The sequence below is a fragment of the Anomaloglossus baeobatrachus genome, chromosome 4, assembly GCF_048569485.1.
Source record: "Anomaloglossus baeobatrachus isolate aAnoBae1 chromosome 4, aAnoBae1.hap1, whole genome shotgun sequence".
Taxonomy (NCBI): Eukaryota; Metazoa; Chordata; class Amphibia; order Anura; family Aromobatidae; genus Anomaloglossus; species Anomaloglossus baeobatrachus.
Genome location: NC_134356.1, coordinates 669545229 through 669681424, shown reverse-complemented (window position 1 = coordinate 669681424; position 136196 = coordinate 669545229). Strand labels below are relative to the sequence as shown.

Below are 136196 nucleotides of genomic sequence, written 5' to 3'. Positions count from 1 at the left end.
AAAAGCTTGTCAATTCTCATTTAAGATTGGTTCCTATGCTTTTGATGGGCTCTCTAAGAATTAGTTAACTTTCAACGTATTTTACCTTTCACTGTGGACAGATCAAGCTTTGAGAGGTCAGTAGCTGGCTCAAAATTAGAGCAAGTTCATTAAAAGAGAGTAGATATGGGGCAAAAATGGCCGGTTAGCTCAATCGGTTAGAGCGTGGTGCTAATAACGCCTAGCTTGCGGGTTCGACCCCCATGCTGGCCATTCTTTTGGCTTTCTGTTCACATCCAGTGACTTTTGGAAAAAGATCCGTAGGTTTTATCCATCCAATGTGTAAAATTAATTTACAAACTTGAAATAACTTGGTTAGAGTAAGAGGGTGGCCATGTTACATCGTCGTTAACCTTGAAGTATGACAGAGTAACGAATTGAAGCAAAATAGAAATATAATCTTTTTTATGGCCAGAGATTTCAGTTTCTAAGCGTTTTTTAAGAAGTTTTGGGCAACTGGAATTCGATATAACTGTAAATATTGACAGCTAAGTCTATCACTAATTGTAATGCAGGCAAAACTAATCCAAGCGACTTGAAGCAAAATAGAAATATAATCTATTGTATGGCCAGAGATTTCAGTGTCTAAGCGTTTTTTAAGAAGTTTTGGGCAACTGGAATTCGATATAACTGTAAATATTGACAGCTAAGTCTATCACTAATTGTAATGCAGGCAAAAACTAATCCAAGCAATGGCGTAATTTACTGGCTCATCACGTGACAAGTTAGAGTGGTTGGTGGCAACATATTGCTCATAATATGAAAAAAGCTTGTCAATTCTCATTTAAGATTGGTTCCTATGCTTTTGATGGGCTCTCTAAGAATTAGTCAACTTTCAACGTATTTTACCTTTCACTGTGGACAGATCAAGCTTTGAGAGGTCAGTAGCTGGCTCAAAATTAGAGCAAGTTCATTAAAAGAGAGTAGATATGGGGCAAAAGTAGCCGGTTAGCTCAATCGGTTAGAGCGTGGTGCTAATAACGCCAAGGTTGTAGATTCGACCCCCGTGCTGGCCATTCCTTTGGCTTTCTGTTCACATCCAGTGACTTTTGGAAAAAGATCCGTAGGTTTTATCCATCCAATGTGTAAAATTAATTTACAAACTTGAAATAACTTGGTTAGAGTAAGAGAGTGGCCATGTTACATCGTCGTTAACCTTAAAGTATGACAGAGTAACGAATTGAAGCAAAATAGAAATATAATCTATTGTATGGCCAGAGATTTCAGTTTCTAAGCGTTTTTTAAGAAGTTTTGGGCAACTGGAATTCGATATAACTGTAAATATTGACAGCTAAGTCTATCACTAATTGTAATGCAGGCAAAAACTAATCCAAGCAATGGCGTAATTTACTGGCTCATCACGTGACAAGTTAGAGTGGTTGGTGGCAACATATTGCTCATAATATAAAAAAAGCTTGTCAATTCTCATTTAAGATTGGTTCCTATGCTTTTGATGGGCTCTCTTAGAATTAGTCAACTTCCAACATATTTTACCTTTCACTGTGGACAGATCAAGCTTTGAGAGGTCAGTAGCTGGCTCAAAATTAGAGCAAGTTCATTAAAAGAGAGTAGATATGGGGCAAAAGTGGCCGCTTTCACTGTGGCTTTCTGTTCACATCCAGTGACTTTTGGAAAAAGATCCGTAGGTTTTATCTATCCAATGTGTAAAATTAATTTACAATCTTGAAATAACTTGGTTAGAGTAAGAGAGTGGCCATGTTACATCGTCGTTAACCTTAAAGTATGACAGAGTAACGAATTGAAGCAAAATAGAAATATAATCTATTGTATGGCCAGAGATTTCAGTTTCTAAGCGTTTTTTAAGAAGTTTTGGGCAACTGGAATACGATATAACTGTAAATATTAACAGCTAAGTCTATCACTAATTGTAATGCAGGCAAAACTAATCCAAGCAACTTGAAGCAAAATAGAAATATAATCTATTGTATGGCAAGAGATTTCAGTTTCTAAGCGTTTTTTAAGAAGTTTTGGGCAACTGGAATTCGATATAACTGTAAATATTGACAGCTAAGTCTATTACTAATTGTAATGCAGGCAAAAACTAATCCAAGCAATGGCGTAATTTACTGGCTCATCACGTGACAAGTTAGAGTGGTTGGTGGCAACATATTGCTCATAATATAAAAAAAGCTTGTCAATTCTCATTTAAGATTGGTTCCTATGCTTTTGATGGGCTCTCTAAGAATTAGTCAACTTTCAATGTATTTTACCTTTCACTGTGGACAGATCAAGCTTTGAGAGGTCAGTAGCTGGCTCAAAATTAGAGCAAGTTCATTAAAAGAGAGTAGGTATGGGGCAAAAGTGGTCGGTTAGCTCAATCGGTTAGAGCGTGGTGCTAATAACGCCAAGGTTGCTGGTTCAACCCCCGTGCTGGCCATTCCTTTGGCTTTCTGTTCACATCCAGTGACTTTTGGAAAAAGATCCGTAGGTTTTATCCATCCAATGTGTAAAATTAATTTACAAACTTGAAATAACTTGGTTAGAGTAAGAGAGTGGCCATGTTACATCGTCGTTAACCTTAAAGTATGACAGAGTAACGAATTGAAGCAAAATAGAAATATAATCTATTGTATGGCCAGAGATTTCAGTGTCTATGCGTTTTTTAAGAAGTTTTGGGCAACTGGAATTCGATATAACTGTAAATATTGACAGCTAAGTCTATCACTAACTGTAATGCAGGCAAAAACTAATCCAAGCAATGGCGTAATTTACTGGCTCATCACGTGACAATTTAGAGTGGTTGGTGGCAACATATTTGTCATGCTCCCCGGGTCCTCTGCTCCGCTCCCCGGGTCCTCAGCTCCGCTCCCCGGCTCACCTGCCATGCTCCCCGCTCTCCAACCTCCGGTGCCCGTCCTTCCCAGGCCCCCTGGTCTCCGCTCCCGGTGCCCGACGGCTTCCCAGGTCCTGGCCGGCTCCCCTGCGTCCTCCTCTCAGCTTCCTTCCCTGGCTTCTGGCACCCGCGCCGCGCGCACGCGCATTAGGGCGCGCGCGCGGTCACTGACCCTTTCTTAAAGGGCCAGTGTCAAATTACAGGAAATGATGCACATAGGTACTGGGTATATAGGGGGTTAATGTCCAAGGGAGCGGGGCCTGTTCTTCGTATTTTCCCAAGCTAGGAGTCAGGTCTCCTTGTGTTTTGTGAGATACTTACCTCTCTATCTTCTAGAGCCGATCCTGCATCGCCATCCGGTTCTGCGGTACCTCGAACCCCGAACGCTGTCCATCTGCCATCCTGACAGTCCGTACCATCTCGGATCCCTGCGGTGACCCGTCATCTCGCTCCAACGGTTCCGGACCCCGCCTGACACCATCACGGCTTCCGAACCTGAGCTCCGTCACCCGGACCACCATCAGTGACCTCGTGGTCCCAGGGACTTCTCCATTTTCTCCCAGTGCACGGACTGTCCTGCTACCTACAGTGCTCCGGCTACCGGACTCCTTTCCCTCATCCGGGAGTTCGGCCCAGTGGATCCACCTCCAGGGTCTACCCGTCCATCTGGCCCTAACAATATTGCTCATAATATAAAAAAAAGCTTGTCAATTCTCATTTAAGATTGGTTCCTATGCTTTTGATGGGCTCTCTAAGAATTAGTCAACTTTCAACGTATTTTACCTTTCACTGTGGACAGATCAAGCTTTGAGAGGTCAGTAGCTGGCTCAAAATTAGAGCAAGTTCATTAAAAGAGAGTAGATATGGGGCAAAAGTGGCCGGTTTGCTCAATCGGTTAGAGCGTGGTGCTAATAACGCCAAGGTTGCGGGTTCAACCCTCATGGTGGCCATTCCTTTGGCTTTCTGTTCACATCCAGTGACTTTTGGAAAAAGATCCGTAGGTTTTATCCATCCAATGTGTAAAATTAATTTACAAACTTGAAATAACTTAGTTAGAGTAAGAGAGTGGCCATGTTACATCGTCGTTAACCTTAAAGTATGACAGAGTAACGAATTGAAGCAAAATAGAAATATAATCTATTGTATGGCCAGAGATTTCCGTTTCTAAGCGTTTTTTAAGAAGTTTTGGGCAACTGGAATTCGATATAACTGTAAATATTGACAGCTAAGTCTATCACTAATTGTAATGCAGGCAAAAACTAATCCAAGCAATGGCGTAATTTACTGCCTCATCACGTGACAAGTTAGAGTGGTTGGTGGCAACATATTGCTCATAATATAAAAAAAGCTTGTCAATTCTCATTTAAGATTGGTTCTTATGCTTTTGATGGGCTCTCTAAGAATTAGTCAACTTTCAACGTATTTTACCTTTCACTGTGGACAGATCAAGCTTTGAGAGGTCAGTAGCTGGCTCAAAATTAGAGCAAGTTCATTAAAAGAGAGTAGATATGGGGCAAAAGTGGCCGCTTTCACTGTGGCTTTCTGCTCACATCCAGTGACTTTTGGAAAAAGATCCGTAGGTTTTATCCATACAATGTGTAAAATTAATTTACAAACTTGAAATAACTTGGTTAGAGTAAGAGAGTGGCCATGTTACATCGTCGCTAACCTTAAAGTATGACAGAGTAACGAATTGAAGCAAAATAGAAATATAATCTATTGTATGGCCAGAGATTTCAGTTTCTAAGCGTTTTTTAAGAAGTTTTGGGCAACTGGAATACGATATAACTGTAAATATTAACAGCTAAGTCTATCACTAATTGTAATGCAGGCAAAACTAATCCAAGCAACTTGAAGCAAAATAGAAATATAATCTATTGTATGGCCAGAGATTTCAGTTTCTAAGCATTTTTTAAGAAGTTTTGGGCAACTGGAATTCGATATAACTGTAAATATTGACAGCTAAGTCTATCACTAATTGTAATGCAGGCAAAAACTAATCCAAGCAATGGCGTAATTTACTGGCTCATCACGTGACAAGTTAGAGTGGTTGGTGGCAACATATTGCTCATAATATAAAAAAAGCTTTCAATTCTCATTTAAGATTGGTTCCTATGCTTTTGATGGGCTCTCTAAGAATTAGTCAACTTTCAACGTATTTTACCTTTCACTGTGGACAGATCATGCTTTGAGAGGTCAGTAGCTGGCTCAAAATTAGAGCAAGTTCATTAAAAGAGAGTAGATATGGGGCAAAAGTGGCTGGTTAGCTCAATCGGTTAAAGCGTGGTGCTAATAACCCCAAGGTTGCGGGTTCGACCCCCGTGCTGGCCATTCCTATGGCTTTCTGTTCACATCCAGGGACTTTTGGAAAAAGATCCATAGGTTTTATCCATCCAATGTGTAAAATTAATTTACAAACTTGAAATAACTTGGTTAGAGTAAGAGAGTGGCCATGTTACATCGTCGTTAACCTTAAAGTATGACAGAGTAACGAATTGAAGCAAAATAGAAATATAATCTATTGTATGGCCAGAGATTTCAGTTTCTAAGCGTTTTTTAAGAAGTTTTGGGCAACTGGAATTCGATATAACTGTAAATATTGACAGCTAAGTCTATCACTAATTGTAATGCAGGCAAAACTAATCCAAGCAACTTGAAGCAAAATAGAAATATAATCTATTGTATGGCCAGAGATTTCAGTTTCTAAGCGTTTTTTAAGAAGTTTTGGGCAACTGGAATTCGATAAAAATGTAAATATTGACAGCTAAGTCTATCACTAATTGCAATGCAGGCAAAAACTAATCCAAGCAATGGCGTAATTTACTGGCTCATCACGTGACAAGTTAGAGTGGTTGGTGGCAACATATTGCTCATAATATAAAAAAAGCTTGTCAATTCTCATTTAAGATTGGTTCCTATGCTTTTGATGGGCTCTCTAAGAATTAGTCAACTTTCAATGTATTTTACCTTTCACTGTGGACAGATCAAGCTTTGAGAGGTCAGTAGCTGGCTCAAAATTAGAGCAAGTTCATTAAAAGAGAGCAGCAATGGGGCAAAAGTGGCCGGTTAGCTCAATCAGTTAGAGCGTGGTGCTAATAACGCCAAGGTTGCGGGTTCGACCCTCATGCTGGCCATTCCTTTGGCTTTCTGTTCACATTCAGTGACTTTTGGAAAAAGATCCGTAAGTTTTATCCATCCAATGTGTAAAATTAATTTACAAACTTGAAATAACTTGGTTAGAGTAAGAGAGTGGCCATGTTACATCGTCGTGAACCTTAAAGTATGACAGAGTAACGAATAGAAGCAAAATAGAAATATAATCTATTGTATGGCCAGAGATTTCAGTTTCTAAGCATTTTTTAAAAAGTTTTGGGCAACTGGAATTCGATATAACTGTAAATATTGACATCTAAGTCTATCACTAATTGTAATGCAGGCAAAAACTAATCCAAGCAATGGCGTAATTTACTGGCTCATCACGTGACAAGTTAGAGTGGTTGGTGGCAACATATTGCTCATAATATAAAAAAAGCTTTCAATTCTCATTTAAGATTGGTTCCTATGCTTTTGATGGGCTCTCTAAGAATTAGTCAACTTTCAACGTATTTTACCTTTCACTGTGGACAGATCAAGCTTTGAGAGGTCAGTAGCTGGCTCAAAATTAGAGCAAGTTCATTAAAAGAGAGTAGATATGGGGCAAAAGTGGCTGGTTAGCTCAATCGGTTAGAGCGTGGTGCTAATAACGCCAAGGTTGCGGGTTCGACCCCCTTGCTGGCCATTCCTATGGCTTTCTGTTCACATCCAGTGACTTTTGGAAAAAGATCCGTAGGTTTTATCCATCCAATGTGTAAAATTAATTTACAAACTTGAAATAACTTGGTTAGAGTAAGAGAGTGGCCATGTTACATCATCGTTAACCTTAAAGTATGACAGAGTAACGAATTGAAGCAAAATAGAAATATAATCTATTGTATGGCCAGAGATTTCAGTTTCTAAGTGCTTTTTAAGAAGTTTTGGGCAACTGGAATTCGATATAACTGTAAATATTGACAGCTAAGTCTATCACTAATTGTAATGCAGGCAAAACTAATCCAAGCAACTTGAAGCAAAATAGAAATATAATCTATTGTATGGCCAGAGATTTCAGTGTCTAAGCGTTTTTTAAGAAGTTTTGGGCAACTGGAATTCGATATAACTGTAAATATTGACAGCTAAGTCTATCACTAATTGTAATGCAGGCAAAAACTAATCCAAGCAATGTCGTAATTTACTGGCTCATCACGTGACAAGTTAGAGTGGTTGGTGGCAACATATTGCTCATAATATAAAAAAAGCTTGTCAATTCTCATTTAAGATTGGTTCTTATGCTTTTGATGGGCTCTCTAAGAATTAGTCAACTTTCAACGTATTTTACCCTTAACTGTGAACAGATCAAGCTTTGAGAGGTCAGTAGCTGGCTCAAAATTAGAGCAAGTTCATTAAAAGAGAGTAGATATGGGGCAAAAGTGGCCGCTTTCACTGTGGCTTTCTGTTCACATCCAGTGACTTTTGGAAAAAGATCCGTAGGTTTTATCCATCCAATGTGTAAAATTAATTTACAAACTTGAAATAACTTGGTTAGAGTAAGAGAGTGGCCATGTTACTTTGTCGTTAACCTTAAAGTATGACAGAGTAACGAATAGACGCAAAATAGAAATATAATCTATTGTATGGCCAGAGATTTCCGTTTCAAAGCATTTTTTAAGAAGTTTTGGGCAACTGGAATTCGATATAACTGTAAATATTGACATCTAAGTCTATCACTAATTGTAATGCAGGCAAAAACTAATCCAAGCAATGGCGTAATTTACTGGCTCATCACGTGACAAGTTAGAGTGGTTGGTGGCAACATATTGCTCATAATATAAAAAAAGCTTTCAATTCTCATTTAAGATTGGTTCCTATGCTTTTGATGGGCTCTCTAAGAATTAGTCAACTTTCAACGTATTTTACCTTTCACTGTGGACAGATCAAGCTTTGAGAGGTCAGTAGCTGGCTCAAAATTAGAGCAAGTTCATTAAAAGAGAGAGGATAATTGGCAAAAGTGGCCGGTTAGCTCAAGCGGTTAGAGCGTGGTGCTAATAACGCCAAGGTTGTGGGTTCGACCCCTTTGCTGGCCATTCCTTTGGCTTTCTGTTCACATCCAGTGACTTTTGGAAAAAGATCCGTGGGTGTTATCCATCCAATATGTAAAATTAATTTACAAACTTGAAATAACTTTCTTAGAGTAAGAGAGTGGCCATGTTACATCGTCGTTACCTGAAAGTATGACAGAGTAACGAATTGAAGCAAAATAGAAATATAATCTTTTTTATGGCCAGAGATTTCAGTTTCTAAGCGTTTTTAAGAAGTTTAGGGCAACTGTAATTCGATATAACTGTAAATATTGACAGCTAAGTCTATCACTAATTGCAATGCAGGCAAAAACTATTCCAAGCAATGCCGTAATTTACTGGCTCATCACGTGGCAAGTTAGAGTGGTTGGTGGCTCATAATATAAAAAAAGCTTGTCAATTCTCATTTATGAATGGTTCCTTTGCTTTTGATGGGCTCTCTAAGATTTATTCAACTTTCATCGTATTTTACCTTTCACTGTGGACAGATCAAGCTTTGAGAGGTCAGTAGCTGGCTCAAAATTAGAGCAAGTTCATTAAAAGAGAGAGGATATGAGGCAAAAGTGGCTGGTTAGCTCAATCGGTTAGAGCGTGGTGCTAATAATTCCAAGGTTGTGGGTTCGACACCTGTGCTGGCCAACCTTTTGGCTTTCTGTTCACATCCAGTGACTTTTGGAAAAAGATCCATAAGTTTTATCCTTGCAATGTGTAAAATTAATTTACAAACTTGAAATAACTTGCTTAGAGTAAGAGAGTGGCCATGTTACATCGTCGTTACCTTAAAGTATGAAAGAGTAACGAATTGAAGCAAAATAGAAATATAATCTTTTTTATGGCCAGAGATTTCAGTTTCTAAGCGTTTTTTAAGAAGTTTTGGGCAACTGGAACTCGATGTAACTGTAAATATTGACAGCTAAGTCTATCACTAATTGTAATGCAGGCAAAAACTAATCCAATCGAATTGAAGCAAAATAGAAATATAATCTATTTTATGGCCAGAGATTTCAGTTTCTTAGCGTTTTTTAAGAAGTTTTGGGCAACTGGAATTCGAATTAACTGTAAATATTGACAGCTAAGTCTATCACTAATTGTAATGCAGGCAAAAACTATTCCAAGCAATGCCGTAATTTACTGGCTCATCACGTGGCAAGTTAGAGTGGTTGGTGGCAACATATTGCTCATAATATAAAAAAGCTTGTCAATTCTCATTTAAGATTGGTTCCTTTGTTTTTGATGGGCTCTCTAAGAATTAGTCAACTTTCAACGTATTTTACCTTTCACTGTGGACAGACCAAGCTTTGAGAGGTCAGTAGCTGGCTCAAAATTAGAGCAAGTTCATTAAAAGAGAGAGGATATGGGGCTAAAGTGGCCGGTTAGCTCAATCGGTTAGAGCGTGGTGCTAATAACACCAAGGTTGCGGGTTCGACCCCCGTGCTGGCAATTCCTTTGGCTTTCTGTTCACATCCAGTGACTTTTGGAAAAAGATCCGTAGGTTTTATCCATTCAATGTGTAAAATTATTTTACAAACTTGAAATAACTTGCTTAGAGTAAGAGAGTGGCCATGTTACATCGTCGTTAACCTTAAAGTATGACAGAGTAACGAATTAAAGCAAAATAGAAATATAATCTATTGTATGGCCAGAGATTTCAGTTTCTAAGCGTTTTTTAAGAAGTTTTGGGCAACCGGAATTCGATATAACTGTAAATATTGATAGCTAAGTCTATCACTAATAGTAATGCAGGCAAAAACTAATCCAAGCAATGCCGTAATTTACTGGCTCATCACGTGAAAAATTAGAGTGGTTGGTGGCAACATATTGCTCATAATATAAAAAAGCTTGTCAATTCTCATTTAAGATTGGTTCCTATTAGTGATGAGCGAGTACTAAAAAGCTCGGGTGCTCGAAGCTCGGGCCGAGCCTCCCAAGATACTCGTGTACTCGGCCCGAGCAACGAGCCCAATGTTATCCTATGGGAGACCCGAGTATTTTTGTGAAATGACCCCCCGGCAGCATGGAGAAACCCTAAAAATGTCACAAAAGTCTCAGAAGAGTGCTCAAATGACATGGCAACAGCATGGGGAAGACCCCTTGAAGCATTTATCACTGAAAAGTCACAGCTGTGAATAATTTTGTCCGCGTTTTACGCCATTTTTACGGACTCACCAGAAAACCTTCCAAAATGACCCCAAAATGATTTTTCATGGCGGAAATGTTAAGGGCACATACCCAATAGTGAGATAGAGCTGGTGTATGTTACTTTTTGAGATTAATACATGAAAGATTTTACGTGAAAACATTGTGTGGCACTCCGATGTCCCTGAGAAGAGACGTACATGAAGGCCTCTTGAGTCTAATGTGCCCATTTTGAGGAAGTGAGTCTTTTTAGTATTTTCCTTTGCCAGGGCAGTCCAAAATTGTGAGGTTCATTAATGCCCCTGCATACAGACGTGCATGAGGGCCTGTAAACCTGAAGTGCCAATTGTAAGGAAGTGGGTCTATTGTAGCATAGCCCTTAGGCAGGGCAGCCAAAAATTGGGAGGCTCCACATTGTCCCTGGATAGAGACGTGCATGAGGGCCTGTAAACCTGAAGTGTCCATTGTAAGGAAGAGGGTCTATTGTAGTAAAACCCTTAGGCAGGGCAGCCAAAAATTGTGAGGCTCCACATTGTCCCTGGATAGAGACGTGCATGATGGCCTGTAAACCTGAAGTGTCCATTGTAAGGAAGTGGGTCTATTGTAGTAAAGCCCTTAGGCAGGGCAGCCAAAAATTGTGAGGCTCCACATTGTCCCTGGATAGAGACGTGCATGATGGCCTGTAAACCTGAAGTGCCCATTGTAAGGAAGTGGGTCTATTTTAGTATAGCCCTTTGCCAGGGCAGCCAAAAATTGGGAGGCTCCACGTTGTCCCTGGATAGAGACGTGCATGAGGGCCTCAAAACATTAAGTGTCCATTGTCAGGAAGTGGGTGTATTATAGTATAGCCCTTAGGCAGGGCAGCCAAAAATTGGGAGGCTCCACGTTGTCCCTGGGTAGAGACGTGCATGAGGGCCTCAAAACATTAAGTGTCCATTGTAAGGAAGTGGGTGTATTATAGTATAGCCCTTAGGCAGGGCAGCCAAAAATTGGGAGGCTCCACGTTGTCCCTGGATAGAGACGTGCATGAGGGCCTCAAAACATTAAGTGTCCATTGTCAGGAAGTGGGTGTATTATAGTATAGCCCTTAGGCAGGGCAGCCAAAAATTGGGAGGCTCCACGTTGTCCCTGAGTAGAGACGTGCATGAGGGCCTCAAAACATTAAGTGTCCATTGTCAGGAAGTGGGTGTATTATAGTATAGCCCTTAGGCAGGGCAGCCAAAAATTGGGAGGCTCCACGTTGTCCCTGGGTAGAGACGTACATGAGGGCCTCAAAACATTAAGTGTCCATTGTAAGGAAGTGGGTGTATTATAGCATAGCCCTTAGGCAGGGCAGCCAAAAATTGGGAGGCTCCACGTTGTCCCTGGATAGAGACGTGCATGAGGGCCTGTAAACCTGAAGTGCCCATTGGAAGGAAGTGGGTCTATTGTAGTATAGCCCTTAGGCAGGGCAGCCAAAAATTGGGAGGCTCCACGTTGTCCCTGGATAGAGACGTGCATGAGGGCCTGTAAACCTGAAGTGCCCATTGGAAGGAAGTGGGTCTATTGTAGTATAGCCCTTAGGCAGGGCAGCCAAAAATTGGGAGGCTCCACGTTGTCCCTGGATAGAGACGTGCATGAGGGCCTGTAAACCTGAAGTGCCCATTGGAAGGAAGTGGGTCTATTGTAGTATAGCCCTTAGGCAGGGCAGCCAAAAATTGGGAGGCTCCACGTTGTCCCTGGATAGAGACGTGCATGAGGGCCTGTAAACCTGAAGTGCCCATTGGAAGGAAGTGGGTCTATTGTAGTATAGCCCTTAGGCAGGGCAGCCAAAAATTGGGAGGCTCCACGTTGTCCCTGGATAGAGACGTGCATGAGGGCCTGTAAACCTGAAGTGCCCATTGTAAGGAAGTGGGTCTATTGTAGTATAGCCCTTAGGCAGGGCAGCCAAAAATTGGGAGGCTCCACGTTGTCCCTGGATAGAGACGTGCATGAGGGCCTGTAAACCTGAAGTGCCCATTGGAAGGAAGTGGGTCTATTGTAGTATAGCCCTTAGGCAGGGCAGCCAAAAATTGGGAGGCTCCACGTTGTCCCTGGATAGAGACGTGCATGAGGGCCTGTAAACCTGAAGTGCCCATTGGAAGGAAGTGGGTCTATTGTAGTATAGCCCTTAGGCAGGGCAGCCAAAAATTGGGAGGCTCCACGTTGTCCCTGGGTAGAGACGTGCATGAGGGCCTCAAAACATTAAGTGTCCATTGTAAGGAAGTGGGTGTATTATAGTATAGCCCTTAGGCAGGGCAGCCAAAAATTGGGAGGCTCCACGTTGTCCCTGGATAGAGACGTGCATGAGGGCCTCAAAACATTAAGTGTCCATTGTCAGGAAGTGGGTGTATTATAGTATAGCCCTTAGGCAGGGCAGCCAAAAATTGGGAGGCTCCACGTTGTCCCTGGATAGAGACGTGCATGAGGGCCTCAAAACATTAAGTGTCCATTGTCAGGAAGTGGGTGTATTATAGTATAGCCCTTAGGCAGGGCAGCCAAAAATTGGGAGGCTCCACGTTGTCCCTGGGTAGAGACGTGCATGAGGGCCTCAAAACATTAAGTGTCCATTGTCAGGAAGTGGGTGTATTATAGTATAGCCCTTAGGCAGGGCAGCCAAAAATTGGGAGGCTCCACGTTGTCCCTGGGTAGAGACGTGCATGAGGGCCTCAAAACATTAAGTGTCCATTGTAAGGAAGTGGGTGTATTATAGTATAGCCCTTAGGCAGGGCAGCCAAAAATTGGGAGGCTCCACGTTGTCCCTGGATAGAGACGTGCATGAGGGCCTGTAAACCTGAAGTGCCCATTGGAAGGAAGTGGGTCTATTGTAGTATAGCCCTTAGGCAGGGCAGCCAAAAATTGGGAGGCTCCACGTTGTCCCTGGATAGAGACGTGCATGAGGGCCTGTAAACCTGAAGTGCCCATTGGAAGGAAGTGGGTCTATTGTAGTATAGCCCTTAGGCAGGGCAGCCAAAAATTGGGAGGCTCCACGTTGTCCCTGGATAGAGACGTGCATGAGGGCCTGTAAACCTGAAGTGCCCATTGGAAGGAAGTGGGTCTATTGTAGTATAGCCCTTAGGCAGGGCAGCCAAAAATTGGGAGGCTCCACGTTGTCCCTGGATAGAGACGTGCATGAGGGCCTGTAAACCTGAAGTGCCCATTGGAAGGAAGTGGGTCTATTGTAGTATAGCCCTTAGGCAGGGCAGCCAAAAATTGGGAGGCTCCACGTTGTCCCTGGATAGAGACGTGCATGAGGGCCTGTAAACCTGAAGTGCCCATTGGAAGGAAGTGGGTCTATTGTAGTATAGCCCTTAGGCAGAGCAGCCAAAAATTGGGAGGCTCCACGTTGTCCCTGGATAGAGACGTGCATGAGGGCCTGTAAACCTGAAGTGCCCATTGGAAGGAAGTGGGTCTATTGTAGTATAGCCAGTATAGCCCTTAGGCAGGGCAGCCAAAAATTGGGAGGCTCCACGTTGTCCCTGGATAGAGACGTGCATGAGGGCCTGTAAACCTGAAGTGCCCATTGGAAGGAAGTGGGTCTATTGTAGTATAGCCCTTAGGCAGGGCAGCCAAAAATTGGGAGGCTCCACGTTGTCCCTGGGTAGAGACGTGCATGAGGGCCTCAAAACATTAAGTGTCCATTGTAAGGAAGTGGGTGTATTATAGTATAGCCCTTAGGCAGGGCAGCCAAAAATTGGGAGGCTCCACGTTGTCCCTGGGTAGAGACGTGCATGAGGGCCTCAAAACATTGTTCCCATTGCAAAGGAGCGGGTCTCCTGTCGTTGTAATGTCCATTCTGCAAAGAATGGGCGAAAAAATTTACCACTGGGGGTATACCTGAAACAAAGGCCTAAGTATTGCAATTTGTAACGGTCATCATCATGGTGGCGCATGAGGAGAAGGAGGAGCAGTCCAGCGATTATCCAAAGTCCAGAAGTGTGTACCCATGGGTGAGTGGAGGTACATGGCAAACTTTAAATTCCGCTCTCATTTGCTGGTGGTGTGGTGAAGTCTGGCCCAATCCAACCCTTGTTCATCTTGATCAGAGTCAGCCTGTCAGCATTTTCAGTTGACATGCGGGTACGTTTATCTGTAATGATTCCACCTGCGGCACTAAAAACACGCTCTGACAAAACGCTAGCAGCAGGGCAGGCCAGGACTTCCAAGGCGTAGAGAGCCAATTCATGCCACGTGTCCAGCTTGGATACCCAATAATTGTAAGGCACAGAGGAATGTCGGAGTACAGTTGTTCGATCTGCAAGGTACTCCTTCAGCATCTGGGCAAACTTAGGATTTCTTGTGGCACTACCCCGCACCTCAGGGGCTGTGGTACGTGAGGGGCTGAGAAAACTGTCCCACATCTTAAAGACTGTTCCCCTACCTCTGGCGGATTGGACTTGTGCCTCTCTCGGCTGTACGCCTCGGTTGTCCACTGATTCATGACCTATGCCGCTAGCGTTTTGTGAGGGGAATGCTTTGCCTACTTCCGTGACTATGGCCTTCCGGAACTGCTGCATTTTGGTTGACCTCTCCTCCACGGGAATAAGAGACAAAAAGTTCTCCTTGTAGCGTGGGTCTAACAGTGTTACCAACCAGTAATGATTGTCGGCCAAGATGTTCTTAACGCGAGGGTCACGAGACAGGCAGCTTACCATAAAGTCAGCCATGTGCGCCAGACTCTTAACAGCCAGGACTTCAGTAGCCTGACCAACAAGATGACTGAACATGCTGTCCTCCTCCTCCTCCTCCTCCTCCTCCTCCTCATCTACCCTGTCCTCTGGCCAGCCACGCTGAACCGAGGATATGACTGGTGTGCATGTCATATCCTCAATTTGGCCAGAGAGTTGCTCCATGTCTTCATCCTCCTCCTCGTCATAGTCCTCCACTGCATTTTGTGATGAGACGAGGCTGGGCTGTGTGTTATCATCACCCACACCCACTACTGTTTCTTGCTGCAACTCATCGCGCTCCGCCTGCAATGCATCATGTTTGTTTTTCAGCAGAGACCGTTTTAGAAGGCAGAGTAGCGGTATGGTGACGCTAATAATGGCGTCATCACTAGTGATGAGCGAGTACTAAAAAGCTCGGGTGCTCGAAGCTCGGGCCGAGCATCCCAAGATACTCGTGTACTCGGGCCGAGCAACGAGCCCAATGTTATCCTATGGGAGACCCGAGTATTTTTGTGAAATGACCCCCCGGCAGCATGGAGAAACCCTAAAAATGTCACAAAAGTCTCAGAAGAGTGCTCAAATGACATGGCAACAGCATGGGGAAGACCCCTTGAAGCATTTATCACTGAAAAGTCACAGCTGTGAACAATTTTGTCCGCGTTTTACGCCATTTTTACGGACTCACCAGAAAACCTTCCAAAATGACCCCAAAATGATTTTTCATGGCAGAAATGTTAAGGGCACATACGCAATAGTGAGATAGAGCTGGTGTATGTTACTTTTTGAGATTAATACATGAAAGATTTTACGTGAAAACATTGTGTGGCACTCCGATGTCCCTGAGAAGAGACGTACATGAAGGCCTCTTGAGTCTAATGTGCCCATTTTGAGGAAGTGAGTCTTTGTAGTATTTTCCTTTGCCAGGCCAGTCCAAAATTGTGAGGTTCACCAATGCCCCTGCATACAGACGTGCATGAGGGCCTGTAAACCTGAAGTGCCCATTGGAAGGAAGTGGGTCTATTGTAGTATAGCCCTTAGGCAGGGCAGCCAAAAATTGGGAGGCTCCACGTTTTCCCTGGATAGAGACGTGCATGAGGGCCTGTAAACCTGAAGTGCCCATTGGAAGGAAGTGGGTGTATTATAGTATAGCCCTTAGGCAGGGCAGCCAAAAATTGGGAGGCTCCACGTTGTCCCTGGATAGAGACGTGCATGAGGGCCTGTAAACCTGAAGTGCCCATTGGAAGGAAGTGGGTCTATTGTAGTATAGCCCTTAGGCAGGGCAGCCAAAAATTGGGAGGCTCCACGTTGTCCCTGGATAGAGACGTGCATGAGGGCCTGTAAACCTGAAGTGCCCATTGGAAGGAAGTGGGTGTATTATAGTATAGCCCTTAGGCAGGGCAGCCAAAAATTGGGAGGCTCCACGTTGTCCCTGGATAGAGACGTGCATGAGGGCCTGTAAACCTGAAGTGCCCATTGGAAGGAAGTGGGTCTATTGTAGTATAGCCCTTAGGCAGGGCAGCCAAAAATTGGGAGGCTCCACGTTGTCCCTGGATAGAGACGTGCATGAGGGCCTGTAAACCTGAAGTGCCCATTGGAAGGAAGTGGGTGTATTGTAGTATAGCCCTTAGGCAGGGCAGCCAAAAATTGGGAGGCTCCACGTTGTCCCTGGATAGAGACGTGCATGAGGGCCTGTAAACCTGAAGTGCCCATTGGAAGGAAGTGGGTGTATTATAGTATAGCCCTTAGGCAGGGCAGCCAAAAATTGGGAGGCTCCACGTTGTCCCTGGATAGAGACGTGCATGAGGGCCTGTAAACCTGAAGTGCCCATTGGAAGGAAGTGGGTCTATTGTAGTATAGCCCTTAGGCAGGGCAGCCAAAAATTGGGAGGCTCCACGTTGTCCCTGGATAGAGACGTGCATGAGGGCCTGTAAACCTGAAGTGCCCATTGGAAGGAAGTGGGTCTATTGTAGTATAGCCCTTAGGCAGGGCAGCCAAAAATTGGGAGGCTCCACGTTGTCCCTGGATAGAGACGTGCATGAGGGCCTGTAAACCTGAAGTGCCCATTGGAAGGAAGTGGGTGTATTGTAGTATAGCCCTTAGGCAGGGCAGCCAAAAATTGGGAGGCTCCACGTTGTCCCTGGATAGAGACGTGCATGAGGGCCTGTAAACCTGAAGTGCCCATTGGAAGGAAGTGGGTGTATTATAGTATAGCCCTTAGGCAGGGCAGCCAAAAATTGGGAGGCTCCACGTTGTCCCTGGATAGAGACCTGTTAGGTTCTTAGAGCCTCCGTGCTTGCATTTAAAAAACGCACGTGTGTGCCTGTTGGTGGCAGCTTTCCGCTGCATTTGTGTGAGTTTTGCAAAAACTTGGATATAACGCACAAGTCTAGTGAATAATACACATCAGCACAGCATTGCAAAATGCGCAAGGGCGTTGTCAACGAACAAGGAAGTGGACGTGATGGTGGTGCAGGCAGAGACCGAGGTTGTGTGCAAGCTCTAATTTCGCCACAACAAAGGGCCACATCTAGTCGCTCGCACGTCCTGTCCCAAATTCTTGGGGACCGCAGCAGTACACCGCTCTTGAACCAAGACCAGTGTCAACAAGTTGTTAGTTGGATAGCGGATAATGCTTCTAGTCAGATTGGCACCACCACAAACACTCTGTCTTCCACACGGTCAAGTGTCAGTAGCCGTGATACTGCACCGCACATTTCAGAACCTGATCCTCCTTCCTACCACCAGGCCGAGTACACGTCCACGGACATTACTGATCCCACACTTGTACACTCGGAAGAGCTGTTCGTTCACGTTTCCATTCACAAATTCTGGCCTTTCGCCAGCTCCTGTTGAAGTGGGCCATGACGAGATTGTATGTACAGATGCCCAAATATTTGAGCAGCCACATTCTCACGAAGTTGGCAACGTGTCTCAACAAGGGGTGGACGATGATGAGACACAATTGTCAGGAAGTCAGGAGGAGGAGCAGGGTGCGGAAGAGGAAGACGACGTGGTGGATGATCCAGTAACTGACCCAACCAGGCAGGAGGATATGCAGAGCGAGGACAGCAGTGCACAGGGGGAGGGAGGCGTAGCATCACAACAGGCAGTAAGAAGCAGAGTGGTGGCCCCAGGCAGACGTCAGGCAACTGTTCCCCGGAACAACACGACACAAGGTGCCTGTACAAATGTTAGGTCTTCCTGAGTCTGGCTGTAATACTATTGTATGTATTGAGGATTTCGATTGCGTTAGGGCAATGACAACCAGAGACGAGTTCTTGGTGCAAGACGTTTATAATATGCAACCAGCAAATATGTACATAAACGGAACAAAAACACAGTAGAATATAAATACAGGAAATACCTTCCAGGGACGGAGCGAAAGGGAATTCCCGGGACCGCGCACCGGACTCCCCCAGGGAGACCACCAAGAGCGAACCCCTATACAGGGACTGTCTGGCAATCACCCCAGAAGCCCTAAATGCGCAGCAGCCGGGACACAAAAGGGCAATAGGTAAGTCCAAAAATCTCCGTACGTGATGTGAGTCCAGAGTGGTATTAAACGGAAGGAACCGGGCAGAAGTGCCGACCAAAGACGGCAAACGGAGTCCGGGCACAGCTAGATGATACCAGATGAAGTCCAGAGTCGGTGTCGGTTGTTTTCCAAGAGGATCCGAATAACAATCAGGAACCAAAAGCAGCAGGGCAGGAGCACACAGGAAGCAGTATACTCAGGCACTGGACTAAGCTTTAGGGGCGGCTTTTAAACAGATGGACAGGAAGTAGGGCAACAGAACAGAAAACTCCATGTTAACAAAGGGCAAGCTCTTTCAAAAGAAAACTGGAAAACCCGGAACTCTGACACTGGCAGTTTTTTAAGTTGGCTCCAGATGATTCTAAAAAGGCCATTTGCAACACCTGCCATGCCAGCATCAGCAGGGGTACCAAAACTAGCAGCCTGACCACCACCAGCATGATCAGGCACATGTCAGCCAAGCACCCGACTTTGTGGGAAGTACAACAGAGTCGAGGAGCAGTGCTTGCTGATGTCACTGCTACGTCTTCGCTGGTTGTGCATGCGAGCCAATCCCCTGTCCATGCTGCTTGCGAACAAGCCTCCTCCACTCCTGCACCTGCAGTTGCCTACGCAGAAAGAACACCATCATCAAGCACGTCCTTGTCCCAGCGCAACGTTCAGTTATCCATTCAGCAAACCTTTGAACGCAGGCGCAAATACACTGCCAACACCCCACATGCCACAGTTCTAAATGCTAACATTTCGCGACTGCTTGCGCTGGAAATGTTGCCTTTTAGGCTGGTTGAGACAGAAGCATTCCGCAACCTGATGGTGGCAGCTGTCCCACATTACTCGGTCCACAGCCGCCACTATTTCTCCCGGTGTGCCGTCCCCGCATTGCATAACCACGTGTCACAAAACATCACACGTGCCCTGAACAACGCTGTTTCAGCCAAAGTCCACCTAACCACAGACACGTGGACAAGTGCATGTGGGCAAGGCCGCTACATCTCGTTGACGTCACACTGGGTTAATATTGTGCAAGCTGGGACCCAGTCTGAGCGAGGGACGGAACACGTCCTTCACACACCAAGTTTTGCAGGCCCTACCTCAGTCAGGGTTTCACACACACTCTACAGCTCCGGAATGTCATGCTCCTCAGCCTCCTCCTCCTCCTGCGCATCCTGATCCACTTTACCCTCCACACCAGTCCCAAGCTGGAAGTGTCGTGGGCGGAGGAGGGGACGGTGCGCTCTCCCACTGCTCGGGTCCGGCTGACGCTGCTCTATGGCTGCTCCTGCTCGTTGGCTCGAGCGATGGCCGGATCCCGGGGACTCGAGCGGCGCTACTCGCCCGTGAGTGAAAAGGGGTGGTTTGGGTTTTGGGGATATTGTCCGTGACGCCACCCACGGTTGTGGTGATTGTGTGGACACCACCGCTGCTCTGGACGGGGATCCCGGGAGCCTGTGACAGGGAGCAGCTTTGTTGTTATTTCTCCCCTCCGTGGGTAGGGGGGTTGGTTGTCCCGGGGCCAGGTGATGGGGTAGACATGGATGACAGGCGGGTTGCGGGGCCTGATGAGGTGCAGGGTCGCAGGGGCAGCGCTGTGCCGCACGGCACGGAGGTACTCACTCAGCCCAATGATGATGACACAGTTCACGGTTAAACAAGTGGCTGGATGGACGGGTCACTCGGACGGCTGCGGTTGTTCCTCCCTGCAGGTTAGTGATGACTGTCTCTCCCTGCACCTAAGTTAAGTGTTGGTAGTGATGGTTTCCCAATGGTAACCCGCTCCCCGACCTGGATATGGGCCGGAGGAGCCCCTTTTGCCCACAGGCGCTGGCCCTGGGAGACGGTTGCCCTTGGCGGTGGCTGTGTCTCCCCTTCACGGTTGTACGGTTGCCTTCTATCTGGACTTGGCTGTTTGGAAACCCTGAGGTTCCCTTCACTAACGGATTTGTCAAATTCACGGCGACACCAAGCCTTGCCGGGATCCGAAAGTCCTCTGCCAATGGTGCTGGCTTCTCTTTGTATACCGGTCCGGTACGGCTGGGTCACCACCCGTCCACGGTCCTTACGGCAGACTCCAATCGGCCTCCACTGCAGACGGTCACCACATCCTGCCAACCTTGCTGTCCTGTCCGGGCCACACACCCGGACCAACTTCAGGCTCTTTGCTGTCACTTTTCTCCTCTCTACTACTTTCCTCCTTCCACTTCCTCAGCTTAACTCTCACTGCCTGTGTTTTCCCTCCTCCTCGGTGGGTGGAGACCAAACGCCTGGCTCCACACCCTGGTGTGGACAACAGCCCCTGGGGAAGGCAACAAGGATTTTGTGTTTTGACTATGATATGCCTGCAGGGAGTGTGGGGTGTTTAAGTGTTGTGCTCTGTGGCCCCTGGCTTGTCCAGGGCGACACAGAAGCACTGCAGCACTGCCTCGGCGAAGCGGCAACAGGCAGTGCTGAAGCTAATCTGCATAGGTGACAAACCCCACAATGCAGAAGAGGTGTGGACAGCTCTGAAACAGCAGGCAGATCACTGGCTCACAACTCTGAACCTAAAGCCAGGAAAGGTCGTGTGTGACAATGGCCGGAACCTGGTGGCAGCTTTGAGGCGAGGCCAGCTGACACATGTTCCATGCGTGGCCCATGTGCTCAACCTCGTGGTTCAGCGGTTTCTAAAGTCATACTCAGAGCTGTCTGATCTGCTGGTAAAAGTTCGCCGCCTGTCTGCACATTTTCGAAAGTCACCTACTGCTTCAGCCGGCCTTGCCGGCTTAAGACGCCGTTTGCATCTTCCGGCACACAAACTGGTGTGTGATGTCCCCACGCGTTGGAATTCAACTCTGCACAAGTTGGTCAGGATATGTGAGCAGAAGAGGGCAGTTGTTGAGTACCTGCATCACCTAAGCCGTCGGGAAATGGGTCAAACTCCACACATAACACCTGAGGAGTGGAGATGGATGTCCGACCTATGCACCATCCGCCAAAACTTTGAGGACTCCACCAAGATGGTGAGCGGCGATGACGACATTATTAGCGTCACCATACCGCTTCTCTGCCTTCTAAAATGGTCTCTGCTCAAAAAACAACCATGATGCATTGCAGGCGGAGCGCGATGAGTTTGAGCAAGAAACAGTAGTGGGTGTGGGTGATGATAACACACAGCCCAGCCTCGTCTCATCACAACGTGCAGTGGAGGACTATGACGAGGAGGAGGATGAAGACATGGAGCAACTCTCTGGCCAAATTGAGGATATGACATGCAGTCATATCCTCGGTTCAGCGTGGCTGGCCAGAGGACAGGGTAGATGATGAGGAGGAGGAGGAGGAGGACAGCATGTTCAGTCATCGTGTTGGTCAGGATACTGAAGTGATGGCTGTTAAGAGTCTGGCACACATGGCTGACTTTATGGTAAGCTGCCTGTCTCGTGACCCTCGCGTTAAGAACATCTTGGCCGACAATCATTACTGGTTGGTAACACTGTTAGACCCACGCTAAAAGGAGAACTTTATGTCTCTTATTCCCGAGGCGGAGAGGTCAGGCAAAATGCAGCAGTTCCAGAAGGCCATAGTCACGGAAGTAGGCAAAGCATTCCCCTCACAAAACGCTAGCGGCATAGGTCATGAATCAGTGGACAACCGAGGCGTACAGCCGAGAGAGGCACAAGTCCAATCCGCCAGAGGTAGGGGAACAGTCATTAAGATGTGGGACAGTTTTCTCAGCCCCTCACGTACCACAGCCCCTGAGGTGCGGGGTAGTGCCACAAGAAATCCTAAGTTTGCCCAGATGCTGAAGGAGTACCTTGCAGATCGAACAACTGTACTCCGACATTCCTCTGTGCCTTACAATTATTGGGTATCCAAGCTGGACACGTGGCATGAATTGGCTCTCTACGCCTTGGAAGTCCTGGCCTGCCCTGCTGCTAGCATTTTGTCAGAGCGTGTTTTTAGTGCCGCAGGTGGAATCATTACAGATAAACGCACCCGCCTGTCAACTGTAAATGCTGACAGGCTGACTCTGATCAAGATGAACAAGGGTTGGATTTGGCCAGACTTCACCACACACACCAACAGCAAATTACAGCGGAATTTAAAGTTTGTAACGGGAATTTGCCATGTACCTCCACTCACCCATGGTAACACACTTCTGGACTTTGGCTAATCGCTGGACTGCTCCTCCTTCTCCTCATGCGCCATCATGGTGACCGTTACAATAGTTAAGCCGTTGTTTCAGGTATACCCCCAGTGGTAAATTTTTTCGCCCATTCTTTCTGAATGGGCATTACAACGACAGGAGACCCGCTCCTTTGCAATGGGAACAATGTTTTGAGGCCCTCATGCACATCTCTATCCAGGGACAATATGGAGCCTCCCAATTTTTGGCTGCCCTGCCTAAGGGCTATACTACAATAGACCCACTTCCTTACAATGGGCACTTCATGTTTACAGGACATCATGCACGTCTCTATCCAGGGACAATATGGAGCCTGACGCTGCCACCGACTGCCACACACGTGCTGTTTTTAAATGCAAGCACGGACGCAATAAGAACCTAACTGGTTTTTAGGAGCGACAATTACATACTGAGAAGTCTGACACTATCAGACACTGCTGACTGACGTGTATTATACACTAGACTTGTGCGTTATATAATAGTTTGTGCAAAACGCGCACCTGTACGCTGCCACCGACTGCCAAACACGTGCTGTTTTTAAATGCAAGCACGGACGCAATAAGAACCTAACTGGTTTTTAGGAGCGACAATTACTGAGAAGTCTGACACTATCAGACACTGCTGACTGACGTGTATTATACACTAGACTTGTGCGTTATATAATAGTTTGTGCAAAACGCGCACCTGTACCCTGCCACCGACTGCCACACACGTGCTGTTTTTAAATGCAAGCACGGACGCAATAAGAACCTAACTGGTTTTTAGGAGCGACAATTACTGAGAAGTCTGACACTATCAGACACTGCTGACTGACGTGTATTATACACTAGACTTGTGCGTTATATAATAGTTTGTGCAAAACGCGCACCTGTACCCTGCCACCGACTGCCACACACGTGCTGTTTTTAAATGCAAGCACGGACGCAATAAGAACCTAACTGGTTTTTAGGAGCGACAATTACTGAGAAGTCTGACACTATCAGACACTGCTGACTGACGTGTATTATACACTAGACTTGTGCGTTATATAATAGTTTGTGCAAAACGCGCACCTGTACGCTGCCACCGACTGCCACACACGTGCTGTTTTTAAATGCAAGCACGGACGCAATAAGAACCTAACTGGTTTTTAGGAGCGACAATTACTGAGAAGTCTGACACTATCAGACACTGCTGACTGACGTGTATTATACACTAGACTTGTGCGTTATATAATAGTTTGTGCAAAACGCGCACCTGTACCCTGCCACCGACTGCCACACACGTGCTGTTTTTAAATGCAAGCACGGACGCAATAAGAACCTAACTGGTTTTTAGGAGCGACAATTACTGAGAAGTCTGACACTATCAGACACTGCTGACTGACGTGTATTATACACTAGACTTGTGCGTTATATAATAGTTTGTGCAAAACGCGCACCTGTACCCTGCCACCGACTGCCACACACGTGCTGTTTTTAAATGCAAGCACGGACGCAATAAGAACCTAACTGGTTTTTAGGAGCGACAATTACATACTGAGAAGTCTGACACTATCAGACACTGCTGACTGACGTGTATTATACACTAGACTTGTGCGTTATATAATAGTTTGTGCAAAACGCGCACCTGTACGCTGCCACCGACTGCCACACACGTGCTGTTTTTAAATGCAAGCACGGACGCAATAAGAACCTAACTGGTTTTTAGGAGCGACAATTACTGAGAAGTCTGACACTATCAGACACTGCTGACTGACGTGTATTATACACTAGACTTGTGCGTTATATAATAGTTTGTGCAAAACGCGCACCTGTACGCTGCCACCGACTGCCACACACGTGCTGTTTTTAAATGCAAGCACGGACGCAATAAGAACCTAACTGGTTTTTAGGAGCGACAATTACTGAGAAGTCTGACACTATCAGACACTGCTGACTGACGTGTATTATACACTAGACTTGTGCGTTATATAATAGTTTGTGCAAAACGCGCACCTGTACCCTGCCACCGACTGCCACACACGTGCTGTTTTTAAATGCAAGCACGGACGCAATAAGAACCTAACTGGTTTTTAGGAGCGACAATTACTGAGAAGTCTGACACTATCAGACACTGCTGACTGACGTGTATTATACACTAGACTTGTGCGTTATATAATAGTTTGTGCAAAACGCGCACCTGTACCCTGCCACCGACTGCCACACACGTGCTGTTTTTAAATGCAAGCACGGACGCAATAAGAACCTAACTGATTTTTAGGAGCGACAATTACATACTGAGAAGTCTGACACTATCAGACACTGCTGACTGACGTGTATTATACACTAGACTTGTGCGTTATATAATAGTTTGTGCAAAACGCGCACCTGTACGCTGCCACCGACTGCCACACACGTGCTGTTTTTAAATGCAAGCACGGACGCAATAAGAACCTAACTGGTTTTTAGAAGCGACAATTGCATACTGAGAAGTCTGACACTATCAGACACTGCTGACTGACGTGTATTATACACTAGACTTGTGCGTTATATAATAGTTTGTGCAAAACGCGCACCTGTACGCTGCCACCGACTGCCACACACGTGCTGTTTTTAAATGCAAGCACGGACGCAATAAGAACCTAACTGGTTTTTAGGAGCGACAATTACTGAGAAGTCTGACACTATCAGACACTGCTGACTGACGTGTATTATACACTAGACTTGTGCGTTATATAATAGTTTGTGCAAAACGCGTACCTGTACCCTGCCACCGACTGCCACACACGTGCTGTTTTTAAATGCAAGCACGGACGCAATAAGAACCTAACTGGTTTTTAGGAGCGACAATTACTGAGAAGTCTGACACTATCTGGACTGTTTTACACTGTGTACACCAGCCCCAGATATGATGAAGGCTGGTATACGGTCACCACTAGGAATGGCTATATACCCTGCCTGCCTGCCTGTATACTGCTACAATAGTCCTGACAAGGACTCTTCTGGTCACTAGCCTGTATTCCGACCTGGCTATACCCTGCCTGTATATAGCAACAATAGTCCTGAGAAGGACTCTGCTACTGTACTCCGACCTGGCTATACCCTGCCTGCCTGTATACAACTAGAATAGTCCTGAGAAGGACTTCTGGTCACACTGTTTGCAGCCCTGCTCCGGAACTAACTATAAAGGGCCGCAAAGCTTTCCCTGAATCAGCGACACTCTCCCTACACTGAATGTCTGAATAGCTGTGAGCAGAGCACAGCGCGCCGGCCGATATAAAGGCTCGGTCACGCTGTGCAGGCCGGCCAATCACTTCAATTCCACAACTAACAGGGCTGTGGCATTGCAGTGGTCTGCCAGCCAATCCCTGCATGAGGGCTGGCTCTCAAAAGAGCGCCAACATGCAGAAATGAAGACCACGAGTACAGCACGAATATCGCGAGATTACTCGGTCCCCGCCGAGCAGCCCGAGTACAGCGATACTCGTGCGAGTACCGAGTAGTGACAAGCATGCTCGCTCATCACTAGTCATCACCACTCATCATCTTGGTGGAGTCCTCAAAGTTTTGGAGGATGGTACATAGGTCTGACATCCATCTCCACTCCTCAGGTGTTATGTGTGGAGTTTGACCCATTTCCCGACGGCTTAGGTGATGCAGGTACTCAACAACTGCCCTCTTCTGCTCACATATCCTGACCAACATGTGCAGAGTTGAATTCCAATGCGTGGGGACATCACACACCAGTCTGTGAGCCGGAAGATGCAAACTGTGCTGAAAGCCGGCAAGGCCGGCTGAAGCAGTAGGTGACTTTCGAAAATGTGCAGACAGGCGGCGAACTTTTACCAGCAGATCAGACAGCTCTGGGTATGACTTTAGAAACCGCTGAACCACGAGGTTGAGCACATGGGCCACGCATGGAACATGTGTCAGATGGCCTCGCCTCAAAGCCGCCACCAGGTTCCGGCCATTGTCACACATGACCTTTCCTGGCTTTAGGTTCAGAGGTGTGAGCCAGTGATCTGCCTGCTGTTTCAGAGCTGTCCACAGCTCTTCTGCATTGTGGGGTTTGTCACCTATGCAGATTAGCTTCAGCACAGCCTGTTGCCGCTTCGCCGAGGCAGTGCTGCAGTGCTTCCAGCTTGTGACTGGTGTGGAGGGTACAGTGGATGAGGATGCACAGGAGGAGGAGGAGGCTGAAGAGCATGACATTCCGGAGCTGTAGAGTGTGGGTGAAACACTGACTGAGGTAGGGCCTGCAAACCTTGGTGTGGGAAGGACGTGTTCCGTCCCTCGCTCAGACTGGGTCCCAGCTTCCATAATATTAACCCAGTGTGCCGTCAACGAGATGTAGCGGCCTTGCCCACAAGCACTTGTCCACGTGTCTGTGGTTAGGTGGACCTTGGGTGAAACAGCGTTGTTCAGGGCACGTGTGATGTTTTGTGACACGTGGTTATGCAACGCGGGGACGGCACACCGGGAGAAATAGTGGCGGCTGGGGACCGAGTAACGTGGGACAGCTGCCGCCATCAGGTCACGGAATGCTTCTGTCTCCACCAGCCTAAAAGGCAACATTTCCAGCGCAAGCAGTCGCGAAATGTTAGCATTTAGAACTGTGGCATGTGGGGTGTTGGCAGTGTATTTGCGCCTGCGTTCAAAGGTTTGCTGAATGGATAACTGAACGCTGCGCTGGGACAAGGACGTGCTTGATGATGGTGTTCTTTCTGCGTAGGCAACTGCAGGTGCAGGAGTGGAGGAGGCTTGTTTGCAGGCAGCATGGACAGGGGATTGGCTCGCATGCACAACCAGCGAAGACGTAGCAGTAACATCAGCAAGCACTGCTCCTCGACTCTGTTGTACTTCCCACAAAGTCGGGTGCTTGGCTGACATGTGCCTGATCATGCTGGTGGTGGTCAGGCTGCTAGTTTTGGTACCCCTGCTGATGCTGGCACGGCAGGTGTTGCAAATGGCCTTTTTTGAATCATCTGGATCCAACTTAAAAAACTGCCAGACTCGGGAAGACCTAACATTTGTACAGGCACCTTGTGTCGTCGTGTTGTTCCGGGGAACGGTTGCCTGACTTCTGCCTGGGGCCACCACCCTGCTTCTTACTGCCTGTTGTGACGCTACGCCTCCCTCCCCCTGTGCACTGCTGTCCTCGCTCTGCATATCCTCCTGCCAGGTTGGGTCAGTTACTGGATCATCCACCACGTCATCTTCCTCTTCCGCACCCTGCTCCTCCTCCTGACTTCCTGACAATTGTGTCTCATCATCGTCCACCACTTGTTGAGACACGTTGCCAACTTCGTGAGAACGTGGCTGCTCAAATATTTGGCCATCTGTACAGACGATCTCCTCATGACCCACTTCAATATGAGCTGGCGAGAGGCCAGAATGTGTGAATGGAAACGTGAACAGCTCTTCCAAGTGTCCAAGTGTGGGATCATTAATGTCCGAGGAGGACGTGTACTCAGCCTGGTGGTAGGAAGGAGGATCAGGTTCAGAAATGTGCGGTGCAGTATCACGGCTACTGACACTTGACCGTGTGGAAGACAGAGTGTTTGTGGTGGTGCCAATCTGACTGGAAGCATTATCTGCTATCCAACTAACAACCTGTTGACACTGGTCTTGGTTCAAGAGCGGTGTACTGCTGCGATCCCCAAGAATTTGGGACAGCACGTGCGAGCGACTAGATGTGGTCCTTTGTTGTGGCGAAATTAGAGCTTGCCCACGACCTCGGCCTCTGCCTGCACTACCATCAAACCACTTCCTTGTTCCTTGCCAATGCCCTTGCGCATTTTGCAATGCTGTGCACTGCTGACGTGTATATTCACTACTTGTGCGTTATATCAAAGTTTGTGGAAATTGCACACAAGTGCACCTGTACGCTGCCACCAACAGGCACACACGTGCGGTTTTAAAAACCAAGCACGGACGCAATAAGAACCTAACAGGTATTTTTGGGGAGCGACAATTACAGACAAGTCAGACACTATCTGGACTGTTTTACACTGTGTACACCAGCCCCAGATATGATGAAGGCTGGTATACGGTCACCACTACCCTGCCTGCCTGCCTGCCTGTATACAGTATACTGGTACAATAGTCCTGACAAGGACTCTTCTGGTCACTAGCCTGTATTCAGACCTGGCTATACCCTGCCTGTATATAGCAACAATAGTCCTGAGAAGGACTCTGCTACTGTACTCCGACCTGGCTATACCCTGCCTGCCTGTATACAACTAGAATAGTCCTGAGAAGGACTTTTGGTCACACTGTTTGCAGCCCTGCAACTGAAAAAGCTATAAAGGGCCGCAAAGCTTTCCCTGAATCAGCGACACTCTCCCTGCACTCACTGTCTGGATAGCTGTGAGCAGAGCACAGCGCGCCGGCCGGTATAAAGGCTCGGTCACGCTGTGCAGGCCGACCAATCACTGCAATTCCACAACTAACAGGGCTGTGGCATTGCAGTGGTCTGCCAGCCAATCCCTGCATGAGGGCTGGCTCTCAAAAGAGCGCCAACATGCAGAAATGAAGACCACGAGTACAGCACGAGTATCGCGAGATTACTCGGTCCCTGCCGAGTAGACCGAGTACAGTGATACTCGTGCGAGTACCGAGTAGTAACAAGCATGCTCGCTCATCACTAGTTCCTATGCTTTTGATGGGCTCTCTAAGAATTTGTCAACTTTCAACGTATTTTACCTTTCACTGTGGACAGATCAAGCTTTGAGAGGTCAGTAGCTGGCTCAAAATTAGAGCAAGTTCATTAAAAGAGAGTAAATATGGGGCAAAAGTGGCCGGTTAGCTCAATCGGTTAGAGCGTGGTGCTAATAACGCCAAGGTTGCGGGTTCAACCCCCGTGCTGGCCATTCCTTTGGCTTTCTGTTCACATCCAGTGACTTTTGGAAAAAGATCCGTGGATGTTATCCATCCAATGTGTAAAATTAATTTACAAACTTGAAATAACTTGCTTAGAGTAAGAGAGTGGCAATGTTACATCGTCGTTACCTGAAAGTATGACAGAGTAACGAATTGAAGCAAAATAGAAATATAATCTTTTTCTATGGCCAGAGATTTCAGTTTCTAAGCGTTTTTTAAGAAGTTTTGGGCAACTGGAATTCGATATAACTGTAAATATTGACAGCTAAGTCTATCACTAATTGTAATGCAGGCAAAAACTATTCCAAGCAATGCCGTAATTTACTGGCTCATCAAGTGGCAAGTTAGAGTGGTTGGTGGCTCATAATATAAAAAAAGCTTGGCAATTCTCATTTAAGATTGGTTCCTTTGCTTTTGATGGGCTCTCTAAGATTTATTCAACTTTCATCATATTTTACCTTTCACTGTGGACAGATCAAGCTTTGAGAGGTCAGTAGCTGGCTCAAAATTAGAGCAAGTTCATTAAAAGAGAGAGGATATGGGGCTAAAGTGGCCGGTTAGCTCAATCAGTTAGAGCGTGGTGCTAATAACGCCAAGGTTGCGGGTTCAACACCTGTGCTGGCCATTCCTTTGGCTTTCTGTTCACATCCAGTGACTTTTGGAAAAAGATCCATAAGTTTTATCCTTCCAATGTGTAAAATTAATTCACAAACTTGAAATAACTTGCTTAGAGTAAGAGAGTGGCCATGTTACATCGTCGTTACCTTAAAGTATGAAAGAGTAACGAATTGAAGCAAAATAGAAATATAATCTTTTTTATGGCCAGAGATTTCAGTTTCTAAGCGTTTTTTAAGAAGTTTTGGGCAACTGGAATTCGATATAACTGTAAATATTGACAGCTAAGTCTATCACTAATTGTAATGCAGGCAAAAACTAATCCAAGCGAATTGAAGCAAAATAGAAATATAATCTATTTTATGGCCAGAGATTTCAGTTTCTTAGCGTTTTTTAAGAAGTTTTGGGCAACTGGAATTCGAATTAACTGTAAATATTGACAGCTAAGTCTATCACTAATTGTAATGCAGGCAAAAACTATTCCAAGCAATGCCGTAATTTACTGGCTCATCACGTGGCAAGTTAGAGTGGTTGGTGGCAACATATTGCTCATAATATAAAAAAGCTTGTCAATTCTCATTTAAGATTGGTTCCTTTGCTTTTGATGGACTCTCTAAGAATTAGTCAACTTTCAACGTATTTTACCTTTCACTGTGGAGAGATCAAGCTTTGAGAGGTCAGTAGCTGGCTCAAAATTAGAGCAAGTTCATTAACCCCTTTACGACCGCCGATACGCCTTTTAACGGCGGTAAATAAGGGTACTTTTTCCGATCCGCCGCTTTTTAACGGCAGTCGGAAAAAAGGGTCTAGCGCCCCCCAGAGTCAGAAAATTTCCGGGGTCTCAGCTGCCGGGGGTAGCTGAGACCCTGGAGATCATGATTCGGGCCGGTTTTTCTGGTCCCCAGTCACGTGATGACCGGTATACACCGTATACCGATCATCAACTTATAGTAAATGACCGCGCCGGTAAAAAATGATTTATCTCCCATCTGGCATGATCAAACATGCCAGATGGGAGATAAATCTTTTTCCCGGTTCCCTCCGGTCCCCCGGTGTCCCCAAAGTGCCCCCCCCGACCCCCAACCCCCTCCCGAAAATCCAAGATGGCCGTGCGCACCGGCGATCACAGCAGCGCGCCGGCCGCATTTCCACTGTTCCTATGGTTTCTGTCGTATGTGCCATAACACATACGACAGAAACCTGCTCCCTAGGCCCTGCCGGGTCCCCCCCTACCCCCCCTGGTGTTCCCCGGTGTCCCCCGGTGTCATACATACCTGTCGCAGCTCTGATCCCCCGCGGCCCCCTCCTCCGGCTCCTTCTCAGCAGACTCCGGTCACATGAGCAGAGCGCAACTGTCAGCTTCCTGTGTTCAGGACGCTGGCTGCTCGCACTCTGCAGCTGTGACCCAGGGAGGGTGGGTGCAGATTCTTTGCACCCACTCCCCTCAAATGGAGGGTCTGCCCTCCTAGAAAATGGGGGATACGTTCCCTGAACGTGTCCCCCATATTCTAGAAGGTCCAGAGTCGACGTGGGACGTCCAAATGGATTATTGTGGATTTTTTTTTTTTTCTTTTCAATAAATTGGTCAATCAGGGAATGTTTTGGGGAGTGTTTTTTCAAATAAATTTTTTTTTGTTGTCAATTTTTTTTTTATTACTGTCAATTAGTTATGTCGGGTATCTGATAGACGCCGTGACATAACTAATTGCTGGGCTTGATGCCAGGTGACATTACACACCTGGTATCAACCCCATTCATTACCCCGTTAGCCAACGCACCAGGGCGCGGGATGAGCTGGGGCGAAGCGCCAGAATTGGCGCATCTAATGGATGCGCCACTTCTGGGGCGGCTGCGGCCTGCTATTTTTAGGCTGGGAAGAGTCCAATAACCGTGGCTCTTCCCATCCTGAGAATACCAGACCCCAGCTGTCAGCTTCACCTTGGCTGGTGATCTAATTTGGGGGGACCCCATGTTTGTTTTTTTTTTTTAATTATTTATTTATAAATAATTAAAAAAAAAAACAGCTTGGGGAGCCCTCCAAATTGCTCACCAGACAAGATGAAGCTGTCAGCTGTGGTTTGCAGGCTACAGCTGTCTGCTTTACCCTAGCTGGCTATCAAAAATAGGGGGGACCCCACGTCATTTATTTTAATTCTTTTTTTTTTTTTTGGGCTAAATACAAGGCTAGGCATCCTTTAGTGTCACATGAAAGGCACTAAAGGGCGCCAGCTTAGAATATGCAGGGGGGTGGGACGTTATATATGTTTGACATCTATCCATTCATCCATTGTAGCATTTTACGCTGTGTGCCCACAATCAGGGTTTGCAACGTTTTGGGCGCAGAGTGTTTTCCCTGCGTCCATAATGCTGCGTTGTGCAGTAGAAGCACAGTGGCAGGATTTTTAGAAATCCCGTGCCCACTGTGTTTCTTTTCTCCGCAGCATAAATCGACCTGTGGCGCAGCTTCCCGAGCCTCAGGATGTCAATTTATGCTGCGGAGATGAGTGTTCTTTGCAGGTAGAATAGAACTAAAGTCCACAGCAGCCTGAACCCAAATCGTGGGCATGGGCAGCTGCGTTCTCCCGTGGACAACACTCACATTTCTGCAGGAGGCTGACACTGGGTACTAGATGCCGTGTCGCTGGATCATGGCCACATAGCCTAAAGGCTACTTTACACGCTGCGATATCGGTCCCGATATCGCTAGCGTGGGTACCCGCCCCCATCTGTTGTGCGACACGGGCAATCGCTGCCCGTGCCGCACAACATCGCGCAGATGCGTCACACATACTTACCTGCCCGGCGACGTCGCTGTGACCGGCAAACCGCATCCTTTCTAAGGGGGCGGTCCGTGTGGCGTCACAGTGACGTCACTGAGCGGCCGCCCAATAGAAGCGGAGGGGCGGAGATGAGTGGCCGGAACATCCCGCCCACCTCCTTCCTTCCTGATAGCGGCCGGGAGGCAGGTAAGGAGAGGTTCCTCGTTCCTGCGGCGTCACACATAGCGATGTGTGCTGCCGCAGGAGCGACGAACTACATCGTTACTGCTGCAGTAACGATAATCGAGAATGGACCCCCATGTCACCGATGAGCGATTTTGCACGTTTTTGCAACGATGCAAAATCGCTCATCGGTGTCACACGCAGCAACATTGCTAATGCGGCCGGATGTGCGTCACCAATTCCGTGACCCTAACGACTCCGCATTAGCGATGTCGCAGCGTGTAAAGCCCCCTTAACAGTGAGAAATTTTTTGCTACAGCAACAGTTTTGTGAAGTACCTGTGGATTCAAAATGTTTACTATACTCCTGAATAAAATCCTTGAGGGGTCCAGTTTCCAAAATGAGGTCACTTGTGGGGGGTTTCTGATGTATAGGTGCCCAAGGGGCCCTGCTAATGTGACATGGTGCGCGCAATTTACTTCAACTTTTCCAAAATTCAAATGGTGCTCCTTCCATTCCAAGCCCTCCCATTTATCCAAACAAAGGTTTTTGGCCACATGTGTGGTATCCCTGCGCTCACAAGAAATTAGATAACAACCTGTGGGGTACACGTTTTGTTGTTGCCTCTTGAAAAAGTGAAAAATGTGTCGCTAAATCAACATTTTTGTGAAAAAAATGAAAATTTCAATATGGCAACCTAAGCTTATCAAATTCTGTGAAGTATTCGTGGATTCAAAATGCTCAATATACACCTAGATTAAAGCCTTGAGGGGTCTTATTTCCAGAATGGGGTCACTTGTGGGGGACCTCCACTGCTTAGGCACCTCAGGGGTTCTCCTAATGCAACATGGCGTCCGCTATTGATTCCAGCCAATTTTGCAGTCAAATTGCACTCCTTCTCTTCTGAGCCCTGTAGTGTGCCCAAACAGTTGATTTCCACCACATACAAGATATCAACAAACTCAGGAGAAATTGCGCAATAAATTTCATGGTGATTTTTTTCCTGTTACCCTTGTGAAAAAAAAAGCTACCTGGTTGAAGTAACAATTTTGTGGTAAAATTTTATTTTTTTATTTTCATGGCTCAACGTTATAAACTTCTGTAAAGCACCTGGGGGTTCAGGGTACTCACCAAACATCAAGATAAATTCCTTGAGGGGCCTAGTTTCCAATATGGGGTCACTTGTGGTGTTTTTTTGCTGTTTACGTACCTTAGGGGTCCTCCAAATGCGACATGGTGCCCGCAATCTTTTTCAGCCAAATTTCCTTTCCAAAATTCAAATATTGCTCCTTCCGTTCCAAGCCCTCCCATTTCTCCAAACAAAGGTTTCAGACCACAAGTGAGGTATCACCGCGCTCATAAAAAAGTGGGTAACAAACATTGGGGTCACATTTTTGGAATTAACTCTTGAAAAAGTGAAAACATTGATGCTAAAGCAACATTTTTGAGAAAAAAATGAAAATTTTCAATGTGACAACGTAACGTTATCAAAATCTGTGAAGTACCTGTGGATCCAAAATGCTCACTATACCCCTAGATAGAAGCCTTAAGGGGTCTAGTTTCCAAAATGGTGTCACTTGTAAGGGGTTTCTGCTGTTTAGGTACCTTGGCGGACATGTAAATGCAACATGGTGCCCGCAATCTATTTCAGCCAAATTTGCTTTCCAAAATTCAAATATTGCTCCTTCTGTTCCGAGCCCTCCCATTTGTCCAAACAAAGGTTTCTGACCACATGTGGGGTATTGGCGCTTTCATAAGAAAGTGGGTAACAAGTTTTGGGGTTCATTTTGTTGTGTTATTTCTTCTAAAAGTGAATAAATTTGGGGTAGAGCAACATTTTAGGTAAAATTTTATTTTTTGCTTTTTTTCATTCCACTTTGCTTTAGTTCCTGTGAAGCACCTGAAAGGTTAATAAACTTCTTGGATGTGGTTTTGAGTACTTTGAGGCGTGCTGTTTTGAGAATGGTGTCACTTTTAGGTATTTTCTGTCACTTAGGCCTCTCAAAGTCACTTCAAATGTGATGTGGTCCCTAAAAAAATGGTTTTGTGAATTTTGTTGAAAAAATGGGAAATTGCTGATGAACTTTGACCCCTTCTAACTTCCTAACCCCAAAACATTTTGTTTCAGAAATTGCGCTAATGTAAAGTAGACATGTGGGAAATGTTATTTATTAACTGTTTTGTGTGACATAACTCTCTGGGTTAAGGGCATAAAAATTAAAAGTTTGAAAATTGCAAAATTTTCAAAATTTTCATCAAATTTCCGATTTTTTCACAAATAAAAGCAAAAAATATCGTTCTAAATTTATAACTATCATGAAGTACAATATGTCACAAAAAAACAATGTCAGAATCACCGGGATCCGTTGAAGCGTTCCAGAGTTATGACCTCATAAAGTGACACTGGTCAGAATTGCAAAAAATGGCCTGGTCATTAAGTACAAAACTGGCTTCGTCCTTGAGGGGTTAAAAGAGAGAGGATATGGGGCAAAAGTGGCCGGTTAGCTCAATCGGTTAGAGCGTGGTGCTAATAATGCCAAGGTTGCGGGTTCGACCCTCGTGCTGGCAATTCCTTTGGCTTTCTGTTCACATCCAGTGCCTTTTGGAAAAAGATCCGTAGGTTTTATCCATCCAATGTGTAAAATTATTTTACAAACTTGAAATAACTTGCTTAGAGTAAGAGAGTGGCCATGTTACATCGTCGTTAACCTTAAAGTATGACAGAGTAACGAATTGAAGCAAAATAGAAATATAATCTATTGTATGGCCAGAGATTTCAGTTTCTAAGCGTTTTTTAAGAAGTTTTGGGCAACCGGAATTCGATATAACTGTAAATATTGACAGCTAAGTCTATCACTAATAGTAATGCAGGCAAAAACTAATCTAAGCAATGCCGTAATTTACTGGCTCATCACGTGAAAAGTTAGAGTGGTTGGTGGCTCATAATATAAAAAAAGCTTGTTAATTCTCATTTAAGATTGGTTCCTATGCTTTTGATGGGCTCTCTAAGAATTTGTCAACTTTCAACGTATTTTACCTTTCACTGTGGACAGATCAAGCTTTGAGAGGTCAGTAGCTGGCTCAAAATTAGAGCAAGTTCATTAAAAGAGAGTAAATATGGGGTAAAAGTGGGCGGTTAGCTCAATCGGTTAGAGCGTGGTGCTAATAACATCAAGGTTGTGGGTTCAACCCCCGTGCTGGCCATTCCTTTGGCTTTCTGTTCACATCCAGTGACTTTTGGAAAAAGATCCGTGGGTGTTATCCATCCAATGTGTAAAATTAATTTACAAACTTGAAATAACTTGCTTAGAGTAAGAGAGTGGCCATGTTACATCGTCGTTACCTGAAAGTGTGACAGAGCAACGAATTGAAGCAAAATAGAAATATAATCTTTTTTATGGCCAGAGATTTCAGTTTCTAAGCGTTTTTTAAGAAGTGTTGGGCAACTGGAATTCGATATAACTGTAAATATTGACAGCTAAGTCTATCACTAATTGTAATGCAGGCAACAACTATTCCAAGCAATGCCGTAATTTACTGGCTCATCACGTGGCAAGTTAGAGTGGTTGGTGGCTCATAATATAAAAAAAGCTTGTCAATTCTCACTTAAGATTGGTTCCTTTCCTTTTGATGGGCTCTCTAAGATTTAAAAATGAATAGCAAGCTGGACGTGGTATTGGAGATATTAGACAAATTAGCGATATACCACTAACTGAACAAAATACGCCTAAAATATACCTTTTAATAAGAAATGTTTAAAAACGTGATAGTGCATAGTAAAATCCAAACAACTAGCACATGCCACCGTATGGTGAGACGGGAGGATAGTACAAGGAAAAAATCCAAGGTTCTCCCTCACTCAATGTACCATACACACAGCTGTTTTTTAGATATACCATCCGTGTGCAATGCACAACATCTCACTACAGGGAAACTGATGAATCAGGATACATCAACACACCCCTAAATCACAGTTTTGCCCCTTCTATGTATATCCACAGCCTACACAAAAAACAATGACTCATATAGTATACAGCAATGATCAATCACTGTCAACCACCCACCGTCAGGGATGCCCAGATATGAAAAAAGGAACAATCTCACCACGGTGTTGGTGTTGTTATCATGGAGTCAAAACATCCTCCTACTATGGTCACTGTTTGAACATCAGGTAAGTGGGTCATTCCTGGGTCCCCCGGTTTTGTCCAGGTACTTCATAGGATCCAGTTTTCAACCACCTCTGACTCATAAAGCGCTCCACTCTCAACGCGTTTCCCTTCTCATCAGGAGAGCGGCGTATATGGATACAGAAAGTGTCCTCACAACAATGGACACATGCTATCAAGAAAGAACGTCAATCAGTTTTTCAAACACTCTGTAAAAACAATGGGCTAGCGGTGTTCCCCTATAGCCTACTTACCGCGGTTATGGCCTCCCCCGTGTACCGACCTACACAGCCATATCCAGTACGCTTAATAGCGGGTATTTAAAGCCGCCGCCGCCATGGCGTGTGACGTCACTTCCGTCCATCGGTCATGTGACCGGAAGTTGCGTACATCACCCGATGACGCGTGCGCGTCACCACACAGCATGGTGGAACGCATACCATTGCGCCTGCGCGGTCGCAATGAGAGCGTCCGCTCCTCGCACAAACCAAATTTATTTAACCCCATCTTTCCTAAATGGGTAAAAGGTGCCAGGACTCAGAGAAAGACTCCCTCGACTACCATGCAGTTATGGGAAACCCGCTGCAGTGTGATAAACATCACACAGCAAGCAGGTAGTCCAGAACAAATACAGCATATGCCTTTAGGGCAAGGAAAAGCTCAAATTCTATGGTAAAAAAAGAGACAAAGTAAAACCCCCCCCCGCCGGAAATTGATTGTACAAATAGGTGCAATACCTAACAACTACTTCAGAGTACAAAAGTCGTCGGCCGAGTGGGGGCGCCAATCACCGCCTTTTAGGGTGCCAACCCCCACATGATAGGTAGGAGAAAGCCTGCACCAGTGGTCTGAGACTAGTAGGTAGTATGGTGAAGGGTTCTTTTTCTTTTTCTTTCATAATCTGCCTCGGTAGGGCCCTTCGCCAAAATTGTCTTGAGGGAAGGATTGCCCGGTTTTGGTCCCTATTTTTACTATAAAGAATGTCGCTTTTGTACTCTGAAGTAGTTGTTAGGTATTGCACCTATTTGTACAATCAATTTCCGGCGGGGAAGGGTTTTACTTTGTCTCTTTTTTTACCATAGAATTTGAGCTTTTCCTTGCCCTAAAGGCATATGCTGTATTTGTTCTGGACTACCTGCTTGCTGTGTGATGTTTATCACACTGCAGCGGGTTTCCCATAACTGCATGGTAGTCGAGGGAGTCTTTCTCTGAGTCCTGGCACCTTTTACCCATTTAGGAAAGATGGGGTTAAATAAATTTGGTTTGTGCGAGGAGCGGACGCTCTCATTGCGACCGCGCAGGCGCAATGGTATGCATTCCACCATGCTGTGTGGTGACGCGCACGCGTCATCGGGTGATGTACGCAACTTCCGGTCACATGACCGATGGACGGAAGTGACGTCACACGCCATGGCGGCGGCGGCTTTAAATACCCGCTATTAAGCGTACTGGATATGGCTGTGTAGGTCGGTACACGGGGGAGGCCATAACCGCGGTAAGTAGGCTATAGGGGAACACCGCTAGCCCATTGTTTTTACAGAGTGTTTGAAAAACTGATTGACGTTCTTTCTTGATAGCATGTGTCCATTGTTGTGAGGACACTTTCTGTATCCATATACGCCGCTCTCCTGATGAGAAGGGAAACGCGTTGAGAGTGGAGCGCTTTATGAGTCAGAGGTGGTTGAAAACTGGATCCTATGAAGTACCTGGACAAAACCGGGGGACCCAGGAATGACCCACTTACCTGATGTTCAAACAGTGACCATAGTAGGAGGATGTTTTGACTCCATGATAACAACACCAACACCGTGGTGAGATTGTTCCTTTTTTCATATCTGGGCATCCCTGACGGTGGGTGGTTGACAGTGATTGATCATTGCTGTATACTATATGAGTCATTGTTTTTTGTGTAGGCTGTGGATATACATAGAAGGGGCAAAACTGTGATTTAGGGGTGTGTTGATGTATCCTGATTCATCAGTTTCCCTGTAGTGAGATGTTGTGCATTGCACACGGATGGTATATCTAAAAAACAGCTGTGTGTATGGTACATTGAGTGAGGGAGAACCTTGGATTTTTTCCTTGTACTATCCTCCCGTCTCACCATACGGTGGCATGTGCTAGTTGTTTGGATTTTACTATGCACTATCACGTTTTTAAACATTTCTTATTAAAAGGTATATTTTAGGCGTATTTTGTTCAGTTAGTGGCTCTCTAAGATTTATTCAACTTTCATCTTATTTTACCTTTCACTGTGGACAGATCAAGCTTTGAGAGGTCAGTAGCTGGCTCAAAATTAGAGCAAGTTCATTAAAAGATAGAGGATGTTTGGCAAAAGTGGCCTTTTAGCTCAATTGGTTAGAGCATGGTGCTAATAACGCCAAGGTTGCGGGTTTGACCCCTGTGCTGGCCATTCCTTTGGCTTTCTGTTCACATCCAGTGACTTTTGGAAAAAGATCCGTAGGTTTTATCCATCCAATGTGTAAAATTATTTTACAAACTTGAAATAACTTGGTTAGAGTAAGAGAGTGGCCATGTTACATCGTCGTTACCTTAAAGTAAGAAAGAGTAACGAATTGAAGCAAAAGAGAAATATAATCTTTTTTATGGCCAGAGATTTCAGTTTCTAAGCGTTTTTTAAGAAGTTTTCGGCAACTGGAATTTGATATAACTGTAAATATTGACAACTAAGTCTATCACTAATTGTAATGCAGGCAAAAACTAATCCAAGCGAATTGAAGTGAAGCAAAATAGAAATATAATCTATTGTATGGCCAGAGATTTCAGTTTCTAAGCGTTTTTTAAGAAGTTTTGGGCAACTGGAATTCGAATTAACTGTAAATATTGACAGCTAAGTCTATCAGTAATTGTAATGCAGGCAAAAACTATTCCAAGCAATGCCGTAATTTACTGGCTCATCACGTGGAAAGTTAGAGTGGTTGATGGCAACATATTGCTCATAATATAAAAAAGCTTGTCAATTCTCATTTAAGATTGGTTCCTTTGCTTTTGATGGGCTCTCTAAGAATTAGTCAACTTTCAACGTATTTTACCTTTCACTGTGGACAGATCAAGCTTTGAGAGGTCAGTAGCTGGCTCAAAATTGGAGCAAGTTCATTAAAAGAGAGAGGATCTGGGGCAAAAGTGGCCGGTTAGCTCAATCGGTTAGAGCGTGGTGCTAATAACGCCAAGGTTGCGAGTTTGACCCCCGTGCTGGCAATTCTCTTGGCTTTCTGTTCACATCCAATGACTCTTGGAAAAAGATCTGTAGGTTTTATCCATCCAATGTGTAAAATTAATTTACAAACTTGAAATAACTTGGTTAGAGTAAGAGAGTGGCCATGTTACATCGTCGTTAACCTTAAAGTATGACAGAGTAACGAATTGAAGCAAAATAGAAATATAATCTATTGTATGGCCAGAGATTTCAGTTTCTAAGCGTTTTTTAAGAAGTTTTGGGCAACTGGAATTCGAATTAACTGTAAATATTGACAGCTAAGTCTATCAGTAATTGTAATGCAGGCAAAAACTATTCCAAGCAATGCCGTGATTTACTGGCTCATCACGTGGAAAGTTAGAGTGGTTGATGGCAACATATTGCTCATAATATAAAAAAGCTTGTCAATTCTCATTTAAGATTGGTTCCTTTGCTTTTGATGGGCTCTCTAAGAATTAGTCAACTTTCAACGTATTTTACCTTTCACTGTGGACAGATCAAGCTTTGAGAGGTCAGTAGCTGGCTCAAAATTGGAGCAAGTTCATTAAAAGAGAGAGAATCTGGGGCAAAAGTGGCCGGTTAGCTCAATCGGTTAGAGCGTGGTGCTAATAACGCCAAGGTTGCGAGTTTGACCCCCGTGCTGGCAATTCTCTTGGCTTTCTGTTCACATCCAATGACTCTTGGAAAAAGATCTGTAGGTTTTATCCATCCAATGTGTAAAATTAATTTACAAACTTGAAATAACTTGCTTAGAGTAAGAGAGTGGCCATGTTACATCGTCGTTAACCTTAAAGTATGACAGAGTAACGAATTGAAGCAAAATAGAAATATAATCTATTGTATGGCCAGAGATTTCAGTTTCTAAGCGTTTTTTAAGAAGTTTTGGGCAACCGGAATTCGATATAACTGTAAATATTGACAGCTAAGTCTATCACTAATAGTAATGCAGGCAAAAACTAATCCAAGCAATGCCGTAATTTACTGGCTCATCACGTGAAAAGTTAGAGTGGTTGGTGGCAACATATTGCTCATAATATAAAAAAGCTTGTCAATTCTCATTTAAGATTGGTTCCTATGCTTTTGATGGGCTCTCTAAGAATTTGTCAACTTTCAACGTATTTTACCTTTCACTGTGGACAGATCAAGCTTTGAGAGGTCAGTAGCTGGCTCAAAATTAGAGCAAGTTCATTAAAAAAGAGAAAATATGGGGTAAAAGTGGCCGGTTAGCTCAATCGGTTGGAGCGTGGTGCTAATAATGCCAAGGTTGCGTGTTCGACCCCCGTGCTGGCCATTCCTTTGGCTTTCTGTTCACATCCTGTGACTTTTGGAAAAAGATCCGTGGGTGTTATCCATCCAATGTGTAAAATTAATTTACAAACTTGAAATAACTTGCTTAGAGTAAGAGAGTGGCCATGTTACATCGTCGTTACCTGAAAGTATGACAGAGTAACGAATTGAAGCAAAATAGAAATATAATCTTTTTTATGGCCAGAGATTTCAGTTTCTAAGCGTTTTTTAAGAAGTTTTGGGCAACTGGAATTCGATATAACTGTAAATATTGACAGCTAAGTCTATCACTAATTGTAATGCAGGCAAAAACTATTCCAAGCAATGCCGTAATTTACTGGCTCATCACTTTGCAAGTTAGAGTGGTTGGTGGCTCATAATATAAAAAAAGCTTGTCAATTCTCATTTAAGATTGGTTCCTTTGCTTTTGATGGGCTCTCTAAGATTTATTCAACTTTCATCGTATTTTACCTTTCACTGTGGACAGATAAAGCTTTGAGAGGTCAGTAGCTGGCTCAAAATTAGAGCAAGTTCATTAAAAAAGAGAGGATATTTGGCAAAAGTGGCCGGTTAGCTCAATCGGTTAGAGGGTGGTGCTAATAAAGCCAAGGTTGCGGGTTCGACCCCTGTGCTGGCCATTCCTTTGGCTTTCTGTTCAGAACCAGTGATTTTTGGAAAAAGATCCGTAGGTTTTATCCATCCAATGTGTAAAATTAATTTACAAACTTGAAATAACTTGGTTAGAGTAAGAGAGTGGCCATGTTACATCGTTGTTAACCTTAAAGTATGACAGAGTAACGAATTGAAGCAAAATAGAAATATAATCTATTGTATGGCCAGAGATTTCAGTTTCTAAGCGTTTTTTAAGAAGTTTTGGGCAACTGGAATTCGATATAACTGTAAATATTGACAGCTAAGTCTATCACTAATTGTAATGCAGGCAAAAATTAATCCAAGCGACTTGAAGCAAAATAGAAATATAATCTATTTTATGGCCAGAGATTTCAGTTTCTAAGCGTTTTTTAAGAAGTTTTGGGCAACTGGAATTCGATATAACTGTAAATATTGACAGCTAAGTCTATCACTAATTGTAATGCAGGCAAAAACTATTCCAAGCAATGCCGTAATTTACTGGCTCATCACGTGGCAAGTTAGAGTGGTTGGTGGCAACATATTGCTCATAATATAAAAAAAGCTTGTCAATTCTCATTTAAGATTGGTTCCTATGCTTTTGATGGGCTCTCTAAGAATTAGTCAACTTTCAACGTATTTTGCCTTTCACTGTGGACAGATCAAGCTTTGAGAGGTCAGTAGCTGGCTCAAAATTAGAGCAAGCTCATTAAAAGAGAGTAGATATGCGGAAAAGTGGCCGGTTAGCTCAATCGGTTAGAGCGTGGTGCTAATAATGCCAAGGTTGCGTGTTCGACCCCCGTGCTGGCCTTTCCTTTGGATTTCTGTTCACATCCTGTGACTTTTGGAAAAGGATCCGTGGGTGTTATCCATCCAATGTGTAAAATTAATTTACAAACTTGAAATAACTTGCTTAGAGTAAGAGAGTGGCCATGTTACATCGTCGTTACCTGAAAGTATGACAGAGTAACGAATTGAAGCAAAATAGAAATATAATCTTTTTTATGGCCAGAGATTTCAGTTTCTAAGCGTTTTTTAAGAAGTTTTGGGCAACTGGAATTCGATATAACTGTAAATATTGACAGCTAAGTCTATCACTAATTGTAATGCAGGTAAAAACTATTCCAAGCAATGCCGTAATTTACTGGCTCATCACTTTGCAAGTTAGAGTGGTTGGTGGCTCATAATATAAAAAAAGCTTGTCAATTCTCATTTAAGATTGGTTCCTTTGCTTTTGATGGGCTCTCTAAGATTTATTCAACTTTCATCGTATTTTACCTTTCACTGTGGACAGATCAAGCTTTGAGAGGTAAGTAGCTGGCTCAAAATTAGAGCAAGTTCATTAAAAGAGAGAGGATATTTGGCAAAAGTGGCCGGTTAGCTCAATCAGTTAGAGCGTAGTGCTAATAAAGCCAAGGTTGCGGGTTCGACCCCTGTGCTGGCCATTCCTTTGGCTTTCTGTTCACATCCAGTGATTTTTGGAAAGAGATCCGTAGGTTTTATCCATCCAATGTGTAAAATTAATTTACAAACTTGAAATAACTTGGTTAGAGTAAGAGAGTGGCCATGTTACATCGTTGTTAACCTTAAAGTATGACAGAGTAACGAATTGAAGCAAAATAGAAATATAATCTATTGTATGGCCAGAGATTTCAGTTTCTAAGCGTTTTTTAAGAAGTTTTGGGCAACTGGAATTCGATATAACTGTAAATATTGACAGCTAAGTCTATCACTAATTGTAATGCAGGCAAAAACTATTCCAAGCAATGCCGTAATTTACTGGCTCATCACGTGGCAAGTTAGAGTGGTTGGTGGCAACATATTGCTCATAATATAAAAAAAAGCTTGTCAATTCTCATTTAAGATTGGTTCCTTTGCTTTTGATGGGCTCTCTAAGATTTATTCAACTTTCATCGTATTTTACCTTTCACTGTGGACAGATCAAGCTTTGAGAGGTCAGTAGCTGGCTCAAAATTAGAGCAAGTTCATTAAAAGAGGGAGAATATGGGGCAAAAGTGGCTGGTTAGCTTAAGCGGTTAGAGCATGGTGCTAATAACGCCAAGGTTGCGGGTTCGACCCCTGTGCTGGCCAATCCTTTGGCTTTCTGTTCCCATCCAGTGACTTTTGGAAAAAGATCCGTGGGTGTTATCCATCCAATGTGTAAAATTAATTTACAAACTTGAAATAACTTGCTTAGAGTAAGAGAGTGGCCATGTTACATCGTTGTTAACCTTAAAGTATGACAGAGTAACGAATTGAAGCAAAATAGAAATATAATCTATTGTATGGCCAGAGATTTCAGTTTCTAAGCGTTTTTTAAGAAGTTTTGGGCAACCGGAATTCGATATAACTGTAAATATTGACAGCTAAGTCTATCACTAATAGTAATGCAGGCAAAAACTAATCCAAGCAATGCCGTAATTTACTGGCTCATCACGTGAAAAGTTAGAGTGGTTGGTGGCAACATATTGCTCATAATATAAAAAAGCTTGTCAATTCTCATTTAAGATTGGTTCCTATGCTTTTGATGGGCTCTCTAAGAATTTGTCAACTTTCAACGTATTTTACCTTTCACTGTGGACAGATCAAGCTTTGAGAGGTCAGTAGCTGGCTCAAAATTAGAGCAAGTTCATTAAAAAAGAGTAAATTTGGGGTCAAAGTGGCCGGTTAGCTCAATCGGTTGGAGCGTGGTGCTAATAATGCCAAGGTTGCGTGTTCGACCCCCGTGCTGGCCATTCCTTTGGCTTTCTGTTCACATCCTGTGACTTTTGGAAAAAGATCCGTGGGTGTTATCCATCCAATGTGTAAAATTAATTTACAAACTTGAAATAACTTGCTTAGAGTAAGAGAGTGGCCATGTTACATCGTCGTTACCTGAAAGTATGACAGAGTAACGAATTGAAGCAAAATAGAAATATAATCTTTTTTATGGCCAGAGATTTCAGTTTCTAAGCGTTTTTTAAGAAGTTTTGGGCAACTGGAATTCGATATAACTGTAAATATTGACAGCTAAGTCTATCACTAATTGTAATGCAGGCAAAAACTATTCCAAGCAATGCCGTAATTTACTGGCTCATCACTTTGCAAGTTAGAGTGGTTGGTGGCTCATAATATAAAAAAAGCTTGTCAATTCTCATTTAAGATTGGTTCCTTTGCTTTTGATTGGCTCTCTAAGATTTATTCAACTTTCATCGTATTTTACCTTTCACTGTGGACAGATCAAGCTTTGAGAGGTCAGTAGCTGGCTCAAAATTAGAGCAAGTTCATTAAAAGAGAGAGGATATTTGGCAAAAGTGGCCGGTTAGCTCAATCGGTTAGAGCGTGGTGCTAATAAAGCCAAGGTTGCGGGTTCGACCCTTGTGCTTGCCATTCCTTTGGCTTTCTGTTCACATCCAGTGATTTTTGGAAAAAGATCCGTAGGTTTTATCCATCCAATGTGTAAAATTAATTTACAAACTTGAAATAACTTGGTTAGAGTAAGAGAGTGGCCATGTTACATCGTTGTTAACCTTAAAGTATGACAGAGTAACGAATTGAAGCAAAATAGAAATATAATCTATTGTATGGCCAGAGATTTCAGTTTCTAAGCGTTTTTTAAGAAGTTTTGGGCAACTGGAATTCGATATAACTGTAAATATTGACAGCTAAGTCTATCACTAATTGTAATGCAGGCAAAAATTAATCCAAGCGACTTGAAGCAAAATAGAAATATAATCTATTTTATGGCCAGAGATTTCAGTTTCTAAGCGTTTTTTAAGAAGTTTTGGGCAACTGGAATTCGATATAACTGTAAATATTGACAGCTAAGTCTATCACTAATTGTAATGCAGGCAAAAACTATTCCAAGCAATGCCGTAATTTACTGGCTCATCACGTGGCAAGTTAGAGTGGTTGGTGGCAACATATTGCTCATAATATAAAAAAAGCTTGTCAATTCTCATTTAAGTTTGGTTCCTATGCTTTTGATGGGCTCTCTAAGAATTAGTCAACTTTCAACGTATTTTGCCTTTCACTGTGGACAGATCAAGCTTTGAGAGGTCAGTAGCTGGCTCAAAATTAGAGCAAGCTCATTAAAAGAGAGTAGATATGCGGAAAAGTGGCCGGTTAGCTCAATCGGTTAGAGCGTGGTGCTAATAATGCCAAGGTTGCGTGTTCGACCCCCGTGCTGGCCTTTCCTTTGGATTTCTGTTCACATCCTGTGACTTTTGCAAAAAGATCCGTGGGTGTTATCCATCCAATGTGTAAAATTAATTTACAAACTTGAAATAACTTGCTTAGAGTAAGAGAGTGGCCATGTTACATCGTCGTTACCTGAAGTATGACAGAGTAACGAATTGAAGCAAAATAGAAATATAATCTTTTTTATGGCCAGAGATATCAGTTTCTAAGCGTTTTTTAAGAAGTTTTGGGCAACTGGAATTCGATATAACTGTAAATATTGACAGCTAAGTCTATCACTAATTGTAATGCAGGTAAAAACTATTCCAAGCAATGCCGTAATTTACTGGCTCATCATTTTGCAAGTTAGAGTGGTTGGTGGCTCATAATATAAAAAAAGCTTGTCAATTCTCATTTAAGATTGGTTCCTTTGCTTTTGATGGGCTCTCTAAGATTTATTCAACTTTCATCGTATTTTACCTTTCACTGTGGACAGATCAAGCTTTGAGAGGTCAGTAGCTGGCTCAAAATTAGAGCAAGTTCATTAAAAGAGAGAGGATATTTGGCAAAAGTGGCCGGTTAGCTCAATCGGTTAGAGCGTCGTGCTAATAAAGCCAAGGTTGCGGCTTCGACCCCTGTGCTGGCCATTCCTTTGGCTTTCTGTTCACATCCAGTGATTTTTTGGAAAGAGATCCGTAGGTTTTATCCATCCAATGTGTAAAATTAATTTACAAACTTGAAATAACTTGGTTAGAGTAAGAGAGTGGCCATGTTACATCGTTGTTAACCTTAAAGTATGACAGAGTAACGAATTGAAGCAAAATAGAAATATAATCTATTGTATGGCCAGAGATTTCAGTTTCTAAGCGTTTTTTAAGAAGTTTTGGGCAACTGGAATTCGATATAACTGTAAATATTGACAGCTAAGTCTATCACTAATTGTAATGCAGGCAAAAACTATTCCAAGCAATGCCGTAATTTACTGGCTCATCACGTGGCAAGTTAGAGTGGTTGGTGGCAACATATTGCTCATAATATAAAAAAAAAGCTTGTCAATTCTCATTTAAGATTGGTTCCTTTGCTTTTGATGGGCTCTCTAAGATTTATTCAACTTTCATCGTATTTTACCTTTCACTGTGGACAGATCAAGCTTTGAGAGGTCAGTAGCTGGCTCAAAATTAGAGCAAGTTCATTAAAAGAGAGAGGATATGGGGCAAAAGTGGCTGGTTAACTTAATCGGTTAGAGCATGGTGCTAATAACGCCAAGGTTGCGGGTTCGACCCCTGTGCTGGCCAATCCTTTGGCTTTCTGTTCCCATCCAGTGACTTTTGGAAAAAGATCCGTGGGTGTTATCCATCCAATGTGTAAAATTAATTTACAAACTTGAAATAACTTGCTTAGAGTAAGAGAGTGGCCATGTTACATCGTCGTTACCTGAAAGTATGACAGAGTAACAAATTGAAGCAAAATAGAAATATATACTTTTTTATGGCCAGAGATTTCAGTTTCTAAGCGTTTTTTAAGAAGTTTTGGGCAACTGGAATTCGATATAACTGTAAATATTGACAGCTAAGTCTATCACTAATTGTAATGCAGGCAAAAACTAATCCAAGCGAATTGAAGCAAAATAGAAATATAATCTTTTTTATGGCCAGAGATTTCAGTTTCTAAGCGTTTTTTAAGAAGTTTTGGGCAACTGGAATTCGATATAACTGTAAATATTGACAGCTAAGTCTATCACTAATTGTAATGCAGGCAAAAACTAATCCAAGCGAATTGAAGCAAAATAGAAATATAATCTATTTTATGGCCAGAGATTTCAGTTTCTTAGCGTTTTTTAAGAAGTTTTGGGCAACTGGAATTCGATATAACTGTAAATATTGACAGCTAAGTCTATCACTAATTGTAATGCAGGCAAAAACTAATCCAAGCGAATTGAAGCAAAATAGAAATATAATCTATTTTATGGCCAGAGATTTCAGTTTCTTAGCGTTTTTTAAGAAGTTTTGGGCAACTGGAATTCGAATTAACTGTAAATATTGACAGCTAAGTCTATCAGTAATTGTAATGCAGGCAAAAACTATTCCAAGCAATGCCATAATTTACTGGCTCATCACGTGGCAAGTTAGAGTGGTTGGTGGCAACATATTGCTCATAATATAAAAAAGCTTGTCAATTTTCATTTAAGATTGGTTCCTTTGCTTTTGATGGGCTCTCTAAGAATTAGTCAACTTTCAACGTATTTTACCTTTCACTGTGGACAGATCAAGCTTTTAGAGGTCAGTAGCTGGCTCAAAATTAGAGCAAGTTCATTAAAAGAGAGAGGATATGGGACAAACGCGGCCGGTTAGCTCAATCGGTTAGAGCATGGTGCTAATAACGCCAAGGTTGCAGGTTCGGCCCCCGTGCTGGCAATTCCTTTGGCTTTCTGTTCACATCCAGTGACTTTTGGAAAAAGATCCGTAGGTTTTAACCATCCAATGTGTAAAATTAATTTACAAACTTGAAATAACTTGGTTAGAGTAAGAGAGTTGCCATGTTACATCGTCGTTAACCTTAAAGTATGACAGAGTAACGAATTGAACCAAAATAGAAATATAATCTATTGTATGGCCAGAGATTTCAGTTTCTAAGCGTTTTTTAAGAAGTTTTGGGCAACTGGAATTCGATATAACTGTAAATATTGACAGCTAAGTCTATCACTAATTGTAATGCAGGCAAAAACTAATCCAAGCGAATTGAAGCAAAATAGAAATATAATCTATTTTATGGCCAGAGATTTCAGTTTCTTAGCGTTTTTTAAGAAGTTTTGGGCAACTGGAATTCGAATTAACTGTAAATATTGACAGCTAAGTCTATCAGTAATTGTAATGCAGGCAAAACCTATTCCAAGCAATGCCGTAATTTACTGGCTCATCACGTGGCAAGTTAGAGTGGTTGGTGGCAACATATTGCTCATAATATAAAAAAGCTTGTCAATTCTCATTTAAGATTGGTTCCTTTGCTTTTGATGGGCTCTCTAACAATTAGTCAACTTTCAACGTATTTTACCTTTCACTGTGGACAGATCAAGCTTTGAGAGGTCAGTAGCTGGCTCAAAATTAGAGCAAGTTCAATAAAAGAGAGAGGATACGGGGCAAAAGTGGCCGGTTAGCTCAATCGGTTAGAGCGTGGTGCTAATAACGCCAAGGTTGCGAGTTCGACCCCCGTGCTGGCAATTCCAATGGCTTTCTGTTCACATCCAATGACTCTTGGAAAAAGATCCGTAGGTTTTATCCATCCAATGTGTAAAATTAATTTACAAACTTGAAATAACTTGCTTAGAGTAAGAGAGTGGCCATGTTACATCGTCGTTAACCTTAAAGTATGACAGAGTAACGAATTGAAGCAAAATAGAAATATAATCTATTGTATGGCCAGAGATTTCAGTTTCTAAGCGTTTTTTAAGAAGTTTTGGGCAACCGGAATTCGATATAACTGTAAATATTGACAGCTAAGTCTATCACTAATAGTAATGCAGGCAAAAACTAATCCAAGCAATGCCGTAATTTACTGGCTCATCACGTGAAAAGTTAGAGTGGTTGGTGGTAACATATTGCTCATAATATAAAAAAGCTTGTCAATTCTCATTTAAGATTGGTTCCTATGCTTTTGATGGGCTCTCTAAGAATTTGTCAACTTTCAACGTATTTTACCTTTCACTGTGGACAGATCAAGCTTTGAGAGGTCAGTAGCTGGCTCAAATATAGAGCAAGTTCATTAAAAAAGAGTAAATATGGAGTAAAAGTGGCCGGTTAGCTCAATCAGTTGGAGCGTGGTGCTAATAATGCCAAGGTTGCGTGTTCGACCCCCGTGCTGGCTATTCCTTTGGCTTTCTGTTCACATCCTGTGACTTTTGGAAAAAGATCCGTGGGTGTTATCCATCCAATGTTAAAATTAATTTACAAACTTGAAATAACTTGCTTAGAGTAAGAGAGTGGCCATGTTACATCGTCGTTACCTGAAAGTATAACAGAGTAACGAATTGAAGCAAAATAGAAATATAATCTTTTTTATGGCTAGAGATTTCAGTTTCTAAGCATTTTTTAAGAAGTTTTGGGCAACTGGAATTCGATATAACTGTAAATATTGACAGCTAAGTCTATCACTAATTGTAATGCAGGCAAAAACTATTCCAAGCAATGCCGTAATTTACTGGCTCATCACTTTGCAAGTTAGAGTGGTTGGTGGCTCATAATATAAAAAAAAGCTTGTCAATTCTCATTTAAGATTGGTTCCTTTGCTTTTGATGGGCTCTCTAAGATTTATTTAACTTTCATCATATTTTACCTTTCATTGTGGACAGATCAAGCTTTGAGAGGTCAGTAGCTGGCTCAAAATTAGAGCAAGTTCATTAAAAGAGAGAGGATATTTGGCAAAAGTGGCCGGTTAGCTCAATCGGTTAGAGCGTGGTGCTAATAACGCCAAGGTTGCGGGTTCGACCCCTGTGCTGGCCATTCCTTTGGCTTTCTGTTCACATCCAGTGATTTTTGGAAAAAGATCCGTAGGTTTTATCCATCCAATGTGTAAAATTAATTTACAAACTTGAAATAACTTGGTTAGAGTAAGAGAGTGGCCATGTTACATCGTTGTTAACCTTAAAGTATGACAGAGTAACGAAATGAAGCAAAATAGAAATATAATCTATTGTATGGCCAGAGATTTCAGTTTCTAAGCGTTTTTTAAGAAGTTTTGGGCAACTGGAATTCGATATAACTGTAAATATTGACAGCTAAGTCTATCACTAATTGTAATGCAGGCAAAAACTAATCCAAGCGACTTGAAGCAAAATAGAAATATAATCTATTTTATGGCCAGAGATTTCAGTTTCTAAGCGTTTTTTAAGACGTTTTGGGCAACTGGAATTCGATATAACTGTAAATATTGACAGCTAAGTCTATCACTAATTGTAATGCAGGCAAAAACTATTCCAAGCAATGCCGTAATTTACTGGCTCATCACGTGGCAAGTTAGAGTGGTTGGTGGCAACATATTGCTCATAATATAAAAAAAGCTTGTCAATTCTCATTTAAGATTGGTTCCTATGCTTTTGAAGGGCCCTCTAAGAATTAGTCAACTTTCAACGTATTTTGCCTTTCACTGTGGACAGATCAAGCTTTGAGAGGTCAGTAGCTGGCTCAAAATTAGAGCAAGCTCATTAAAAGAGAGTAGATATGGGGAAACGTGGCCGGTTAGCTCAATCGGTTAGAGTGTGGTGCTAATAACGCAAAGGTTGCGGGTTCGATCCCTGTGCTGGCCATTCCTTTGGCTTTCTGTTCACATCCAGTGACTTTTGGAAAAAGATCCGTGGGTGTTATCCATCCAATGTGTAAAATTAATTTACAAACTTGAAATAACTTGCTTAGAGTAAGAGAGTGGCCAAGTTACATCGTCGTTACATCGTCGTTACCTGAAAGTATGACAGAGTAACAAATTGAAGCAAAATAGAAATATATACTTTTTTATGGCCAGAGATTTCAGTTTCTAAGCGTTTTTTAAGAAGTTTTGGGCAACTGGAATTCGATATAACTGTAAATATTGACAGCTAAGTCTATCACTAATTGTAATGCAGGCAAAAACTAATCCAAGCGAATTGAAGCAAAATAGAAATATAATCTTTTTTATGGCCAGAGATTTCAGTTTCTAAGCGTTTTTTAAGAAGTTTTGGGCAACTGGAATTCGATATAACTGTAAATATTGACAGCTAAGTCTATCACTAATTGTAATGCAGGCAAAAACTATTCCAAGCAATGCCGTAATTTACTGGCTCATCACGTGGCAAGTTAGAGTGGTTGGTGGCAACATATTGCTCATAATATAAAAAAGCTTGTCAATTTTCATTTAAGATTGGTTCCTTTGCTTTTGATGGGCTCTCTAAGAATTAGTCAACTTTCAACGTATTTTACCTTTCACTGTGGACAGATCAAGCTTTTAGAGGTCAGTAGCTGGCTCAAAATTAGAGCAAGTTCATTAAAAGAGAGAGGATATGGGGCAAACGTGGCCAGTTAGCGCAATCGGTTAGAGCATGGTGCTAATAACGCCAAGGTTGCAGGTTTGGCCCCCGTGCTGGCAATTCCTTTGGCTTTCTGTTCACATCCAGTGACTTTTGGAAAAAGATCCTTAGGTTTTAACCATCCAATGTGTAAAATAATTTACAAACTTGAAAAAACTTGGTTACAGTAAGAGAGTGGCCATGTTACATCGTCGTTAACCTTAAAGTATGACAGAGTAACGAATTGAAGCAAAATAGAAATATAATCTATTGTATGGCCAGAGATTTCAGTTTCTAAGCGTTTTTTAAGAAGTTTTGGGCAACTGGAATTCGATATAACTGTAAATATTGACAGCTAAGTCTATCACTAATTGTAATGCAGGCAAAAACTATTCCAAGCAATGCCGTAATTTACTGGCTCATCACGTGGCAAGTTAGAGTGGTTGGTGGCAACATATTGCTCATAATATAAAAAAAGCTTGTCAATTCTCATTTAAGATTGGTTTCTTTGCTTTTGATGGGCTCTCTAAGATTTATTCAACTTTCATCGTATTTTACCTTTCACTGTGGACAGATCAAACTTTGAGAGGTCAGTAGCTGGCTCAAAATTAGAGCAAGTTCATTAAAAGAGAGAGGATATGGGCCAAAATTGGCCAGATAGCTCAATCGGTTAGAGCGTGGTGCTAATAACGCCAAGGTTGCGAGTTCGACCCCCGTGCTGGCCATTCCCTTGGCTTTCTGTTCAAATCCAGTGAATATTGGAAAAAGATTCGTAGGTTTTATCCATACAATGTGTAAAATTAATTTACAAACTTGAAATAACTTGCTTAGACTAAGAGAGTGGCCATGTTACATCGTCGTTAACCTTAAAGTATGACAGAGTAACGAATTGAAGCAAAATAGAAATATAATCTATTTTATGGCCAGAGATTTCAGTTTCTAAGCATTTTGTAAGAACTTTTGGGCAACTGGAATTCGATATAACTGTAAATATTGACAGCTAAGTCTATCACTAATTGTAATGCAGGCAAAAACTAATCCAAGCATTGGCGTAGTTTACTGGCTCATCACGTGACACGTTAGAGTGGTTGGTGGCAACATATTGCTCATAATATAAAAAAAGCTTGTCAATTCTCCTTTAAGATTGGTTCCTTTGCTTTTGATGGGCTCTCTAAGAATTATTCAACTTTTAACGTATTTTACCTTTCACTGTGGACAGATCAAGCTTTGAGAGGTCAGTAGCTGGCTCAAAATTAGAGCAAGTTCATTAAAAGAGAGAGGATATGGGGCAACAGTGGCCGTTTTGCCCAATCGGTTAGAGCATGGTGCTAATAACGCCAAGGTTGCGGGTTTGACCTCTGTTCTGGCCATTCCTTTTGCTTTCTGTTCACATCTAGTGACTTTTGGAAAAAGATCTGTAGGTTTTATCCATCCAATGTGTAAAATTATTTTACAAACTTTAAATAACTTGCTTAGAGTAAGAGAGTGGCCATGTTACATCGTCGTTAACCTTAAAGTATGACAGAGTAACGAATTGAAGCAAAATAGAAATATAATCTATTGTATGGCCAGAGATTTCAGTTTCTAAGCGTTTTTTAAGAAGTTTTGGGCAACCGGAATTCGATATAACTGTAAATATTGACAGCTAAGTCTATCACTAATAGTAATGCAGGCAAAAACTAATCCAAGCAATGCCGTAATTTACTGGCTCATCACGTGAAAAGTTAGAGTGGTTGGTGGCTACATATTGCTCATAATATAAAAAAGCTTGTCAATTCTCATTTAAGATTGGTTCCTATGCTTTTGATGGGCGCTCTAAGAATTTGTCAACTTTCAACGTATTTTACCTTTCACTGTGGACAGATCAAGCTTTGAGAGGTCAGTAGCTGGCACAAAATTAGAGCAAGTTCATTAAAGAAGAGTAAATATGGGGTAAAAGTGGACGGTTAGCTCAATCGGTTGGAGCGTGGTGCTAATAATGCCAAGGTTGCGTGTTCGACCCCCGTGCTGGCTATTCCTTTGGCTTTCTGTTCACATCCAGTGATTTTTGGAAAAAGATCCGTAGGTTTTATCCATCCAATGTGTAAAATTAATTTACAAACTTGAAATAACTTGGTTAGAGTAAGAGAGTGGCCATGTTACATCGTTGTTAACCTTAAAGTATGACAGAGTAACGAATTGAAGCAAAATAGAAATATAATCTATTGTATGGCCAGAGATTTCAGTTTCTAAGCGTTTTTTAAGAAGTTTTGGGCAACTGGAATTCGATATAACTGTAAATATTGACAGCTAAGTCTATCACTAATTGTAATGCAGGCAAAAACTAATCCATGCGACTTGAAGCAAAATAGAAATATAATCTATTTTATGGCCAGAGATTTCAGTTTCTAAGCGTTTTTTAAGAAGTTTTGGGCAACTGGAATTCGATATAACTGTAAATATTGACAGCTAAGTCTATCACTAATTGTAATGCAGGCAAAAACTATTCCAAGCAATGCCGTAATTTACTGGCTCATCACGTGGCAAGTTAGAGTGGTTGGTGGCAACATATTGCTCATAATATAAAAAAAGCTTGTCAATTCTCATTTAAGATTGGTTCCTATGCTTTTGATGGGCTCTCTAAGAATTAGTCAACTTTCAACGTATTTTACCTTTCACTGTGGACAGATCAAGCTTTGAGAGGTCAGTAGCTGGCTCAAAATTAGAGCAAGCTCATTAAAAGAGAGTAGATATGGGGAAAAGTGGCCAGTTAGCTCAATCGGTTAGAGCGTGGTGTTAATAATGCCAAGGTTGCGGGTTCGACCCCTGTGCTGGCCAATCCTTTGGCTTTCTGCTCCCATCCAGTGACTTTTGGAAAAAGATCCGTGGGTGTTATCCATCCAATGTGTAAAATTAATTTACAAACTTGAAATAACTTGCTTAGAGTAAGAGAGTGGCCATGTTACATCGTCGTTACCTGAAAGTATGACAGAGTAACAAATTGAGGCAAAATAGAAATATATACTTATTTATGGCCAGAGATTTCAGTTTCTAAGCGTTTTTTAAGAAGTTTTGGGCAACTGGAATTCGATATAATTGTAAATATTGACAGCTAAGTCTATCACTAATTGTAATGCAGGCAAAAACTAATCCAAGCGAATTGAAGCAAAATAGAAATATAATCTTTTTTATGGCCAGAGATTTCAGTTTCTACGTGTTTTTTAAGAAGTTTTGGGCAACTGGAATTCGATATAACTGTAAATATTGACAGCTACGTCTATCACTAATTGTAATGCAAGCAAAAACTATTCCAAGCAATGCCGTAATTTACTGGCTCATCACGTGGCAAGTTAGAGCGGTTGGTGGCAACATATTGCTCATAATATAAAAAAGCTTGTCAATTTTCATTTAAGATTAGTTTCTTTGCTTTTGATGGGCTCTCTAAGAATTAGTCAACTTTCAACGTATTTTACCTTTCACTGTGGACAGATCAAGCTTTTAGAGGTCAGTAGCTGGCCCAAAATTAGAGCAAGTTCATTAAAAGAGAGAGGATATAGGGCAAAAGTGGCTGGTTAGCTCAATCGGTTAGAGCATGGTGATAATAACGCCAAGGTTGTGGGTTTGACCCCTGTGCTGGCCAATCCTTTGGCTTTCTGTTCCCATCCAGTGAATTTTGGAAAAAGATCCGTGGGTGTTATCCATCCAATGTGTAAAATTAATTTACAAACTTGAGATAACTTGCTTAGAGTAAGAGAGTGGCCATGTTACATCGTCGTTACCTGAAAGTATGACAGAGTAACGAATTGAAGCAAAATAGAAATATATACTTTTTTATGGCCAGAGATTTCAGTTTCTAAGCGTTTTTTAAGAAGTTTTGGGCAACTGGAATTCGATATAACTGTAAATATTGACAGCTAAGTCTATCACTAATTGTAATGCAGGCAAAAACTAATCCAAGCGAATTGAAGCAAAATAGAAATATAATCTTTTTTATGGCCAGAGATTTCAGTTTCTAAGCGTTTTTTAAGAAGTTTTGGGCAACTGGAATTCGATATAACTGTAAATATTGACAGCTAAGTCTATCACTAATTGTAATGCAGGCAAAAACTATTCCAAGCAATGCCGTAATTTACTGGCTCATCACGTGGCAAGTTAGAGTGGTTGGTGGCAACATATTGCTCATAATATAAAAAAGCTTGTCAATTTTCATTTAAGATTGGTTCCTTTGCTTTTGATGGGCTCTCTAAGAATTAGTCAACTTTCAACGTATTTTACCTTTCACTGTGGACAGATCAAGCTTTTAGAGGTCAGTAGCTGGCGCAAAATTAGAGCAAGTTCATTAAAAGAGAGAGGATATGGGGCAAAAGTGGCCGGTTAGCTCAATCGGTTAGAGCATGGTGCTAATAACGCCAAGGTTGCAGGTTCGACCCCCGTGCTGGCAATTCCTTTGGCTTTCTGTTCACATCCAGTGACTTTTGGAAAAAGATCCATAGGTTTTAACCATCCAATGTGTAAAATTAATTTACAAACTTGAAATAACTTGGTTAGAGTAAGAGAGTGGCCATGTTACATCGTCGTTAACCTTAAAGTATGACAGAGTAACGAATTGAAGCAAAATAGAAATATAATCTATTGTATGGCCAGAGATTTCAGTTTCTAAGCGTTTTTTAAGAAGTTTTGGGCAACTGGAATTCGATATAACTGTAAATATTGACAGCTAAGTCTATCACTAATTGTAATGCAGGCAAAAACTAATCCAAGCGACTTGAAGCAAAATAGAAATATAATCTATTGTATGGCCAGAGATTTCAGTTTCTAAGCGTTTTTTAAGAAGTTTTGGGCAACTGGAATTCGATTTAACTGTAAATATTGACAGCTAAGTCTATCACTAATTGTAATGCAGGCAAAAACTATTCCAAGCAATGCCGTAATTTACTGGCTCATCACGTGGCAAGTTAGAGTGGTTGGTGGCAACATATTGCTCATAATATAAAAAAGCTTGTCAATTCTCATTTAAGATTGGTTCCTTTGCTTTTGATGGGCTCTCTAACAATTAGTCAACTTTCAACGTATTTTACCTTTCACTGTGGACAGATCAAGCTTTGAGAGGTCAGTAGCTGGCTCAAAATTAGAGCAAGTTCATTAAAAGAGAGAGGATATGGGGCAAAAGTGGCCGGTTAGCTAAATCGGTTAGAGCGTGGTGCTAATAACGCCAAGGTTGCGAGTTCGACCCCCGTGCTGGCTATTCACTTGGCTTTCTGTTCACATCCAATGACTCTTGGAAAAAGATCCGTAGGTTTTATCCATCCAATGTGTAAAATTAATTTACAAACTTGAAATAACTTGCTTAGAGTAAGAGAGTGGCCATGTTACATCGTCGTTAACCTTGAAGTATGACAGAGTAACGAATTGAAGCAAAATAGAAATATAATCTATTGTATGGCCAGAGATTTCAGTTTCTAAGCGTTTTTTAAGAAGTTTTGGGCAACCGGAATTCGATATAACTGTAAATATTGACAGCTAAGTCTATCACTAATAGTAATGCAGGCAAAAACTAATCCAAGAAATGCCGTAATTTACTGGCTCATCACGTGAAAAGTTAGAGTGGTTGGTGGCAACATATTGCTCATAATATAAAAAAGCTTGTCAATTCTCATTTAAGATTGGTTCCTATGCTTTTGATGGGCTCTCTAAGAATTTGTCAACTTTCAACGTATTTTACCTTTCACTGTGGACAGATCAAGCTTTGAGAGGTCAGTAGCTGGCTCAAAATTAGAGCAAGTTCATTAAAAAAGAGTAAATATGGGGTAAAAGTGGCCGGTTAGCTCAATCGGTTGGAGCGTGGTGCTAATAATACCAAGGTTGCGTGTTCGACCCCCGTGCTGGCTATTCCTTTGGCTTTCTGTTTACATCCTGTGACTTTTGGAAAAAGATCCGTGGGTGTTATCCATCCAATGTGTAAAATTAATTTACAAACTTGAAATAACTTGCTTAGAGTAAGAGAGTGGCCATGTTACATCGTCGTTACCTGAAAGTATGACAGAGTAACGAATTGAAGCAAAATAGAAATATAATCTTTTTTATGGCCAGAGATTTCAGTTTCTAAGCGTTTTTTAAGAAGTTTTGGGCAACTGGAATTCGATATAACTGTAAATATTGACAGCTAAGTCTATCACTAATTGTAATGCAGGCAAAAACTATTCCAAGCAATGCCGTAATTTACTGGCTCATCACTTTGCAAGTTAGAGTGGTTGGTGGCTCATAATATAAAAAAAGCTTGTCAATTCTTATTTAAGATTGGTTCCTTTGCTTTTGATGGGCTCTCTAAGATTTATTCAACTTTCATCATATTTTAACTTTCACTGTGGACAGATCAAGCTTTGAGAGGTCAGTAGCTGGCTCAAAATTAGAGCAAGTTCATTAAAAGAGAGAGGATATTTGGCAAAAGTGGCCGGTTAGCTCAATCGGTTAGAGCGTGGTGCTAATAACGCCAAGGTTGCGGGTTCGACCCCTGTGCTGGTCATTCCTTTGGCTTTCTGTTCACATCCAGTGATTTTTGGAAAAAGATCCGTAGGTTTTATCCATCCAATGTGTAAAATTAATTTACAAACTTGAAATAACTTGCTTAGAGTAAGAGAGTGGCCATGTTACATTGTCGTTACCTGAAAGTATGACAGAGTAACAAATTGAAGCAAAATAGAAATATATACTTTTTTATGGCCAGAGATTTCAGTTTCTAAGCGTTTTTTAAGAAGTTTTGGGCAACTGGAATTCGATATAACTGTAAATATTGACAGCTAAGTCTATCACTAATTGTAATGCAGGCAAAAACTAATCCAAGCGAATTGAAGCAAAATAGAAATATAATCTTTTTTATGGCCAGAGATTTCAGTTTCTAAGCGTTTTTTAAGAAGTTTTGGGCAACTGGAATTCGATATAACTGTAAATATTGACAGCTAAGTCTATCACTAATTGTAATGCAGGCAAAAACTATTCCAAGCAATGCCGTAATTTACTGGCTCATCACGTGGCAAGTTAGAGTGGTTGGTGGCAACATATTGCTCATAATATAAAAAAGCTTGTCAATTTTCATTTAAGATTGGTTCCTTTGCTTTTGATGGGCTCTCTAAGAATTAGTCAACTTTCAACGTATTTTACCTTTCACTGTGGACAGATCAAGCTTTTAGAGGTCAGTAGCTGGCTCAAAATTAGAGCAAGTTCATTAAAAGAGAGAGGATATGGGGCAAAAGTGGCCGGTTAGCTCAATCGGTTAGAGCATGGTGCTAATAACGCCAAGGTTGCAGGTTCGACCCCCGTGCTGGCAATTCCTTTGGCTTTCTGTTCACATCCAGTGACTTTTGGAAAAAGATCCGTAGGTTTTAACCATCCAATGTGTAAAATTAATTTACAAACTTGAAATAACTTGGTTAGAGTAAGAGAGTGGCCATGTTACATCGTCGTTAACCTTAAAGTATGACAGAGTAACGAATTGAAGCAAAATAGAAATATAATCTATTGTATGGCCAGAGATTTCAGTTTCTAAGCGTTTTTTAAGAAGTTTTGGGCAACTGGAATTCGATATAACTGTAAATATTGACAGCTAAGTCTATCACTAATTGTAATGCAGGCAAAAACTAATCCAAGCGACTTGAAGCAAAATAGAAATATAATCTATTGTATGGCCAGAGATTTCAGTTTCTAAGCGTTTTTTAAGAAGTTTTGGGCAACTGGAATTCGATTTAACTGTAAATATTGACAGCTAAGTCTATCACTAATTGTAATGCAGGCAAAAACTATTCCAAGCAATGCCGTAATTTACTGGCTCATCACGTGGCAAGTTAGAGTGGTTGGTGGCAACATATTGCTCATAATATAAAAAAAGCTTGTCAATTCTCATTTAAGATTGGTTCCTTTGCTTTTGATGGGCTCTCTAAGAATTAGTCAACTTTCAACGTATTTTACCTTTCACTGTGGACAGATCAAGCTTTTAGAGGTCAGTAGCTGGCTCAAAATTAGAGCAAGTTCATTAAAAGAGAGAGGATATGGGGCAAAAGTGGCCGGTTAGCTCAATCGGTTAGAGCATGGTGCTAATAACGCCAAGGTTGCAGGTTCGACCCCCGTGCTGGCAATTCCTTTGGCTTTCTGTTCACATCCAGTGACTTTTGGAAAAAGATCCGTAGGTTTTAACCATCCAATGTGTAAAATTAATTTACAAACTTGAAATAACTTGGTTAGAGTAAGAGAGTGGCCATGTTACATCGTCGTTAACCTTAAAGTATGACAGAGTAACGAATTGAAGCAAAATAGAAATATAATCTATTCTATGGCCAGAGATTTCAGTTTCTAAGCGTTTTTTAAGAAGTTTTGGGCAACTGGAATTCGATATAACTGTAAATATTGACAGCTAAGTCTATCACTAATTGTAATGTAGGCAAAAACTAATCCAAGCGACTTGAAGCAAAATAGAAATATAATCTATTGTATGGCCAGAGATTTCAGTTTCTAAGCGTTTTTTAAGAAGTTTTGGGCAACTGGAATTCGATTTAACTGTAAATATTGACAGCTAAGTCTATCACTAATTGTAATGCAGGCAAAAACTATTCCAAGCAATGCCGTAATTTACTGGCTCATCACGTGGCAAGTTAGAGTGGTTGGTGGCAACATATTGCTCATAATATAAAAAAAGCTTGTCAATTCTCATTTAAGATTGGTTCCTTTGCTTTTGATGGGCTCTCTAAGATTTATTCAATTTTCATCGTATTTTAACTTTCACTGTGGACAGATCAAACTTTGAGAGGTCAGTAGCTGGCTCAAAATTAGAGCAAGTTCATTAAAAGAGAGAGGGTATGGGCCAAAATTGGCCACATAGCTCAATCGGTTAGAGCGTGGTGCTAATAACGCCAAGGTTGCGAGTTCGACCCCCGTGCTGGCCATTCCCTTGGCTTTCAGTTCAAAACCAGTGCATTTTGGAAAAAGATTCGTAGGTTTTATCCATACAATGTGTAAAATTAATTTACAAACTTGAAATAACTTGCTTTGACTAAGAGAGTGGCCATGTTACATCGTCGTTAACCTTAAAGTATGACAGAGTAACGAATTGAAGCAAAATAGAAATATAATCTATTTTATGGCCAGAGATTTCAGTTTCTAAGCATTTTTTAAGAAGTTTTGGGCAACTGGAATTCGATATAACTGTAAATATTGACAGCTAAGTCTATCACTAATTGTAATGCAGGCAAAAGCTATTCCAAGCAATGCCGTAATTTACTGGCTCATCACGTGGCAAGTTAGAGTGGTTGGTGGCAACATATTGCTCATAATATAAAAAAAGCTTGTCAATTCTCATTTAAGATTTGTTCCTATGCTTTTGATGGGCTCTCTAAGAATTAGTCAACTTTCAACGTATTTTACCTTTCACTGTGGACAGATCAAGCTTTGAGAGGTCAGTAGCTGGCTCAAAATTAGAGCAAGTTCATTAAAAGAGAGAGGATATGTGGCAAAAGCGGCCGGTTAGCTCAATCGGTTAGAGCGTGGTGCTAATAACGCCAAGGTTGCGGGTTCGACCCCCGTGTTGGCCATTTTTTTTTTGGCTTTCTGTTCACATCCAGTGACTTTTGGAAAAAAATCCGTAGGTTTTATCCATCCAATGTATAAAATTAATTTACAAACTTGAAATAACTTAGTTAGAGTAAGAGAGTGGCCATGTTACATCGTCGTTAACCTTAAAGTATGACAGAGTAACGAATTGAAGTAAAATAGAAATATAATGTATTGTATGGCCAGAGATTTCAGTTTCTAAGCATTTTTTAAGAAGTTTTGGGCAACTGGAATTCGATTTAACTGTAAATATTGACAGCTAAGTCTATCACTAATTGTAATGCAGGCAAAAACTAATCCAAGCAATTACGTAATTTACTGGCTCATCACATGACAAGTTAGAGTGGTTGGTGGCAACATATTGCTCATAATATAAAAAAAGCTTGTCAATTCTCTATTAAGATTGGTTCCTTTGCTTTTGATGGGCTCTCTAAGAATTAGTCAACTTTCATCGTATTTTACCTTTCACTGTGGACAGATCAAGCTTTGAGAGGTCAGTAGCTGGCTCAAAATTAGAGCAAGTTCATTAAACGAGAGAGGATATGGTGAAAAATTGGCTGGTTAGCTCAATCGGTTAGAGCGTGGTGCTAATAATGCCAAGGTTTTGGGTTCGACCCCTGTGCTGGCCATTCCTTTGCTTTCTGTTCACATCCAGTGACTTTTGGAAAAAGATCTGTAGGTTTTATCCATCCAATGTGTAAAATTAATTTACAAACTTGAAATAACTTGCTTAGAGTAAGAGAGTGGCCATGTTACATCGTCGTTAACCTTAAAGTATGACAGAGTAACGAATTGAAGCAAAATAGAAATATAATCTATTGTATGGCCAGAGATTTCAGTTTCTAAGCGTTTTTTAAGAAGTTTTGGGCAACCGGAATTCGATATAACTGTAAATATTGACAGCTAAGTCTATCACTAATAGTAATGCAGGCAAAAACTAATCCAAGCAATGCCGTAATTTACTGGCTCATCACGTGAAAAGTTAGAGTGGTTGGTGGCAACATATTGCTCATAATATAAAAAAGCTTGTCAATTCTCATTTAAGATTGGTTCCTATGCTTTTGATGGGCTCTCTAAGAATTTGTCAACTTTCAACGTATTTTACCTTTTAGGGTATGTGCGCACGTTGCTTTTTACCTGCTTTTTACCTGCTTTTTTGCTGCTTTTTCTTCTGCGCTGTTTAATGCCAAAATGGATGTGTTCTTCTATTCAAGCAAAGTCTATGGGAATTTGGGTTTCTTGTTCACACTATGTTGGTCAAAATGCTGCCTTTTTGTGGCAGAACTTTGGTCAAAAACTCAGCTTTTCAAAGAAGCAACATGTCAATTGTTTTTGCCATTTGGGTTTTGCACTGCAAAGCTGAGTTTTTGACCAAAGTTCTGCCACAAAAAGGCAGCATTTTGACCAACATAGTGTGAACAAGAAACCCAAATTCCCATAGACTTTGCTTGAATAGAAGAACACATCCATTTTGGCATTAAACAGCGCAGAAGAAAAAGCAGCAAAAAAGCAGGTAAAAAGCAGGTAAAAAGCGCACATACCCTCACTGTGGACAGATCAAGCTTTGAGAGGTCAGTAGCTGGCACAAAATTAGAGCAAGTTCATTAAAAAAGAGTAAATATGGGGAAAAAGTGGCCAGTTAGCTCAATCGGTTGGAGCGTGGTGCTAATAATGCCAAGGTTGCGTGTTCGACCCCCGTGCTGGCTATTCCTTTGGCTTTCTGTTCACATCCTGTGACTTTTGGAAAAAGATCCGTGGGTGTTATCCATCCAATGTGTAAAATTAATTTACAAACTTGAAATAACTTGCTTAGAGTAAGAGAGTGGCCATGTTACATCGTCGTTACCTGAAAGTATGACAGAGTAACGAATTGAAGCAAAATAGAAATATAATCTTTTTTATGGCCAGAGATTTCAGTTTCTAAGCGTTTTTTAAGAAGTTTTGGGCAACTGGAATTCGATATAACTGTAAATATTGACAGCTAAGTCTATCACTAATTGTAATGCAGGTGATATAGAAGGGTTAATAGTTTCTCTATTTCTTCATTAAAGATTTATTGTTATTAGTAAGTATATCTGATGGTAGTTCATAGTCATGGAGCCTACGGAATAAGAGACCGGCTCAAGGATTATTATGGTCTCTAAATGTTCTTCTAATCTTCTTCTTATCTCATATGCATGACTCTACATTTTTGTTTTGCTAAAACTTAAAGGTCATATGAGCAACTGGTAAAGTTCAGCTAGAAGTTTTTTTTCTCTTTCTTTTGCAATATCACATTGATCTGTAAATGGTATAAATAAACTGTACTTTCCTTAAATAAACAGAAGAAATTGATCATGCTCACATGGATGCTGGTCTTTTCTCTCCGAGCGCTCGATCTTGATTAGGTCTGAAGAGGCCTAATTCAGAGGACCTCACTGGTGATCCCATAAGCTGACTTGTGACAAAACAGAACAGCTACAACAGTTTTGGTGCCCAACGTGGAGCCGTGGCCAACCAGCCTATTCGGAAGAAGTTTTGGGGACTCTTGAGACAGTGAAATTTCAGCTGCAGCAAGGTGAGAAGCTTTATTCTTACACTTCATTTCACTCTCTCTGATTTCCCGAATATTCTGGGTAAGGCTGTACACACGGTTCAAGAACTCTGGCATCACCAGTGAGTATTGTTTTTTTCATGCATGTCTGAATGAGAGTTGAAATATAGAGTAATAAGATAATCTGTTGTCCGTCCATTAACTGATTGCATAGATTGCATAGTACGGAATTTGGGACAGTCTCTGTATAATTGCATTTGCTGTGTTGCTGTGTTTTGTGTTTTGCTTTGGCCATCTTTGCATCTTTGATGGGCAATACACTGGTCTAGGGATATGTGTTCATAAGTGGTTTCATATTAATGCCTAGATAAAGTAGGCAGGCAATAGGTTGTTGTATATTGATGAGAAGCCTCTGAATAACAAAGTGACAAGTAATTGAGATAAGAGACTTGGTGAAATAATATGTATGTATAAGTCTAATGGTTATAGGCTATACTGTGGACTGTGAAAAGATGTTCCGGTTGTGACATGTCACAGGGCATAGCCATATAGAGTATTTGAGTGGATACCTGACATATGTATTTTTTCCCATCAGTGTCAAGAGCGGTTTAGATAATTTTATTTGCATGTGAGGTTAACTGATCCTTGGAAGGTGTATTGTTACATATGTTTCTAGAATCAAGTGCTGTGAAGGTATATAAGTAGTCTCAATTTTCTGCAGGGATTGTGTATTATACCAGTGGGTATTAGGATTGTGTTTTGGAAGCTGAATCTGAACGAGATAACACTCTTGCTAAACAAACTGTGCGCTACTGACATTCTTTTGGGAGGGGTCAAGTGAACAGCTGCGCGATTTTCTGCCCTTTGTGAGAAGTCAGCTCTGTTAATTGTATTGGTTTAACTCTAGTTTACGTTCGTTGCTGGAATACTCTGTAAAGGACCAGCATGAAGTACCCAACTGCACATCAGATTTGAAGAAGTGGGTTAGAGAGCCGTGTGGCCTTCCCACTTACATGGAGGTGGTCTAGCAGGTGAGAGGACTATCACACCTGGTCCTTCCTGCTTTAGTCATCTGGTCTATTGGGTGAGAGGTGTTTTTAACCCTTCCCAATACGCCCTACAAGTGTAGCAGGTCAAAGTGAATGCTGATTGAGCCTTCTTGCTACCACTTGAGAGCCCATTCTGACTTGCCAGGAGACGTGTGGCCTGTTAACAAGGTTCAGGGACACTGAGAGGGCATTTGCTGAAAGGTGGGCTGTGTGGGAATAAGTTGAAGCCATGGGCAACTTGTTCAGTGTGCAGCGTGGGGCTCCAGCAGGATCCAAAACAGCCAAACAGATAGTGCAAGAAAGAGAAGGCAAAGAAGCAGTGAAAAAATGTCAGACCGATACTCAAAAAGGCAGACATGCCAGAGTACGGATGTTTGGATGTTGAGAAATGGCACAGATTCAGGGAAGAAAAGAGAGGTTGGATAAAAGATAAGAGAGTAGAGCAACAAGTAAATAATAGGTGTCGTGTGGCTGAAGAGGTGCAGCATTGTGGATATAAAGAGACCACAGCGGGAGATAAGGTGTATTATGAATGTTTTAATGCACCAAAAGCAGGAATTGTGACTGCTACCGCCCCCCCTTCACATAAGCAGAAACCCAGACCAGATGAATGGACTTGTAAACATTGTAGTCAGAAAAACCCAGACTGGAGAGGTACTTGTGCTACGTGTAATGTTACTCGCCCTAGGCAGATTGCACTAAATCCTGTTCGAACCAGGTCACATGTGATGACAGAGGACGCTGACACTGAGACAGAGGTAGTGAAGGAATTGAGTTTTACGGAGGAAGCTGACGGTGAGGAAAGAAAAGAACTCCCTGGGACCAGTACAAAAAAATCAGATGCATCCCGACCGAGGAAGGTCACAAGAATCAGACAGACACAGGAATATTACCCCTGGAGCCCCTCTGACCAGCTAGCTATGTTGAAACAGTTACCTGACCCTGAAAACCAACCTTTCCCATTTTACAGGCAAATACAGACAATACAGGTGACTTATAAATGCACTTGGTCAGACCTCGAGAGTTTGGTGACTGCAAAGGCAGGTGACGTGCTGGGACACATAATTAAGACGCATACTGATATGATAAAGGAGCAATCATGGATCATGGATATTCAGTCTGAGAGGTCTGGAATGACGTACTGTGAGGCATTGAAAGGATGGGCTACAAAGAAACAGACAGAGCAGTCTGTACTGATGACTGACGTGACACAGCAAAAAGGGGAGAGTATAGAGACGTACTTTGGGAGGTTACAGCTGAAGTGGACAGACATGGGGTACAGTGCAAGAAACGACCTTGATATCAAAATATTGGTGAATGCATTCATTGACGGTATGAATAAGTTTTTACGAGAAGCAGTACAGACGGCCAGACCTGAGTGGAGAAACATGGACCCAACAGACCTTCTGCAAGTAGCTAAGGGGGTTGAACTGACAAAATGCAAGCGACCAGTTATGTATGCTAGAGCACAAGGAAGACAGTGGAAGCAGAGGGGGGGGCACCAAGTGACCGAGCGACCGTACAGTGCTGGAATTGTGGACAGAATGGACATTATGCCAGACAGTGCAAAAACTCCAAAAAGGAGAGTGAGCAGACTGATTTCCCTCCTCCCTTGCCTCTGACCTAGGAAACTGGCAACCCAGTGACAAATGTGTACCCTGTTTTCGTTCCCTCAGGACCTGGTCCCACCTTACTTACGACCATAACCATGCCAGGGGGGAAAGAGGCAGAATTTTTAATTGACACTGGGGCAGCCGCCACTGTGGTACATAAAGACCTGATAAAGCCAGATATGATCACTGACGAGACTGTGGAGTGTGTCGGGGTGGAGGGATTGGTGTCTGAAACTCCCTTGACAAAACAGATGAAGCTGAGATTACAAGATAGCCAGGAAATTCTCACAAAGCTTATTGCTAGTGAAAACACTCCTATGAATTTGCTGGGGGCTGATGTGTTAAGTGCTATCCAGGCTACCATACAATACACCCCAGAAGGTATTACAGTCACAAGTCCCCTCTCTGACAAACACTTGTGCAAGATTGCAGCAATGGTGTACATGTCCAAATCTGCGAGAGTGTCCGATACCAGAACTAGTGAAGACATAGCAATGCAACAAGTTCCAGACATTGTATGGGCAAAGGGAAAAACTGATGTTGGTCGGCTTCCTATTCCCCCAGTCATGATAAAATTAAAAGAAGGCTCCACTCCTCCTTGTTTAAAACAGTATCCCTTAAGCCCAGCCAAATCAATGGCCCTGACCAGAGATATAAGAGAATACGTGGAAGCAGGGGCTCTAGTACAAAGGTCCTCCCCCTGTAACACTCCCTTGTATCCAATCAAGAAAAAAGGGCCCAAAGGTTCCCCTGACACGTACAGAATGGTGCATGATTTGAGAGTGTAACACCAATTGTTCCAAACCCACATACCTTACTGTCACAAATCCCAGGGACCTCCAAATGTTTTACAGTAATTGATTTGGCAAATGCATTTTTCTCTGTGCCTCTACACCCTGACTGTCAGTATCTTTTTGCCTTCACACATGAGGGGAAACAGTACATGTGGACAGTCCTCCCGCAAGGAGGAATGAATTCACCTACCATTTATTCCACAGCTATGGCAGGAATTCTGGAACAGTGGCAACCGCCTCATCCACAGGTTACGCTATTGCAGTACGTGGATGAACTTTTGCTCTGCTGTCCAGACCAGACGTCCTGCAAGGAAGCCACAATTTCTTTGCTGTGTTTTCTGGCAGAGAATGGTTGCAAAGTTTCACGTGAGAAATTACAGTACTGTAAGCAAAAGGTAACCTTTTTGGGTCACTGTATCTCTGAAGGTACGAGACACCTGACTGAGGAGAGAAAACAAGCAGTCCAAAATCTCTCCTTACCCAGGTCCCACCGGCAACTGCGCACCTTTTTGGGCTTAGTGTCATACTGCAGGCCTTGGATAAGGTCTGCCTCGCAAATGATGCAACCCCTCTATGATTGTCTGTCATCTGACCCCTTTGACCTCACTCAGGAAGCTATTGATTCCTTTCATTCCCTTAAACTACTCATTGTATCTGCCCCGGCCCTGGGTATTCCAAATTACGATCAACCATTTTTCTTGTTTTGCACAGAACAGGGAGGGCATGCGACAGCCGTCCTCACACAGCAACATGGTGACAAACAAAGACCAATAGCTTACTACTCAGCGTGATTGGACCCAGTTGTCAGAGGGTCACCCACATGTGTCCGTGCTGTAGCAGCTGCTGCAGTACTGCTAGGGAAAGCTTGCGAGATCACATTGACATTTCCCTTAACAATTTACTCCCCGCATGACATCCATGCTATACTTGTGCAAGTCCAACCGAAACACCTGTCTATGGCCAGACAGCTCAGACTTGAATGTGCCCTTCTGATTCCTGAGTAGGTCTCCCTCAAGAGGTGTAATGTTCTGAATCCAGCCACTCTTTTGCCAGTAGATTCAGAAAAGGGGGAATTGGTGACAATGGTAGCAAGTGAGGATGAATACTTTGACATGACGCATGAACATGACTGCATAGAGCTGATGAGTCAGGAGACAGCAGGTTTTCCACATGTCTATGATACACCTATTACTAATGCAGATTTTGAGTTTTTTGTAGATGGCTCCAGATATCACCTGGATGGGAGATTCTACACTGGATATGCAGTAGTATCCTCACATGAGGTAATCCGAGCTGAACCACTCCCGCCGCACATGTCCGCGCAGGAGGCGGAGCTAACAGCGCTCATTGAGGCGTGTAGAGCGGGGTCAGGTAGGAAAATTAATGTTTATTCAGACTCAAAGTATGGATTTGGGATCTGTCATGATTTTGGCCCTATCTGGAGAAGTAGAGCTTTTCTTACGTCAGCTGGTAAGCCTATTAAAAATGCAGAATTGGTAAAACGGTTAATGGAGGCACTAATGTTACCAGTCCAGGTTGGCATCATTAAGGTGAAAGCACACACAAAAGGTGACTCACTGGAGGTAGCGGGCAATAGAAGGGCGGATGCAGCTGCGAAAGCAGCTGCAAAGAGGCCTAGGGATCAGAGGATAGTGGCAGGGAGCCAGCAAGTCCCAGCCACAGTGAGTCTGGATGTCCTGAAATCCCTCCAGCATCAGGCTGCCCAAACAGAGAAGGAACACTGGGAGAAAATGGGAGCTGGGCTGAACTCGAATGGAGTATGGGAAAGTAAGGATAGGTTGTGTTTACCAAGGTCCCTGTTCCCTATGATGGCACAAGCAACACCCAGACCGCTCTATCCATTTCAACGACTGCAAATAGACTACATACAACTACCCAAGGTAGGAGTGTATGAATACGTCCTGGTATGTGTAGATCTCTTCTCAGGATGGGTTGAGGCCTATCCAGTAAAATGTGCAAATGCTAAAACAACTGCAGAAAAACTGCGTTTTTTAAGAAGTTTTGGGCAACTGGAATTCGATTTAACTGTAAATATTGACAGCTAAGTCTATCACTAATTGTAATGCAGGCAAAAACTATTCCAAGCAATGCCGTAATTTACTGGCTCATCACGTGGCAAGTTAGAGTGGTTGGTGGCAACATATTGCTCATAATATAAAAAAAGCTTGTCAATTCTCATTTAAGATTGGTTCCTTTGCTTTTGATGGGCTCTCTAAGAATTAGTCAACTTTCAACGTATTTTACCTTTCACTGTGGACAGATCAAGCTTTTAGAGGTCAGTAGCTGGCTCAAAATTAGAGCAAGTTCATTAAAAGAGAGAGGATATGGGGCAAAAGTGGCCGGTTAGCTCAATCGGTTAGAGCATGGTGCTAATAACGCCAAGGTTGCAGGTTTGACCCCCGTGCTGGCAATTCCTTTGGCTTTCTGTTCACATCCAGTGACTTTTGGAAAAAGATTCGTAGGTTTTATCCATACAATGTGTAAAATTAATTTACAAACTTGAAATAACTTGCTTTGACTAAGAGAGTGGCCATGTTACATCGTCGTTAACCTTAAAGTATGACAGAGTAACGAATTGAAGCAAAATAGAAATATAATCTATTTTATGGCCAGAGATTTCAGTTTCTAAGCATTTTTTAAGAAGTTTTGGGCAACTGGAATTCGATATAACTGTAAATATTGACAGCTAAGTCTATCACTAATTGTAATGCAGGCAAAAGCTATTCCAAGCAATGCCGTAATTTACTGGCTCATCACGTGGCAAGTTAGAGTGGTTGGTGGCAACATATTGCTCATAATATAAAAAAAGCTTGTCAATTCTCATTTAAGATTTGTTCCTATGCTTTTGATGGGCTCTCTAAGAATTAGTCAACTTTCAACGTATTTTACCTTTCACTGTGGACAGATCAAGCTTTGAGAGGTCAGTAGCTGGCTCAAAATTAGAGCAAGTTCATTAAAAGAGAGAGGATATGTGGCAAAAGCGGCTGGTTAGCTCAATCGGTTAGAGCGTGGTGCTAATAACGCCAAGGTTGCGGGTTCGACCCCCGTGTTGGCCATTTTTTTTTTGGCTTTCTGTTCACATCCAGTGACTTTTGGAAAAAAATCCGTAGGTTTTATCCATCCAATGTGTAAAATTAATTTACAAACTTGAAATAACTTAGTTAGAGTAAGAGAGTGGCCATGTTACATCGTCGTTAACCTTAAAGTATGACAGAGTAACGAATTGAAGTAAAATAGAAATATAATGTATTGTATGGCCAGAGATTTCAGTTTCTAAGCATTTTTTAAGAAGTTTTGGGCAACTGGAATTCAATTTAACTGTAAATATTGACAGCTAAGTCTATCACTAATTGTAATGCAGGCAAAAACTAATCCAAGCAATTACGTAATTTACTGGCTCATCACATGACAAGTTAGAGTGGTTGGTGGCAACATATTGCTCATAATATAAAAAAAGCTTGTCAATTCTCTATTAAGATTGGTTCCTTTGCTTTTGATGGGCTCTCTAAGAATTAGTCAACTTTCATCGTATTTTACCTTTCACTGTGGACAGATCAAGCTTTGAGAGGTCAGTAGCTGGCTCAAAATTAGAGCAAGTTCATTAAACGAGAGAGGATATGGTGAAAAATTGGCTGGTTAGCTCAATCGGTTAGAGCGTGGTGCTAATAATGCCAAGGTTTTGGGTTCGACCCCTGTGCTGGCCATTCCTTTGCTTTCTGTTCACATCCAGTGACTTTTGGAAAAAGATCTGTAGGTTTTATCCATCCAATGTGTAAAATTAATTTACAAACTTGAAATAACTTGCTTAGAGTAAGAGAGTGGCCATGTTACATCGTCGTTAACCTTAAAGTATGACAGAGTAACGAATTGAAGCAAAATAGAAATATAATCTATTGTATGGCCAGAGATTTCAGTTTCTAAGCGTTTTTTAAGAAGTTTTGGGCAACCGGAATTCGATATAACTGTAAATATTGACAGCTAAGTCTATCACTAATAGTAATGCAGGCAAAAACTAATCCAAGCAATGCCGTAATTTACTGGCTCATCACGTGAAAAGTTAGAGTGGTTGGTGGCAACATATTGCTCATAATATAAAAAAGCTTGTCAATTCTCATTTAAGATTGGTTCCTATGCTTTTGATGGGCTCTCTAAGAATTTGTCAACTTTCAACGTATTTTACCTTTTAGGGTATGTGCGCACGTTGCTTTTTACCTGCTTTTTACCTGCTTTTTTGCTGCTTTTTCTTCTGCGCTGTTTAATGCCAAAATGGATGTGTTCTTCTATTCAAGCAAAGTCTATGGGAATTTGGGTTTCTTGTTCACACTATGTTGGTCAAAATGCTGCCTTTTTGTGGCAGAACTTTGGTCAAAAACTCAGCTTTTCAAAGAAGCAACATGTCAATTGTTTTTGCCATTTGGGTTTTGCACTGCAAAGCTGAGTTTTTGACCAAAGTTCTGCCACAAAAAGGCAGCATTTTGACCAACATAGTGTGAACAAGAAACCCAAATTCCCATAGACTTTGCTTGAATAGAAGAACACATCCATTTTGGCATTAAACAGCGCAGAAGAAAAAGCAGCAAAAAAGCAGGTAAAAAGCAGGTAAAAAGCGCACATACCCTCACTGTGGACAGATCAAGCTTTGAGAGGTCAGTAGCTGGCACAAAATTAGAGCAAGTTCATTAAAAAAGAGTAAATGTGGGGAAAAAGTGGCCAGTTATCTCAATCGGTTGGAGCGTGGTGCTAATAATGCCAAGGTTGCGTGTTCGACCCCCGTGCTGGCTATTCCTTTGGCTTTCTGTTCACATCCTGTGACTTTTGGAAAAAGATCCGTGGGTGTTATCCATCCAATGTGTAAAATTAATTTACAAACTTGAAATAACTTGCTTAGAGTAAGAGAGTGGCCATGTTACATCGTCGTTACCTGAAAGTATGACAGAGTAACGAATTGAAGCAAAATAGAAATATAATCTTTTTTATGGCCAGAGATTTCAGTTTCTAAGCGTTTTTTAAGAAGTTTTGGGCAACTGGAATTCGATATAACTGTAAATATTGACAGCTAAGTCTATCACTAATTGTAATGCAGGTGATATAGAAGGGTTAATAGTTTCTCTATTTCTTCATTAAAGATTTATTGTTATTAGTAAGTATATCTGATGGTAGTTCATAGTCATGGAGCCTACGGAATAAGAGACCGGCTCAAGGATTATTATGGTCTCTAAATGTTCTTCTAATCTTCTTCTTATCTCATATGCATGACTCTACATTTTTGTTTTGCTAAAACTTAAAGGTCATATGAGCAACTGGTAAAGTTCAGCTAGAAGTTTTTTTTCTCTTTCTTTTGCAATATCACATTGATCTGTAAATGGTATAAATAAACTGTACTTTCCTTAAATAAACAGAAGAAATTGATCATGCTCACATGGATGCTGGTCTTTTCTCTCCGAGCGCTCGATCTTGATTAGGTCTGAAGAGGCCTAATTCAGAGGACCTCACTGGTGATCCCATAAGCTGACTTGTGACAAAACAGAACAGCTACAACAGTTTTGGTGCCCAACGTGGAGCCGTGGCCAACCAGCCTATTCGGAAGAAGTTTTGGGGACTCTTGAGACAGTGAAATTTCAGCTGCAGCAAGGTGAGAAGCTTTATTCTTACACTTCATTTCACTCTCTCTGATTTCCCGAATATTCTGGGTAAGGCTGTACACACGGTTCAAGAACTCTGGCATCACCAGTGAGTATTGTTTTTTTCATGCATGTCTGAATGAGAGTTGAAATATAGAGTAATAAGATAATCTGTTGTCCGTCCATTAACTGATTGCATAGATTGCATAGTACGGAATTTGGGACAGTCTCTGTATAATTGCATTTGCTGTGTTGCTGTGTTTTGTGTTTTGCTTTGGCCATCTTTGCATCTTTGATGGGCAATACACTGGTCTAGGGATATGTGTTCATAAGTGGTTTCATATTAATGCCTAGATAAAGTAGGCAGGCAATAGGTTGTTGTATATTGATGAGAAGCCTCTGAATAACAAAGTGACAAGTAATTGAGATAAGAGACTTGGTGAAATAATATGTATGTATAAGTCTAATGGTTATAGGCTATACTGTGGACTGTGAAAAGATGTTCCGGTTGTGACATGTCACAGGGCATAGCCATATAGAGTATTTGAGTGGATACCTGACATATGTATTTTTTCCCATCAGTGTCAAGAGCGGTTTAGATAATTTTATTTGCATGTGAGGTTAACTGATCCTTGGAAGGTGTATTGTTACATATGTTTCTAGAATCAAGTGCTGTGAAGGTATATAAGTAGTCTCAATTTTCTGCAGGGATTGTGTATTATACCAGTGGGTATTAGGATTGTGTTTTGGAAGCTGAATCTGAACGAGATAACACTCTTGCTAAACAAACTGTGCGCTACTGACATTCTTTTGGGAGGGGTCAAGTGAACAGCTGCGCGATTTTCTGCCCTTTGTGAGAAGTCAGCTCTGTTAATTGTATTGGTTTAACTCTAGTTTACGTTCGTTGCTGGAATACTCTGTAAAGGACCAGCATGAAGTACCCAACTGCACATCAGATTTGAAGAAGTGGGTTAGAGAGCCGTGTGGCCTTCCCACTTACATGGAGGTGGTCTAGCAGGTGAGAGGACTATCACACCTGGTCCTTCCTGCTTTAGTCATCTGGTCTATTGGGTGAGAGGTGTTTTTAACCCTTCCCAATACGCCCTACAAGTGTAGCAGGTCAAAGTGAATGCTGATTGAGCCTTCTTGCTACCACTTGAGAGCCCATTCTGACTTGCCAGGAGACGTGTGGCCTGTTAACAAGGTTCAGGGACACTGAGAGGGCATTTGCAGAAAGGTGGGCTGTGTGGGAATAAGTTGAAGCCATGGGCAACTTGTTCAGTGTGCAGCGTGGGGCTCCAGCAGGATCCAAAACAGCCAAACAGATAGTGCAAGAAAGAGAAGGCAAAGAAGCAGTGAAAAAATGTCAGACCGATACTCAAAAAGGCAGACATGCCAGAGTACGGATGTTTGGATGTTGAGAAATGGCACAGATTCAGGGAAGAAAAGAGAGGTTGGATAAAAGATAAGAGAGTAGAGCAACAAGTAAATAATAGGTGTCGTGTGGCTGAAGAGGTGCAGCATTGTGGATATAAAGAGACCACAGCGGGAGATAAGGTGTATTATGAATGTTTTAATGCACCAAAAGCAGGAATTGTGACTGCTACCGCCCCCCCTTCACATAAGCAGAAACCCAGACCAGATGAATGGACTTGTAAACATTGTAGTCAGAAAAACCCAGACTGGAGAGGTACTTGTGCTACGTGTAATGTTACTCGCCCTAGGCAGATTGCACTAAATCCTGTTCGAACCAGGTCACATGTGATGACAGAGGACGCTGACACTGAGACAGAGGTAGTGAAGGAATTGAGTTTTACGGAGGAAGCTGACGGTGAGGAAAGAAAAGAACTCCCTGGGACCAGTACAAAAAAATCAGATGCATCCCGACCGAGGAAGGTCACAAGAATCAGACAGACACAGGAATATTACCCCTGGAGCCCCTCTGACCAGCTAGCTATGTTGAAACAGTTACCTGACCCTGAAAACCAACCTTTCCCATTTTACAGGCAAATACAGACAATACAGGTGACTTATAAATGCACTTGGTCAGACCTCGAGAGTTTGGTGACTGCAAAGGCAGGTGACGTGCTGGGACACATAATTAAGACGCATACTGATATGATAAAGGAGCAATCATGGATCATGGATATTCAGTCTGAGAGGTCTGGAATGACGTACTGTGAGGCATTGAAAGGATGGGCTACAAAGAAACAGACAGAGCAGTCTGTACTGATGACTGACGTGACACAGCAAAAAGGGGAGAGTATAGAGACGTACTTTGGGAGGTTACAGCTGAAGTGGACAGACATGGGGTACAGTGCAAGAAACGACCTTGATATCAAAATATTGGTGAATGCATTCATTGACGGTATGAATAAGTTTTTACGAGAAGCAGTACAGACGGCCAGACCTGAGTGGAGAAACATGGACCCAACAGACCTTCTGCAAGTAGCTAAGGGGGTTGAACTGACAAAATGCAAGCGACCAGTTATGTATGCTAGAGCACAAGGAAGACAGTGGAAGCAGAGGGGGGGGGCACCAAGTGACCGAGCGACCGTACAGTGCTGGAATTGTGGACAGAATGGACATTATGCCAGACAGTGCAAAAACTCCAAAAAGGAGAGTGAGCAGACTGATTTCCCTCCTCCCTTGCCTCTGACCTAGGAAACTGGCAACCCAGTGACAAATGTGTACCCTGTTTTCGTTCCCTCAGGACCTGGTCCCACCTTACTTACGACCATAACCATGCCAGGGGGGAAAGAGGCAGAATTTTTAATTGACACTGGGGCAGCCGCCACTGTGGTACATAAAGACCTGATAAAGCCAGATATGATCACTGACGAGACTGTGGAGTGTGTCGGGGTGGAGGGATTGGTGTCTGAAACTCCCTTGACAAAACAGATGAAGCTGAGATTACAAGATAGCCAGGAAATTCTCACAAAGCTTATTGCTAGTGAAAACACTCCTATGAATTTGCTGGGGGCTGATGTGTTAAGTGCTATCCAGGCTACCATACAATACACCCCAGAAGGTATTACAGTCACAAGTCCCCTCTCTGACAAACACTTGTGCAAGATTGCAGCAATGGTGTACATGTCCAAATCTGCGAGAGTGTCCGATACCAGAACTAGTGAAGACATAGCAATGCAACAAGTTCCAGACATTGTATGGGCAAAGGGAAAAACTGATGTTGGTCGGCTTCCTATTCCCCCAGTCATGATAAAATTAAAAGAAGGCTCCACTCCTCCTTGTTTAAAACAGTATCCCTTAAGCCCAGCCAAATCAATGGCCCTGACCAGAGATATAAGAGAATACGTGGAAGCAGGGGCTCTAGTACAAAGGTCCTCCCCCTGTAACACTCCCTTGTATCCAATCAAGAAAAAAGGGCCCAAAGGTTCCCCTGACACGTACAGAATGGTGCATGATTTGAGAGTGTAACACCAATTGTTCCAAACCCACATACCTTACTGTCACAAATCCCAGGGACCTCCAAATGTTTTACAGTAATTGATTTGGCAAATGCATTTTTCTCTGTGCCTCTACACCCTGACTGTCAGTATCTTTTTGCCTTCACACATGAGGGGAAACAGTACATGTGGACAGTCCTCCCGCAAGGAGGAATGAATTCACCTACCATTTATTCCACAGCTATGGCAGGAATTCTGGAACAGTGGCAACCGCCTCATCCACAGGTTACGCTATTGCAGTACGTGGATGAACTTTTGCTCTGCTGTCCAGACCAGACGTCCTGCAAGGAAGCCACAATTTCTTTGCTGTGTTTTCTGGCAGAGAATGGTTGCAAAGTTTCACGTGAGAAATTACAGTACTGTAAGCAAAAGGTAACCTTTTTGGGTCACTGTATCTCTGAAGGTACGAGACACCTGACTGAGGAGAGAAAACAAGCAGTCCAAAATCTCTCCTTACCCAGGTCCCACCGGCAACTGCGCACCTTTTTGGGCTTAGTGTCATACTGCAGGCCTTGGATAAGGTCTGCCTCGCAAATGATGCAACCCCTCTATGATTGTCTGTCATCTGACCCCTTTGACCTCACTCAGGAAGCTATTGATTCCTTTCATTCCCTTAAACTACTCATTGTATCTGCCCCGGCCCTGGGTATTCCAAATTATGATCAACCATTTTTCTTGTTTTGCACAGAACAGGGAGGGCATGCGACAGCCGTCCTCACACAGCAACATGGTGACAAACAAAGACCAATAGCTTACTACTCAGCGTGATTGGACCCAGTTGTCAGAGGGTCACCCACATGTGTCCGTGCTGTAGCAGCTGCTGCAGTACTGCTAGGGAAAGCTTGCGAGATCACATTGACATTTCCCTTAACAATTTACTCCCCGCATGACATCCATGCTATACTTGTGCAAGTCCAACCGAAACACCTGTCTATGGCCAGACAGCTCAGACTTGAATGTGCCCTTCTGATTCCTGAGTAGGTCTCCCTCAAGAGGTGTAATGTTCTGAATCCAGCCACTCTTTTGCCAGTAGATTCAGAAAAGGGGGAATTGGTGACAATGGTAGCAAGTGAGGATGAATACTTTGACATGACGCATGAACATGACTGCATAGAGCTGATGAGTCAGGAGACAGCAGGTTTTCCACATGTCTATGATACACCTATTACTAATGCAGATTTTGAGTTTTTTGTAGATGGCTCCAGATATCACCTGGATGGGAGATTCTACACTGGATATGCAGTAGTATCCTCACATGAGGTAATCCGAGCTGAACCACTCCCGCCGCACATGTCCGCGCAGGAGGCGGAGCTAACAGCGCTCATTGAGGCGTGTAGAGCGGGGTCAGGTAGGAAAATTAATGTTTATTCAGACTCAAAGTATGGATTTGGGATCTGTCATGATTTTGGCCCTATCTGGAGAAGTAGAGCTTTTCTTACGTCAGCTGGTAAGCCTATTAAAAATGCAGAATTGGTAAAACGGTTAATGGAGGCACTAATGTTACCAGTCCAGGTTGGCATCATTAAGGTGAAAGCACACACAAAAGGTGACTCACTGGAGGTAGCGGGCAATAGAAGGGCGGATGCAGCTGCGAAAGCAGCGGCAAAGAGGCCTAGGGATCAGAGGATAGTGGCAGGGAGCCAGCAAGTCCCAGCCACAGTGAGTCTGGATGTCCTGAAATCCCTCCAGCATCAGGCTGCCCAAACAGAGAAGGAACACTGGGAGAAAATGGGAGCTGGGCTGAACTCGAATGGAGTATGGGAAAGTAAGGATAGGTTGTGTTTACCAAGGTCCCTGTTCCCTATGATGGCACAAGCAACACCCAGACCGCTCTATCCGTTTCAACGACTGCAAATAGACTACATACAACTACCCAAGGTAGGAGTGTATGAATACGTCCTGGTATGTGTAGATCTCTTCTCAGGATGGGTTGAGGCCTATCCAGTAAAATGTGCAAATGCTAAAACAACTGCAGAAAAACTGATGAAGGAACTAGTCTGTCGGTATGGCATCCCAGAAGCCATAGAAAGTGACAGGGGTACACACTTCACTGGAGAAATAATGAGGGACATTATGCAGGCCCTGGGAATAGAGCAGGCATTCCATACCCCTTATCATCCACAGAGCAGTGGAAAAGTAGAGAGATTAAACGGGACACTTAAACTAAAAATTCAAAAGGCCATGGCAGAGACAGGAAAGAATTGGGTACAGTGCTTATCCCTGGCACTCTTTTCAGTCAGACACACTCCAAATAGAAAGACAGGCTTGTCTCCTTTTGAAGTCCTTTTTGGTAGTGCCCCAAAAACAGGTCTCTACTTTCCACAAGTGTTACAGATGCAGCACGGCACTATGACAGCCTACGTCCAGGCCTTACAGGAAAGACTTAATGTGGTGCATAAACATGTCTTTTCATCCATTCCAGATCCCAATGCAAGTGCAGATGTGCATCAGCTGAATCCAGGTGATTGGGTGGTCGTGCGCAGACACGTGAGAAGGAGCCTAGATCCACGCTTTGATGGCCCATTCCAAGTCCAGCTGACCACATCCACCTCAGTGAAACTTGAGGGAAAACCCACCTGGATCCACGCCAGTCACTGTAAAAAGGTCACTCCACCGGCAGAATGACAGTTTTGCTAATTATCCTGCTAGGTGTAGCAGGGTTGCTGCACCAAACAAAGACACTGAGCGAACTTTTAACTACGGACTGGGATAATAAACTCATTCGCCACCATATTTCTCTTACTGAGGACATGGAAGGAGAAAAGCCAAAAGACTGTTGGATCTGCACACACAGTCCTATTTCTTCAAAGACTATGCCTTATTTAGCCTTACCTCTGGAACCACAGGAGGTGTTGGTACCAGACTGTATACACAATGAAACCTGGACTGAATCTAGATTTTTGGGAGAAGATGTACCTCGTGATGTATCTGCTACATTGACTATAGTTGGATGGGTCACTAAACCCTGGTTCCAGCCAAATATCACACGACCCGATGGATACTCGTGGTGGATGGAATACGATTCAGACAAGGGCATAATTGCCAAAATAAAGACTAAGATTCCTCATTCGGGCCCCATTCCTCATGATGGATTATGGTTCAGTCTTCAATACAATGGTGTTGGAAATTGTGGAAAAGACAATAACTGTTTCTATATACATACACATGACTCAACCAAGGACAATGAGACAGTATATCAGAAGGGTATTGAGGGCTGTACATCATCATTTATTAGACGGACTTTTAGGAGGGAGCGGGGTAGCTGTATCTCGGGTATGACCGGAAAACAAATGAACAATACATGGTGTGCTCATAAAGTCATGAAGGGGCTTCTGAATCTGCTTTATTGTGTACAAAGTCAAACTCACTTTTGTATTTTCCCAGAGGGAGTGTTTTTGGTTTGTGGGAATCGTGCTCACAAGTGGGTGAGCCCTGACATGAGAGGGGTCTGCACACTTGCCAGACTAACACCTGCCACTTTCATAGTCCCTCATAGTGAAGTAGATGTAGCAGCTGTCCCAATTCATACCTTGTATAAACGAGCAGCAGATAATAAGCCCCGGCCAAATGGTAGGCCTCATGTAGTAGAAATGGGAAAAGCAAATAAGGTATTTAGTGCTATTTTCATACACCCTTTCTTAATGCAAATGTGGGACAAGCTAGTAGAGTCCACTGACTACCTGGATGATCAAATTTTTCGGGTTCTTGAGATTCTAAATGCTACCAATGCTATACAAAAACAATTAATTGTAGTCACTAACCAGCATACTATAGTGCTAGACTTTGTGACAGCAAAAGACGGCGGAATGTGTCAAATAATTGGTCCTGCCTGTTGCCATTACATTGACCCTGCAGGCAACCTCCAGGTTAGAGCAGATATACAGAAAACAAGTGAACTTAGGGATAAATGGTTAAAAGAGCACGATGCCAACAAGGACTCCTAGTGGGGAAATACATTTTCTTTTATGAATCCAGCCAATTGGTTTAAGGGCATAGCAGGTTGGGTTTCTGGCATTATACAAACCTGTATGCAAATATTGTTGTTCTGTCTACTGCTTTATATAGCTGTAAAAGCATTGATATATGCATTACCTAAACTAATGAATAATGTATGTTCTAAGAGTCCCAGCATTGAACCCTCTGTAGTTTACTACGGACCCCAAATGGCCTCTGCTGACCGGGAGTAGGTGTCCACACTGAGGGTGGATGGGTGAAGTGGTAGGAAGACCCCTCATGGGTACTAGGCCCATGAGCCAGCAGCTCCTGTTTGGACGCCTACTGACCGTGTAGTGAAGGTTATACCATTTACAAAAGGGGGAAATTGATATAGAAGGGTTAATAGTTTCTCTATTTCTTCATTAAAGATTTATTGTTATTAGTAAGTATATCTGATGGTAGTTCATAGTCATGGAGCCTACGGAATAAGAGACCGGCTCAAGGATTATTATGGTCTCTAAATGTTCTTCTAATCTTCTTCTTATCTCATATGCATGACTCTACATTTTTGTTTTGCTAAAACTTAAAGGTCATATGAGCAACTGGTAAAGTTCAGCTAGAAGTTTTTTTTCTCTTTCTTTTGCAATATCACATTGATCTGTAAATGGTATAAATAAACTGTACTTTCCTTAAATAAACAGAAGAAATTGATCATGCTCACATGGATGCTGGTCTTTTCTCTCCGAGCGCTCGATCTTGATTAGGTCTGAAGAGGCCTAATTCAGAGGACCTCACTGGTGATCCCATAAGCTGACTTGTGACAAAACAGAACAGCTACAACACAGGCAAAAACTATTCCAAGCAATGCCGTAATTTACTGGCTCATCACTTTGCAAGTTAGAGTGGTTGGTGGCTCATAATATAAAAAAAGCTTGTCAATTCTCATTTAAGATTGGTTCCTTTGCTTTTGATGGGCTCTCTAAGATTTATTCAACTTTCATCATATTTTACCTTTCACTGTGGACAGATCAAGCTTTGAGAGGTCAGTAGCTGGCTCAAAATTAGAGCAAGTTCATTAAAAGAGAGAGGATATTTGGCAAAAGTGGCCGGTTAGCTCAATCGGTTAGAGCATGGTGCTAATAACGCCAAGGTTGCGGGTTCGACCCCTGTGCTGGCCATTCCTTTGGCTTTCTGTTCACATCCAGTGATTTTTGGAAAAAGATCCGTAGGTTTTATCCATCCAATGTGTAAAATTAATTTACAAACTTGAAATAACTTGGTTAGAGTAAGAGAGTGGCCATGTTACATCGTTGTTAACCTTAAAGTATGACAGAGTAACGAATTGAAGCAAAATAGAAATATAATCTATTGTATGGCCAGAGATTTCAGTTTCTAAGCGTTTTTTAAGAAGTTTTGGGCAACTGGAATTCGATATAACTGTAAATATTGACAGCTAAGTCTATCACTAATTGTAATGCAGGCAAAAACTAATCCAAGCGACTTGAAGCAAAATAGAAATATAATCTATTTTATGGCCAGAGATTTCAGTTTCTAAGCGTTTTTTAAGAAGTTTTGGGCAACTGGAATTCGATATAACTGTAAATATTGACTGCTAAGTCTATCACTAATTGTAATGCAGGCAAAAACTATTCCAAGCAATGCCGTAATTTACTGGCTCATCACGTGGCAAGTTAGAGTGGTTGGTGGCAACATATTGCTCATAATATAAAAAAAGCTTGTCAATTCTCATTTAAGATTGGTTCCTTTGCTTTTGATGGGCTCTCTAAGAATTAGTCAACTTTCAACGTATTTTACCTTTCACTGTGGACAGATCAAGCTTTGAGAGGTCAGTAGCTGGCTCAAAATTAGAGCAAGTTCATTAAAAGAGAGAGGATATGGGGCAAAAGTGGCCGGTTAGTTCAAACGGTTAGAGCGTGGTGCTAATAACGCCAAGGTTGCGGGTTCGACCCCCGTGCTGGCCATTTTTTTTTGGCTTTCTGTTCACATCCAGTGACTTTTGGAAAAAGATCCGTAGGTTTTATCCATCCAATGTGTAAAATTAATTTACAAACTTGAAATAACTTGGTTAGAGTAAGAGAGTGGCCATGTTACATCGTCGTTAACCTTAAAGTATGACAGAGTAACGAATTGAAGTAAAATAGAAATATAATGTATTGTATGGCCAGAGATTTCAGTTTCTAAGCATTTTTTAAGAAGTTTTGGGCAACTGGAATTCGATTTAACTGTAAATATTGACAGCTAAGTCTATCACTAATTGTAATGCAGGCAAAAACTAATCCAAGCAATTACGTAATTTACTGGCTCATCACTAGAGATGAGCGAACCGGTCCCGGTTCGGCTCGAGGCCGGTTCGCCGAACGGGGGTCCCGTTCGAGTTCGGTTCATCGAACGTTCGACGAACCGAACTAGAACCAATAGGCTATAATGGGAGGCAATCACAAACACATAAAAATGCATTATAAATGTACACAAACAGTTAATAAACATTGCCATAACACTTACCGGTCCTCGCGATCCCTTCTGCACTCTGTCTCCTGCCGCTATTCCATCCGATGATCGCTGAATCCTCCCGGTGACCTGCACTGCCAGCAGAGAAGCAGGACCTATCGTGACGTCAAAATAGCCATGTGACCAGTCACGTGGCTATTATCTCATTGGCTACAGACTGGTCACATGACTATGACACGTCATGTAGGACCTGCGAGTGCATCTCTCCGGTACACGGTGCACATATGTGTATCGCCGTGTACCGGCGACATGCTCTAGCACACGGTCGACTCCCCGTTCCGTTAGGGACCGGCTGACACAGCCGGTCATTAACGGAGATCACCGTTGCCATAGCAACGCAGTTAGCGGTGACGTCACCGCTAACCGCGGCTCCGGGAGCACCGTTGCTATGGTAACGCGTCTGTCAGCGTTACCGCTGTTACCGCTAGCAGCCAGCAGTGATCACTCACGGAGTGAAGGCTGCACGCTGCTTCCCGATTGTAGTGAGCATTGTAGTTAGGATGGAGGTTCCCCAGCCCCAAGTGATGCCCCTCACTACAATCGTCACTACTACTACACTAGAAAGAAAGAAGACAGAAGAGCAGGATCGTGGAGGGCTGACAGGGGTAATAAAGATGGAGTCTCTAATGTGTCTGTGTATTTATTTCTATTAAAGTATTTTTTCTCTGTGTGGTGTCTTTTTTTAACCCTTTATTGGAGATTCTTAATGGCCGGGTCAAACGTGCCTGACATTAAGAATCTCTGGCTTAATACTGGCTGGTAAAACAAAGCCAGTATTAACTCATGATTACCCAACAAGCCACCCGGCTCCAGGGCTGTTGGAAGAGTTGGATACAGCGCCAGATGATGGCGCTTCTATGAGAGCGCCATTTTCTGGGATGGCTGCGGACTGAAATCCGCAGCAGAGGCGCCCACAAACCTCGGGCTAACCTGTGCTGCGGATTCCAATCCCCAGCTGCCTAGTTGTACCCGGCTGGACACAAAAATAGGGCGAAGCCCACGTCATTTGTTTTTTAATTATTTCATGAAATAAGTGAAATAATTAAAAAAAACGGGCTTCCCTATATTTTTGGTTCCCAGCCGGGTACAAATAGGCAACTGGGGGTTGGAGGCAGCCCGTGGCTGCCAGCTGTACCTGGCTAGCATACAAAAATATGGCGAAGCCCACGTAATTTTTTTGGTGGGCAAAAAACTTCTGCATGCAGTCCTGGATGGAGTATGCTGAGCCTTGTAGTTCTGCAGCTGCTGTCTGCTCTTCTCCATACAGACAGACAGCAGCTGCAGAACTACAAGGCTCAGCATACTCCATCCAGGACTGTATGCAGAAGTTTTTTGCCCCCTGAAAAAATTATGTGGCTTCGCCATATTTTTGTATGCTAGCCAGGTACAGCAGGCAGGTACGGCTGCCCCCAACCCCCAGTTGCCTATTTGTACCCGGCTGGGAACCAAAAATAAAGGGAAGCCCTTTTTTTATTATTTCATGAATTTCATGAAATAATTAGAAAACAAATGACGTAGGCTTTGCCCCATTTTTGTGTCCAGCCAGGTACAACTAGGCAGCTGGGATTGGAATCCGCACCACCGGTTGGCCTGAGCTTTCTGGGCCCCACTGCTGCGAATTGCAGTCTGCAGCCACCTCAGAAAATGGCATTTTCATAGAAGCGCCATCTTCTGGCGCTGTATCCAACTCTTCCAGCACCTGCCTGCTATACCTGGCTAGCATACAAAAATATGGCGAAGCTCACGTCCTTTTTTTGTAGCTTTTTGGCAAAAAAAAAAAAAAATGCTTCCCTGGATTTTCCATTGCCAGTGAAGGTAACACCAAGCAGTGGGGGTTAGCAGCCAGTAGCTGCTTGGATTACCCTTAGCTAGCAATACAAAAAATGCAGTGGGAGCTAACATATATTTTTTTTAATTATTTATTTAAATAACTAAAAATAAAATAGGCTTCCCTGTATTTTGATTGCTGGACATCACAGTGCTGTAAAAATAAATCTTTAAAAAAATGACGTAGCGCTCCGCGGTATTTTTGATTCTCAGCGCAGATAAAGCAGACAGCTATGGGTTGCCACCCCCATCTGCCTGCCGTTACCTTGGTTGGCAATCAAAATACAGGGAAGCCCATTAATTTTTTCTATTTAAAAAATAGTTAAAAAAAAAAAATTACGTTGGGTCCCCCCATTTTTGATAGCCAGCTAGGGTAAAGCAGACGGCTGTAGCCTGAAAACCACAGCTGGCAGCTTTACCGTGGTTGGGGATCCAATGTGGAGGTCCCCTCAGGCTCTTTTTATAATTATTTTATAAATATTAATAATTACACAATAAAAGTAGGGGACCCCCCAAATTGGATCACCAGCCAAGGTAAAGCGGACAGCTGTGGTCTGGTATTCTCAGGGTGGGAAGGTCCATAGTTATTGGGCCTTCACAGCCTAAAAATAGCAGGCCGCAGGCACCCCAGACGTGGCGCATCCACTAGATGCGCCAATCCTGGCGCTTCACCCCAGCTCATCCCGTGCCCTGGTGCAGTGGCAAACGGGGTAATAAATCGGGTTGATACTAGCTGTAAAGTCACCTGAGATCAAGCCCAGCAGTTTGTGATGTCATGGCGTCTATTAGATACCCAACATCATAAACTGTCAGTACTAACAAAAACAAAAAATCGACAAAAGAAATTTATTTGAAAAAACAGTCCCCAAAACATTTCCTCTTTCACCAATTTATTGTAAGAAAAAAAATAAAGGGGTCCCACGACGACTCTGGACCGTCTAGAATATGGGGGGGAGACACTCAGGGAACGTATCCCCCATTTTCTAGGAGTGCGGACCCTTCATGTGAGGAGTGTGGGTGCAATGAATCTGCACTCACTCTCCCCGGGTCCACAGCAGCAGAGTCCATGTCGTAATGGTTGCTACCAAAGCTGCAATGCCCTGCTCATGAGGTAAGGGCATGCCTAATCAGGAGAACTACTGTAGAGGAAGCTCTGCTCACTGGTATATAGGTGCTCAGAGGTAATAATAGATAAAATTAGTGAGTAACCTCGGCACTCTATATCTCCCAGACTAAGTCAGTAAGTCACAACGGATAGTAATGCAAAATCACTCTTTATTGGTCCGTATTAAGAAAAATTTTTTTTCATAAGCATATATGTTTTTGTCCAAAACAAGTTACAAATGACGTTTCGGCCTGAGCCTTCGTCAGATTGGACTTATCTGCATGTAATCATGAAAAATGACAATAATCAGTATCACATAAGAGTGAGAGAACAATAACATAAACTCGAACAATGTAGAGGTACAATTGGGATGCAGCAAAAAAATTGCAACACAGCAAGAAATGAAACACATGATACAAATGTCATAATACAGTACAAGGACAATATAGTAATGACAAATATGGGGTCAGAGTAGACTTAGACAGCTCTGGTACGAAAGAAATGTCAATCATAAAGTAACATGTGCAGTAGGTGTAGAGCTACACTATGCATGGCAGAGCTAATGGGTAGACCGACCATAGAAAAAGTAGAGAAAAAGTGGAGAAAAAGTGGAGAATAAGTGGAACATAAGAGGAGAAAAAGTGGAGAAAAAGTGGAGAAAAAAGTGGAGAAAAAGTGGAGAAAAAGTGGAGAAAAAGTGGAGAAAAAGTGGAGATTAAGAGGAGAAAAAGTGGAGAAAAAAGTGGAGAAAAAGTGGAGAAAAAGTGGAGCATAAGTGGAGAAAAAGTGGAGAAAAAGTGGAGAAAAAGTGGAGCATAAGAGGAGAAAAAGTGGAGAAAAAAGTGGAGAAAAAGTGGAGAAAAAGTGGAGCATAAGAGGAGAAAAAGTGGAGAAAAAGTGGAGAAAAAGTGGAGAAAAAGTGGAGCATAAGAGGAGAAAAAGTGGAGAAAATGTGGAGAAAAAGTGGAGCATAAGAGGAGAAAAAGTGGAGATTAAGAGGAGAAAAAGTGGAGAAAAAGTGGAGCATAAGAGGAGAAAAAGTGGAGAAAAAGTGGAGAAAAAGTGGAGAAAAAGTGGAGCATAAGAGGAGAAAAAGTGGAGATTAAGAGGAGAAAAAGTGGAGAAAAAGTGGAGAAAAAGTGGAGAAAAAGTGGAGCATAAGAGGAGAAAAAGTGGAGAAAAAAGTGGAGAAAAAGTGGAGAAAAAGTGGAGAAAAAGTGGAGATTAAGAGGAGAAAAAGTGGAGCATAAGAGGAGAAAAAGTGGAGAAAAAAGTGGAGAAAAAGTGGAGAAAGTGGAGAAAAAAATGGAGAAAAAGTGGAGAAAAAGTGGAGAAAAAGTGGAGAATAAGAGGAGAAAAAGTGGAGAAAAAGTGGAGAAAAAGTGGAGAATAAGAGGAGAAAAAGTGGAGAATAAGTGGAGAAAAAAATGGAGAAAAAGTGGAGAAAAAGTGGAGAAAAAGTGGAGCATAAGAGGAGAAAAAGTGGAGAAAAAGTGGAGAAAAAGTGGAGCATAAGAGGAGAAAAAGTGGAGAAAAAAGTGGAGAAAAAGTGGAGAAAAAGTGGAGCATAAGAGGAGAAAAAGTGGAGAAAAAGTGGAGCATAAGAGGAGAAAAAGTGGAGAAAAAGTGGAGAAAAAGTGGAGAAAAAGTGGAGCATAAGAGGAGAAAAAGTGGAGAAAAAGTGGAGAAAAAAGTGGAGAAAAAGTGGAGAAAAAGTGGAGAAAAAGTGGCGATTAAGAGGAGAAAAAGTGGAGAAAAAGTGGAGAAAAAGTGGAGAAAAAGTGGAGAAAAAGTGGAGAAAAAGTGGAGATTAAGAGGAGAAAAAGTGGAGAAAAAAGTGGAGAAAAAGTGGAGAAAAAGTGGAGCATAAGTGGAGAAAAAGTGGAGAAAAAGTGGAGAAAAAGTGGAGAAAAAGTGGAGCATAAGAGGAGAAAAAGTGGAGAAAAAGTGGAGCATAAGAGGAGAAAAAGTGGAGAAAAAGTGGAGAAAAAGTGGAGCATAAGAGGAGAAAAAGTGGAGATTAAGAGGAGAAAAAGTGGAGAAAAAGTGGAGCATAAGAGGAGAAAAAGTGGAGAAAAAGTGGAGAAAAAGTGGAGAAAAAGTGGAGCATAAGAGGAGAAAAAGTGGAGATTAAGAGGAGAAAAAGTGGAGAAAAAGTGGAGAAAAAGTGGAGAAAAAGTGGAGAAAAAGTGGAGCATAAGAAGAGAAAAAGTGGAGAAAAAAGTGGAGAAAAAGTGGAGAAAAAGTGGAGAAAAAGTGGAGATTAAGAGGAGAAAAAGTGGAGCATAAGAGGAGAAAAAGTGGAGAAAAAAGTGGAGAAAAAGTGGAGAAAGTGGAGAAAAAAATGGAGAAAAAGTGGAGAAAAAGTGGAGAAAAAGTGGAGAATAAGAGGGGAAAAAGTGGAGAAAAAGTGGAGAAAAAGTGGAGAATAAGAGGAGAAAAAGTGGAGAATAAGTGGAGAAAAAAATGGAGAAAAAGTGGAGAAAAAGTGGAGAAAAAGTGGAGCATAAGAGGAGAAAAAGTGGAGAAAAAGTGGAGAAAAAGTGGAGCATAAGAGGAGAAAAAGTGGAGAAAAAAGTGGAGAAAAAGTGGAGAAAAAGTGGAGCATAAGAGGAGAAAAAGTGGAGAAAAAGTGGAGCATAAGAGGAGAAAAAGTGGAGAAAAAGTGGAGAAAAAGTGGAGCATAAGAGGAGAAAAAGTGGAGAAAAAGTGGAGAAAAAAGTGGAGAAAAAGTGGAGAAAAAGTGGAGAAAAAGTGGAGAAAAAGTGGAGAAAAAGTGGAGATTAAGAGGAGAAAAAGTGGAGAAAAAGTGGAGAAAAAGTGGAGCATAAGAGGAGAAAAAGTGGAGAAAAAAGTGGAGAAAACGTGGAGAAAACGTGGAGAAAAAGTGGAGAAAAAGTGGAGAAAAAGTGGAGCATAAGAGGAGAAAAAGTGGAGAAAAAGTGGAGAAAAAAGTGGAGAAAAAGTGGAGAAAAAGTGGAGAAAAAGTGGAGAAAAAGTGGAGAAAAAGTGGAGCATAAAAGGAGAAAAAGTGGAGAAAAAGTGGAGAAAAAGTGGAGAAAAAGTGGAGCATAAGAGGAGAAAAAGTGGAGAAAAAGTGGAGAAAAAAGTGGAGAAAAAGTGGAGAAAAAGTGGAGAAAAAGTGGAGAAAAAGTGGAGATTAAGAGGAGAAAAAGTGGAGAAAAAGTGGAGAAAAAGTGGAGCATAAGAGGAGAAAAAGTGGAGAAAAAAGTGGAGAAAACGTGGAGAAAACGTGGAGAAAAAGTGGAGAAAAAGTGGAGAAAAAGTGGAGAAAAAGTGGAGAAAAAGTGGAGCATAGGAGGAGAAAAAGTGGAGAAAAAAGTGGAGAAAACGTGGAGAAAAAGTGGAGAAAAAGTGGAGAAAAAGTGGAGCATAAGAGGAGAAAAAGTGGAGATTAAGAGGAGAAAAAGTGGAGAAAAAGTGGAGAAAAAGTGGAGGAAAAAGTGGAGAAAAAGTGGAGCATAAGAGGAGAAAAAGTGGAGAAAAAAGTGGAGAAAAAGTGGAGAAAAAGTGGAGAAAAAGTGGAGATTAAGAGGAGAAAAAGTGGAGCATAAGAGGAGAAAAAGTGGAGAAAAAAGTGGAGAAAAAGTGGAGAAAGTGGAGAAAAAAATGGAGAAAAAGTGGAGAAAAAGTGGAGAAAAAGTGGAGAATAAGAGGAGAAAAAGTGGAGAAAAAGTGGAGAAAAAGTGGAGAATAAGAGGAGAAAAAGTGGAGAATAAGTGGAGAAAAAAATGGAGAAAAAGTGGAGAAAAAGTGGAGAGAAAGTGGAGAAAAAAATGGAGAAAAAGTGGAACACCCTTTGGTACCTTTCATGTGGCACTAAGGGGTGCTTAGCTTTGTATTTAGCCAAAAAAAATGAAAAAAAAATGACATAGGGTTCCCCCTAGTTTTGTAGCCAGCTAGGGTAAAGCAGACGGCTGCAGCCTGCAGACCACAGCTGGCAACCTCACCTTGGCTGGTAATCCAAAACTGAGGGCACCCCACGCTGTTATTTTAAATTAAATAAATAATTGAAAAAAAAAACACGTAGGGGTCCCCCAAAATTGGATCACCAGCCAAGGTAAAGCAGACAGCTGGGGCCTGATATTCTCAGACTAGGGAGGTCCATGGTTATTGGAATCTCCCCAGCCTAAAAATAGCAGGCCGCAGCCGCCCCAGAAGTGGCGCATCCATTAGATGCGCCAATCCTGGTGCTTCGCCCCAGCTCATCCCGCGCCCTGGTGCGGTGGCAAACGGGGTAATATTTGGGGTTAATACCAGATGTGTAATGTCACCTGGCATCAAGCCCTGGGGTTGGTGAGGTCAGGCGTCTATCAGATACCCGACATCACCAACCCAGTCAGTAATAAAAAAAAAATACACGACAAACACATTTTTATTTGAAAAAACACTCCCCAAAACATTCCCTCTTTAACCAATTTATTAGATTGAAAAACAAATCCAGGTCTGGTGTAATCCAAGGGGTTGCCATGACGATGCACACTGTCCCAGTCAATGAAGAGCAGGATGTTCCCCATTGGCTGGGAGAGCAGTGCAGTGACCTGAGCTAACATCAATGGGTCAGCCCAGGTCACTGCAGGGGGGTGACAAGTGCTGCTGTCAGTGAGGTACATTACCTGCGCTGATCTCCAGCACACTGACAGCACCTGTCACTGAGCTCAATGACCGCCCGGCGCCTTCACACCAAGTATCGCGAGAGGTCCGTGACGTCACCGCTAGTCAGTCTCGGGTCGGAAGCGATAGGTGATGTGACAAGCGGCGGCCATGGAGGACAGTGACAGCGCTGAGGTCGGGATGGCGGGACTTCATCACCGCAGGTAAGCCGAGCGAGCGAGCGAGCGAGCGGGCGGGCGGGGGGGGGGGGATGTGGATGTGTGTGTGTGTGTTTGTGTATGTGTATGTATGTGTACATGCCGCGGGCAGGAGGGGGTGGAGCGAGCTGAGCGGGAAAGTGTGGGCTTCCTGCACGTAACTAAGATAAACATCGGGTTACTAACCAAAGCGCTTTGCTTGGATACCCGATGTTTATCTTGGTTACCAGCTTGTGGCAGGCTGCCAGCGATGGCTCCTGCTCACTATAGCTGTAAAAAGCCCTGCTTTTTGCTGCTAGAACCGTTCTCGAACGTATCTAGAACTATCGAGCTTTTAGCAAAAAGCTCGAGTTCTAGTTCGATCTCGAACAGCCCAAAAATCACTCGAGCCGCGAACTGGAGAACCACGAACCGCGCTCAACTCTACTCATCACATGACAAGTTAGAGTGGTTGGTGGCAACATATTGCTCATAATATAAAAAAAGCTTGTCAATTCTCTATTAAGATTGGTTCCTTTGCTTTTGATGGGCTCTCTAAGAATTAGTCAACTTTCATCGTATTTTACCTTTCACTGTGGACAGATCAAGCTTTGAGAGGTCAGTAGCTGTCTCAAAATTAGAGCAAGTTCATTAAACGAGAGAGGATATGGGGAAAAAGTGGCTGGTTAGCTCAATCGGTTAGAGCGTGGTGCTAATAATGCCAAGGTTTTGGGTTCGACCCCTGTGCTGGCCATTCCTTTGCTTTCTGTTCACATCCAGTGACTTTTGGAAAAAGATCTGTAGGTTTTATCCATCCAATGTGTAAAATTAATTTACAAACTTGAAATAACTTGCTTAGAGTAAGAGAGTGGCCATGTTACATCGTCGTTAACCTTAAAGTATGACAGAGTAACGAATTGAAGCAAAATAGAAATATAATCTATTGTATGGCCAGAGATTTCAGTTTCTAAGCGTTTTTTAAGAAGTTTTGGGCAACCGGAATTCGATATAACTGTAAATATTGACAGCTAAGTCTATCACTAATAGTAATGCAGGCAAAAACTAATCCAAGCAATGCCGTAATTTACTGGCTCATCACGTGAAAAGTTAGAGTGGTTGGTGGCAACATATTGCTCATAATATAAAAAAGCTTGTCAATTCTCATTTAAGATTGGTTCCTATGCTTTTGATGGGCTCTCTAAGAATTTGTCAACTTTCAACGTATTTTACCTTTCACTGTGGACAGATCAAGCTTTGAGAGGTCAGTAGCTGGCACAAAATTAGAGCAAGTTCATTAAAAAAGAGTAAATATGGGGAAAAAGTGGCCGGTTAGCTCAATCGGTTGGAGCGTGGTGCTAATAATGCCAAGGTTGCGTGTTCGACCCCTGTGCTGGCTATTCCTTTGGCTTTCTGTTCACATCCTGTGACTTTTGGAAAAAGATCCGTGGGTGTTATCCATCCAATGTGTAAAATTAATTTACAAACTTGAAATAACTTGCTTAGAGTAAGAGAGTGGCCATGTTACATCGTCGTTACCTGAAAGTATGACAGAGTAACGAATTGAAGCAAAATAGAAATATAATCTTTTTTATGGCCAGAGATTTCAGTTTCTAAGCGTTTTTTAAGAAGTTTTGGGCAACTGGAATTCGATATAACTGTAAATATTGACAGCTAAGTCTATCACTAATTGTAATGCAGGCAAAAACTATTCCAAGCAATGCCGTAATTTACTGGCTCATCACTTTGCAAGTTAGAGTGGTTGGTGGCTCATAATATAAAAAAAGCTTGTCAATTCTCATTTAAGATTGGTTCCTTTGCTTTTGATGGGCTCTCTAAGATTTATTCAACTTTCATCATATTTTACCTTTCACTGTGGACAGATCAAGCTTTGAGAGGTCAGTAGCTGGCTCAAAATTAGAGCAAGTTCATTAAAAGAGAGAGGATATTTGGCAAAAGTGGCCGGTTAGCTCAATCGGTTAGAGCATGGTGCTAATAACGCCAGAGTTGCGGGTTCGACCCCTGTGCTGGCCATTCCTTTGGCTTTCTGTTCACATCCAGTGATTTTTGGAAAAAGATCCGTAGGTTTTATCCATCCAATGTGTAAAATTAATTTACAAACTTGAAATAACTTGGTTAGAGTAAGAGAGTGGCCATGTTACATCGTTGTTAACCTTAAAGTATGACAGAGTAACGAATTGAAGCAAAATAGAAATATAATCTATTGTATGGCCAGAGATTTCAGTTTCTAAGCGTTTTTTAAGAAGTTTTGGGCAACTGGAATTCGATATAACTGTAAATATTGACAGCTAAGTCTATCACTAATTGTAAGGCAGGCAAAAACTAATCCAAGCGACTTGAAGCAAAATAGAAATATAATCTATTTTATGGCCAGAGATTTCAGTTTCTAAGCGTTTTTTAAGAAGTTTTGGGCAACTGGAATTCGATATAACTGTAAATATTGACAGCTAAGTCTATCACTAATTGTAATGCAGGCAAAAACTATTCCAAGCCATGCCGTAATTTACTGGCTCATCACGTGGCAAGTTAGAGTGGTTGGTGGCAACATATTGCTCATAATATAAAAAAAGCTTGTCAATTCTCATTTAAGATTGGTTCCTATGCTTTTGATGGGCTCTCTAAGAATTAGTCAACTTTCAACGTATTTTACCTTTCACTGTGGACAGATCAAGCTTTGAGAGGTCAGTAGCTGGCTCAAAATTAGAGCAAGCTCATTAAAAGAGAGTAGATATGTGGAAAAGTGGCCGGTTAGCTCAATCGGTTAGAGCGTGGTGCTAATAACGCCAAGGTTGCGGGTTCGATCCCTGTGCTGGCCATTCCTTTGGCTTTCTGTTCACATCCAGTGACTTTTCGAAAAAGATCCGTGGGTGTTATCCATCCAATGTGTAAAATTAATTTACAAACTTGAAATAACTTGCTTAGAGTAAGAGAGTGGCCATGTTACATCGTCGTTACCTGAAAGTATGACAGAGTAACAAATTGAGGCAAAATAGAAATATATACTTATTTATGGCCAGAGATTTCAGTTTCTAAGCGTTTTTTAAGAAGTTTTGGGCAACTGGAATTCGATATAATTGTAAATATTGACAGCTAAGTCTATCACTAATTGTAATGCAGGCAAAAACTAATCCAAGCGAATTGAAGCAAAATAGAAATATAATCTTTTTTATGGCCAGAGATTTCAGTTTCTACGTGTTTTTTAAGAAGTTTTGGGCAACTGGAATTCGATATAACTGTAAATATTGACAGCTAAGTCTATCACTAATTGTAATGCAAGCAAAAACTATTCCAAGCAATGCCGTAATTTACTGGCTCATCACGTGGCAAGTTAGAGTGGTTGGTGGCAACATATTGCTCATAATATAAAAAAGCTTGTCAATTTTCATTTAAGATTAGTTTCTTTGCTTTTGATGGGCTCTCTAAGAATTAGTCAACTTTCAACGTATTTTACCTTTCACTGTGGACAGATTAAGCTTTTAGAAGTCAGTAGCTGGCTCAAAGTTAGAGCAAGTTCATTAAAAGAGAGAGGATATAGGGCAAAGGTGGCTGGTTAGCTCAATCGGTTAGAGCATGGTGCTAATAACGCCAAGGTTGCGGGTTTGACCCCTGTGCTGGCCAATCCTTTGGCTTTCTGTTCCCATCCAGTGAATTTTGGAAAAAGATCCGTGGGTGTTATCCATCCAATGTGTAAAATTAATTTACAAACTTGAGATAACTTGCTTAGAGTAAGAGAGTGGCCATGTTACATCGTCGTTACCTGAAAGTATGACAGAGTAACAAATTGAAGCAAAATAGAAATATATACTTTTTTATGGCCAGAGATTTCAGTTTCTAAGCGTTTTTTAAGAAGTTTTGGGCAACTGGAATTCGATATAACTGTAAATATTGACAGCTAAGTCTATTACTAATTGTAATGCAGGCAAAAACTATTCCAAGCAATGCCGTAATTTACTGGCTCATCACGTGGCAAGTTAGAGTGGTTGGTGGCAACATATTGCTCATAATATAAAAAAGCTTGTCAATTTTCATTTAAGATTGGTTCCTTTGCTTTTGATGGGCTCTCTAAGAATTAGTCAACTTTCAACGTATTTTACCTTTCACTGTGGACAGATCAAGCTTTTAGAGGTCAGTAGCTGGCTCAAAATTAGAGCAAGTTCATTAAAAGAGAGAGGATATGGGGCAAAAGTGGCCGGTTAGCTCAATCGGTTAGAGCATGGTGCTAATAACGCCAAGGTTGCAGGTTCAACCCCCGTGCTGGCAATTCCTTTGGCTTTCTGTTCACATCCAGTGACTTTTGGAAAAAGATCCGTAGGTTTTAACCATCCAATGTGTAAAATTAATTTACAAACTTGAAATAACTTGGTTAGAGTAAGAGAGTGGCCATGTTACATCGTCGTTAACCTTAAAGTATGACAGAGTAACGAATTGAAGCAAAATAGAAATATAATCTATTGTATGGCCAGAGATTTCAGTTTCTAAGCGTATTTTAAGAAGTTTTGGGCAACTGGAATTCGATATAACTGTAAATATTGACAGCTAAGTCTATCACTAATTGTAATGCAGGCAAAAACTAATCCAAGCGACTTGAAGCAAAATAGAAATATAATCTATTGTATGGCCAGAGATTTCAGTTTCTAAGCGTTTTTTAAGAAGTTTTGGGCAACTGGAATTCAATTTAACTGTAAATATTGACAGCTAAGTCTATCACTAATTGTAATGCAGGCAAAAACTATTCCAAGCAATGCCGTAATTTACTGGCTCATCACGTGGCAAGTTAGAGTGGTTGGTGGCAACATATTGCTCATAATATAAAAAAGCTTGTCAATTCTCATTTAAGATTGGTTCCTTTGCTTTTGATGGGCTCTCTAACAATTAGTCAACTTTCAACGTATTTTACCTTTCACTGTGGACAGATCAAGCTTTGAGAGGTCAGTAGCTGGCTCAAAATTAGAGCAAGTTCATTAAAAGAGAGAGGATATGGTGCAAAAGTGGCCGGTTAGCTCAATCGGTTAGAGCGTGGTGCTAATAACGCCAAGGTTGCGAGTTCGACCCACGTGCTGGCAATTCCCTTGGCTTTCTGTTCACATCCAATGACTCTTGGAAAAAGATCCGTAGGTTTTATCCATCCAATGTGTAAAATTAATTTACAAACTTGAAATAACTTGCTTAGAGTAAGAGAGTGGCCATGTTACATCGTCGTTAACCTTGAAGTATGACAGAGTAACGAATTGAAGCAAAATAGAAATATAATCTATTGTATGGCCAGAGATTTCAGTTTCTAAGCGTTTTTTAAGAAGTTTTGGGCAACCGGAATTCGATATAACTGTAAATATTGACAGCTAAGTCTATCACTAATAGTAATGCAGGCAAAAACTAATCCAAGAAATGCCGTAATTTACTGGCTCATCACGTGAAAAGTTAGAGTGGTTGGTGGCAACATATTGCTCATAATATAAAAAAGCTTGTCAATTCTCATTTAAGATTGGTTCCTATGCTTTTGATGGGCTCTCTAAGAATTTGTCAACTTTCAACGTATTTTACCTTTCACTGTGGACAGATCAAGCTTTGAGAGGTCAGTAGCTGGCTCAAAATTAGAGCAAGTTCATTAAAAAAGAGTAAATATGGGGTAAAAGTGGCCGGTTAGCTCAATCGGTTGGAGCGTGGTGCTAATAATACCAAGGTTGCGTGTTCAACCCCCGTGCTGGCTATTCCTTTGGCTTTCTGTTTACATCCTGTGACTTTTGGAAAAAGATCCGTGGGTGTTATCCATCCAATGTGTAAAATTAATTTGCAAACTTGAAATAACTTGCTTAGAGTAAGAGAGTGGCCATGTTACATCGTCGTTACCTGAAAGTATGACAGAGTAACGAATTGAAGCAAAATAGAAATATAATCTTTTTTATGGCCAGAGATTTCAGTTTCTAAGCGTTTTTTAATAAGTTTTAGGCAACTGGAATTCGATATAACTGTAAATATTGACAGCTAAGTCTATCACTAATTGTAATGCAGGCAAAAACTATTCCAAGCAATGCCGTAATTTACTGGCTCATCACTTTGCAAGTTAGAGTGGTTGGTGGCTCATAATATAAAAAAAGCTTGTCAATTCTTATTTAAGATTGGTTCCTTTGCTTTTGATGGGCTCTCTAAGATTTATTCAACTTTCATCATATTTTAACTTTCACTGTGGACAGATCAAGCTTTGAGAGGTCAGTAGCTGGCTCAAAATTAGAGCAAGTTCATTAAAAGAGAGAGGATATTTGGCAAAAGTGGCCGGTTCGCTCAATCGCTTAGAGCGTGGTGCTAATAACGCCAAGGTTGCGGGTTCGACCACTGTGCTGGTCATTCCCTTGGCTTTCTGTTCACATCCAGTGATTTTTGGAAAAAGATCCGTAGGTTTTATCCATCCAATGTGTAAAATTAATTTACAAACTTGAAATAACTTGGTTAGAGTAAGAGAGTGGCCATGTTACATCGTTGTTAACCTTAAAGTATGACAGAGTAACGAATTGAAGCAAAATAGAAATATAATCTATTGTATGGCCAGAGATTTCAGTTTCTAAGCGTTTTTTAAGAAGTTTTGGGCAACTGTAATTCGATATAACTGTAAATATTGACAGCTAAGTCTATCACTAATTGTAATGCAGGCAAAAACTAATCCAAGCGACTTGAAGCAAAATAGAAATATAATCTATTTTATGGCCAGAGATTTCAGTTTCTAAGCGTTTTTTAAGAAGTTTTGGGCAACTGGAATTCGATATAACTGTAAATATTGACAGCTAAGTCTATCACTAATTGTAATGCAGGCAAAAACTATTCCAAGCAATGCCGTAATTTACTGGCTCATCACGTGGCAAGTTAGAGTGGTTGGTGGCAACATATTGCTCATAATATAAAAAAAAGCTTGTCAATTCTCATTTAAGATTGGTTCCTTTGCTTTTGATGGGCTCTCTAAGATTTATTCAACTTTCATCGTATTTTACCTTTCACTGTGGACAGATCAAGCTTTGAGAGGTCAGTAGCTGGCTCAAAATTAAAGCAAGTTCATTAAAAGAGAGAGGATACGGGGCAAAAGTGGCTGGTTAGCTCAATCGGTTAGAGCATGGTGCTAATAACGCCAAGGTTGTGGGTTCGACCCCTGTGCTGGCCAATCCTTTGACTTTCAGTTCCCATCCAGTGACCTTTGGAAAAAGATCCGTGGGTGTTATCCATCCAATGTGTAAAATTAATTTACAAACTTGAAATAACTTGCTTAGAGTAAGAGAGTGGCCATGTTACATCGTCGTTACTTGAAAGTATGACAGAGTAACAAATTGAAGCAAAATAGAAATATTTACTTTTTTATGGCCAGAGATTTCAGTTTCTAAGCGTTTTTTAAGAAGTTTTGGGCAATTGGAATTCGATATAACTGTAAATATTGACAGCTAAGTCTATCACTAATTGTAATGCAGGCAAAAACTAATCCAAGCGAATTGAAGAAAAATAGTAATATAATCTTTTTTATGGCCAGAGATTTCAGTTTCTAAGCGTTTTTTAAGAAGTTTTGGGCAACTGGAATTCGATATAACTGTAAATATTGACAGCTAAGTCTATCACTAATTGTAATGCAGGCAAAAACTATTCCAAGCAATGCCGTAATTTACTGGCTCATCACGTGGCAAGTTAGAGTGGTTGGTGGCAACATATTGCTCATAATATAAAAAAGCTTGTCAATTTTCATTTAAGATTAGTTCCTTTGCTTTTGATGGGCTCTCTAAGAATTAGTCAACTTTCAACGTATTTTACCTTTCACTGTGGACAGATCAAGCTTTTAGAGGTCAGTAGCTGGCTCAAAATTAGAGCAAGTTCATTAAAAGAGAGAGGATATGGGGCAAAAGTGGCTGGTTAGCTCAATCGGTTAGAGCATGGTGCTAATAACGCCAAGGTTGCGGGTTTGACCCCTGTGCTGGCCAATCCTTTGGCTTTCTGTTCCCATCCAGTGACTTTTGGAAAAAGATCCGTAGGTTTTAACCATCCAATGTGTAAAATTAATTTACAAACTTGAAATAACTTGGTTAGAGTAAGAGAGTGGCCATGTTACATCGTCGTTAACCTTAAAGTATGACAGAGTAACGAATTGAAGCAAAATAGAAATATAATCTATTCTATGGCCAGAGATTTCAGTTTCTAAGCGTTTTTTAAGAAGTTTTGGGCAACTGGAATTCGATATAACTGTAAATATTGACAGCTAAGTCTATCACTAATTGTAATGCAGGCAAAAACTAATCCAAGCGACTTGAAGCAAAATAGAAATATAATCTATTGTATGGCCAGAGATTTCAGTTTCTAAGCGTTTTTTAAGAAGTTTTGGGCAACTGGAATTCGATTTAACTGTAAATATTGACAGCTAAGTCTATCACTAATTGTAATGCAGGCAAAAACTATTCCAAGCAATGCCGTAATTTACTGGCTCATCACGTGGCAAGTTAGAGTGGTTGGTGGCAACATATTGCTCATAATATAAAAAAAGCTTGTCAATTCTCATTTAAGATTGGTTCCTTTGCTTTTGATGGGCTCTCTAAGATTTATTCAACTTTCATCGTATTTTACCTTTCACTGTGGACAGATCAAACTTTGAGAGGTCAGTAGCTGGCTCAAAATTAGAGCAAGTTCATTAAAAGAGAGAGGATATGGGCCAAAATTGGCCACATAGCTCAATCGGTTAGAGTGTGGTGCTAATAACGCCAAGGTTGCGAGTTCGACCCCCGTGCTGGCCATTCACTTGGCTTTCTGTTCAAATCCAGTGAATTTTGGAAAAAGATTCGTAGGTTTTATCCATACAATGTGTAAAATTAATTTACAAACTTGAAATAACTTGCTTAGACTAAGAGAGTGGCCATGTTACATCGTCGTTAACCTTAAAGTATGACAGAGTAACGAATTGAAGCAAAATAGAAATATAATCTATTTTATGGCCAGAGATTTCAGTTTCTAAGCATTTTTTAAGAAGTTTTGGGCAACTGGAATTCGATATAACTGTAAATATTGACAGCTAAGTCTATCACTAATTGTAATGCAGGCAAAAACTATTCCAAGCAATGCCGTAATTTACTGGCTCATCACGTGGCAAGTTAGAGTGGTTGGTGGCAACATATTGCTCATAATATAAAAAAAGCTTGTCAATTCTCATTTAAGATTTGTTCCTATGCTTTTGATGGGCTCTCTAAGAATTAGTTAACTTTCAACGTATTTTACCTTTCACTGTGGACAGATCAAGCTTTGAGAGGTCAGTAGCTGGCTCAAAATTAGAGCAAGTTCATTAAAAGAGAGAGGATATGTGGCAAAAGTGGCCGGTTAGCTCAATCGGTTAGAGCGTGGTGCTAATAACGCCAAGGTTGCGGGTTCGACCCCCGTGCTGGCCATTCCTTTGGCTTTCTGTTCACATCCAGTGACTTTTGGAAAAAAATCTGTAGGTTTTATCCATCCAATGTGTAAATTTAATTTACAAACTTGAAATAACTTTCTTAGAGTAAGAGAGTGGCGATGTTACATCGTCGTTAACCTTAAAGTATGACAGAGTAACGAATTGAAGCAAAATAGAAATATAATCTATTGTATGGCCAGAGATTTCAGTTTCTAAGCGTTTTTTAAGAAGTTTTGGGCAACTGGAATTCGATATAACTGTAAATATTGACAGATAAGTCTATCACTAATTGTAATGCAGGCAAAAACTAATCCAAGCAATGCCGTAATTTACTGGCTCATCACGTGACAAGTTAGAGTGGTTGGTGGCAACATATTGCTCATAATATAAAAAAAGCTTGTCAATTCTCATTTAAGATTGGTTCCTTTGCTTTTGATGGGCTCTCTAAAAATTAGTCAACTTTCAACGTATTTTACCTTTCACTGTGGACAGATCAAGCTTTGAGAGGTCAGTAGCTGGCTCAAAATTAGAGCAAGTTCATTAAAAGAGAGAGGATGTGGGGCAAAAGGGGCCGGTTAGTTCAAACGGTTAGAGCGTGGTGCTAATAACGCCAAGGTTGCGGGTTCGACCCCCGTGCTGGCCATTTTTTTTTTTGGCTTTCTGTTCACATCCAGTGACTTTTCGAAAAAGATCCGTAGGTTTTATCCATCCAATGTGTAAAATTAATTTACAAACTTGAAATAACTTGGTTAGAGTAAGAGAGTGGCCATGTTACATCGTCGCTAACCTTAAAGTATGACAGAGTAACGAATTGAAGTAAAATAGAAATATAATGTATTGTATGGCCAGAGATTTCAGTTTCTAAGCATTTTTTAAGAAGTTTTGGGCAACTGGAATTCGATTTAACTGTAAATATTGACAGCTAAGTCTATCACTAATTGTAATGCAGGCAAAAACTAATCCAAGCAATTACGTAATTTACTGGCTCATCACATGACAAGTTAGAGTGGTTGGTGGCAACATATTGCTCATAATATAAAAAAAGCTTGTCAATTCTCTATTAAGATTGGTTCCTTTGCTTTTGATGGGCTCTCTAAGAATTAGTCAACTTTCATCGTATTTTACCTTTCACTGTGGACAGATCAAGCTTTGAGAGGTCAGTAGCTGGCTCAAAATTAGAGCAGGTTCATTAAAGGAGAGAGGATATGGGGAAAAAGTGGCTGGTTAGCTCAATCGGTTAGAGCGTGGTGCTAATAATGCCAAGGTTTTGGGTTCGACCCCTGTGCTGGCCATTCCTTTGCTTTCTGTTCACATCCAGTGACTTTTGGAAAAAGATCTGTAGGTTTTATCCATCCAATGTGTAAAATTAATTTACAAACTTGAAATAACTTGCTTAGAGTAAGAGAGTGGCCATGTTACATCGTCGTTAACCTTAAAGTATGACAGAGTAACGAATTGAAGCAAAATAGAAATATAATCTATTCTATGGCCAGAGATTTCAGTTTCTAAGCGTTTTTTAAGAAGTTTTGGGCAACTGGAATTCGATATAACTGTAAATATTGACAGCTAAGTCTATCACTAATTGTAATGCAGGCAAAAACTAATCCAAGCGAATTGAATCAATATAGAAATATAATCTATTTTATGGCCAGAGATTTCAGTTTCTAAGCGTTTTTTAAGAAGTTTTGGGCAACTGGAATTTGATATAACTGTAAATATTGACAGCTAAGTCTATCACTAATTCTAATGCAGGCAAAATCTAATCCAAGCAATGGCGTAGTTTACTGGCTCATCGCGTGACAAGTTAGAGTGGTTGGTGGCAACATATTGCTCATAATATAAAAAAAGCTTGTCAATTTTCATTTAAGATTGGTTCCTATGCTTTTGATGGGCTCTCTAAGAATTATTCAATTTTCAACGTATTTTACCTTTCAATGTGGACAGATCAAGCTTTGAGAGGTCAGTAGCTGGCTCAAAAATAGAGCAAGTTCATTAAAAGAGAGAGGATATGGAGCAAAAGTGGCCGATTAGCTCAATCGGTCAGAGCATGCTGTCAATAACGCCAAGGTTGCGGGTCCAACCCCTGTGCTGGCTATTCCTTTGGCTTTCTGTTCACATCCAGTGACTTTTGGAAAAAGATATGTAGGTTTTATCCATCCAATGTGTAAAATTAATTTACAAACTTGAAAAAACTTGCTTAGAGTAAGAGAGTGGCCATGTTACATCGTCGTTAACCTTAAAGTTTGACAGAGTAACGAATTGAAACAAAATAGAAATATAATCTATTTTATGGTCAGAGATTTCAGTTTCTAAGCGTTTTTTAAGAAGTTTTGGGCAACTGGAATTCGATAGAACTGTAAATATTGACAGCTAAGTCTATCACTAATTGTAATGCAGGCAAAAACTAATCCAAGCAATGGCGTAATTTACTGGCTCACCACGTGACAAGTTAGAGTGGTTGATGGCAACATATTGTTCATAATATAAAAAAAGCTTGGCAATTCTCTTTTAAGATTGGTTCCTTTGCTTTTGATCGGCTCTCTAAGAATTATTCAACTTTCATCATTTTTTACGTTTCACTGTGGACAGATCAAGCTTTGAGAGGTCAGTAGCTGGCTCAAAATTAGAGCAAGTTCATTAAAAGAGAGAGGATATTGCACAAAAGTGGCTGGTTAGCTCAATCTGTTAGAGCGTGGTGCTAATAACGCCAAGGTTGCGGGTTCGACCACTGTGCTGGCCATTCCTTTGGCTTTCTGTTCACATCCAGTGACTTTTGGAAAAAGATCTGTAGGTTTTATCTATCCAATGTGTAAAATTAATTTACAAACATGAAATAAATTGCTTAGAGTAAGAGAGTGGCCATGTTACATCGTCGTTAACCTTAAAGTATGACAGAGTAACGAATTGAAGCAAAATAGAAATATAATCTATTTTATGGACAGAGATTTAAGTTTCTAAGCATTTTTTAAGAAGTTTTGGGCAACTGGAATTCGATATAACTGTAAATATTGACAGCTAAGTCTATCACTAATTGTAATGCAGGCAAAAACTAATCCAAGCAATGGCGTAATTTACTGGCTTATCACGTGACAAGTTAGAGTGGTTGGTGGCAACATATTGCTCATAATACAAAAAAGCTTGTCAATTCTCTTTTAAGATTGGTTCCTTTGCTTTTGATGGGCTCTCTAAGAATTATTCAACTTTCACATATTTTACCTTTCACTGTGGACAGATCAAGCTTTGAGAGGTCAGTAGCTGGCTCAAAGTTAGAGCAAGTTCATTAAAAGAGAGAGGATACGGCAGAAAAGTGACCGGTTAGCTCAATCAGTTAGAGCGTGGTGCTAATAACGCCAAGGTTGCGAGTTCAACCACTGTGCTGGCCGTTCCTTTGGCTTTCTGTTTACATCCAGTGACTTTTGGATAAAGATCTGTAGGTTTTATCCATCCAATGTGTAAAATTAATTTACAAACTTGAAATAACTTGCTTAGAGTAAGAGAGTGGCCATGTTACATCGTCGTTAACCTTAAAGTATGACAGAGTAACGAATTGAAGCAAAATAGAAATATAATCTATTTTATGGCCAGAGATTTCAGTTTCTAAGCGTTTTTTAAGAAGTTTTGGGCAACTGGAATTCGATATAACTGTAAATATTGACAGCTAAGTCTATCACTAATTGTAATGCAGGCAAAAACTAATCCAAGCTAATTGAAGCAAAATAGAAATATAATCTATTTTATGGCCAGAGATTTCAGTTTCTAAGCGTTTTTTAAGAAGTTTTGGGCAACTGGAATTCGATATAACTGTAAATATTGACAGCTAAGTCTATCACTAATTGTAATGCAGGCAAAAACAAATCCAAGCGAATTGAAGCAAAATAGAAATATAATCTATTGTATGGCCAGAGATTTCAGTTTCTAAGCGTTTTTTAAGAAGTTTTGGGCAACTGGAATTCGATATAACTGTAAATATTGACAGCTAAGTCTATCACTAATTGTAATGCAGGCAAAAACTAATCCAAGCATTGGCGTAGTTTACTGGCTCATCACGTGACACGTTAGAGTGGTTGGTGGCAACATATTGCTCATAATATAAAAAAAGCTTGTCAATTCTCCTTTAAGATTGGTTCCTTTGCTTTTGATGGGCTCTCTAAGAATTATTCAACTTTTAACGTATTTTACCTTTCACTGTGGACAGATCAAGCTTTGAGAGGTCAGTAGCTGGCTCAAAATTAGAGCAAGTTCATTAAAAGAGAGAGGATATGGGGCAAAAGTGGCCGGTTTGCCCAATCGGTTAGAGCGTGGTGCTAATAACGCCAAGGTTGCGGGTTTGACCTCTGTTCTGGCCATTCCTTTGGCTTTCTGTTCACATCCAGTGACTTTTGGAAAAAGATCTGTAGGTTTTATCCATCCAATGTGTAAAATTATTTTACAAACTTGAAATAACTTGCTTAGAGTAAGAGCGTGGCCATGTTACATCGTCGTTAACCTTAAAGTATGACAGAGTAACGAATTGAAGCAAAATAGAAATATAATATATTTTATGGCCAGAGATTTCAGTTTCTAAGTGTTTTTTAAGAAGTTTTGGGCAACTGGAATTCGATATAACTGTAAATATTGACAGCTAAGTCTATCACTAATTGTAATGCAGGCAAAAACTAATCCAAGCAATGGCGTAATTTAGTGGCTCATCACGTGACAAGTTAGAGTGGTTGGTGGCAACTAGTGATGAGCGAGTACTAAAAAGCTCGGGTGCTCGAGGCTCGGGCCGAGCATCCCAAGATACTCGTATACTCGGCCCGAGCACCGAGCCCAGTGTTATCCTATGGGAGACCCGAGTATTTTTATGAAATGACCCCCGGCAGCATGTAGAAACCCTAAAAATGTCACAAAAGTCTCAGAAGAGTGCTCAAATGACATGGCAAAAGCATGGGGAAGACCCCTTGAAGCATTTATCACTCAAAAGTCACAGCTGTGAACAATTTTGTCCGCGTTTTACGCCATTGTTACGGACTCACCAGAAAACCTTCAAAATGACACCAAAATGAATTTTCATGGCGGAAATGTTAAGGGCACATACCCAATAGTGAGATGGAGCTGGTGTATGTTACTTTTTGAGATTAATACATGAAAGATTTTACGTAAAACATTGTGTGGCACTCCGATGTCCCTGAGAAGAGACGTACATGAAGGCCTCTTGAGTCTAATGTGCCAATTTTGAGGAAGTAAGTCTTTGTAGTATTTTCCTTTGCAAGGGCAGTCCAAAATTGCGAGGTTCACCAATGCCCCTGCATACAGACGTGCATGAGGGCCTGTAAACCTGAAGTGCCCATTGTAAGGAAGTGGGTCTATTGCAGTATAGCCCTTTGGCAGGGCAGCCAAAAATTGGGAGGCTCCACGTTATCCCTGGATAGAGACGTGCATGAGGGCCTGTAAACCTGAAGTGCCCATTGTAAGGAAGTGGGTCTATTGTAGTATAGCCCTTAGGCAGGGCAGCCAAAAATTGGAAGGCTCCACATTGTCCCTAGATAGAGACTAGAGATGAGCGAACCGGTCCCGGTTCGGCTCGAGGTCGGCTCGCCGAACGGAGGTCCCGTTCGAGTTCGGCTTGTCGAACGTTCGACGAACTTAACTCGAACTGCATAGGAAACAATGGCAGGCAATCACAAACACATAAAAACACCTAGAAAACACCCTCAAAAGTGTCCAAAAGGTGACAAACAACTCACAACACAACACAAACACATGGGAAAGTGACAAGGACATATACTCATGCGAAAACAAAACAGCTGGACAAGGAAAAAGAGGAGGACACACAGATATATGAGTATATGCAAGGAAACATCGATTCCATTATTGTGCAACTTGAGCCCTGCTCATTTTAGGCTTCCAATCTGGATAAATTGCCTGAGCTCACCACGTACGCCTTGGGGATCTTGTCGTGTCCTGCAGCCAGCTTTCTCTCGGAACCTGTCTTCAGTGCTGCTGGGGGTCTGCTGGCAGATAAGCACACGTGTCTGTCCACTGACAATGTGGACATGGCTCTCAGAGGACTTTTCTTCCCCTGGGTCAGCCAGGGGATGGGAAAGGCACGCGTATTTTTGAGAGTGCTTCATGCAAAGCATCTTTTTCTTTTTCAAAAGGGGCTCAACCGATGCCAGTCAAGTGGGGTGTGTGTGGCCCAGTTAGTGGAAACGAGGGAGGCTGTGGTTGGAGTCCCCTCACTGTGTTTCTAAAAGAACCAAGATGAACAAGTCATGGCTCTCAGAGGACTTTTCTTCCCCTGGGTCAGCCAGGGGACGGGAAAGGCACGCGTATTTTTGAGAGTGCTTCATGCAAAGCATCTGTTTCTTATTCAAAAAGGGGGTCAACCGATGCCAGTCAAGTGGGGTGTGTGTGGCCCAGTTAGTGGAAATGAGGGAGACTGTGGTTGGAGTCCCCTCGCTGTGTTTCTAAAAGAACCAAGATGAACAAGTCATGGCTCTCAGAGGACTTTTCTTCCCCTGGGTCAGCCAGGGGACGGGAAAGGCACGCGTATTTTTGAGAGTGCTTCATGCAAAGCATCTTTTTCATCTTGAAAATTGGGTCAACTGATGCCAGTCAAGTGGGGTGTGTGTGGCCCAGTTAGTGGCAACGAGGGAGACTGTGGTTGGAGTCCCCTCGCTGTGTTTCTAAAAGAACCAAGATGAACAAGTCATGGCTCTCAGAGGACTTTTCTTCCCCTGGGTCAGCCAGGGGACGGGAAAGGCACGCGTATTTTTGAGAGTGCTTCATGCAAAGCATCTGTTTCTTATTCAAAAGGGGGGTCAACCGATGCCAGTCAAGTGGGGTGTGTGTGGCCCAGTTAGTGGAAACGAGGGAGACTGTGGTTGGAGTCCCCTCGCTGTGTTTCTAAAAGAACCAAGATGAACAAGTCATGGCTCTCAGAGGACTTTTCTTCCCCTGGGTCAGCCAGGGGACGGGAAAGGCACGCGTATTTTTGAGAGTGCTTCATGCAAAGCATCTTTTTCATCTTGAAAATTGGGTCAACTGATGCCAGTCAAGTGGGGTGTGTGTGGCCCAGTTAGTGGCAACGAGAGAGACTGTGGTTGGAGTCCCCTCGCTGTGTTTCTAAAAGAACCAAGATGAACAAGTCATGGCTCTCAGAGGACTTTTCTTCCCCTGGGTCAGCCAGGGGACGGGAAAGGCACGCGTATTTTTGAGAGTGCTTCATGCAAGGCATCTGTTTCTTATTCAAAAGGGGGGTCAACCGATGCCAGTCAAGTGGGGTGTGTGTGGCCCAGTTAGTGGAAACGAGGGAGACTGTGGTTGGAGTCCCCTCGCTGTGTTTCTAAAAGAACCAAGATGAACAAGTCATGGCTCTCAGAGGACTTTTCTTCCCCTGGGTCAGCCAGGGGACGGGAAAGGCACGCGTATTTTTGAGAGTGCTTCATGCAAAGCATCTTTTTCATCTTGAAAATTGGGTCAACTGATGCCAGTCAAGTGGGGTGTGTGTGGCCCAGTTAGTGGAAACGAGGGAGACTGTGGTTGGAGTCCCCTCGCTGTGTTTCTAAAAGAACCAAGATGAACAAGTCATGGCTCTCAGAGGACTTTTCTTCCCCTGGGTCAGCCAGGGGACGGGAAAGGCACGCGTATTTTTGAGAGTGCTTCATGCAAAGCATCTTTTTCTTTTTCAAAAGGGGGGGTCAACCGATGCCAGTCAAGTGGGGTGTGTGTGGCCCAGCTAGTGGAAACGAGGGAGACTGTGGTTGGAGTCCCCTCGCTGTGTTTTACATGCTTTTAGAAGGGCATGACATGGCTTAGAGGTTGACTTTCAGCATCTGGAAACTGTTGGCTACCAAAATGCTGCCTTTCCAACCTTTTTAACCGAGGATTTACGAGACCTTATGCCCATCGCAGTGCCCCAAGAGCCGATGCCCAGGCGCCACTCCTTCTCCAACAAAGGCGTGCACGCGCTACACCAGCATGTCGCACTAAACATCACTGATTCCTTGAGAAACTCTGTGTGACAGGGTGCATTTCACCACAGATAATTGGCCCAGTAAGCATGGACAGGGGCGTTACATGTCGCTGACTGGGCAATGCGTTACTGTGGGGAGAGATGGAGAAGTGTCTGCTGTACAAGTCTTGCCATCCCCACGAGTTGTTTCAATCCTTCTTCTGTATGTAGAAGTTAATACACTGCTTCTGCCTCTTCAACCTCGTGTGGGTCCTCCACCTTGGCGCAAACCCTGTGTGGTCAGGCCACCCTTCCTTGTAACTGCGCACAAGGAATACCACACACCTCCTTACTATGCTGGCAGCAGAGCTCAATGCCATCAGGCGGTCAAAGGTTTACTTTGAAATGTATGGGAAATGTGAGTCACACCGCTGAGAAGTTGTGGACGGTTAGCTCTGGAGACCGAGTTTCATCAATGGTTGTCTCCACTCAACCAGCAGCCAGGGAAGGCCGGGTGCGACAATGATGCAAACATGGGTGCGGCCCTTCGCTGTGACAATGTGACACACGTGCCTTGTGTGGTTCACGTGTTGAACCTGGTTGTCCAGCAATTTTTAAAACACTATCCTGGCTCACATGGCCTTCTGCAGAGAGCACGGTGTAACGCCTTCCTTGATCCACACACTCAGATGGGCTGTAAATGATAGGCTAGAGGGAAGCCACTCACCAAGCAGGACCCCTAGAACCCTGAAACCCTTTAACCCCTATACAGGGATTAGGAATTACACAGGGCCCAAGGTGATTAATACCTGTGGAAGGCTGCAGTTCCAGAGAATAGTAGTCAGGCAGGGTCAAAACATTAATTGAGGAACAGGAACAGAATGGGACGGCCAGGACTTAATCAGAAAACAAGCAGAGGTGAAATGCGGATCGGCCAACAAGGTACATAAACAGCAAGCAGGAAAAGTAGTCAGGTAACAAGCACACAAAATCATAAAACTGAACTGGGGGTAAAAGCAGAGCTATGTCTGGCGGTGGTCTGCAGACAGGATGGGCATAAAAAAGGGTGTGGTGTCTTCCCATTGGTTGTAGCTGAATGATGGTATTTCATCTGTGAGATACCCACCAGCTACATTCAGCCAGAGATTCTGCATCTGTCAAGGTAATGCAGCCCAGTGGCTGAGCATAACCTGCGTCCACCTGCGCCGCTGGCATCGACTCCTCTCCCATCATCAGCACTATGCATGAAAGGAACACGTTGTCACCTGGCGACCGGAGTACAAATTGACGGAGCGTACTCCGTTGGTGACTTAACAGCCATGTGTGGCAATGATGCAAACCTGGGTGCGGGCCATCGTCAGGGCAATGTGACACACGTGCCTTGTATGGCTCACGTGTTGAACCTAATTCTCCAGCAATTTTTAAAACACCATCATGGCCTACATGGCCTTGTGCAGCGGGCACGCTCGCTATGTGCTCACTTCCATCGTGCGCACACAGCAGCTCAACAACTTTCGTCGCTACAGAAGTCTTTAGGTCTGGCGGTTAAACGCCTGAAATGCGATGTGCCCACACGCAGGAATTTGAATCTGCACATGTTGCAGCATTTGTGGCAGCACCGCCGAACCCTGCTGCAATACGTTATGACATATAGCCTGGGATAACTTGATCCAGAGGTGGTGCAGATCCCGCTGCTGGAGTGGTGTCAGATCAAGGACCTATGCACCCTGCTACACAGTTTACAAATGTCGACGAAGATGTTTAGCACTGGCAATGTCATTCTCAGCGTGACAATTCTGGTCATCTACATGATGGAGCACACTGTAATTATTATTCGGAGTCAGGTGTTGGGACAAGAGGAAGGGGAGGAAGTACAGGAGGAGTCATATGCGGAAGGGATAACAAGATCTACGAGGTCCAGATGGTCAGCGGCACCTATGCGGCAGTCATGGTGAGGGAGAGGGATTAACAAGGGCGCATAGTATCAGCAAAAAGTGTTGAGGAAGGTGCAGGAGCCCATGAAGAAATGGAGGACGAACTGGCGATGGGCATGGAAGACTCAGCAGATGAGTGAGAGCTTGCTCACATTTCGGTTGTGCGAGGTTGTGGGGAGAGGGCAGAGGAAGGAGGCACGATTCTCACCTCTCTGCCACCAACACACCAAGGACTTGGTCCTCCTGGATGCACAAGACACATGAGCGCCTTCTTGCTGCACTACCTACAACATGACCCTCGGATTGTACGAATTCAAAGTAATCCTGACTACTGGGTTGCCACACTGTTAGATCCCCGGTACAAGACAAAATTTGACGAAATAATTCCTGCCATAGAAATGGACGCACGTATACAGGAGTATCTGCAGAATGTGGTACGCAATCTTAGATCTGCTTTTCCACTAAACACCAGTGCTGCACAGAGTGAATCTCAACGCTTTGTCATGGATAGGAGGAAATGGTCTTTTACTTGTCCACATCTGAGGGACCGAGGGGTGGCTGTTGTGCTGAGATGCCATTGAGTACGGTGTCCCTGCAGAGTTGCACTTTTGGTCATATACAAAATGAGTTGAAAAAGGACAGATGCGGGTGAAAAGGGGAACAGGTGTGTTGGAAAGGGGAAAAAAGTTTTGGTCCATGGGTTTGGTGGTTAAGCAAAAGTAACATTTGATGAAGAAACACCATCTGTTACGGTGGGACTGGCAGATTTGGATAAGGTGGTATATACTATGTTACCGCTATATAACGAAAATTAATAAGAAAAGAAAGATAAAGGTATATATCCCCATCAGCAGTCAGTGTCCACCGTGCTCCCAGATGGAAAAGGAGAGGTTGGCAACTGGAAGGTTCGGTGGAGGATACAGAGCTGTGTGGCTATGAAACTAATAGTAGCCTGAACCAAGTTAGACGCCACTCGGATCTTGAGACTGGGAGCCCTGTTAGCTTCACAGGGTCCACACGCCCACCCAGCCCAGGAACTCCCTGTTAACATCACAGTGGCCATTCAGTACGCTGACCGTGTGCATTGGGGCCACACCTGTGAACAGCAGGCGCATCAGCAGCAGCAGGCCTGTTAATGCCACTGGGCTGCACAAGCAGGACTTGTAGGACAGGAGCTGGTCTTAACCATTCTGCGTTACCAACTGTGGTGGCGGCCTGCATCAACGCCCTATCCCTTCCTACCTCTGGCCTAAAGCCACAATGGGTTCAACACATGGAGGTGTGCTCTTTCGGAGCATAATAGAAGACTGCGCACCTCCTTGTTGTCTCCAGCACCTTCTATAACCTGGGTCCGCCCCAAACCAGGTTGGACCACAATGCACCTCCTGGAGACAAAAGCAGAGTGACACATCATGAGTGGCATAACTAGCGTCCTATTTGGAACCGCAACTTCAATGATGACCTCATGGCTGTCATGACCCAAACACCTCACCAGTCATTGTCTGACCATCAATAATGAGGAGACAAGTCATAGGGGCGGGCCTCTGCAAGCCATTTGGGAGTGGCCTGGCCACATCGTCAGGACACCTGATGCCCTGTGGTCTATATGGGCCCCCCCACATCAGGGGCAGGGCCAAAGAGTTCATTACCGGACCTAGTCTCTGATGCAGTAAGTGCCTGAGCATGGTCAGTTGCATGAAATAGAGTCTCTGAAAAAAGACTATCAGCTTTAGCATGGTGTCTAGGCACAAAACAGGACTTAGACCCGGCACGGAATGCAAGTACCTGTGCAAAGAGGGTTTTCACACTAAGTGTGGGAGCATGCACTGTATCCCGAAATGAAGACTTAGCGTCAGGAATGGCACAGTCAGGCTGAGCATACTCACTAGGCGAAACACTGTAGTTAGGCTGCAGCTGGGGTAAATCGGCACACGCATGCGCACTAGCTGCCTCTCCACACTTAAACGTGGAGGAGAAATTGCTCTTCGGGTGTGGACTTGGAGATGCTGTCTATGAACAGAAGGAAAAGCTAAAGAAAGCCTCACTTTATATCCCTCCGAATTATCAAATGCAGCAATGAATTCCCTGAGTTTGCTATAACATTAGCGTAGCAAAATCTGCATGAGGGTGTCCTGCACAGGTGCAAGAAATAGCTTGGCACCAGTGGGACAATAATGAAATACAACATCCAGTTCTATGATGCCACTAAATGGCAGTATTTTTTGCTATCATTATAGCTTATTAAAAACAGAGCAGGAGGGTGTCCTGCACAGGTGCTGCACATAGATTTGCACCAGTGGGGCATTAATGGAATACAACAGACAGTTCTATGATGCCACTAAATGGCAGTATTTTTTGCTATCATTATAGCTTATTAAAAACAGAGCAGGAGGGTGTCCTGCACACGTGCTAGAAATAGCTTGGCACCAGTGGGACAATAATGAAATACAACATCCAGTTCTATGATGCCACTAAATGGCAGTATTTTTTGCTATCATTATAGCTTATTAAAAACAGAGCAGGAGGGTGTCCTGCACAGGTGCTGCACATAGATTTGCACCAGTGGGGCATTAATGGAATACAACAGACAGTTCTATGATGCCACTAAATGGCAGTATTTTTTGCTATCATTATAGCTTATTAAAAACAGAGCAGGAGGGTGTCCTGCACAGGTGCTAGAAATAGCTTGGCACCAGTGGGACAATAATGAAATACAACATCCAGTTCTATGATGCCACTAAATGGCAGTTTTTTTTGCTATCATTATAGCTTATTAAAAACAGAGCAGGAGGGTGTCCTGCACAGGTGCTAGAAATAGCTTGGCACCAGTGGGACAATAATGAAATACAACATCCAGTTCTATGATGCCACTAAATGGCAGTATTTTTTGCTATCATTATAGCTTATTAAAAACAGAGCAGGAGGGTGTCCTGCACAGGTGCTAGAAATAGCTTGGCACCAGTGGGACAATAATGAAATACAACATCCAGTTCTATGATGCCACTAAATGGCAGTATTTTTTGCTATCATTATAGCTTATTAAAAACAGAGCAGGAGGGTGTCCTGCAGAGGTGCTGCACATAGATTTGCACCAGTGGGGCATTAATGGAATACAACAGACAGTTCTATGATGCCACTAAATGGCAGTATTTTTTGCTATCATTATAGCTTATTAAAAACAGAGCAGGAGGGTGTCCTGCACAGGTGCTAGAAATAGCTAGGCACCAGTGGGACAATAATGAAATACAACATCCAGTTCTATGATGCCACTAAATGGCAGTTTTTTTTGCTATCATTATAGCTTATTAAAAACAGAGCAGGGAGGTGTCCTGCACAGGTGCTAGAAATAGCTTGGCACCAGTGGGACAATAATGAAATACAACATCCAGTTCTATGATGCCACTAAATGGCAGTTTTTTTTGCTATCATTATAGCTTATTAAAAACAGAGCAGGAGGGTGTCATGCAGAGGTGCTGCACATAGATTTGCACCAGTGGGGCATTAATGGAGTACAACAGCCACTTCTTGTATGACACTAAGTTTACTCAATTTTTGGTATTATAATGTATTAGTAACAATGAGTTTGAGTGTGCAATGCAGGCAGAGGTGCTGCAAATATCTTTGCACTAGTGTGACTACACAAAAGTCCAATAGCCACGTTTAGGATGCCACTAGGTACACTGACTGTTTGCTAGTATAATGGCTTAGTTAAAAAGAGTTTGAGTGTGCAATGCAGGCAGACGTGCTGCAAATATCTTTGCACTAGTGTGACTAGACAAAAGTCCAATAGCCACGTTTAGGATGCCACTAGGTACACTGACTGTTTGCTAGTATAATGGCTTAGTTAAAAAGAGTTTGAGTGTGCAATGCAGGCAGAGGTGCTGCAAATATCTTTGCACTAGTGGGACGATACAGAAGTCCAACAGCCACTTTTAGGATGCCACTACGTTCACTCAGTGTTTGCTAGTATAATGGCTTAGTAACAATGAGTTTGAGTGTGCAATGCAGGCAGAGGTGCTGCAAATATCTTTGCACTAGTGTGACTAGACAAAAGTACAATAGCCACGTTTAGGATGCCACTAGGTACACTGACTGTTTGCTAGTATAATGGCTTAGTTAAAAAGAGTTTGAGTGTGCAATGCAGGCAGACGTGCTGCAAATATCTTTGCACTAGTGTGACTAGACAAAAGTACAATAGCCACGTTTAGGATGCCACTAGGTACACTGACTGTTTGCTAGTATAATGGCTTAGTTAAAAAGAGTTTGAGTGTGCAATGCAGGCAGACGTGCTGCAAATATCTTTGCACTAGTGTGACTAGACAAAAGTACAATAGCCACGTTTAGGATGCCACTAGGTACACTGACTGTTTGCTAGTATAATGGCTTAGTTAAAAAGAGTTTGAGTGTGCAATGCAGGCAGAGGTGCTGCAAATATCTTTGCACTAGTGGGACGATACAGAAGTCCAACAGCCACTTTTAGGATGCCACTAAGTTCACTCAGTGTTTGCTAGTATAATGGCTTAGTAACAATGAGTTTGAGTGTGCAATGCAGGCAGAGGTGCTGCAAATATCTTTGCACTAGTGGGACGATACAGAAGTCCAACAGCCACTTTTAGGATGCCACTAAGTTCACTCAGTGTTTGCTAGTATAATGGCTTAGTAACAATGAGTTTGAGTGTGCAATGCAGGCAGAGGTGCTGCAAATATCTTTGCACTAGTGGGACGATACAGAAGTCCAACAGCCACTTTTAGGATGCCACTAAGTTCACTCAGTGTTTGCTAGTATAATGGCTTAGTAACAATGAGTTTGAGTGTGCAATGCAGGCAGAGGTGCTGCAAATATCTTTGCACTAGTGGGACGATACAGAAGTCCAACAGCCACTTTTAGGATGCCACTAAGTTCACTCAGTGTTTGCTAGTATAATGGCTTAGTTATAATGAGTTGGAGTGTGCAATGCAGGCAGAGGTGCTGCAAATATCTTTGCACTAGTGTGACTAGACAAAAGTCCAATAGCCACGTTTAGGATGCCACTAGGTACACTGACTGTTTGCTAGTATAATGGCTTAGTTAAAAAGAGTTTGAGTGTGCAATGCAGGCAGAGGTGCTGCAAATATCTTTGCACTAGTGTGACTAGACAAAAGTACAATAGCCACGTTTAGGATGCCACTAGGTACACTGACTGTTTGCTAGTATAATGGCTTAGTTAAAAAGAGTTTGAGTGTGCAATGCAGGTAGAGGTGCTGCAAATGTCTTTGCACTAGTGGGACTATAGCAAAGTCCAATAGCCACGTTTAGGATGCCACTAGGTACACTGACTGTTTGCTAGTATAATGGCTTAGTTAAAAAGAGTTTGAGTGTGCAATGCAGGCAGACGTGCTGCAAATATCTTTGCACTAGTGTGACTAGACAAAAGTCCAATAGCCACGTTTAGGATGCCACTAGGTACACTGACTGTTTGCTAGTATAATGGCTTAGTTAAAAAGAGTTTGAGTGTGCAATGCAGGCAGACGTGCTGCAAATATCTTTGCACTAGTGTGACTAGACAAAAGTACAATAGCCACGTTTAGGATGCCACTAGGTACACTGACTGTTTGCTAGTATAATGGCTTAGTTAAAAAGAGTTTGAGTGTGCAATGCAGGTAGAGGTGCTGCAAATGTCTTTGCACTAGTGGGACTATAGCAAAGTCCAATAGCCACGTTTAGGATGCCACTAGGTACACTGACTGTTTGCTAGTATAATGGCTTAGTTAAAAAGAGTTTGAGTGTGCAATGCAGGCAGAGGTGCTGCAAATATCTTTGCACTAGTGGGACGATACAGAAGTCCAACAGCCACTTTTAGGATGCCACTAAGTTCACTCAGTGTTTGCTAGTATAATGGCTTAGTAACAATGAGTTTGAGTGTGCAATGCAGGCAGAGGTGCTGCAAATATCTTTGCACTAGTGGGACTAGACAAAAGTCCAATAGCCACGTTTAGGATGCCACTAGGTACACTGACTGTTTGCTAGTATAATGGCTTAGTTATAATGAGTTGGAGTGTGCAGAAGACAGGAGGGTACAGTGCCAGGATTGTGGGGCTCTGGGTAGAGGAATGGAAGCCTGCCTTTCTATTCCCTCCTAATGGGGAAATGCAGCGACGAAATCCCTGACCTACTCTGTTTTCAGGACCTGTCACCTATGGCTCTGGCCCTGCCCGTACGAGCCCTTAAAAGGACTTATAGAAAGTGCTCTCCCTAAGCTGTCCACCGCTGTGTATACAGGAGTATCGGCGATAGGACTCAGTCAGGACGGAGCTGCGCCAGTGATGTCTGACACCAAGGACGCAGAAGAGATAATGGCGTGCTGGAGGAAAATGTCCGGTTTTATAATGCAGGGACATGTGACATGGACATCCTATCACACATGCCGTTGCTTCTCTGGCTAAAAGTCCACTTAGCTGTGTGTGTGTCTGGGATTGGCTGACATGCTGGCCCGCCCCACAAGACGCGCGCGCTTAGGGAAGGAAGACAAGGAAAAAAAAAAAAAAATGGCGATGGCCATTTTACAAACAGGAGTGATCTGAAGGCGCTGTTCATGCACACTATACACTGAAATGTCATAATAGTGTGAGTCACAGAGTGACTTACACTATTACAGTGGAAAGCCAGCTAGGAATTTGCTGTTTTTTTGCTGCTAGAACCGTTCTCGAACGTTTCTAGAACTATAGAGCTTTTGCAAAAAGCTCGAGTTCTAGTTCGATCTAGAACAGGCCCCAAAATCACTCGAGCCTAGAACTGGAGAACCACGAACCACGAACCGCGCTCAACTCTAATAGAGACGTGCATGAGGGCCTGTAAACCTGAAGAGTCCATTGTCAGGAAGTGGGTCTATTGTAGTATAGCCCTTAGGCAGGGCAGCCAAAAATTAGGAGGCTCCACATTGTCCCTGGATAGAGACGTGCATGAGGGCCTGTAAACCTGAAGTGTCCATTGTCAGGAAGTGGGTCTATTGTAGTATAGCCCTTAGGCAGGGCAGCCAGAAATTGGGAGGCTTCACATTGTCCCTGGATAGAGACGTGCATGAGGGCCTCAAAACATTGTTCCCATTGCAAAGGAGCGGGTCTCCTGTCGTTGTAATGTCCATTCTGAAAGAATGGGCGAAAAAAATTTCCACTGGGGGTATACCTGAAACAAAGGCCTAACTATTGTAACGGTCATCATGGTGGCGCATGAGGAGAAGGAGGAGCAGTCCAGCAATCATCCAAAGTCCAGAAGTGTGTACCCATGGGTGAGTGGAGGTACATGGCAAATTCCCGTTACAAACTTTAAATTCCGCTCTCATTTGGTGGTGGTGTGGTGAAGTCTGGCCCAATCCAACCCTTGTTCATCTTGATCAGAGTCAGCCTGTCAGCATTTTCAGTTGACAGGCGGGTGCGTTTATCTGTAATGATTCCACCTGCGGCACTAAAAACACGCTCTGACAAAACGCTAGCGGCAGGGCAGGCCAGGACTTCCAAGGCGTAGTGAGCCAATTCATGCCACGTGTCAACCTTGGATACCCAATAATTGTAAGGCACAGAGGAATGTCGGAGTACAGTTGTTCGATCTGCAAGGTACTCCTTGAGCATCTGGGCAAACTTAGGATTTCTTGTGGCACTACCCCGCACCTCAGGGGCTGTGGTACGTGAGGGGCTGAGAAAACTGTCCCACATCTTAAAGACTGTTCCCCTACCTCTGGCGGATTGGACTTGTGCCTCTCTCGGCTGTACGCCTTGGTTGTCCACTGATTCATGACCTATGCCGCTAGCGTTTTGTGAGGGGAATGCTTTGCCGACTTCCGTGACTATGGCCTTCCGGAACTGCTGCATTTTGGCTGACCTCTCCGCCTCGGGAATAAGAGACATAAAGTTCTCCTTGTAGCGTGGGTCTAACAGTGTTACCAACCAGTAATGATTGTCGGCCAAGATGTTCTTAACGCGAGGGTCACGAGACAGGCAGCTTACCATAAAGTCAGCTATATGCGCCAGACTCTTAACAGCCAGTACTTCAGTATCCTGACCAACATGATGACTGAACATGCTGTCCTCCTCCTCCTCCTCCTCCTCCTCCTCATCTACCCTGTCCTCTGGCCAGCCACGCTGAACCGAGGATATGACTGGTGTGCGTGTCATATCCTCAATTTGGCCGGAGAGTTGCTCCATGTCTTCATCCTCCTCCTCGTCATAGTCCTCCACTGCACGTTGTGATGAGACGAGGCTGGGCTGTGTGTTATCACCCACACCCACTACTGTTTCTTGCTCCAACTCATCGCACTCCGCCTGCAATGCATCATGTTTGTTTTTGAGCAGAGACCGTTTTAGAAGGCAGAGAAGCGGTATGGTGATGCTAATAATGGCGTCATCACCACTCACCATCTTGGTGGAGTCCTCAAAGTTTTGGAGGATGGTACATAGGTCGGACATCCATCTCCACTCCTCAGGTGTTATGTGTGGAGTTTGACCCATTTCCCAACGGCTTAGGTGATGCAGGTACTCAACAACTGCCCTCTTCTGCTCACATATCCTGACCAACATGTGCAGAGTTGAATTCCAACGCGTTGGGACATCACACACCAGTCTGTGAGCCGGAAGATGCAAACGGCGCTGAAAGCCGGCAAGGCCGGCTGAAGCAGTAGGTGACTTTCGAAAATGTGCAGACAGGCGTCGAACTTTTACCAGCAGATCAGACAGCTCTGGGTATGACTTTAGAAACCGCTGAATCACGAGGTTGAGCACATGGGCTACGCATGGAACATGTGTCAGCTGGCCTCGCCTCAAAGCCGCCACCAGGTTCCGGCCATTGTCACACACGACCTTTCCTGGCTTTAGGTTCAGAGGTGTGAGCCAGTGATCTGCCTGCTGTTTCAGAGCTGTCCACACCTCTTCTGCATTGTGGGGTTTGTCACCTATGCAGATTAGCTTCAGCACAGCCTGTTGCCGCTTCACCGAGGCAGTGCTGCAGTACTTCCAGCTTGGGACTGGTGTTGAGGGTAAAGTGGATGAGGATGAGCAGGAGGAGGAGGAGGCTGAAGAGTATGACATTCCGGAGCTGTAGAGTGTGGGTGAAACCCTGACTGAGGTAGGGCCTGCAAACCTTGGTGTGGGAAGGACGTGTTCCGTCCCTCGCTCAGACTGGGTCCCAGCTTCCACAATATTAACCCAGTGTGCCGTCAACGAGATGTAGCGGCCTTGCCCACAAGCACTTGTCCACGTGTCTGTGGTTAGGTGGACTTTGGGTGAAACAGCGTTGTTCAGGGCACGTGTGATGTTTTGTGATACGTGGTTATGCAACGCGGGGACGGCACACCGGGAGAAATAGTGGCGGCTGGGGACCGAGTAACGTGGGACAGCTGCCGCCATCAGGTCGCGGAATGCTTCTGTCTCCACCAGCCTAAAAGGCAACATTTCCAGCGCAAGCAGTCGCGAAATGTTAGCATTTAGAACTGTGGCATGTGGGGCGTTGGCAGTGTATTTGCGCCTGCGTTCAAAAATTTGCTGAATGGATAACTGAACGCTGCGCTGGGACAAGGACGTGCTTGATGATGGTGTTAATTCTGCGTAGGCAACTGCAGGTGCAGGACCGGAGGAGGCTTGTTCGCAGGCAGCATTGACAGGGGATTGGCTCGCATGCACAACAAGCGAAGACGTAGCAGTGACATCAGCAAGCACTGCTCCTCGACTCTGTTGTACTTCTCACAAAGTCAAGTGCTTGGCTGACATGTGCCTGATCATGCTGGTGGTGGTCAGGCTGCTAGTTTTGGTACCCCTGCTGATGCTGGCACGGCAGGTGTTGCAAATGGCCTTTTTAGAATCATCTGGAGCCAACTTAAAAAACTGCCAGACTCGGGAAGACCTAACATTTGTACAGGCACCTTGTGTCGTGTTGTTGTTCCGGGGAACGGTTGCCTGACTTCTGCCTGGAGCCACCACCCTGCTTCTTACTGCCTGTTGGAATGCTACGCCTCCCTCCCCCTGTGCACTGCTGTCCTCGCTCTGCATATCCTCCTGCCAGGTTGGGTCAGTTACTGGATCATCCACCACGTCGTCTTCCTCTTCCGCACCCTGCTCCTCCTCCTGACTTTCTGACAATTGTGTCTCATTATCGTCCACCCCTTGTTGAGACACGTTGCCAACTTCGTGAGAACGTGGCTGCTCAAATATTTGGGCATCTGTACATACGATCTCCTCATGACCCACTTCAACATGAGCTGGCGAGAGGCCAGAATGTGCGAATGGAAACGTGAACAGCTCTTCCGAGTGTCCAAGTGTGGGATCAGTAATGTCCGAGGACGTGTACTCAGCCTTGTGGTAGGAAGGAGGATCAGGCTCTGAAATGTGCGGTGCAGTATCACGGCTACTGACACTTGACCGTGTGGAAGACAGAGTGTTTGTGGTGGTGCCAATCTGACTGGAAGCATTATCCGCTATCCAACTAACAACCTGTTGACACTGGTCTTGGTTCAAGAGCGATGTGCTGCTGCGGTCCCCAAGAATTTGGGACAGGACGTGCGAGCGACTAGATGTGGCCCTTTGTTGTGGCGAAATTAGAGCTTGCCCACGACCTCGGCCTCTGCCTGCACCACCATCACGTCCACTTCCTTGTTCGTTGCCAACGCCCTTGCGCATTTTGCAATGCTGTGCTGACGTGTATTCACTAGACTTGTGCGTTATATCCAAGTTTGTGCAAAACGCACACAAGTGCACCTGTACGCTGCCACCGACAGGCACACACGTGCGGTTTTTAAATGCAAGCACTGACGCACTAAGAACCTAACAGGTTTTTAGGAGCGACAATTACTGAGAAGTCTGACACTATCAGACACTGCTGACTGACGTGTATTATGCACTAGACTTGTGCGTTATATAATAGTTTGTGCAAAACGTGCACCTGTACGCTGCCACCGACAGGCACACACGTGTGGTTTTTAAATGCAAGCACGGACGCACTAAGAACCTAACAGGTTTTTAGGAGCGACAATTACTGAGAAGTCTGACACTATCAGACACTGCTGACTGACATGTATTATACACTAGACTTGTGCGTTATATAATAGTTTGTGCAAAACGTGCACCTGTACGCTGCCACCGACACGCACACACGTGCGGTTTTTAAATGCAAGCACAGACGCACTGAGAACCTAACAGGTTTTTAGGAGCGACAATTACTGAGAAGTCTGACACTATCAGACACTGCTCACTGACGTGTATTATACACTAGACTTGTGCGTTATATAATAGTTTGTGCAAAACGTGCACCTGTATGCTGCCACCGACAGGCACACACGTGCGGTTTTTAAATGCAAGCACAGACGCACTGAGAACCTAACAGGTTTTTAGGAGCGACAATTACTGAGAAGTCTGACACTATCAGACACTGCTGACTGACATGTATTATACACTAGACTTGTGCGTTATATAATAGTTTATGCAAAACGTGCACTTGTATGCTGCCACCGACAGTAACACACGTGCGGTTTTTAAATGCAAGCACGGACGCACTAAGAACCCTAACAGGTTTGTAGGAGCGACAATTACTGAGAAGTCTGACACTATCAAACACTGCTGACTGACGTGTATTATACACTAGACTTGTGCGTTATATAATAGTTTGTGCAAAACGTGCACCTGTACGCTGCCACCGACAGGCACACACGTGCAATTTTTAAATGCAAGCACGGACGCACTAAGAACCTAACAGGTTTTTAGGAGCGACAATTACTGAGAAGTCTGACACTATCAGACACTGCTGACTGACGTGTATTATTCACGAGACTTGTGCATTATATAATAGTTTGTGCAAAACGTGCACCTGTACGCTGCCACCGACAGGCACACACGTGCGGTTTTTAAATGCAAGCACGGACGCACTAAGAACCTAACAGGTTTTTAGGAGCGACAATTACTGAGAAGTCTGACACTATCAGACACTGCTGACTGACGTGTATTATACACTAAACTTGTGCGTTATATAATAGTTTGTGCAAAACGTGCACCTGTACGCTGCCACCGACAGGCACACACGTGCGGTTTTTAAATGCAAGCACGGACGCACTAAGAACCTAACAGGTTTTTAGGAGCAACAATTACTGAGAAGTCTGACACTATCAGACACTGCTGACTGACGTGTATTATTCACTAGACTTGTGCGTTATATAATAGTTTGTGCAAAACGTGCACCTGTACGCTGCCACCGACAGGCACACACGTGCGGTTTTTAAATGCAAGCATGGACGCACTAAGAACCTAAAAGGTTTTTAGGAGCGACAATTACTGAGAAGTCTGACACTATCTGGACTGTTTTAGACTGTGTACACCAGCCCCAGATATGATGAAGGCTGGTATACGGTCACCACTAGGAATGGCTATATACCCTGCCTGCCTGCCTGCCTGCCTGTATACTGCTACAATAGTCCTGACAAGGACTCTTCTGGTCACTAGCCTGTATTCCGACCTGGCTATACCCTGCCTGTATACAGCAACAATAGTCCTGAGAAGGACTCTGCTACTGTACTCCAACCTGGCTATACCCTGCCTGCCTGTATACAACTATAATAGTCCTGAGAAGGACTTCTGGACACACTGTTTGCAGCCCTGCTACGGAAATAGCTATAAAGGGCCGCAAACCTTTCCCTGAAGCAGCAACACTCTCCCTGCACTGACAGACTGGATGGCTGTGTGCAGAGCACAGCGCGCCCGCCGATATAAAGGCTCGGTCACGCTGTGCAGGCCGGACAATCACTGCAATTCCACAACTAACAGGGCTGTGGCATTGCAGTGGTCTGCCAGCCAATTCCTGCATGAGGGCTGGCTCTCAAAAGAGCGCCAACATGCAGGGATGAAGACCACGAGTACAGCACGAGTATCGCGAGATTACTCGGTCCCCGACGAGTAGCCCGAGTACAGTGATACTCGTGCGAGTAACGAGTAGTAACAAGCATACTCGCTCATCACTAGTGGCAACATATTGCTCATAATATAAAAAAAAAGCTTGTGAATTCTCATTTAAGATTGGTTCCTTTGCTTTTGATGGGCTCTCTAAGAATTATTTAACTTTCAACGTATTTTACCTTTCACTGTGGACAGGTCAAGCTTTGAGAGGTCAGTAGCTGGCTCAAAATTAGAGCAAGTTCATTAAAAGAGAGAGGATATGGGGCAAAAGTGGACTGTTAGCTCAATCGGTTAGAGCGTGGTGCTAATAACGCCAAGGTTGCGGGTTCGACCCCCGTGCTGGCCATTCCTTTGGCTTTCTGTTTACATCCAGTGACTTTTGGAAAAAGATCCGAAGGTTTTATCCATCCAATGTGTAAAATTAATTTACAAACTTGAAATAACTTGGTTAGAGTAAGAGAGTGGCCATGTTACATCGTCGTTAACCTTAAAGTATGACAGAGTAACGAATTGAAGCAAAATAGAAATATCTATTTTATGGCCAGAGATTTCAGTTTCTAAGCGTTTTTTAAGAAGTTTTGGGCAACTGGAATTCGATATAATTGTAAATATTGACAGCTAAGTCTATCACTAATTGTAATGCAGGCAAAAACTAATCCAAGCAATGGCGTAATTTACTGGCTCATCACGTGACAAGTTAGAGTGGTTGGTGGCAACATATTGCTCATAATATAAAAAAAGCTTGTCAATTCTCATTTAAGATTGGTTCCTATGCTTTTGATGGGCTCTCTAAGAATTAGTCAACTTTCAACGTATTTTACCTTTCACTGTGGACAGATCAAGCTTTGAGAGGTCAGTAGCTGGCTCAAAATTAGAGCAAGTTCATTAAAAGAGAGAGGATATGGGGCAAAAGTGGCCGGTTAGCTCAATCGGTTAGAGAGTGGTGCTAATAACACCAAGGTTGTGGGTTCGACCCCTGTGCTGGCCATTCCTTATGCTTTCTGTTCACATCCAGTGACTTTTGGAAAATGATCCGCAAGTTTTATCCATCCAATGTGTAAAATTAATTTACAAACTTGAAGTAACTTGCTTAGGGTTAGAGTGTGGCCATGTTACATCGTCGTTAACCTTAAAGTATGACAGAGTAACGAATTGAAGCAAAATAGAAATATAATCTATTTTATGGGCAGAGATTTCAGTTTCTAAGCGTTTTTTAAGATGGTTTGGGCAACTGGAATTCGATATAACTGTAAATATTGACAGCTAAGTCTATCAATAATTGTAATGCAGGCAAAAACTAATCCAAGCAATGGCGTAATTTACTGGCTCATCACGTCACAAGTTAGAGTGGTTGGTGGCAACATATTGCTCATAATATAAAAAAAGCTTGTCAATTCTCTATTAAAATTGGTTCCTTTGCTTTTGATGGGCTCTCTAGAAATTATTCAACTTTCATCGTATTTTACCTTTCACTGTGGACAGATCAAGCTTTGAGAGGTCAGTAGCTGGCTCAAAATTAGAGCAAGTTGATTAAAAGAGAGAGGATATGGGGCAAAAGTGTCCCGTTAGCTCAATCGGTTAGAGCGTGGTGCTAATAACGCCAAGGTTGCGGGTTCGACCCACGTGCTGGCCATTCCTTTGGCTTTCTGTTCACATCCAGTGACTTTTGGAAAAAGATCTGTAGGTTTTATCCATCCAATGTGTAAAATTAATTTACAAACTTGAAATAACTTGCTTAGAGTAAGAGAGTGGCCATGTTACATCGACGTTAACCTTAAAGTATGACAGAGTAAAGAATTGAAGCAAAATAGAAATATAATCTATTTTATGGCCAGAGATTTCAGTTTCTAAGCGTTTTTTAAGATGGTTTGGGCAACTGGAATTCGATATAACTGTAAATATTGACAGCTAAGTCTATCAATAATTGTAATGAAGGCAAAAACTAATCCAAGCAATGGCGTAATTTACTAGCTCATCACGTCACAAGTTAGAGTGGTTGGTGGCAACATATTGCTCATAATATAAAAAAAGCTTGTCAATTCTCTATTAAGATTGGTTCCTTTGCTTTTGATGGGCTCTCTAGAAATTATTCAACTTTCATCGTATTTTATCTTTCACTGTGGACAGATCAAGCTTTGAGAGGTCAGTGGCTGGCTCAAAATTAGAGCAAGTTCATTAAAAGAGAGAGGTTATGGGGCAAAAGTGGCCGGTTAGCTCAATCGGTTAGAGCGTGGTGCTAATAATGCCAAGGTTGCAGGTTCGACCCCCGTGCTGGCCATTCCTTTGGCTTTCTGTTCACATCCAGTGACTTTTGGAAAAAGATCTGTAGGTTTTATCCATCCAATGTGTAAAATTAATTTACAAACTTGAAATAACTTGCTTAGAGTAAGAGAGTGGCCATGTTACATCGTCGTTAACCTTAAAGTATGACAGAGTAACGAATTGAAGCAAAATAGAAATATAATCTATTGTATGGCCAGCGATTTCAGTTTCTAAGTGTTTTTTTAAGAAGTTTTGGGCAACTGGAATTCGATATAACTGTAAATATTGACAGCTAAGTCTATCACTTATTGTAATGCAGGCAAAAACTAATCCAAGCGAATTGAAGCAAAATAGAAATATAATCTATTTTATGGCCAGAGATTTCAGTTTCTAAGCATTTTTTAAGAAGTTTTGGGCAACTAGAATTCGATATAACTGTAAATATTGACAGCTTAGTCTATCACTAATTGTAATGCAGGCAAAAACTAATCCAAGCAATGGCGTAATTTACTGGCTCATCACGTGACAAGTAGAGTTGAGCGCGGTTCGTGGTTCGAGGTTCTCGAGTGATTTTGGGGCCTGTTCTAGATCAAACTAGAACTCGAGCTTTTTGCAAAAGCTCTATAGTTCTAGAAACGTTCGATAATGGTTCTAGCAGCAAAAAAACAGCTAATTCCTAGCTGGCTTTCCGCTATAATAGTATAAGTCACTCTGTGACTCACACTATTATGAAATTTCAGTGTATAGTGTGCGTGAACAGCGCCTTCAGATCACTGCTGTTTGTATAATGGCGATCGCTGTTTTTTTTTTTTTTTCCTTGTCTTCCTTCCCTAAGCGCGCGCGTCTTGTGGGGCGGGCCAGCATGTCAGCCAATCCCAGACACACACACAGCTAAGTGGACTTTAAGCCAGAGAAGCAACGGCATGTGTGATAGGATGTCCATGTCACATGTCCCTGCATTATAAAACCGGACATTTTCCTCCAGCTCGCCATTATCTGCCTTCTGCGTCCTTGGTGTCAGACATCACTGGCGCAGCTCCGTCCTTTGTCCTATCGCCGATACTGCTGTATGCGCTCCATACACAGCGCTGGACAGCTTAGGGATAGCACTTTCTATAAGTCCTTTTAAGGGCTCGTACCGGCAGGGTCAGAGCCATAGGTGACAGGTCCTGAAAACAGAGACAGCGTCTGTGTAGCTAAGGTCAGGGATTTCGTCGCTGCATTTCCCCATTAGGAGGGAATAGAAAGGCAGGCTTCCTTTCCTCTACCCAGAGCCCCACAACCCTGGCACTGTACCCTCCTGTCCTCTGCACACTCCAACTCATTATAACTAAGCCATTATACTAGCAAACACTCAGTGTACCTAGTGGCATCCTAAACGTGGCTATTGGACTTTTGTCTAGTCCCACTAGTGCAAAGATATTTGCAGCACGTCTGCCTGCATTGCACACTCCAACTCATTATAACTAAGCCATTATACTAGCAAACACTCAGTGTACCTAGTGGCATCCTAAACGTGGCTATTGAACTTTTGTCTAGTCCCACTAGTGCAAAGACATTTGCAGCACGTCTGCCTGCATTACACACTCCAACTCATTATAACTAAGCCATTATACTAGCAAACACTCAGTGTACCTAGTGGCATCCTAAACGTGGCTATTGGACTTTTGTCTAGTCCCACTAGTGCAAAGATATTTGCAGCACGTCTGCCTGCATTGCACACTCCAACTCATAACTAAGCCATTATACTAGCAAACACTCAGTGTACCTAGTGGCATCCTAAACGTGGCTATTGGACTTTTGTCTAGTCACACTAGTGCAAAGATATTTGCAGCACGTCTGCCTGCATTGCACACTCCAACTCATTATAACTAAGCCAATTATACTAGCAAACACTCAGTGTACCTAGTGGCATCCTAAACGTGGCTATTGGACTTTTGTCTAGTCCCACTAGTGCAAAGATATTTGCAGCACGTCTGCCTGCATTGCACACTCCAACTCATTATAACTAAGCCATTATACTAGCAAACACTCAGTGTACCTAGTGGCATCCTAAACGTGGCTATTGGACTTTTGTCTAGTCCCACTAGTGCAAAGATATTTGCAGCACGTCTGCCTGCATTGCACACTCCAACTCATAACTAAGCCATCATACTAGCAAACACTCAGTGTACCTAGTGGCATCCTAAACGTGGCTATTGGACTTTTGTCTAGTCACACTAGTGCAAAGATATTTGCAGCACTTCTGCCTGCATTGCACACTCCAACTCATAACTAAGCCATTATACTAGCAAACACTCAGTGTACCTAGTGGCATCCTAAACGTGGCTATTGGACTTTTGTCTAGTCACACTAGTGCAAAGATATTTGCAGCACGTCTGCCTGCATTGCACACTCCAACTCATTATAACTAAGCCATTATACTAGCAAACACTCAGTGTACCTAGTGGCATCCTAAACGTGGCTATTTGACTTTTGCCTAGTCCCACTAGTGCAAAGATATTTGCAGCACGTCTGCCTGCATTGCACACTCCAACTCATAACTAAGCCATTATACTAGCAAACACTCAGTGTACCTAGTGGCATCCTAATCGTGGCTATTGGACTTTTGTCCAGTCACACTAGTGCAAAGATATTTGCAGCACGTCTGCCTGCATTGCACACTCCAACTCATTACAACTAAGCCATTATACTAGCAAACACTCAGTGTACCTAGTGGCATCCTAAACGTGGCTATTGGACTTTTGTCTAGTCCCACTAGTGCAAAGACATTTGCAGCACGTCTGCCTGCATTGCACACTCCAACTCATTATAAGTAAGCCATTATACTAGCAAACACTCAGTGTACCTAGTGGCATCCTAAACGTGGCTATTGGACTTTTGTCTAGTCCCACTAGTGCAAAGACATTTGCAGCACCTCTGCCTGCATTGCACACTCCAACTCATAACTAAGCCATTATACTAGCAAACACTCAGTGTACCTAGTGGCATCCTAAACGTGGCTATTGGACTTTTGTCTAGTCCCACTAGTGCAAAGATATTTGCAGCACGTCTGCCTGCATTGCACACTCAAACTCATTGTTACTTACTAAGACATTATAATACCAAAAATTGAGCAAACGTAGTGGCATACAAGAAGTGGCTGTTGTACTCCATTAGTGCCCCACTGGTGCAAATCTATGTTCAGCACCTGTGCAGGACACCCTCCTGCTCTGTTTTTAATAAGCTATAATGATAGCAAAAAATACTGCCATTTAGTGGCATCATAGAACTGGCTGTTGGACTCCTTTATTGTGCCCCACTGGTGCCAAGCTATTTCTAGCACCTGTGCAGGACACCCTCCTGCTCTGTTTTTAATAAGCTATAATGATAGCAAAAAATACTGCCATTTAGTGGCATCATAGAACTGGCTGTTGTATTCCATTAGTGCCCCACTGGTGCCAAGCTATTTCTAGCACCTCTGCATGACACCCTCCTGCTCTGTTTTTAATAAGCTATAATGATAGCAAAAAATACTGCCATTTAGTGGCATCATAGAACTGGCTGTTGTATTCCATTAGTGCCCCACTGGTGCCAAGCTATTTCTAGCACCTGTGCAGGACACCCTCCTGCTCTGTTTTTAATAAGCTATAATGATAGCAAAAAATACTGCCATTTAGTGGCATCATAGAACTGGCTGTTGGACTCCTTTATTGTGCCACTTGTGCCAAGCAATCTCAAGCACCTCTGCATTCTACCCTCATGCACATTTAGCTATGCTAATTTTATAGCAAACTCAGGGAATTCCTTGCTGCATTTGATGATTAGGAGGGATAGAAAGTGAGGCTTCTTTTACTGTCCTGGTACCCACAGAACACGGCCCCTGTACCCATCTGTCCACTTTTGCCACGCTATTTAATTTGCCCAAAGAGCTGACTCTTTTTCTGCCATCCTAAAATTGTCTGGAATACTAAGTTAGTGTTCCTTTGCTGCCAAGCAAGGTACAACACATGTGCATTCTACACTCCTTTCCATTTCTGGAATGCAATTATTAACTGCAGGTAGTCCAGCCAATCTGTGACGAAGGTGCAGGCGTGGATATAATGTAGCCTGCATCCAATGATGGTTCTCTCGATGTCTGACAGCTCAACAATACCTTCTGTTTCCACTTCGAAAACAAGTGATGACCTGCCAATCACACTCCCTGTTGCGGGTAAAGGAGTGGAAGTTCAGTGTGAAAAACCATGTGTGACTGCTGTCCCCACAGTCACAGATGATGAAGAGCACGCAGATGCACTTGATGGGGCAGGCGGTGGTTGCACAGGCACGCTAGGCTGCATTGTAGCACAGTGAAATTCACATTGCGACTTATGCTTCATTTTAAGTCGTGTACAGGGTGGGCTCCCCAGTATGCAGCAAAACCAGGCAACAGGAAAAGGACTCTAGGCAGTTGGGTTGATAAATGATTGTTTAACTTTACCAAAACAAACAATAAGAACCATGCATACAATTTAAATAATTGAACAATCTATTCTGCTGCCTACTACCTGCTAATCCCTCTGTGTAGCAGTAATTGTGTGTTTGTGCGTGTGTGTGTGTGTGTGTGCGAACACGACTTACCAGTGGCGCATCACAAGAGCTTCCAAGTTACCTACCTAAACATAGACAAAACACATTACCCCCCCTGAATACCCTTGTTAGCTGAAGCCTCACAGATAATGCAGATGATAACAGTGTGAATGCAAACCACACAGCTCTGCAACACAGTCATGGAAATCTTGAAAAGCAACAGTCAATGCAAACATGTGTTGCTGTCCCTCTATGATTTAAACTGTATGTGACAATTTGACAGTGCAGAGGCAGCAAGTCTTATTGTCTATAAATAGTCGGCCTACCCAGAACAGATATGTGTTTTGCTAATAAAACAAAGTGTTGCGTGCCCGCATTATTGTCTGGGCACAGCCTACCGTACCCGGGTACTGTGATGTCCAGTTTCCAGAAATACAGACTTTCCGCTCCTCTCACGGTAAACAGTATAGACAGCACTGTAAGAATGTTGGTCTGTGGCACAGGATGTTGCTCACTGGCATTACGGGGCTCATCATCAAAGTACAACATGACTCCCCTCACAATTCAACGAAGTGTTTCCGCGGTGGCTCCTTGCTGTAACACACACCTTTAGCTTTTCCTTCTGTTCATAGACAGCATCTCCAAGTCCACATCCGAAGAGCAATTTGATATTGCTATAGTGACCAAACCAAGGCAGATCCAAAAAAACAGCAGCCCCTTGTGTGTTGTCTGCAACAATGCATGCAATGGCAAATAAGCATGTTGCATTGACAGTGGCTAAAGCTGAGCAATACACCTTCACGCTATCAATTCATATCCATGTGACACTTCATGGAGGAACTACTCAAAGGTGTGAGTTTTTGTTTTCTACTTACAGATTGTTGACAAATCTTACAGATTCCATGACTTGGGTGATCCTTTGCGATGTCCAAAAATTCACAGGCTAGGCAAGGCTTACAGCCCATGCGACCTGCATAGCCAACACGACTTCTGCTCAGAGTCAAAGTTGTGGTCCAGGATTCAGTTGTTGACGTGCTTCCAGTACTTTGTCTCTGGCCAGGAAGACGCAACGTAACCTCGTCGTCAGTAGCATCCTCCTCCACCTCCTCTGCTGACCTCATCGACTGGCTGACTTTGGTTTGACAGTAACTGTGGTCTCCAACCTCATCAATAACCCTGTGTGTTTTCATTCCCCTCGTTCTGAGTCCTCCGAGCAACCTCTTCCTGCCCTGACCGAATAGTAAAGTTGTCATTCCAATCAGGTATCTGTGCTCCTCATCATGTTCCCCATTGTCTCCACCAGGAGGATTTACTTTTTGGAAATGAGGGTGTAGATTAGGCTCAGCACCTTCTTCATCGGGGCCTGGATCCCACTCACAAAGCTTCTGGCCATCTGCGCAGATCATTTCCCCTGTCTCATGGAACTCGCTACCTCAACACGTCAGATTATCTGCTACACCCGCAAGCTTCAAACTGAATCTGAAAACTCATCTGTTCAGAAATGACTATAACCTTCAATGACACCACCACCATACGTACTTGACGCTCAACCTAAACCACTCCTCCTGTCTCCTCCCAAAAATCCTTTAGAATGTAATCCCGCAAGGGCAGGGCCCTCTTGCCTCTGTACCAGTCTGTCTATAGTTACTTGTATATGTATTCTGTATGTAACCCCCTTCTCATGTACAGCACCATGGAATCAATGGTGCTCTATAAATCAATAATAATAAAAATAATAATAACTTCCTTGTCTGTACTCATTGCAGCTTTGGAGCAGACCTCTGATTCCCAGGCTATAGTGCGACTGAACAGCTATGCAAACTCAACCATCTCTGTTACCCCATACTCAGCAGGGCTGGTGGAAACTTGAGAGCTGTTAGGAAGCAAGTGCGATTGGATTGACACCACAGAGGAATGGAGTATTTGGTATCTTGAAAATGGGGTGGAGGAGAGGCCACTTTATGGAGCACTTGAGATCCATTGAAGCAGCTGCTGTTTTGGCCTCATCTACATTTGTTAGCGATGGTTGTGTCAGTGAAAAAAAGGATCATATCAGATTATCCATGGGAAGAAGTACACCTGTTCTTTTGGATGGTATTTTTTGTTACAAAACCTGTAACCTGAAGCCTGCTGCAGTTTCATTTGCGCCCAGGCGTCAGCTGCCATTTAGGGCTGTGCCTTGGGTTGTCCAGCTGGCTACTTTCTCCTCCACGTTTAAGTGTGGAGAGGCAGCTAGTGCGCATGCGTGTGCCGATTTACCCCAGTCGCAGCCTAACTACAGTGTTTCGCCTAGTGAGTATGCTCTGCCTGACTGTGCCATTGCTAAGGCTAAGTCTTCATTTCGGGATACAGCGCATGCTCCCACACTTAGTGCGAAAAGCCTCTTTGCACAGGTACTTGCATTCCGTGCCGGGTCTAAGTCCTGTTTTGTGCCTAGAGTGACACCATGCTAAAGCTGATAGTCTTTTTTCAGAGACTGTATTTCATGCTACTGAGCATGCTCAGGCACTTACTGCATCAGAGACTAGGTCCGGTAATGAACTCTTTGGCCCTGCCCCTGATGTGGGGGTCCCATATAGACCACAGGGCATCAGGTGTCCTGACGATGTGGCCAGGCCACTCCCAAATGGCTTGCAGAGGCCCACCCCTATGACTTGTCACTGCATTATTGATGGTCAGACGATGACTGGTGAGGTGTTTGGGTCATGGCAGCCATGAGGTCATCATTGAAGTTGCGGTTCCAAATAGGACGCTAGTTATGCCACTCATGACGTGTCACTCTGCTTTTGTCTCCAGGAGGTGCATTGTGGTTCACCCTGGTTTGGGGCGGACCCAGGTTATAAAAGGGGCTGGAGCCAACAAGGAGGTGCGCAGTCTTCTATTATGCTCCGAAAGAGCACACCTCCATGTGTTGAACCCATTGCGGCTTTAGGCCAGAGGTAGGCAGGGATAGGGTGTCGATGCAGGCCACCACCACAGTTGGTAACGCAGAACGGTTAAGACCAGCTCCTGTCCTACCAGTCCTGCTTGTGCAGCCCAGTGGCATTAACAGGCCTGCTGCTGCTGATGCGCCTGCTGTCCACAGGTGTGGCCCCTACACACAAGGTCAGCGTACTCAATGGCCCCTGTGTTGTTAACAGGGAGTTCCTGGGCTGGGTGGGCATGTGGACCCTGTGACGCTAACAGGGCTCCCAGTCTCCAGATCCGAATGGCGTCTAACTCGGTTCAGGCTACTATTAGTTTCATAGCCACACAGCTAACCGCGGCTCCGGGAGCACCGTTGCTATGGTAACGCGTCTGTCAGCGTTACCGCTAGCAGCACTGATCACTCACGGAGTGAAGGCTGCACGCTGCTTCCCGATTGTAGTGAGGATTGTAGTGAGGATGAGGTGCCCCAGCCCATCAAGTGATGGGCTGGTGCACCTCATCCTCACTACAATCGTCACTACTACTACACTAGTGAGGATTGTAGTGAGGATGAGGTGCCCCAGCTCATCAAGTGATGGGCTGGTGCACCTCATCCTCACTACAATCCTCACTACTACAACACTAGTGAGGATTGTAGTGAGGATGAGGTGCCCCAGCCCATCAAGTGATGGGCTGGTGCACCTCATCCTCACTACAATCCTCACTACTACTACACTAGTGAGGATTGTAGTGAGGATGAGGTGCACCAGCCCATCAAGTGATGGGCTGGTGCACCTCATCCTCACTACAATCGTCACTACTACTACACTAGTTGTCACGCTCCCCGGGTCCCCTGCTCTGCTCCCCGGCTCACCTGCCACGCTCCCCGGCTTCCCTGCGTCGCTCCCCGGTTCCTCTGTCCGGCGTCCGCCGCTCCCCGGTCTCCAGCCTCCATTGCCTGCGGTTCCCAGGCGTCCTGGTCCCCGCTCCCGGCGCCCGTCGGCTACTCAGCCCCAGCCCGGCTCTCCTGCTTCCTCCTCACCGCTCCCTGCCCTGGCTTCTGGCACCCGGGCCTCGCGCATGCGCATTAGGGCGCGCGCGCGGTCATTGACCCTTTCTTAAAGGGCCAGCGTCCACTGACAGGAAATTGAGCACACAGGTACAGGGTATAAAGGGGTTAGTGTCCAAGTGGGCGGGGCCTGTTCTTCGTGTTTCCCAAGCTAGGAGTCAGGTCTCCTTGTGTTCCTGTGAGATACTCACCTCTCTCTCTTCTAGAGCCGGTCCTGCCTCGCCATCCGGTCCTGCCGAATCCCGAACCCCGAACGCTGACTATCTGCCATCCTGACAGTCCGTTCCATCTCTGATCCCTGTGGTGACCCGTCCTCTCGCTCCATCGGTTCCGGACTCCGCCTGACAACATCTCGGCTTCCGAACCTGAGCTCCGTCACCCGGACTACCATCAGTGACTCCGTGGTCCCAGGGACTTCTCCATTCTACTCTTGTGCACGGACTGTCCTGCTACCCGTAGTGCTCCAGCTACCGGACCCCTTACCTTCATCAAGGAGTTCGGCCCAGTGGATCCACCTCCTGGGTCTGCCCGTCCACCTGGCCCTAACAGTAAGAACAGGCCATGGATCCCGCCGAAGCACTAGCGGCCTTGCAGGAAGAACTCACACGCCAGCGTGAGACTCAGACCCGCATGCTGAACTTTATGTCTTCTGTGGACGCCCGCCTGAACACGCTACAAGCGTCGGTTATATCTTCAGCATCTCGGGCTTCCACTAGACAATCCACGGCTCCAGCTCCCGTGGCAGCCTCCTCGGATGCTTCCAGGCTTCGTTTGGCCTCACCACCCCGGTACGCCGGAGATCCCAAGACCTGCAGGGGATTCATAAACCAATGCTCCCTCCATTTCACGCAGCTGCCGCATTTGTTTGCCTCCGACCAAGCCAAGGTCGCCTTCATGATGTCCCATCTAGAGGGTGAGGCATTGGCGTGGATGAACCTCTTGTGGGAGAAGGAGGACCCTGTGACCACGAACATCCAGGAGTTCCTGCAGGCATTTCGTGGCACCTTTGACGAGCCCGGACGCGCCTCCGCGTCTGCCTCATCTCTTCTCCGGTTACGTCAGGGGACTCTGACGGTGGGTCAATATGCCATCCATTTTAGCACCTTGGCTTCGGAACTCGGGTGGAACAACGAGGCTCTAACCGCCGCCTTCTGGGAAGGACTCTCGGGTTGAATTAAAGATGAGCTGGCTGGTCGTGACGTACCGTCCACCCTGGATGCCCTGATTACCCTAGCGACTCGAGTGGACATTCGCTTTCAGGAGCGATCCAAAGAGGTGTCCCGTGAGAGACGTCCAGTACGGCATTCCTCTCCTCCGCAGAAGCCCGCCGTACTTCAGTCAACGGCATCTGGTGTCTCCGTCCACGAGCCCATGCAGATCGACCGTGTGCGGCAGTCTGAACAACGCCGAGCAGAGCGGCTCGCCAAGGGCCTCTGCTTCTACTGCGGAGAGGGCACACACCTTCTACGCTCCTGTCCAGAGAGGCCGGGAAACTCCAAAGCCTAGGGTTGGTAGGAGAGGCCACCCTAGGTGCTGGGACTCTCTCAGACCCGGTTACGTGGACTGTTCAAGTGACAACGGGAGAGACGCGGTTCACGGCCGAGGCGTACCTCGATTCTGGGGCAGCAGGCAATTTTATCCAGCAGGCCACGGTGGACAAGTACCAGGTGCCTGTTACTCCACTCGACAAACCCCTCGTGATTGCCTCTGTGGATGGAAGACCTCTCTGACACCATCTCGTGGATCACCAGGCCGGTCGAACTGCGTATCGGTGCCCTGCACACCGAGAACATCGCTCTCTATGTCCTCCCACACATGTCCCATCAAATTCTGCTGGGACTCCCCTGGTTAAGGACACACGAACCGTCAGTCAGCTGGGGCACTG

General features: G+C 43.1%; 7 non-coding genes across 7 annotated transcripts; all 7 read left to right on the top strand.

Annotated features, from left to right (window-relative positions):
- The first annotated feature begins 29322 nt into the window (after nt 1-29322).
- On the top strand, nt 29323-29396 carry TRNAI-AAU (transfer RNA isoleucine (anticodon AAU)). Its single transcript has one exon. It is a non-coding gene; the product is annotated as a tRNA-Ile (tRNA).
- A 21447-nt stretch (nt 29397-50843) lies between these two features.
- On the top strand, nt 50844-50917 carry TRNAI-AAU (transfer RNA isoleucine (anticodon AAU)). Its single transcript has one exon. It is a non-coding gene; the product is annotated as a tRNA-Ile (tRNA).
- Nucleotides 50918-53103: 2186 nt separating this feature from the next.
- Nucleotides 53104-53177, top strand: TRNAI-AAU (transfer RNA isoleucine (anticodon AAU)). Its single transcript has one exon. It is a non-coding gene; the product is annotated as a tRNA-Ile (tRNA).
- An 8758-nt stretch (nt 53178-61935) lies between these two features.
- Nucleotides 61936-62009, top strand: TRNAI-AAU (transfer RNA isoleucine (anticodon AAU)). The gene has a single exon. It is a non-coding gene; the product is annotated as a tRNA-Ile (tRNA).
- Nucleotides 62010-71020: 9011 nt separating this feature from the next.
- TRNAI-AAU (transfer RNA isoleucine (anticodon AAU)) lies at nt 71021-71094 on the top strand. The gene has a single exon. It is a non-coding gene; the product is annotated as a tRNA-Ile (tRNA).
- A 23000-nt stretch (nt 71095-94094) lies between these two features.
- Nucleotides 94095-94168, top strand: TRNAI-AAU (transfer RNA isoleucine (anticodon AAU)). The gene has a single exon. It is a non-coding gene; the product is annotated as a tRNA-Ile (tRNA).
- A 6508-nt stretch (nt 94169-100676) lies between these two features.
- Nucleotides 100677-100750, top strand: TRNAI-AAU (transfer RNA isoleucine (anticodon AAU)). Its single transcript has one exon. It is a non-coding gene; the product is annotated as a tRNA-Ile (tRNA).
- The last annotated feature ends 35446 nt before the right edge of the window (nt 100751-136196 follow it).